This window comes from Metarhizium brunneum, chromosome 2 (assembly GCF_013426205.1).
Source record: "Metarhizium brunneum chromosome 2, complete sequence".
NCBI lineage: Eukaryota > Fungi > Ascomycota > Sordariomycetes > Hypocreales > Clavicipitaceae > Metarhizium > Metarhizium brunneum.
Genome location: NC_089423.1, coordinates 1 through 102,542, shown reverse-complemented (window position 1 = coordinate 102,542; position 102,542 = coordinate 1). Strand labels below are relative to the sequence as shown.

General features: G+C 47.7%; 32 protein-coding genes across 32 annotated transcripts; 17 read left to right on the top strand and 15 right to left on the bottom strand.

The window, feature by feature from the left end:
• Positions 1–674: 674 nt before the first annotated feature.
• On the top strand, positions 675–1,841 carry G6M90_00g030210 (uncharacterized protein; the record flags this gene model as incomplete). Its single annotated transcript, XM_014684248.1, has 3 exons — positions 675–783; positions 852–1,420; positions 1,488–1,841. The coding sequence occupies 3 exons, from the start codon at positions 675–677 to the stop codon at positions 1,839–1,841; spliced, it is 1,032 nt and encodes a 343-aa protein (XP_014539734.1).
• A 989-nt stretch (positions 1,842–2,830) lies between these two features.
• Positions 2,831–3,978, bottom strand: G6M90_00g030200 (uncharacterized protein; the record flags this gene model as incomplete). The annotated part of the gene is made up of 2 exons (XM_014684247.1): positions 2,831–3,656; positions 3,722–3,978. The coding sequence occupies 2 exons, from the start codon at positions 3,976–3,978 to the stop codon at positions 2,831–2,833; spliced, it is 1,083 nt and encodes a 360-aa protein (XP_014539733.1).
• Positions 3,979–6,800: 2,822 nt separating this feature from the next.
• On the top strand, positions 6,801–10,679 carry G6M90_00g030190 (uncharacterized protein; the record flags this gene model as incomplete). The annotated part of the gene is made up of 5 exons (XM_066130054.1): positions 6,801–7,055; positions 7,203–7,374; positions 10,287–10,307; positions 10,377–10,397; positions 10,459–10,679. 5 exons carry the CDS (start codon positions 6,801–6,803, stop codon positions 10,677–10,679), a joined length of 690 nt encoding a protein of 229 aa, XP_065986590.1.
• A 224-nt stretch (positions 10,680–10,903) lies between these two features.
• Positions 10,904–11,986, bottom strand: RED2_1 (Dehydrogenase RED2; the record flags this gene model as incomplete). The annotated part of the gene is made up of 1 exon (XM_014684245.1): positions 10,904–11,986. The coding sequence occupies one exon, from the start codon at positions 11,984–11,986 to the stop codon at positions 10,904–10,906; it is 1,083 nt and encodes a 360-aa protein (XP_014539731.1).
• A 2,609-nt stretch (positions 11,987–14,595) lies between these two features.
• Positions 14,596–16,188, bottom strand: aurC (FAD-dependent monooxygenase aurC; the record flags this gene model as incomplete). Its single annotated transcript, XM_014684244.1, has 4 exons — positions 14,596–15,078; positions 15,129–15,499; positions 15,551–15,822; positions 15,938–16,188. 4 exons carry the CDS (start codon positions 16,186–16,188, stop codon positions 14,596–14,598), a joined length of 1,377 nt encoding a protein of 458 aa, XP_014539730.1.
• A 3,076-nt stretch (positions 16,189–19,264) lies between these two features.
• On the bottom strand, positions 19,265–21,076 carry FSL4 (Cytochrome P450 monooxygenase FSL4; the record flags this gene model as incomplete). The annotated part of the gene is made up of 3 exons (XM_014684243.1): positions 19,265–20,455; positions 20,520–20,792; positions 20,864–21,076. The coding sequence occupies 3 exons, from the start codon at positions 21,074–21,076 to the stop codon at positions 19,265–19,267; spliced, it is 1,677 nt and encodes a 558-aa protein (XP_014539729.1).
• Positions 21,077–22,631: 1,555 nt separating this feature from the next.
• Positions 22,632–24,110, bottom strand: BOT5 (Acetyltransferase BOT5; the record flags this gene model as incomplete). The annotated part of the gene is made up of 2 exons (XM_014684242.1): positions 22,632–23,870; positions 23,931–24,110. 2 exons carry the CDS (start codon positions 24,108–24,110, stop codon positions 22,632–22,634), a joined length of 1,419 nt encoding a protein of 472 aa, XP_014539728.1.
• A 627-nt stretch (positions 24,111–24,737) lies between these two features.
• On the top strand, positions 24,738–26,243 carry ftmP450-2 (Fumitremorgin C synthase; the record flags this gene model as incomplete). The annotated part of the gene is made up of 1 exon (XM_014684241.1): positions 24,738–26,243. One exon carries the CDS (start codon positions 24,738–24,740, stop codon positions 26,241–26,243), a length of 1,506 nt encoding a protein of 501 aa, XP_014539727.1.
• A 2,455-nt stretch (positions 26,244–28,698) lies between these two features.
• aurF_0 (Aurovertin biosynthesis cluster transcription factor aurF) lies at positions 28,699–30,674 on the bottom strand (the record flags this gene model as incomplete). Its single annotated transcript, XM_014684240.2, has 6 exons — positions 28,699–28,891; positions 29,044–29,107; positions 29,186–29,887; positions 29,959–30,019; positions 30,087–30,366; positions 30,445–30,674. The coding sequence occupies 6 exons, from the start codon at positions 30,672–30,674 to the stop codon at positions 28,699–28,701; spliced, it is 1,530 nt and encodes a 509-aa protein (XP_014539726.2).
• Positions 30,675–32,927: 2,253 nt separating this feature from the next.
• On the top strand, positions 32,928–34,903 carry atp-2_1 (ATP synthase subunit beta; the record flags this gene model as incomplete). Its single annotated transcript, XM_014684238.1, has 7 exons — positions 32,928–32,938; positions 33,037–33,181; positions 33,251–33,272; positions 33,349–33,434; positions 33,499–33,541; positions 33,602–34,156; positions 34,212–34,903. The coding sequence occupies 7 exons, from the start codon at positions 32,928–32,930 to the stop codon at positions 34,901–34,903; spliced, it is 1,554 nt and encodes a 517-aa protein (XP_014539724.1).
• Positions 34,904–35,396: 493 nt separating this feature from the next.
• Positions 35,397–36,635, bottom strand: G6M90_00g030110 (uncharacterized protein; the record flags this gene model as incomplete). The annotated part of the gene is made up of 3 exons (XM_014684237.2): positions 35,397–36,187; positions 36,262–36,433; positions 36,507–36,635. The coding sequence occupies 3 exons, from the start codon at positions 36,633–36,635 to the stop codon at positions 35,397–35,399; spliced, it is 1,092 nt and encodes a 363-aa protein (XP_014539723.2).
• Positions 36,636–40,427: 3,792 nt separating this feature from the next.
• aurB (Methyltransferase aurB) lies at positions 40,428–41,123 on the top strand (the record flags this gene model as incomplete). The annotated part of the gene is made up of 1 exon (XM_014684236.1): positions 40,428–41,123. One exon carries the CDS (start codon positions 40,428–40,430, stop codon positions 41,121–41,123), a length of 696 nt encoding a protein of 231 aa, XP_014539722.1.
• A 1,467-nt stretch (positions 41,124–42,590) lies between these two features.
• aurA (Highly reducing polyketide synthase aurA) lies at positions 42,591–50,896 on the top strand (the record flags this gene model as incomplete). The annotated part of the gene is made up of 10 exons (XM_014684235.1): positions 42,591–43,022; positions 43,168–43,548; positions 43,629–43,761; positions 43,827–43,949; positions 44,038–44,239; positions 44,306–45,056; positions 45,126–48,166; positions 48,328–49,127; positions 49,225–49,879; positions 49,945–50,896. The coding sequence occupies 10 exons, from the start codon at positions 42,591–42,593 to the stop codon at positions 50,894–50,896; spliced, it is 7,470 nt and encodes a 2,489-aa protein (XP_014539721.1).
• A 1,085-nt stretch (positions 50,897–51,981) lies between these two features.
• apf7_0 (Cytochrome P450 monooxygenase apf7) lies at positions 51,982–53,081 on the top strand (the record flags this gene model as incomplete). Its single annotated transcript, XM_014684234.1, has 2 exons — positions 51,982–52,205; positions 52,301–53,081. The coding sequence occupies 2 exons, from the start codon at positions 51,982–51,984 to the stop codon at positions 53,079–53,081; spliced, it is 1,005 nt and encodes a 334-aa protein (XP_014539720.1).
• Positions 53,082–54,029: 948 nt separating this feature from the next.
• Positions 54,030–56,160, bottom strand: pks27_1 (Non-reducing polyketide synthase pks27; the record flags this gene model as incomplete). Its single annotated transcript, XM_066130053.1, has 5 exons — positions 54,030–54,181; positions 54,258–54,476; positions 55,562–55,843; positions 55,897–56,028; positions 56,097–56,160. 5 exons carry the CDS (start codon positions 56,158–56,160, stop codon positions 54,030–54,032), a joined length of 849 nt encoding a protein of 282 aa, XP_065986560.1.
• Positions 56,161–56,209: 49 nt separating this feature from the next.
• On the bottom strand, positions 56,210–56,878 carry Pks2_0 (Polyketide synthase 2; the record flags this gene model as incomplete). The annotated part of the gene is made up of 1 exon (XM_066130052.1): positions 56,210–56,878. One exon carries the CDS (start codon positions 56,876–56,878, stop codon positions 56,210–56,212), a length of 669 nt encoding a protein of 222 aa, XP_065986334.1.
• Positions 56,879–57,015: 137 nt separating this feature from the next.
• FSR1_0 (Non-reducing polyketide synthase fsr1) lies at positions 57,016–58,642 on the bottom strand (the record flags this gene model as incomplete). The annotated part of the gene is made up of 4 exons (XM_066130051.1): positions 57,016–57,147; positions 57,216–57,764; positions 58,092–58,428; positions 58,488–58,642. 4 exons carry the CDS (start codon positions 58,640–58,642, stop codon positions 57,016–57,018), a joined length of 1,173 nt encoding a protein of 390 aa, XP_065986578.1.
• Positions 58,643–59,324: 682 nt separating this feature from the next.
• On the bottom strand, positions 59,325–60,230 carry pks27_0 (Non-reducing polyketide synthase pks27; the record flags this gene model as incomplete). The annotated part of the gene is made up of 1 exon (XM_014684232.2): positions 59,325–60,230. The coding sequence occupies one exon, from the start codon at positions 60,228–60,230 to the stop codon at positions 59,325–59,327; it is 906 nt and encodes a 301-aa protein (XP_014539718.2).
• A 1,366-nt stretch (positions 60,231–61,596) lies between these two features.
• claM (Cytochrome P450 monooxygenase claM) lies at positions 61,597–63,325 on the top strand (the record flags this gene model as incomplete). The annotated part of the gene is made up of 4 exons (XM_014684231.1): positions 61,597–61,793; positions 61,888–62,578; positions 62,653–63,028; positions 63,102–63,325. 4 exons carry the CDS (start codon positions 61,597–61,599, stop codon positions 63,323–63,325), a joined length of 1,488 nt encoding a protein of 495 aa, XP_014539717.1.
• A 751-nt stretch (positions 63,326–64,076) lies between these two features.
• FSR2 (O-methyltransferase fsr2) lies at positions 64,077–64,613 on the top strand (the record flags this gene model as incomplete). The annotated part of the gene is made up of 1 exon (XM_014684230.1): positions 64,077–64,613. One exon carries the CDS (start codon positions 64,077–64,079, stop codon positions 64,611–64,613), a length of 537 nt encoding a protein of 178 aa, XP_014539716.1.
• A 4,439-nt stretch (positions 64,614–69,052) lies between these two features.
• On the top strand, positions 69,053–69,946 carry G6M90_00g030010 (uncharacterized protein; the record flags this gene model as incomplete). Its single annotated transcript, XM_014684229.1, has 1 exon — positions 69,053–69,946. One exon carries the CDS (start codon positions 69,053–69,055, stop codon positions 69,944–69,946), a length of 894 nt encoding a protein of 297 aa, XP_014539715.1.
• Positions 69,947–70,149: 203 nt separating this feature from the next.
• On the bottom strand, positions 70,150–71,435 carry alcB_0 (Alcohol dehydrogenase 2; the record flags this gene model as incomplete). The annotated part of the gene is made up of 4 exons (XM_014684228.1): positions 70,150–70,964; positions 71,029–71,143; positions 71,198–71,246; positions 71,302–71,435. 4 exons carry the CDS (start codon positions 71,433–71,435, stop codon positions 70,150–70,152), a joined length of 1,113 nt encoding a protein of 370 aa, XP_014539714.1.
• Positions 71,436–72,286: 851 nt separating this feature from the next.
• Positions 72,287–73,079, top strand: xanA_1 (Isonitrile hydratase-like protein xanA; the record flags this gene model as incomplete). The annotated part of the gene is made up of 3 exons (XM_014684227.2): positions 72,287–72,451; positions 72,512–72,693; positions 72,743–73,079. 3 exons carry the CDS (start codon positions 72,287–72,289, stop codon positions 73,077–73,079), a joined length of 684 nt encoding a protein of 227 aa, XP_014539713.2.
• Positions 73,080–74,925: 1,846 nt separating this feature from the next.
• On the bottom strand, positions 74,926–75,534 carry G6M90_00g029980 (uncharacterized protein; the record flags this gene model as incomplete). Its single annotated transcript, XM_014684226.1, has 1 exon — positions 74,926–75,534. One exon carries the CDS (start codon positions 75,532–75,534, stop codon positions 74,926–74,928), a length of 609 nt encoding a protein of 202 aa, XP_014539712.1.
• Positions 75,535–77,790: 2,256 nt separating this feature from the next.
• On the top strand, positions 77,791–78,446 carry G6M90_00g029970 (uncharacterized protein; the record flags this gene model as incomplete). Its single annotated transcript, XM_066130050.1, has 7 exons — positions 77,791–77,871; positions 77,927–77,983; positions 78,035–78,082; positions 78,142–78,150; positions 78,215–78,256; positions 78,307–78,357; positions 78,417–78,446. The coding sequence occupies 7 exons, from the start codon at positions 77,791–77,793 to the stop codon at positions 78,444–78,446; spliced, it is 318 nt and encodes a 105-aa protein (XP_065986543.1).
• A 301-nt stretch (positions 78,447–78,747) lies between these two features.
• On the bottom strand, positions 78,748–79,878 carry fgaOx3_0 (Chanoclavine-I aldehyde reductase fgaOx3; the record flags this gene model as incomplete). Its single annotated transcript, XM_014684225.1, has 1 exon — positions 78,748–79,878. One exon carries the CDS (start codon positions 79,876–79,878, stop codon positions 78,748–78,750), a length of 1,131 nt encoding a protein of 376 aa, XP_014539711.1.
• Positions 79,879–81,277: 1,399 nt separating this feature from the next.
• G6M90_00g029950 (uncharacterized protein) lies at positions 81,278–82,733 on the top strand (the record flags this gene model as incomplete). Its single annotated transcript, XM_014684224.1, has 3 exons — positions 81,278–82,158; positions 82,227–82,314; positions 82,377–82,733. The coding sequence occupies 3 exons, from the start codon at positions 81,278–81,280 to the stop codon at positions 82,731–82,733; spliced, it is 1,326 nt and encodes a 441-aa protein (XP_014539710.1).
• Positions 82,734–83,914: 1,181 nt separating this feature from the next.
• patD_1 (Alcohol dehydrogenase patD) lies at positions 83,915–84,934 on the top strand (the record flags this gene model as incomplete). The annotated part of the gene is made up of 1 exon (XM_014684223.1): positions 83,915–84,934. One exon carries the CDS (start codon positions 83,915–83,917, stop codon positions 84,932–84,934), a length of 1,020 nt encoding a protein of 339 aa, XP_014539709.1.
• An 808-nt stretch (positions 84,935–85,742) lies between these two features.
• On the top strand, positions 85,743–88,091 carry G6M90_00g029930 (uncharacterized protein; the record flags this gene model as incomplete). Its single annotated transcript, XM_014684222.1, has 1 exon — positions 85,743–88,091. The coding sequence occupies one exon, from the start codon at positions 85,743–85,745 to the stop codon at positions 88,089–88,091; it is 2,349 nt and encodes a 782-aa protein (XP_014539708.1).
• A 5,916-nt stretch (positions 88,092–94,007) lies between these two features.
• On the top strand, positions 94,008–95,187 carry G6M90_00g029920 (uncharacterized protein; the record flags this gene model as incomplete). Its single annotated transcript, XM_066130049.1, has 2 exons — positions 94,008–94,821; positions 94,871–95,187. The coding sequence occupies 2 exons, from the start codon at positions 94,008–94,010 to the stop codon at positions 95,185–95,187; spliced, it is 1,131 nt and encodes a 376-aa protein (XP_065986356.1).
• A 1,588-nt stretch (positions 95,188–96,775) lies between these two features.
• G6M90_00g029910 (uncharacterized protein) lies at positions 96,776–97,799 on the bottom strand (the record flags this gene model as incomplete). The annotated part of the gene is made up of 4 exons (XM_014684220.2): positions 96,776–96,918; positions 96,970–97,509; positions 97,577–97,693; positions 97,760–97,799. 4 exons carry the CDS (start codon positions 97,797–97,799, stop codon positions 96,776–96,778), a joined length of 840 nt encoding a protein of 279 aa, XP_014539706.2.
• A 1,255-nt stretch (positions 97,800–99,054) lies between these two features.
• Positions 99,055–100,054, top strand: LIPA (Lipase A; the record flags this gene model as incomplete). Its single annotated transcript, XM_066130048.1, has 1 exon — positions 99,055–100,054. A coding segment is annotated over one exon (1,000 nt), but the record flags the coding sequence as incomplete, so codon positions are not given.
• Positions 100,055–102,542: the final 2,488 nt, after the last annotated feature.

Sequence of the window (102,542 nt, the reverse complement as noted above, 5' to 3'; positions counted from 1 at the left end):
AATCGAAGTGGAATTTCTCTCTAGACAGGACTTCATAACCGCCAAATAGCCCCTAGACAACGCCGTGCGTAAGAAAACCTCCATACTGCCTCAAATAGGCCTATCTGTGCAGGTCAGTTATGGCAAGCGACGAACCAAGCCAGGATAAGAAGGCACCCAGCAATCAGCTCTCACGGAGGTCTGATCGTTATTGTTTCAGGGGACTCGCCGCGAGCTTCTCTATCCCTATTCCAGTGCTTGTATATCGGGCTGGAGGAAATTTCTGGGTCTTTTCTGCCCTCGCCTTTATTGTATTTTTCCATGGTCCTTTCAAACGATGGCATATTTCCGGACCGATGATCGACGTCCAAGCGCAAACTTCACTCTCACCGCGGTGTAGTCGCGGGATAGGAATCCTAGCTAATTATTGTCACCTCTAACGGTGGCACTAGCCAATGCGGGCACCAAGCATGTAAGTCGACTTGGTCGACGTGGGAAATCTATATCGAGTCTGTTGCGCTGCTACAACGTCCACGAGCTATATAATCCAACAAACGGCTCCAAATTCTCAACATATTTATTCTTTATCAACCGTCACCAATTCATTCTTTAAACAGCACTCACTCATTCCTTCTTTCTGTCTTTTTTTCTCACCAGGCTCAGTGTCTTCTTCTGAACCACCAATCGTTACCAAAATGCGCTACTCCATTGTCTTCGCTGCCTCTCTCGCTGCCCGCGTCTCCGGCCACGGCCTAATCCGATCCATCGAGGGCGCCAATGGAGTTTCCATGCCAGGTTTAACTGGTGAGCCCCTTTTCTTTTGCCACTTTTCAGATTATCCTCCCGTTTCATGCACTAACAGCTGCGAAAAGTTGCCGACGGCACTCCCCGCGACTGTACAAACAATCCCTGTGGCTCGCAAGCGGACACAGCCATTATCCGCGATGTCCAAATCAAACTTGGCAAATGCGGTCCGTTGGGCCAAACCCAAGGGCATGGCAGTGTCAATGCCTCTGCTGTTGTCGCCAACTTCATGGGCACCGGCGGACCGGCTCCCGTCAACAAGCGCCCCGATGGAGCCTTGGGAACCATTGGCGTGGTGCCAAGCGAAGACAATAGCTTTATGACTCCCGAGCAACGCCGCCAAGAGTACAATCGCCAGGCTGCCGAGCTCTTCAAAGGCGAGAGCAATGACGTGGTCAGCCCCATGACGCCTTATGATGGCGCGGGCAAAAGCAAGCCCAAGAACAAGAAGCCTCCCTACGGCGTGGGAAAAGCAAAAGGCAAAGGCAAAGCCAAGGGGAAAGCCAAGGGCGTAAACAAGAAGTCCTCCAAGATTTATCGCAGTGAGACTTTGAATGGCGATATGCGCGGCCAGGGTGCGGAAACTGGGCTTCCCACGTGTAACGACGAGGGCGTCATCAACTTGATCTATCACCAGGTCGGTAGCCCAATTTCCATTCTAAAAGCCATACCAATTCTGGCGCTGACGATTCCCATTCATTTAGATCAATGAAGATGGCGCCGGCCCTCTCGATGCTGCCATCGACTGCACCTCCGGCGGCTCTGATGCCAGCGCGTTCCAGCCGGCATCCGTCATTCGTGACATCCCCGGCTCTGCCGGTATTAGCTCGATAACGAATACTGATCACCCCGTCCAGGTCCAGATGCCCGCGGGCATGACATGTAATGGAGAGGTTGCCGGCGTCAAAGGCGTGTGCATTGTTCGTGTGCGCAATACCGCCGGCGCTGGTCCTTTTGGCGGCAGTGCCGCTTTCACGCAGAGCCAGGAGAGCCGCAAGCGTGCTATTGCCTATCGTCTCCAGAAGCGCATGGAAATTGGCAGCAGCAAGAGCCATTAATGTGGACGGGATAGCATGAGTTGGCAGTCGCCCGCTACGGCCGTCTGGCTTCGTATAGCCATCACTTAGTTGTTCCCTTCGTCGCTTATCTGTACTATTCGAATAAAACTAATTTTAATTAAGGAAGCCGAGACAGAACTAGATGTAGGCCTGCAATATAAATTAAGTTCAGTCATGTTATGTACGCACTCTGATGAGTTGCTTACCTATAGCCCATTAAAAGGTGTCCATGATCTTATCGCCACTAGGGTCGACTGGTATTTCCTGGAAATCTAGTAACCTCGGCGCTTTCAAGCAGATATAGCCTGACTTGTTGTGTTTTATTAAAGGTTCCCTTTTCATGCCCGCCCGAGAAATAGACTGTAACGTCACTCGCTAAAAAGGCCTTTTTTGTACAAGAGGTATGAGAAGAGAAGTGAAAGTGGGTTGGGAAGAAGAATTTGTTCATTCGGCGCTGTGTGCACATCGCATTATAATTTGATACGCATCTATCGCCAGATCAACGTAGCCATATACGTTGGTGTGGAATCACCAAGTCACAGTAGTTCAAATTCCCGGAGAATTACAAATGCAAGGAGTCGGCAGAGACCCTCGTAGCCATGGAGAATATGTAATAGGCTTGTGAGACATCAGTATCGGCCAGCGTTTGGAGACGAGCGTACCGAGACGTACATCTCTTTAGCGATTAGCGAGAGCTACGGTTAGGAAACACAAACTGGAATGTGAAAGGGCACCAGACATCATATGTCGTACGTGTGTCGCAATATCTTAGCTTACAGACGACACAAATTGAGGTCAAGGTTCCCATCTAGCCCTCTAGAATTTCATGTCTGTTATCATTTAGAATATATAGGCATCGAACTACCTAACGACCTGGCATACCTGACTATAATTGTAACTAATTTCCCTAAAACTCATTACAGTAATGTCATATCCAAGTGCCTACATACTGCATAATAAATATACCCATATCTGTAAATACGCTTGTTTTACCGACCACTGCCGGTGAATCTCAGCGCTTCGTTCCCTATCACTCCTGTCTTCACATCGACTCCATTAACCTGACCATTACCTTGGGGAAACATGATTTGGTCGAATTTAGTGACTACAGATTTTACACCACTGGTAAAACCTTTCCCGTCGAAGTCACAATGGCCACCACTTGGAGTGTTGTCCACCGTCTGAAGTGCGTTAATCTGCTGGGTATTCAAGCGTGCTTTCCTAGCCTCGTCTTCATACGCCTTGACCGCCGCAGGAATGGTTTTTTGTAGAGATGAGAGTTCCTTCTGGGATGACTGGGTGTGAATTCGAGTATTAGAAATGGCAGCTTCAGCTTCGGGGGTGAAGTTGACTTGAGGAGGTAAACCGCCGCAGTTTAGTAGAACTCCCGTGTTTGGGAATTGGCCCATATGGGCCGGTATAAAGAAGCCGGAAAGCGTGAGAGCACCACCACTAACGCCGGTGAACCAGACATTTGACTGATTAAATGCGACCATTTTGGGGAGCTCTTGGGTGATAAGATCGGCAACAGCTTTGGAATGAGGGACCCCTTGGGACCTTTGCTGCTTTCCCTGGTTAGCACCACCCCATTTGAGGTTTTTGTCCGGGGCAAGGACTGCAACGCCCATCAGATTGGCATTGACGCCTTCGTTGGGAAAGTCAAAAAACGAGTCGCCCCCATCACCATGAAGCAACACATTCATGCCAATCGTGCCTTCGGTATCCGCAGCACGAGCAGCATTGCCACTCTTCACGCCAGAGGCTGCTTTGAATTGGTCGGCAGGGGCGCTGACTTTATATCTGATATTAAGGCCACTGATTCGTCTTGGTTAGCTGGGTTGCAACTATATTACAAAGCTTCAAGACGCGAGTGCTCTTACTTAATCTTGACGGTTTTATCAAGAATGACGGAACCATCTTGGGCCTTGGAAATGCCTCCCGGTTTCTGGGCCGCCTGTTGCTGCAGTGTTTGTTTTGTATTGCCGCCGCCATTACCGCCGCCATTGCCGCCGCCCTTGCCGCCTTTATTACCACTTTGTTTGCCTTGTTTACGCTGAGGAGCGGCCTCACCAAAGCATATGCAGAGGATTAAGAGAGCACATAGGACCAAGAAGCCAGTTCCTTTTGGTTTGAACATTTTTGAAAGTACCAGTTAAGTGCTGCATGAAATAATAGTATAAAAAATAACAATAGGGAAGATTACCTCTGCATAGAGAGACTTGAACTGCGGGCCAGCCGATACAAGAAGAAGAAGAAAAGACAAGACGAGAATGAGAACTTGCTTTAATTAGGGAAGTAGTTAGATTTTGAGGTACACATGAGCAAGCAACGTGAGTTCCAAACAGTAGCAGAGCTATGGTACCAGGAGTTTCGGATCCGGTTTCACCAAGAGATCAAACGTTGTCTTTACAGCCGAGTATCTAGATGGCCCACAGACAGATGAGGCAAGCCCTACTGTGACGGGCTCCACTTGGTTTAGCAATCGATTGGTCATTATATGTACCGATGTTACCGAGCTCAAGTGCTTGCTAGAAGGAGTAGCCGCTAGTCGATGGGCACCAACCCCTACTACTGACATGTCTTGAGAAGAAGTTGGGATTATTGGGTGCAAGGGCGCGAGCCTCAGGCAAGGCAGAGGTTACAGCCTATAACAAAAAGGCTCGTGGCTCATACAAGCTACATTCTCATGAGTGGCGGCCGGTTTAGTTCTTACATGGATTAACAAGAATGTGCTAATCATAGTCGTCGCGCTTGCCCCTTGCTCAGAAACAGAGCGTCGGGGCTCTTTGGTATCTCTATACCCCTAAGATTGGGACGCGGCACCCAGGTAGCTACGAGAGTGTTTCAGCCCAGCGGAGTTGCCAGCATTGTCAAGGCTGAAGTGTGCTCAACATTGGTCGGGGCATGGCAATCCCAATAGCCACATGTCCTACTACTGACACTTAATATGCTACGCGAAAGCCACCTCTGTGCCCTGTGTCCAAATCTTCAAGTTCCCTCGATCCCTTGCGGCGAAGTTATAATCCCCCTGATAGTCTCTGTCCCCATTTGGCAGCTAGAGATGTTATTCAATGTGAAATTGGTCCTTGATTGGATCCATCGACAGAGAGAATTCAGGCCTTTAATATAGTTGGAAATAGAAAGGCTTCGAAAATGCCACCTTTGCATTGGACAAAAACGCCGTGGCTCGTACGTTTTGCGATCAAGCTTATACCTTGAACCGTATAGTCAAGTTCGATTCTGAGACGCTAATTTGAGCCTTGCAGACAAATTGGTCCTACTGGATAGTCATTTGATAATAGATAGTATGAATAACTTGCTCGTTGGCAGTCTGGATGCCACAAAATCGGTGGGTGACCTGGTAAGACTCAATTGTGCATAGAGAAATGAACAGCGGGGAGAAGCTCAGCCGCGGCGACAAGAGCCTCTGGATGATGGGACCCACAGTCACGTGCCAGGCCAGGCACTACAAAGCCTACTGCTACGCCTGTACACTTTAGCTACCTTTTCTCTCCTTGACACACACAAAAAAGTCTCTCTTTATTAGCTTTATTTAATACATGCTTATTATTTGCACACTTAAGCTCTTGTGACTTCGCTCGCAGACCCCTTCCGTGGTCCCTCACACTGGAACTCGGTTGGGTTGAAAGAGAGCATGCGAATTGCAAAGGCAACACAGATATTATTGTTCAAGTTTCAGAATACCGTTGCCACAGTAATACAACCAGACAACGTTTACCATTGTAAAACTACCATAGGCCATCCCACACTTCCGCACGACACATTCACATGCGACTCCGTATACCCTCCCCAACAACCAGCTATTCTACGTGTTTTCTACGGAAAATGCAGCCCTCCAAACATAGGTCGCGTTCAAGGCGATGTATGGCTTTCCTCATGTCGGCAAATATCCAGCCTCGCCCACACAACCCTGATTTTCGTCCCACATCCTTAGGCACGGCTATCCGCTACTTGCCAGCGTATTGTGCTCTTCATGATGTCGCAGGCCAGAGCCACGCAGCTCTCACAGCGGCTTTACTTGTCTAGTGGCAAAACTGGACAATCGAAGAATGGAACTATCTATCCCGCCATTGTCGCGCAAGGCACCTGCTCCCTTCTGGGCACAGGAGAAGACAGGTGAATTCGGCTTGGGAGACGGGACTCTGCCATCTTGATCTACTAGTCACGTTGATCTGCAACTCACGAGGAGCAAAAAGCCTTTCAAATAGCGTCTTCTTGGACCCCGATGTGGCCTGCAATGTCTATGGAGCTTGCAGTACGATCGATTCGACAGCGTAGTGGATTAAGGAGATGGGATCGGAAGATCACAGCCCCATAGAAGGTGACGTTTGGTGTGCAGCTAGAGGGAATCCTGGTCGTTGGCCATGGCACCTGGGGGAATAAGTTGGCTAGTTGTAGCGCCACGTATGCCATTAGCCAAATCGGATGCGCCGATGTCGGCGCGTTTTCCGTAGCAAGCTGAAGAGGAGAGAAGGAAGGTCATCTCGGTGGCTTCTGGGGGCAATTGGGTTTTAGAATAGTCCAAGTGGCGAGTGTATTTATACATATTTTGCTTAGCCAAGGCCAGTGAACGCTTTACGAGCCCTTGGCGCAATGGCCCCGGGTATATGTAGGAGATCAGCCACTATGTCACTTAAAGTGTCTGGTCTGGGGTGTTGGTGAAACAACCAGCAACCACCCCCCTACTCAACTGAGGTGATGTGCCACCAGCAACGGCCACCCGCTTCTGCAACGATTTTAACTCCGCATTCACTTCGGGCAAGGTGTGAAAGTGGCGGAGACGGGAGACGGACGGCGCCACGTGGTTTGAGAATGGTGAGTCTTGAGTCGTGACAACCCGCCACTGCTCTCCAATACAAACCTGCGTCCCCCTCGCATGCTGCACATGTTCCCTCCTCTCTGCCGGCGATATTGCCATGTTTGGAAGTACGGGCAAACATGGATTCAGACAACGAGGCCGATATCCTGATTCTCACGGCCGTCTTCGGTTTCGCGTCAACCCTCTTTATGGTATTGCGCCTTGCAATACGCAAGATTAAAAAAAGGCCGCTCGACATCAGTGACTACCTGACGCTTATTGCCATCGCATGTGTCCAAGCCCGGACTGCATTGACGACCGTCGTCGTCCTTTGGGGCAACAATAACGACTACCTGTTTGACGAACACCCAGACCCGACCGAAATATACCACCTTGTAGTTGGGAGCAAGCTTACACTGGCCAATAGATTTATATACAACACATAGTAAGTAGCAGACAGCGCTCGGAATAAGCACTCACGGAACATATCCGCCTTGTCTCACCGTACTAATGATATATCGGTTCATAGCCTATGGATACAGAAGGCAGTCGTCCTCCTTTTCTACAGGCGAATATTCTCAGTATTGCCTGCCGCGGCGCGGATAATTGCCATATACTGGATCGTTCTCTGTGCCACGTATCTTGCCGCTCAGGCTGCCTGTGTCCTGGACTGTGTTCCGTTGCGCCTCTATTGGCAGGTTGTGCCAAACCCTGGTAAGCCCTCTGCTTCCACGCTCTGCAAGCTGGGCTCTGGATTGTATCCTGTCTAACGAGATGGAACGACAAAAATAGGCTCCTGCACCAGAGCTCACATTCAACTCTCGACTTTTATCGCCATGAATATCTTCACTGATGTGCTGCTTATTGTATTTCCAGTGCCTTGGATATTGTCACTTCAACATACGACCCTCAAACGGTATGTGTGTCGCAAACTAACTCTTGAGAATTGCGGAATAGTGAGTGGGTTGTGCAGATTCTAATCGTACCAGCCGACTCCAAGTAATTGGACTCTTCTCTATAGGTGTCTTCCTCATCGCTATTGCCCTCGCGCGTTTACCAGTGTACAAAGACGGCACCTCGCAAGACCGGCGACATCTTTGGGGGTCCATTGAGCAGTTTTGCTCCGCACTTGTAGCTAATCTTCCAGTCATTTATAGCCTCCTCAGAAAGACATCCTCCGGACAAATCCCTCCACGGCTGACTGGGGCTGCCTCGCTCGATCGCAGGGGGCTACCGAGGTCGTCGTCGCTATCCTCTTGGGCGTCGGAAGTAGAACTAGGCAGTTGGCCGTCCCCCAATACTACGCTTGACTCCAAAGGCACCTCTACTATTAGAATCGACCATCTTGAACGAGCGGTGATACCCCGTGATCCGCCTTAGTATCGGGAGCGTAACTGTCTTTGTCCTCTGGACAAATAAATATTCGGTGTTGTACGATGTGCTGTGGTGGCATTACATGGGCAGCTCACCACCAATTATGCTAGAATTCGATCAGCGGCCCTCTCTCTCACCAAATCGGACGTCGATAAATCAGCGTACGCGCAAGGAGTCGTTGTGTTCGAACCTGCAGCGGGGAACAGCCTTGATGTGTCAAGCGAGGGACGTACTCTTCAGCAACTCAAAGGTAGTAGCCCTAATTATTTACAAAAAACGGCTCTCCAAAGATGAGCTGTTTGTACAAACCACTAGACGATTATTAACAATCCTACAGTGTCCACTTGGCTCCTCTAGCGAGAGCTCGAGCCGCGCGCCAACACGTCTTGATCTGTCTCGGGATGACGTCAAGCATCTTGACGCGACTTGGACCCAACAGAATCCGGTGACCTGAGCTGCCGTGTATTGCTAAATCATGAGGCTCTAAAGGCACGTTTCGTCAATGAAGTGGTTGTCGGGCTTGACGCCTGGCTTGGAACAGCAGGGCACAGGTCGAGCCGAATTTTGTTTCCAGTTGGGGAGTTTCACAGTCTACTGTCCTTTCTACAATATAGATTATTCGCCAAGTCAATTCTTTGAGACAGACTCAATATAAAGTACTCCGTAGTTGTGTCAGTTTTCAGGGGGCTGTTGTTAGTGCTAGACAACTAGTCTGGGTCTCCTGCCTGCTGGTTCAGAGATAATAGTCCAAGTGTAACTTTGAAACCCGGCCCAGCGCCCGTATTACATTATGCAGTGCAAGGGAATAGGTGAAAATATCGTGACAGAGTACGTGGCACTAAATGCCTCGTTAGCCTTTTCTCACAGATTCATGTACAAGCGACAAGCCTATCCTCCCAATTACGAAACACGCCATCTCCCCATCATTGGCAATTGGCACTTCTGCGTCGTGCCATAAAACGATGCGGTAATTCCGGCCTTTTCTCCGGCACACCAGACTTCTTATGAGGGCACATACTATGCCACCCGAACGCCGACCGTTGTCCACGTAAGGCTACCTCCAATTATACTCTGAGCTTCAGGACTTGCTGATGCCATATACGTGCTATTATTTGCGGCGTGTACAGAGTGGCAGCTATAACTGGCCCGTCGTTAGGTGGTGTTTTCACCAACAGGCTTGTGTGACAAGGGCTCAGTAGAGGGCTTGGAGCAATTTAGCTCAATTCAACTAATAACAGTCTTTGGTATCAAAGGTCCTTGGTTTTCCTCAAGGCCTTGAGGGACCGAAGACGTCTATTTATACAACAAGTCAGTAAGTGACTTTGCCCTAGGTCTCGTGACCGTAGCCCTTATGTAACCAGCCATTTCCGTGTAACACTTGTAAGAGCACGAAAGGTTAACTGGTTTGTTTTGGCGTTGACAAAACCTCACCAACTTGAGTCATGGAGACGGTGCTTTTACATTAACCTCCCTGTTGCAGCCCTCGTTTTCGTCATCATAATATTCTTCTTCAAGAGCCCCGGTATATCGCCTAAGCCCGCTGCAGCGATTTTTTGAGATCCTATCGGTATCCCCGTGTTCGTGCCGGCCATTGTTAGCATTCTGCTCGTACTCCACTTGGGAGGTACTATGTTAGAAGGATGGCAAGATTATGGCATACTGTGGACTTTACGATTCTTACATCACCTTTTATTATTACTTAATAACGGATTGGGGGTGACGTTATGGTCCTTCTGCGGGTCTTGGCGGGTTTGTCTATTGCCAGCGCTGGCTTTATTATGCGAAGAAATACTAAGCGTGACAAGCAAACTAATAATAGAAAGGATTTGGTTAATGAAACTGCCAATCCCGAAGTCCAGTTACGGTAATAAGTGAGACTAAATGGTAAGGTTGGTGACACCTTGGGAATGAATTGCTCGGCGGGCTTACTCTTTTTACTAGGTACGCTCACGCACCTCTAGGTACCTAGATATTAGGCTATATTATAATATATTATTATATATTTTATTATAAGTAAATATATTTTATTATAAATTATTTCTTAAAAATATATAAAAAGAATTTAAATATAATAAATACTTACTTGCTAAGGGGGGTCAGCGTACCTAGCAAAAAAAGTAAGCTCGCCGAGCAATTCACCCTTGGGAGAACCGGAAATAACAGTCAAGCACTACAAAATTTGAGATATAAAAAGAAACCCATACAAACACCTGTTGCAATACGAAAGTTATGTTACACATTTCGCTTAGTAGCCGCCGAAACCATCAAAATTCGTACGTCAATTGCGTTACCATGCCCGCTTTTTCCTACCAGATAAGTTTATTTGTGCTAACACTTAGTAGACGCCGAGGCCGAGGCCATTCGTACGTTGATGATGTCACTGCGCTCGGTTTTTCCTGTTTTATTTGTACTAAGACGAAGTAGGCCTGAACAATGAAGAGCGCAGAGAGGCCTTGAAAGAGGCTTCTAAAGAGGCAGCCAAGAAGACCAAGGAGGATGGGCAAAAAATTACTAGGCTTGAGGAGGAAAAGAAGCGTCTGAGAGACCACATGGGGGACATGGAGAAAATCTATGAGAAAAAAAGCAGCCTTATAAAGCAGCTATTAGATGATCTTGAGGAGGCTAATGGGAGGGCAATTAAGTAGCTTTAGGGTGGTTGGAGTCAGCTTTTAGCTTTTTTTGATGCTTTCTTTATAATTATTTGCTTATAATAAGCTAAATATAATTGTTTTGCTGGGGTTCAAAGTACAATTTACATCATCCTCGACGATACGTTCCATACTATTGAGGCTCTTGGACTCGTAGGAAATCATCGCACCTTGACGTCCTCGGGCCTTTTCACACAGCAGTTGCTATGTCTAACCGCGCTCTACTTACTATTCATCCTCTTGGCATTCGCTCCTAGAAAGTCGTGAATAATGACCTGCAGCCATAATGGCCAGCCTCGAACTGCCGAGGCGATGCCAGAAGATTTGGGAACAACAACTTGTCCACCCTTCCTATCGAAGATCTGGGCCACTGTGTCTTGGGCCACCTGCTCCGGTGTGAGAAACGTTACGCCCGAGCTCTTCAGATGGCCCTTAAAGTCTTCCACTAGCGGCGTGGCCACAAAGTTTGGGTGCACAATAGTGGTCATGACATTTGGCGCGCCGTACACGTGCTTGAGCTCGACTTGAAGCGCTTCATGGAATGCAAGAGCAGATGCTTTGGTAGATCCGTAGTCGGCATGACCTGGAAGCCCTACAAAGGATGCGACACTAGCCATGGTGACAATGTGGCCCTTGTTGGCTTTGATCATGCTGGGCAGGAACTGCTGGACGGTGAGCCAGTGACTCATGGTGTTGATGGCAAAGATCTTCTTAAGCGCCTTCTCTTCAATGTCGAGAATAGACTTTGGCACTGCAATGCCAGCATTGTTCACCAGAATGGTGGGCTCTCCAAAGTCGCCACGTACACCAGCCGCCGCATCGGCGATCGACGCAGCAGACGTGACGTCGCATTTGTAGAAGCGAACGTTGGGGCTGCCTTGAAGTTGCTTGGGCAGAGGTTGGATATCAAAGACGGCGACTTTGACACGTGCGGCAATGAGCTTTTGCACAATAGCAAGACCGATACCGCTGCAACCACCAGTAACAACAGCAATCTCGTTGGGCCAGTCCCAGCCCGGCGCGCCGCCTAATCGCCATGAATTCGCAGCCATGGAAGTGAGCTTCGCGTTCACATAGCGCAGCGTGCCAATGGCGAGGAGCGCTTGGAGGATGGACTTGGCAAGCGTCAAGTCATGGTTGGGCGGAAGCGAGGCCCGGGTAAGGAGATGCTGGATAGTCTCCTGTGGTGCTTTCTCGAGAAAAAGAAGTAAAGCGCCGGGGACGACTGGGTTTAGAAGGCTGCCGGCAACAGTACCGAGGGATTTGCCGATGAAGGAGTCGTGCAGGGAATATAAAAGCGACATTGTGGAAGATGGGCTTGAGAACCAGGGTGCAAGATTTTGTTGCGAAATAAGCAGCGGATTACTTGTCTGTAGAACTGGGGGTGAGACGCACAACAAAGCCGGTTGAATTGGAAATGGAGTCAAATCGGTTCAAGGCAAGCGGGCATGTTGGGGAGATAGATATAGCACCGGGCGTGACCCCATACGGCAGATGCGCACGGTGGGAATCAACAGCTTCCCGGTGCCTCGGCTTCCGGCCGGCAAAGCGGCCTGTCGGGGCATCCCTGAGATGGTCCCCGTTCCGGTCTGCCGCTAGTACAAAACAGGAAGGCATGACGAGCGACGACTTCAGAACATTATACTTTTTGTCTAGGAAGAGTAACAAAATATCCAGCATGTAGAAAATACTGTAATTGGGACTGGACCGTCTATAACTATATTAATGAGATAACACATTTAACTCACGGTTTACCCGACAGCACACGCCATAAGTAAAAAGGATTGTGATCCTTGTTTTCTACAATATAGTTCAACGGTGCATCATAATATAAGGTTTGTCTTCAATCTTTTACTATATCGTAACAGTTCCGACACTCAGATCAGGACAATATCGGGGGAGGTATACATGGCGTTCGCACATGTGATAAGGGTTCAATATAGAAGGCTTGGAGCAAAAGGGTCTCAATTCAATAGTAATCTCGTAGGATGTCAAAGGTCCTGAGTTGCTAAGAGGAAGGAAGGGAAAAGTAACTACTTTATATACATAAAAGGAACGCCGGGGCCTAGGGCTCTTACCCGGGCACCTGTTTTAGCTGTGTAACCAACAGGTTCCTCATCGGTAAAGCCCCTTTGTTGGGTTTCACGATCTGTTGGGCCTTTTCCGTGTAACAGTACATTACACGCTTTTCTCCCCGCGAAGCCAACTCTACGGCGTGGATTTCCTCGAGGGACATCGTGGTATGTCCAGGCCGCCGTATTGCAAACATCAACTTTGCCTTGAGCAAATGCTAGATAGTATCACTTAGGCAGTCGTGGCATTGCGTAATTACGTTACAGGAACTATATAAAAGGGCCCAGGTGCCATTTACTTGCCCTTTACCACCGCGTAAAGCTGGATAAAAACTCGGAGGTCTTTTTATGGTAAAGCAGGTACTTATTGCCCTTGGTAATGAATAGCTGTGGGAAGCCGCTATGAGTAAACAGAAGAGGAGGTAGATAATTAAATAGGAGAGGCGGTAGTAACAGTGGCACTAGTAGTAGTGGCAGTAGCAGCTACGCTGCTATAAGTTAGTGTAGAGGCTGATAGGGTGCTACTAAGTACCTGTTTCTAAAATTTGAGGAAACTAATAAAAGAATTCTAGGTAAAGTCACGTTCTAGTCCAGATACAAATTCCTTAGCTACCCTATTAAAGTATATGCAGAAGGTGCAGAAAACTCTAATTTTAGCATTGTGGGCGGCGGTCTGCTCGTCGGCAAGCTGGTCGGCTGCTTCGGTGATGTCTAGGGGCGACTGACGTTCATGTAAGGCCGAGCTGGCCAAGGTAGGGAATTCGTCGAGCTGCTGTCCTTCCGCAATAAAAGCATTCAATGTTGCTGTTACACGGAAATGGCTGGTTACACAAGGGCTACGGTCACGAGACCTAGGGCAGAAGGCCCTCACTGACTTCTTGTATAAATAGACCAGACGTCTTTGGTCCCTCAAGGCCTTGAGGAAAACCAAGGACCTTTGATACCAAAGATTGTTATTAGATGAATTGAGTAAATGCTCCAAGCCTCTAGCCCTTGTCGCAATTGCGTATCCGATCAAGTGGCGAAGACGGGCGTCTGGGCCAAGCGGCCACGGACTGGTGAGACGCCAATGTCGATGTTACACGGAAATCGCGTTGGTTACACAAGGGCTACGGTCACGGGATGTGGCTCGCATGGCGGGCAGGAGGTGGCCATCGCCATCGCCGTCGCCTCAGCTGCGCAGCGCGCAGAAAATAAAGTTTACGGGTGATATTAAGCAGATGGGTATGACTGAGTGCACTTTCTTAACAGTTGAATGCCAAGAAAATGTGATTACAAGGGAACTTGAAGCTGAGACCGAGACTCTCTGGCTAACTTTGACTGGTCCCGGGTAGGTGTCGGCTTGAAAACAACTTGACATGTTACATTCAACAGAATGACAAATGAGCATCAATACACATGTAGTTGTCTTGCGTCAAAAGGAGAAAATTTATAGACCTACGAAACTCCTTCTAGTAGTGCCGTACCCTCCAGCCATGAGAGAAAATTTATTGGCCAACATGAGCTATTTGGTTATGGAATTGTGACTAGTCTTTACATGTATATAATCCAGGGCATACATTCCTTGAGTGTAAGACCCAGCTCCTGTCACATCCCTCGAACACTTGGTCCGCAGTGTCTTGAGCCGCCTCCAGTGGTACCTTGGCACGGTTGCTCGGTGCTGCCCGAGTTCCAAGCCTGGCAGGGAGGTTGTTGTCCACGCAGAATGTCCCAGCATTTACTCCCAGTGCCCACCTCTGCCGCGGCAACGAGAATGCTAAGCGGGTGATGCCAAGGTTGACTAGACACAAGTATTGCATCCCGAGTGCTTGTATGCTTGCTAGATCTGGTCCTCTGCCTGTTTAGTGGCGACCAGCTCCGAAAGCACTGAGGACAACGGCAACCAAAGCAATCAAGAACGCAATCGACATTTTCTTGCAAAAGTCAATCATATCTGAGATTCCAAAGGAATGTTGCCATGGACACGGAGGCCAGTCTTTGCCAGAACGAGCCGTCAATGGTATAAAGTCCAACACTTTACCACCTGACACAATTCTCGCAGTATTGCCCAAGAGCACATCTCCGCAATGGCCCATGATATACCGGGAGAATATCCAGTGCATAGCCCCATCCAGGGCCTCGAGTCGAGTGACGTAGCGAGCATCTCCATGAACCGCTGTTAGGCGTCTGAACTGTTTACGATTGAATCTTTGCAGCATATTATTCAGCTCGTACTCCGAAGGCTTGTCTGGATGATTGGCCTTTACCAAGGTCCGAAGCTCATTTGTGAGGGCCGCCACCGTTTCAATCGCAGTATTGGCGCCTTGTCCCATGTTGGGAGTCATCTGCTTGAATCAACAACTCAACTCTAATCAAAGGGGAGGGCCAGACCAACCTTGCTGATGCTATCTCCAACACAGACTATTCGTCGGTGGTGCCAATTCGTAAACATGTGCTCTTCCAATGCAACTATGGCAAAGCTGGTTCTTTGTTCCCACACATCGCGGAATTTGATGTCCTTCCACACAGGAAAATCTCCAACCGATTCGCAAACTTTAAAGGCATCATCTTGGGTGAAGCGCGGAATGTTGGGATACTTGTACTTTTGCTTCAATTTGTAGATGACGTTGAAGAAGACGTCGGTACCGGTTGCGGGGAAGAACATGAAGCAAAAGCCTTCATTGTATCGCAGAATGTGTTCCCATCGACCCTGGCCCGGAACCGCTTTACAAACCCCAAAAACGCATGCGAATTCTGCCGACAATTCTACAAAGACGTGTTAATTACAACATGGACAAGACTCAAACTTCAACTCACCCGATTTCTCCGTTTCCGTTATGAATCCAGCCTGCTCCGAATTTCCAATCCGCCACATTTCAGAGCGTACAGCACTGTGAATTCCATCTGCTCCGACAACAAGATCACCCTCGTAGGTTGTCCCGTCTGCAGCTGTGACAGATACATTTGATTTGCCGTGGCTAATCTCGACCACCTTTTTGCTCATGTGGATCCGGGACTTGTCCTCGAATTTTGCGTACAACACTTGGAGAAAATGTTGTCTCGCAATAACACAAAATGGCAAGCCGAATCTATGCCCAAGTTAGTCCGCGACTTGTGTGCTAATAAATATGAAGAGAGAAAAAAAAAGAGAAAAATTCTTGCCTTTCAACTATCTTAACTGGGCTGTCCGTCTCGATACAGTACCCGTCAGGAAGAAACTGGTATATTTTGTGAATGGGTTCATAGATCTCGTCCACCCCAGAGTAGATGCCTAGCTGCTCCAAGATGCGAGAGCCGTTTGGCATCAGGCCAAGAGAAACACCGGGCTCTGCAAATATATTTTCATGTTTCTCAAGAATGACATAATCAATGCCAGCGCGATCGAGACAATGTCCCAATGTCATTCCAGTGATGGAGCATCCTACAATAATCACCTTGAAAGAAGACTTTTCCATCGTTGTCAACTGGATGGTAGTCTAGGGCTAACTAAGGAAAAAAAGTCCAAATTCAACGTGAATGCATACAATGAAGTACAGAAGAGCTCAGGTGTGATTTGGTGTATTTATACAAGGCGGGTCATTCGGCAGACATACAAGCATTCAAAGATTACACGACACAATACAGTCAGCGGCGATAGTCTCACATAAAGCTAGAAACGTACTATGCCTTTTAAACTACATTTATTCGCGGTTTGACTGTACATGCTTCCGTGTACTTGACCCAGAAGCCCAAGAGGGTACTTTACGGGTATTTTGACAAGTAGCTGACTGCAGCCTCAAGTTGAATATTGATTGTCGAGTTGTGGATCATGTTACTCGCACCACGCATCCCCAACGCATACAAGTGTTGGCTTGATGAGGTGGTCTGATGAGGAGAGCAAGAACTCGTGTTCTTGGTGAGCTCTCAGCCAGCAGCATAGACCAAGAGAGAATGTGCCATTCGATAAAGCCACACTGGGCATTTGTAGAAAGCGCGGTGAATCCGGCGCACGCTCCCGTCGATGCCCAGTAAGACCTATTTTGTTGAAAAAACTCAATGAAATACTGGGGGAGCAACCTGGACCCAGCATCTAGCCCCCCACAATAATGTCTTTTTCTCGGCCCAAGCATCCAGTGATTTGATGGGGGAAGAAGATGGAGAGGGCATAGGAATCACTCTCCAAGAGGCCTGGAACCTTAAAAAGTCCAACATCGACCTTGACATATTCCAGCCGTCCCTACAGAGCAAGAGGCTTCAAAACAATACACAATGGCTCAATTGACAAAATCCATATTGTCAATTTATGGTGTTTTAGCGGCCTACAGCCTGGGATACTTCTCCTATCGCAATGGCTTCATCGACTTGGTTTCGGAAGCAAGCCAAGAATGGCTCGACCCCCAGACGCATCTACTGAAGGGACCACCAACGACTGGTATTCCATCTCTTGATAATACCTTAGCAAGCCTGTTGGTTTTCTACACGCCCGTGCTTGATGGGAATTTCCCCGGGCTGAGTCTTTTATTTCTGAATTGTTTTGGAATGATTACGCTATCCCTCGTCTTGGTTGCTCTGGAGTCATTGAGGCAGGGAAACAGAACATTGTGGGCATTCCTATCCGTGCTATTCTTCCTTCCTTTGATGATTCTAAAACCTTGCCATTTAGTTCATTCTTTCTGGGTCCAGCTGTGTGGGGAATGCTTGCGGTTCTGGCGACGCTCGCCATTTCGATACCATGGTATCTCATAATACACCTCGCGATTTCCAGCACAGCGTCTCACCCCACCATTGAGAATCTCTCCGTTCCAGTCCATGAGTTGAAAGCCCTGGTTGTCAACATTATAGTAGGGCTCATTCTGCCAACTCTGGTGGTCTTGTTGCCAGAGGGGATAACTCGGCCGCTATTCACGAGACAGACGGCGATAGCTGTATGGCAGCTGTGGCCAATCTGGAGCACAGCAGTGCATTTCATGGCCAAATGGTTTATTTCCACAAGGCCCGCTAGTAGTCCGAGTCGCGAGTGGGAGAGGACCCGAACTGCATTTCGTTTGGTCTACGGGTTGACAATGGCAGTCGCAATCACCACGCACATCGCATCATGGGCAATTTCGCTCACTGCTGCTTATGCTCTTTCAAACAGCATGGCTGCCGAAACTGTCCAAGCACTTCATCCTACAGCAGTTTTTATGAATACTTGGCCCTGGTCGCCCATCAAGGCCGACTCTGTTGGTCAAGGGCTTCTCTGGATGATACAATGGGATAAGTTTTTCTCCGTCGGGGCCATGTACTTGTGGAGTCTCTCCTTATACAGAGCTGCACATGCAGCTCAAAGCAAGAAGATTGACTGGTATTACTTTGCACTCAAAACAACCGTGTTTTGTATGGTATCTGGCTTTACAGGTGCCACGATAGAGTTACTTTGGGAAAGAGAAGAAATGATTTTGGAGGCTGGGCGAGGTAATGAAAAGAAAAAGTGATGACAGGGTGTCAGCCAATCAAGGTGTTATAAAAGATCAAGGATAATAGCGCTGAAGATGCTAATTAAAAGCACTTGACCTAATTTTACTTTCCCCACTTACCCTTGCACATCTAGTTCGCATAATTACGCCCGGGAGACTTACATGGACCAGGGAATAGATGTGGAGTCCGCAGTGAGCGAATTTGTTGAGAAAACTCAATCAACTGCCGTTGTACAAAGGCTGTAATGATTCCGGAATGCCAGCTGTATGCTTAGCTCAAGAGAATTTAGTAACGAGAGGCTAAATCGAAGCTTTTTTTCCTGCCTTGTTTTCCCTTTTTTTTATTATTTCTTCGGGGCTAGCACCCGAACCCCCGGTCATCACTTTGTTCGAGCATAGGCTATATTAATTGTCTATTTCTAAAGATGTAATCTATCTCTTGGTCCCGGGAAAGTGCAGAATATATGGGCTTAAATAGTTAAAAATGAAATGGTGAAGTTCCCCAGATAATACACAATCCAGTCGCTCAACCCGTCATACCACTACATAAGAAAGACCCAAGAAATGCTCTCGGAAGTTCAGGTTCAAAACCGCCTTCTGAAGCGTCAACCCCTGAATTTTATATCCCCATTGTTCAGCCCGGACGAAACCCGTGACAGGCTGGATTGGCAGAATTGATGGGCTACGGCTGAACTTCAGGCAGGACTTGACGTTGGAGCGGTTAAAGGGGATTAGGAGGGACCACCACTCAGTACTCCAAGGAGGAGCAAATTGGATGACCGGCCAGAGTATGAATTGTAATCTGAGAAATCTATGGGAAATAAGTACAGGTGACAGATTTCATACAATTTGATGGATCAGCAACAGCTGCTTGCAATCGCAAGAGAGAGACAGCTACTGGCAAGTCCCTGGTCTTAGGGTATAGATAAGATCTCTACTGCCAATTCATGCGCTTTTCAAAAATACAATGGCAACTTTACTATGCCACTTCACCTGGAAAAAACGATACTCGGTAGTATACTTTGAAGCACAGATAATAGTACGATAACGCGTATAATACTTAAGCAGGTCTGTAAAGAGCCGACGCTGGGCCAGCCTACTGGCTATCCAGCGGCAGGCACTTCTCCAGGTATATACGGATACCACCGCTGGGCGATATGGTGACACTCTGGTCATACTCGATTTTGTAGTCTGGATCTTCCAGCTTAAACCTAAACGAGCCGACAAACGCCGCGGTCAATATTGCGAGCTCGGCGCGTGCAAAACCGCCGGCAATGCAGCCGTGCGGGCCTTGTGAGAAGGTCATTAGCGCGTACGGGCTCGCGGCGCCGCCCGAATTGGCCTGCCCGGGTGCCATCCAGCGATCTGGGTTGAAGTCGCCGGCGTCTGGTCCCCAGAGCTTGGGGTCGTAGTTGACGGCCTGCGGAGCGATGAGGAGGTTGGTGCCGCGGGGGATGAACTCGCCTTGGATGTAGCCGTCGGCATAGTCGGAGACGCGGAGGGTTTGCGGTGCCGGCGGAAAGCACCGCAAGACCTCGCTGCATACCGCCTTGAGGTACGGTAGCGCATCGATCATGGCGGCCGTTGGTGTTGTGGCTCCTTGGCTGCCCTGGTCTTGATCAGGAAAGCAGGACACGGGAAGGCCAGCGTGTATCTCGGCACGCAGCCGCTCCTGCACATGCGGGTGGCGGCTCAGGGCGAGCATCACCCATTGAAAACTGGTCGACGTGGTCTCATGGCCGGCGGCCAAGAAACTCATTACCTGATCGACCATGTTGTCGTTGCTGAAGGCGTCGTCGCTTCGGAGCACCTGCGAAATGATGTCAACACTCTTGACTTCCGGCTGCGAGCGAAGTTGAAGACGCTTCTTCTCGATGATGCCAGTCGTAATTCTACGGACATATTGCGAGTTGGCTGTGAGGATGTCGTTGTACTCGGAAGGCAACCGCGAGATAATGCGCGGACTAATAAAATTGTCGATCTGAGCAAAGTATTTGAAGTTCTTGGGGAGCGGTAGAAAGAGGTTGCTGTACGCAAGCGCGAGGTCGTTGTCTGGATTCCGCAGCGACTGGAAATCGCAGCCCATTCCCGTCACGCCGATGATGTCCAACGTAACCCGGCTGGCCCAGTCCTTCATGTTGATCACCTTGTTGTTGGGCTTGCCATCTGGCCCGGTAATCTCCTTGTCTAGACAAGACACAAGCTCGGCGGCCTTGAGCCAAATAGATGGGTAGAGCTCTTTGATATGGCGGTAGGAAAACGCCGGCATCAGGTGCTTGCGTTGTCGCTGGGGCGCACAATATCAGCTTTGAAAGAGGGCAGCACCATCCCATAAGACGGGGTCTACTCACACGATGCTCTTCTCCCTCTGAGCAGGCGAGCCCCTCGCCAATAAGGCGGGAGACGTTGTACTTGAGCTGGAAAGTCTTGGTGAATACATAGGGGTTCTGCACAAGCACCTCCCCAAAGGCTTTGGGTTCGGTTAGCAACAAGCGTTCTTGGCATAGGAAGTCGTAAACTCTAATCACTCCATCATTTGGAACCGTCTCGTTGATCCTTCTAAGCGTCATGCCTATAGGCTCAGCGAAGTGGGGAGGGCAGTTTCCCCAAAGCCATGAGCGTTCCTTGTAACAGTGTAATCCATTAGTATAGCTAGCGGAGTTATTTCTCTATGGCACGGCGGGTTATTGCCTACCTTTGGGGTTGGAATATGACGGAAGCGACTAAAGTATTCGGGGTACAGGAATATGGAGTAGAAGACGCGCAGAATACAGAGCACAGTGAGCCACATCATCATTGTCATGATGCGTGAACCGAATATGCCCACGCTGAGATATTTGGTGAGAAGGAACGGAATAGCCACGTTGTAGACCAGGAACCGGGACGGTGCTCCCAGCGCTCCGAACATGGTGAACCATCTGCTTGCCATGAGTGATGCCTCGAATACTGTCTCCCTGGATACACCCCCCAACAAGAGAAAAGCGCCGTTGATTTGTATCGCTGGCGTTGATGACCAATATATCTGGGCCGCCGCCGTATCGAGAGCGGCTGTCAACTGTCTGATTATTAAGTCGCCGCTCACACTGTGTAACTTGGATGGAATATCCCGGTACAACTTGGCGACACAGCGACAACTAAGAATAGTGCGGGAGATAGAGACTGGTAACGAACGCTATGAAAGAATGGAGGTGTTTGGAGCGCCAATGAATAATTTGGCCAAGTCGGACAGACTGCTGGTTCAGTCTGCCTAAACCAGAGGGAGCAAACGGGAAAGACTAAAGCGTTCAGGGTCAACGATTAGACTTAGGAGCCTGCTCCTTGTCGATGCCGCTGCATTTTATAAAAATGTCCCAGGCTTCACAGAGCTTATTTCTTGGACCCACCACGCGACTTGATGAGGCGGTGGTTGTGGAATTTATGATCTGGCTGCGTGTGTAACGTTCTATGGCCTGGCATCACATTGACCGCCAAACACTCAACACGAGGCTTGCTGTAGCCGAGACATGACCAATGAAGCAGCATAGTGACGGTGGTGGCTATCTCTCCTCTTCCAACAACCGTTTCACGTCCACACGGAAACTACGACCCATGGCATATAATAACTTGGTGCGTCCGTCAAAGTGTGCGATGAGCTTCTCCGGAGCCATGACGGGAAGTGGGCGGTTTTCAGGGCGGACTTTGCCCGGCCCGTACAGGACACAGGACAAGTTTTCCCATGTTGGCATCAGCAGGCCAAGCACGGAAAGACCTCATCATTCGGAAGTATCTGCATCATGATTATATACACTCGGCGTCTGTGGCGTCTGTATCAACCCGTATAAGCTCGTAGTAGGCCACATCCGTGGCAATGAAATGACAAAGGCAGTATGACGATTTACGCGGTTGATGGTGGCGCCTCCGTGGACCAATGGTGCGCAAGAACAATATAATTACACACTAGACAATCTATACAATCCCGTATCACGTACTGTACTGCGAGTATCTGCATTAAAGGCCAAACAAGAAGGAGAAAATACGACAAGAACAGAAGAGCTCCAGAACTGGACGCACTTCATCCCGCTTGGTAACATGTTACGTAGTTGAAAGATTTCATTGATGTTTTTCAACAAATTAGCGCAACTGGCCTGGTTGACGCAAATCCACCCGCGAGTGGATTTACGGGGGAGCCCTCGCATTATACGATGCGAATCTCTGCATGGCGATGCAAAGTTGTGATTACGCTACAAATGAGAGAATTATTCCCGTTGGTCGCGTGGCCTGATGCTCAATCCATCTTGTGCGACTTGGGGCACATGACATGGATCGATGGAGATTTCTCCGCGTACACGGGATATGGAGACGAATGACAACTGGCCTCGGAGCCTGAGGCTATTATAGTATACTGTCTGCTGGTCCAATGTACAACCGCGTGGTAGGTGCTGGATGACAGAAACGGCCAAGTTTCCTTCGCCACGCAACGCTACCTATATGCCGTCCTTGAATGTATTCATGATGGCCTCTATTCTCCCCCAGCGCCGTCTCGTGGTGGAGGCGGAAAGCCAGTAGTTTCCTGCCAAGTCTCTGCCAAGAATAATGAGCACGTTGGAAAGAATGGCGCCGTGGAAGCAGCACTGCACATAACATGGTCGCCCTCGCTCAGTAGGGGGACGCGTCGTGTCAAGGCGGGATGGGACAATGGCGGCGGAAAAGTCAAGGTCAAACACTCTCGCCTGGGTCCAGTTTGTGCAAGTGACGACGTGCATGTTGGCGCTACCAAACAGCGGAGGCAGTTTAGCAAAGCATTTCCGCCATATGGATGCGTATGCTTCAATCTGCTCTCGCCGGCGCGACTCGACGATGCATTGACGGATTTGCAACGCTACAAAGCCGAGTGGCTTGCTCAAAATGTCCCTTGCCGGCATCAACAAATGGGCAAAGCCAACGGCATTACAAAGATATGGCCTGTTGGGGGGCAGCAAGGTAGGGCGCCATCCGAGTGCGTTGGTCAGGTTGACGGGTTTGCTCGAATCTGCTGCCAAGTGCGCGGTATTCAGCTGCGCCCACCAGGCGAAGAGGACATCGCCTTCTGATACAAACGGCTTCTCGGGGCCTTTACTAGCGGCCGATAGTCCATCGAGCGCCTCCTCACGAACCGTCTGTAGATAGCGAGCCGGAACACAGATGATGCGGCTTTGCTGCCGGTATAGGAAAATCTCCACCAAGGTTCGAATGCTAATCAGGAGCAGGGAAACCCCCAGTAGCTGGAGCTGGTGGAGTTTGTGCAACTCGGTCGGTTGACGACCCAGATCGGTCAAGGGGTTCTCTTGGACGGGATACGGCTTCTCGACGTTGTCTGACCGGTCCTGCAGTGTCAATGACCACGCGCGCAGCATCTCACCCATGCCCATGAAGTCGAACAAGGTATGGGACCAAACCAGTGTCATGACGGTCGAGTCGTCAAATGAGACGATCACCAGGCTGAGCTGCGGCTCGTCCCTTTCCAGATAGTGGCTCATCTTTGTTGGGATGTCGGGGTTGTCCCACAGGCTGCGGAACTTGTTTGGGTCCATCATGACGGTTGGCTGTGTCTTCATCCGTGGCAATTGTGATGCAATGGGGTGCTCTGCCCTACCCATGGCATGTTGGGATTGATACAACTTGAAAGCTGGACGGCTTTCGGTGAATTCGACGGGGATGTGATGCTCGAGACCCCCGGTCTGTTTCTAAGGACAGCTAGTAAGACCATGGCTCGGAGGGCACCAATCTCAACAAGAAGGACTTACATTGCGTCTCAATCTTGCCCCAATTTTGTGCCATCCCTCTTGCTTCAGCAAGCTGTTCAGACTAGTGCACAGTTTGGAAACATCGAGGACGTCGTTGAAGAGAAACATGCAGTATAGGATGGAGTTGCGGACGACGACGTCGTCAAATTCCCCCAGAGCGAAAACCTTGTCAGTCGCCATGCTGGCGTCTTGACCACAAACATTTATGGCTCGGATAGCCGTCAAGTTGAGTCAGGCGTTGGAGGCCAAGGCGGCCCTGAGAAATGCAGAGGAGCATTCTGATGCTGATTGTTATATAGTACCAGGCCAAGCAAGTTGTTGTTGTTGTTGTAGTAACATGCCAACTGTTACGAGTTGTGTCAACCGGCGTCTGACTCATGTTGACCCTTTCTTGGCAGGTCGCCTGATGAGGGGGTTCATGGAGAAAAGTCAACGAAATCAACATGAAGTGGGGGTCGTGGTTGTCCACGCCTTTCATCTATCAGTAAATGTAAGCAGGATTCAATTGCTCAGTCTTGACACCCTTGCTAGTGTCAATATAAAGTGCCGCGTCTCGTCGGATTCGCCATCATGCCATCGTGGCCGGGCAAGTACGCATTGGCTCCAACATACAACACATAACATATAAGTAGCCGAGTTCAATATCAGTCATGTTGGCATTCGCCGCTAATTTCTATTCATTGCCAACACAATAACTTTGACCCTGGTAATCGCGACGGCAAGAGCCATCTAGTGGTTGCAATCTCTCGTACATACCAAGCCATAGTTTCCCACGTCCACTATTTGGCTCCCGCCCATCTCATCACCATGGCCTTAATTTACGCTGGCGTTGCTCTTGTCCTTCTACTTGCCTATTTTTATAATGCGCAGTCCAAGTTGCCGCCCGGTCCCTCCGCAATACAGCTTCTGGCAAGCATGCTTCTGTCTAGGAACTATATCTGGAAGCAGTTTCAACAGTGGCACAAGAACTATGGCCCCGTCATTTGCCTCAGGATTGGTCAGGTAACCATCATCAGCATCGGAGATCGGAAAGCAGCACATGCCATACTCAACAGGAGAAGTCCGATATATAGCTCTCGCCCCCGGATGGTGGTGGCTGGAGAGTGCATTACCAAAGGCCTGGCTCCGGTCTTGGCTCCATATGGACCCCAGTGGATTCAATTTCACAAGATACACACGACGCTTCTGAACGCAAGACGATGCCGGTTGTATCGCCCCCTTCAAGAGCTGGAAAGTCGTCACCTTCTTTTCAACTTGCTGTCAAGCAATGATTTCCAAACAGAGTTTCACCGCTACGCCTCCAGTTTGATGTACTCGTTGGTCTACGGCAAGCGATTTGTCTCTGCCGACGACCCGGAACTCAAGGAGATTCGACACATGGTTGATGTTACTTCGCAGGCTATATCGTTTGGCACTTGGATCGTCGACATATTCCCTATTTTCAATTGCCTACCACGATCCCTCGCCAAGTGGAAGCGTGTGGGAGATGACATTCACAATAGGCAGACTGAGCTTTTCCAGCAAAACACCACGGCCGCTCTGAATAGACCTTCGTGGAACCTGACCAAACATTGCATGCTCGAGCCGCCCGTGCCCGTCTCCCCCAAGGAGTACATGTTTGTATTGGCAGAGTTTATAGAAGGTGGGAGTGATACAACCGCTGCGGCCCTCATGGTTTCAATGCTTGCTTGTGTAACTCGCCCGGCTGCCATGCACATGGCGCAGGAAGAGCTGGACAAGGTTGTTGGTGATGATCGCTTGCCAAGCTTTGACGACCTTCCCAATCTCCCGTACATGACAGCCTTTGTCGAAGAAGTCCTCCGTTGGCGGTCACTCACACCCGCCGGAGTTGCCCATGCTCCGATACGGGACGATACCTACAATGGATACTCTATACCAAAAGGAACCTGTATCATAGCGAACCATTGGTCGCTGGACATGGATGACGATGCCTTTGCCAACCCACAAAGTTTTGTGCCCGAAAGATGGATAGACAACCCCAAATTACAGGGACACTCGGCATTTGGTTTTGGCAAACGATCTTGTCCTGGTCAGCACCTCGCCCGGGCCTCTCTCTTGCTGGGCTTATCTCGATTGTTCTGGGCTTATGATATTACATGGAAACAAGATCAAGGGTGCTCTCCAGAAGCTGTAAATATGATTAACGGCGCTGTTTCGAGGCCAGCCTCCTTTGAGGCTGTATTCACCATTCGCAGTCCGGCTCGTAGGAGGGTAGTAGAAGAACAGTTACCTACCGAGACCGAGCTAGAACCGGTATTGGACTCAATCCACCAATCCATCTGCCACGAATGAGAACCCAGGAATAGAGTTAAATGTGGCATTAGTCCTTGATCGGAGCTATCTGTCGAGCTGTTGGAGGACTCTTTTACAGTTTATGATGAACTTGAATAGCTAGCATTGTCAGGGCGCTCTATAAGGCTTCTAACCACCACAAATCTCCATTGAAGCAGCTTGTGTAGCAGCTAGCGATTCAGATGCGGTGTTTTTTTCGACGATTTATCCGTTGACGCCACTATTATCAATAATGCGCCCACCATGTGTAATAGACATGGTTGAAAGAGTAGTATCAATAAATTTGGTTGCAAGACCTTCCTCGCAGAGAGCTGAAACAGGCTGAGAATAAAACAGATTATAATTTAAAATATCTAAATACTACGGGAATTTAACTAAATACTATATATATAAAGTTGCTCCTTACTTTAGTTGATTACCCCTTTGACGCTATATTGCCAACTTATTAGCTATATATATTTCTCTCTACAAAAGTGTAATTATTAAATCTATTCACACTTATTTGTTAAGTTTATTAAAGAAAAGGCTTTATTTTTTTAATAGCATAAGTCCTCCGTAATATTTTATTACCACGCTCCAAATAGTAAGTGCTCGCAGCCAAGTTGGATATATTACAGGACGGGACGAAATCTTTAGCGCCGTACGCTTTTTCTCTTAAGGGCTTTAAGGAAAACTAAGAACCTTTAATATTAAAGTAAAGTATTAGCTGAATACGAATATTGTTCTAAGCCCCTAAATACTAGGCCCTTGTCACAAAAATCCCTTGGCTAGTAGTACGCCTTAAACCTACTCTAGGGCGCCGATAGGCGATGCCGAATCCAATTCAATTCAATTCAATTCGAGTCTCGGTCTTCCACTCTCCTATGTAAAAAGTTTTTCCTCGCAGGGTGCTATTAGCAGCCCGATAGTAGGGTGAGGATTCACTGGTCGCGGAGGTTTTTTTCTTGCCGCTGCTCCCGCGCTCTGTCCTGCAGGTCAAGTGGAGGTCAACTGCATCCGGAAACCGTGCATGCGTTGTTCCATTGACGGCAGCAACCCTACTTGCCAGTCGTGGTAGGTGGCGTCCTCCCACTGCGGACGGAAAATACATGTACAAGCAATCAATCAATCAATCAATCGCAATCTCGGTCTTGGTTGGCCCAACACACTCCTGGGCGCGATTGGACCCACTTCTCTGGTTATGGCGTCGACTCGTAGTCCTTGTATTATCATCGCGGACTGTAGACATAATCCTCTTTGAGTGGTACCCAAGTGTGTGTTCTCGGTAACCACCGGACAACGTCTAGGCTAGTTCCACCGATACACTCGAGCTGAAACATGGATTATTCGCCGTGATATTGTGTCACCGTATTTTGACACCTGGCCAAGACTTGATAGGCTTCTTGTTTTCCCGTGCCCCCTGTTAATGCCAGCAGCTTGTAGTAAAGCCTGGTAGGACCTCCACCAACCCGGAGGTAATTCGTACGACAGAGACATGGAGCGACTGGGTATACTAATATCAAATCCAAGTTCAGATCATTGTCATATTACATTATTTGCTAAATAACTCAATTAACGGATAATAGCTCACAAGTACCTTACCAATCAATTCAATTTAATCAACCCGACCAAATTTATCAATATCTGCAAAGCTTGTAGCAGATTTTCTTAAATAGCTGCTGTAGAACCACCTTGACAGCCTTTCCTATTCCTTCCATGTTCCTTCAAATTCCATAGCCGCCACAGCCAACCGGTCGACCATTCCGTCCGACCCGTCAGACACAATAATCAGCCTTGATGGGCTAGATCAACAAGAGCAACAGCGACGAACCTGCCAGGCGGTATCTGCAGGACGACTTTACAATCAAGAAATCTCGCCTTTCAGCATCTGCAAGAGCTCTGCCAAGCGAGCACGTAATATCATGAACACCAGCAACAGCTAGCTTGATATCAAAGCCAGCACCAGAAGGTGCAGTTATCGCCTGATCGATCGAGACTGTTTCAGATACCGGGTACGATAAGCTTAGTATCGGGCCGAATAGGGCGGCCGTCAAATCTAACCGCCTCGGCCGACCCCGGTCCGAAGATTCCAACAGCCCGACTACGAGCTTCTGTCCCCTCTACCCGAAAAAGTCTACCATCACAGCTCTGACAACTACGTAGCAGCAGTTTCAAGACTTAGCGGTGAGCAGCTGCTGCTTTCGAATAACACAGACTTGTTATCGGCTGCTGTTCTGACGTGGGCTGCTGTGAGAGCTCTGGGTATTCTTTCAACATTATCGTCACGTTATGAGATTTGCTATGAACTAGTGTTCTCTGTTGAGTGATTGGTTATTGTTCTCTCTAATTTCTAAAAGGGCTTATGTATGTTATTCGTCTCCCGTAAAAAGACTTCTTAGCTAATTACCTGATAGAGTCAGGACGGCTGGCTAGACCTTTAAACTGCTGATATCAATGGTTTTGTAACATCCAGAAATTACGACGAGTCTGGTTGTTCAAGGAGAAGAGGTAGCTTTATCTGAAGATTGTGGCTTTCGTATCCGTGGTTCAGGAACAAGCTCTGTGCGATTGGATTGACCTTGTTTAAAATGTCAAGCAAACCCGTCCTGGAGTTTTTTATAGCCCGCTCTATATCCTTGATTATCTTGGCGGTGACGGCGGTATTCTTCCTATGATTCTGGTTTAGTAAAAGTCTCTAGTATAGGTATAGGCGCGAAAAGAGGGGAAAGCACTATACATTATTCCTGCAAACTTTGATGAGCATAGAATCAAAATACTAGGCCCAAGAGGTTCTACTAGCATCCACCATCTCTTTCCATACCGTTTCCTATCGTGAAATTTAGCTCGCATTTCAGATTTTCTTTGAGAGTTGGCAGAAGCCCATTCTGGATATGTGTTACTAATAATATCATCAATCAAGCAACTAATACCCCCTCTTCCCACCCCTGTAATTGGCTTCTCACTGGTGCTTGTGCGGCTTTTCCACGTGAGGCAAGCCTTTTCATACTCCAGGTGAAGCATAACCATGGCCATTCTGCTTCTGATAGCATCATCTCCCATTTGTCTGTCTAACCGGCATATATTCCAATATGCCTTTTGCAAGCTTTCGTAGCCGTGCGCGCCCTTTGCTTTGCTCGGAGGCCAGACTGTACGCCAAATACCATGTTTAACCCAGCGTGGCAAGTTTGTTTCTAAAAATTCGACATAGTCGGCTCGAATACATACGCGTAGTGCATAGTTGACTTTGAGCAAAGCTGCATCAGAGGCACTAGGTGTACCCTTGACTGAATCGTATAGTGTGTTGCTAACAGGAGAATGTGTGTCGCCAACAAGGCAACCTTCGGGTGAGTCGAAGTCGGATATTGGAGTGTCTCCAGAGGTGGATAGGGCGTCATTGTTTTCAGCACGCGGAGCCCGCGGCTCAACATTTCCGACAGTTCCGGAAGTTTGTAGGGAGCTGTCAAATTCCACAAAGATGGAATCCCCAGGAGGACCGGCAGAGCTGAGAGACCGGGTATTTTGCATGATGTGTGTCATCTCAGTGGGTTGATTGTGGCAAGATGTGCCCATACCCCCCCCCGTCAAGTACGCACAGCCATCAAAGTCGATCAAATCAAAGTCTGGTAATGGCAATGTGCAGTCCCCCGATGAATCCTTACTAGAGGCTATTAACTGATATTAGAACAAGTTGCAAGTGCGGTTCATGCTGTCCCCTGTTGGTGTAACGGGCCCTTACAATCAGTCGTTTCATGCACTGCGTGACCGGTATCTGCTAACCCTAGGCCGGCGTTGTGTGCCTAGAAACAAAGCATCCTGGTTACTTCCACTCTGGAGACGACGGTAGTATCGGGGCCGGGTCCAAACCTGGGACAAGTCAACATTAGTGGTGGCCAGGGAATTTCGCGTGCCGAGCCCCAGCCCAGTCCCATATCTAGGGATCTGGGCATAAACGATAGCATTCTCGTGGCTATTAGCCTCGTAATCAACCAGTATATTGTTCGTCATGGCGGGAGTCGTAAGCCCTGGTTTGTATGGATCCGTGTTTGTGGTTCCGCTATTTAAAGCTGAAACAAGGGTGGAGCAGTTGTCTTGGAATACTCCCACATCAAAGCCGGTCGATTCGGTCGATTTCCATCTGCCTTTACTGTAAATGGAGTTAATTCACGTAAGTGAGTTAGTCATTCAGGGGCGGGAGTTGGCTATTCCCAATATCGAGGCTTACATTGGGGATTGCTCATGCTCAAGGACCAGTACTGGTTTGACCGAGATGATATCTCCTTCGACTACTGACCGGTATTGAATTCTGAACGGACTGAGCCGGCTGGCGAGAGTATCGAGAGCGGTGACATCACCTTCGTCAAGAAGCGACCTCGTTGCCTCGATGAAGTAATATGCATTGTCTAAAATCGGCGGAGAAGTGGACAAGGACTCGTTTTGCGCAGAGCATTCCATACTGAGCATCGAGTGTGGGCCTATTCGTTAAGTGTCAACGGGTTAGCTGGCGCTGCCGTATATACATTTGCAAGTTATGTCTGGGGGATAGCACCTTGAATATATATTTGTTAACGTGACTAATCACGGCATATGTTTTATATACCCCAAGGCCAGGATAAGCATATCTACCGCACAGGCTATGCCGGAAATTAAAGTTTAGCTAGCAATGCGAGTTAAACTCCGTATAGGAATGAATAATCCCTCAAGGTACACTCGCCCTGTAAAGCCAGACGTGTAAGAGCAGATATGCGAAGTATTCGGGACCAGTCGTAAGTTGGTGGGACTTTTACGAGGGGTCTTTTAGCTGTACAGGAGACATGTATGCGGAAGGTCGGAAAGTAACATCATATCATTCTATGCCCAGCTGCTACAAAGAGCCAAGAGACGCCATGCAACCCTTGCCAGGTAAGGCTTGTAGTCTGACTCATACACTTAGTCTCGGGCTGTGTTTGCCATGTACACTGCCACGACTATATCGAAGAAATGTCTGGATAGTGTTTGGCTAAGGAGATGCAAAGGGCTAATTGTGTCAACCTTGAAAACCACAACCGTCCGCGCGAAGACGGATGATGGGAATCAATTTCTGAGTGCCCGAGAAGCGCACAGGCACGACAACTGGGCAAGTTTACCATGACTAGTTGGATCGGCAAGGCCTCTGACACGGTAGATTCCGGACCAAACGGAAGAAGACTCTATTTTGGCCGCTAAAAGCCGGGGTTGAGGAGAACTTGCGCAACAAGGATCAAATGACGCGTTGCCTGTAGTGTGTGTGCTTGGTATTGATCTCTGCCGACGATTCGGAGATATGGCAGTTTCTGCAATGCCGGGACACAGGGCTGGGATGATTCCATCATGGCAGTTGCATTATACCGTGATGAGGGTTTCTGTACAGTCGTATCGCACGTTGCACTGATCCACTGGTCCTGGCCGCCGGATTTGATCGGTGCAATAGCCACCGGTCAATCGGCCATGTGCCAACAATGAACCACTTGGCCCGAACCAACGAGCGTGTTTGCCGAACAATATTACCACGGCCCTAATTGCAAGGTTGCTTAGCCCACAGCCAAGCTATGACGACGGTGGTGAAATTGGCAGACTGCTCGACTGCAACTTACTAGCAGGGAGGGCAAAAGTCCCGAGGGCCGACGAGGTGGCAGGTCCCGCCGCTTTATGACTTTGTGGTGTAAGCGATGTGTGTCTATTCGTGCGTAAATTGACGGCCCGACCTCTGGGCGACGGCATTGACCGGAAGACTGCCTGGCGCGGACCCTTATTTATGCCGACAGCCCATTGAATCTTGGCAACCTACTTGTCAACTGAGACTGGCAGTAGTGTGCCCGCTGTCAAACATGAAACGGCACGCATCACCGGCGGGGGCCGGTCTGCGCCTCTCATAAACAGCCAGGCGTCTGCGGTCTTGGCCGCATCTCTCTCGCATGAGTTTGCGGTGTGAGGATAGCAACTGCCTAGCTCGGCCCGGGGTGGCCGCAGGACCCGGTTTAAGGCGGTGTGCCGGCGCAGCGTGCTGATCTTGCCTCTTTAAGACACAGTCACGTGGTCTCGTTTAGTTGCGGCCTGCTATACCTAGGTAGTAATGCTATTAGCGTTCGTAAGGCCATGGTAGTATTTGGGGAGTTTTCATACCAGAATCATGCCAACGAGACTGTTTCCAGGACGGGAAACACTTGCACTCGCCCAGGCCTGTAGAGCCGCAAAGAACAAAAAGGCTGCTGGACCGGTGTAAATCGACCAGTAAGCTCCTTACCCGCGACAAGGGGCATCCTAGAATTGCAGGCCCCGGACCGCGGGTGCCGTACAACACAGTTCGCCTTCTCCTTTTGTATCTTGACCAAGGCGTTGTATCAATAGGTGCAGAGATTCGCATTGTATATGCTAGGGTGCCCTGCTTGTGTGTCAATCCACTCACGAGCAGCCCTAGCCACGGCGCACCCCTGCAAGACTAATAAAGTCTAATACAACGAACCAGAATTTTATACGAACATTTCACATCACATCGAAACGTGGGCCACTCGCCGGCCATTACTTCATGTGCTGGCACCATAGTTTCCCGTGACTTATACTCCGTCCAGCAAGAAAACTCCAAGACAGACTTCTTCCGCCTGGCAGTGCTCTCCATGCTGATTCTGCAAACTCTCCCAGTTCCAGTCTCTCTCTACTCCCATATCTGATCACGCTCTGTCATCAGATAAAATGTTCAGGAGGTAAGTCTGATCATGGCATGTACCTTTTTGCGCTTTCTATGTCACGACTGCCCCAATCAGACTTGATTCCGCTTAACCGAGCTGACTGGTGTCGGTAGCGGCATTTCCTTGCTTACGCGGGCGTCTCGCCCTGCCGCCTCAGCAATCAGTTCGCGACTTGCTATTCAATCTGCTGCTCTCCGGTATCCTGGCGGCGCTAGATTTGCTAGCTCTGGTAGCGTCGGTGCGGGAAAGATTCACCAAGTACGTAGGCTTCGCGTCATTGCCGGTTGGGGAGGCTTTTGTCTTGAGACTGACAACAACTTGTTCTAGGTGATTGGTGCTGTCGTTGATGGTACGCCACCTACCTTTTTCACGAGCATTGCCGGCCTGTCATTATACGAACCATATTTTGACTGACTGTTTTCTAGTCAAGTTCGATACCCCCAAACTGCCTGCTATTCTGAACTCTCTCGAGGTCGACAACCACGGGAGCAAGCTCGTTCTTGAGGTCTCGGTATATTATGCCCCCAAGCACTAATAACTTTGACTGGACTTCGTTGTCTGACGAGGGCACATAGCAACATCTCGGTGAGAATGTTGTGCGTTGCATTGCCATGGATGGTACGCCCGTTTGTTCTTTCTCAGCTTTACTCCAAACCATGTTACTAATACGGTGTACAGGCACTGAAGGTCTCGTCCGAGGTGACAAGGCCACCGATACGGGAGCTCCTATCACTGTCCCTGTTGGTCCTGCCACCCTAGGTCGGATTATCAACGTTACTGGCGACCCCATTGATGAACGCGGCCCTATCAAGACTGACAAGTTCCTGCCTATTCACTGCGATCCTCCCGAATTTGTTTCTCAATCAACTACCGCCGAGGTACTAGTTACTGGTATTAAGGTTGTTGACTTGCTCGCTCCTTATGCTCGCGGTGGGAAAATTGGCTTATTTGGTGGTGCTGGCGTTGGTAAAACTGTCTTTATCCAAGAGCTGATCAATAACATTGCTAAAGCTCACGGTGGTTACTCGGTTTTTACGGGTGTCGGTGAACGCACCCGCGAGGGTAATGATTTATACCATGAAATGCAAGAGACTTCTGTTATCCAACTTGACGGAGATTCTAAGGTGGCCCTGGTATTTGGTCAGATGAACGAGCCCCCTGGTGCCCGTGCAAGAGTTGCCCTTACGGGTTTGACGATTGCCGAGTATTTTCGTGACCATGAAGGCCAGGATGGTAAGTTTGTTCGCAAGAAAAACTACATGTTGTCGTCTTCTAACCTACTGTGCAGTGTTGCTTTTTATTGACAATATCTTCCGGTTTACTCAGGCCGGTGCCGAGGTTTCTGCCCTCCTAGGCCGCATTCCCTCTGCTGTTGGTTATCAGCCCACTCTTGCCGTTGATATGGGTGTAATGCAGGAACGCATCACCACAACCGACAAGGGCTCGATTACGTCTGTTCAGGCTGTTTATGTTCCTGCTGATGACCTAACTGACCCTGCCCCTGCTACCACCTTTGCTCACCTGGATGCCACTACTGTTTTATCGCGTGGCATTTCAGAAATTGGCATTTACCCTGCTGTTGATCCTCTTGCCTCTACGTCTCGTATGCTTGATCCTCGCATTGTTGGCCAAGAACATTATGATACTGCTACCCGCGTGCAGCAAATCCTGCAAGAGTATAAGTCACTTAAGGACATTATTGCAATTCTTGGTATGGATGAATTATCTGAGGCTGATAAGCTTACTGTTGAGCGTGCTCGTAAAGTCGAGCGGTTTTTGAGTCAGCCGTTTACCGTTGCCCAAGTTTTTACTGGCATTGAGGGTCAACTAGTCGATTTAAAAGATACTATTCGTTCTTTTAAGGCTGTCTTGGATGGCGAGGGTGATAGTCTTCCCGAGGCCGCATTTTATATGGTTGGCAACCTGGATTCTGCCAAGGCCAAGGGTGCGAAAATCCTGGCAGATTTGGCTAAGAACTAGGTTGCCTAACTACTACTATCACTTGATAGTACGTACGTATATGTACGATAGAGTTGTATCGCTAGCGACAAGGTGATGCGTGGTAGACGAGCTATACCGGAAAAAGAGAGCGTCTATTATCGTCTATGACCTGCTTGACTTCCCCAAACTTTTTATATGCCGACGCTTCGTCTGTCCAGTCAATATAGCTACCTGTTCATAGAAGACGGAAGAATGCTATCGAGTCATATTTCCTCCAATCAATTTCCACTTGCACGGCCCGGCCCGTGCGACCCGCTCGCACTAGACCCACTCTAACACTTGACTTTACTATATTTAGTAATGGCGTCGCATTACTGCACTACGCAATTTACTCAGTCAATTAGGGATGCATTACTCTTGCAATTGTTATGACTAACTTGAGACAAAACTTCTCGTTGACTGTTACCTATGGTATGTATTTTATAGTCTAGCTCTGCCACGTTTTGTGACCTATTTCCTTTAAACTGGGCAGTCAAGCGTCATGTTCCGGCGCGAGTACAACCATCTTGTCCCATCCGCGACTTTCTTTTGCCGCCGCAAGCGCTGCTTCATACTGCTGAAGCGCAAAGGGTCCCTGGACCTTTTTTCGCAGCTTCAGGGTTCCTGACTCAATGAGACGGATCACTTGCGCCACATCTCTGTGCCCCTGTGCAAATTGGCCGCGGATAGTGATGCAGTTGACCATGATGGGGCCATAGGGCAACGCAACATCTTGGATGACTACGCCAGCAAAGCAGCATCGTCCATATCGCTTGAGAGCCATGATGCCAGCCGAGACATGCGATCCATCGGCCATCGGTGGAGCGTAGTCAATGTACGCATCAGCACCTTTACCGCCTGGTGTTGCCGCCTTCAGAGCCTCCGTGTCTTGCGTCGCATCTCCGGTTAGTACAACCTTTTTTATCCTTCCGTCTATTTCCCCCTCAAAGTGGCTCACCAGCCTATCGAGCGATTCTTGGGAACGACTACCCACCACAACATTCGCCCCCAGAGCGAGTACCACGGGTATCACACTCGAGCTGAAGAATCCCGTGGCGGGTAGTAGAAGAACAGTTTCGCCGGGACAGACGGAAATGGAGTTTGCAGCGCCAAGAGCTGGCATGAGACTGGCTATTTCGGCTAATTCGAATGGTGAAGCAGTGACAGAACTGGAGATAGGGTGGACATTCTCTGCGGGGAATTTCGCCCATTGTGCGTAACAGCCATTTCGCCAGTAATCGTTTGACATGGCTTGCTCAAGAGGTGTGAAGCCGCCGTGATATCCTGCAGTTTTATGAGCATTTCAACCCTTGGCTTGCCGAGGAAATGGAGTGGCCGTTGTTGGTGGAGAGATTTACCCTGTACGACTCGTTCGTCATTCAACCGAATCACATAGTCACAGAAAACCAGTTGCCCCGGAGTGAAACATTTGACATCTGGCCCAAACTCTTCCACGCGGGCGACGCAAGCCGTCCCGAAAATGAGGGGATAAGGCAGATGGTATCTTCGTTGTCCGCTAAGGATGTCAGGCTAACATAAAGGGACCAATCCAATTAGCATGCGATACCAAGGACTGAGTTCGATCAATGGGTAAGCTTCTCACAACATAATCCCACATTGGTGCGGCAAGCACTTTCACTATAACTGAGCCGGGGGCTGCACTTGGTTTAGGAACCGTCTCAAGACTGAGTTTCCCCGGCTCATGGAGCACAAGCGCATTCATGGATGCCATTTTGAGACGGTTGGTTGTGTTGGTCAGTTTAACGAAATATATTTCGAAATAGATCTTCTTCTAGCCCTTTACTATTCAGCGGGACGCTATGTTCTTAAATACCCGGCTTTGGTTTCCATCCGATGTGACAGTTATCCCGATCAGACAATACCGCGGCAGAGCAAGTTTGATCATCACCCATGACATTCGCAATGTATTAACGTTTCAAAAAAGACTTATCATGCTGAAGCCATTCATTATTACCCGTCACATAGTGGCCTTCTCGGGATAGTATCGAGCAGGCGTACTGTACTGCAGGATGTATATATGCTGTCTGGTGCTTCTACATGTTTCTGCCACTAAACTGACTGTGTTTTCGGGTACAACCCCACTCTGTTACACAACATTGTACACACGATAGGCTCACGAGCTTTGTGAAAGTGCATACTTGACAGGTATGGGGCCTGCATCCAAACGACTGCGCTTAGCTATTCCTACAGTGATGCCTTTTTTGTCAGTACCTACATCATATTTCTGGCAGATTTTGAGGTCCGGCCTCGGGTGTCGGTACGTTCGGCATTTGATTGAGTTTTTTCAATGAACTAATTCACCGACTAGACAACGTGCAAGTTTGGTGGGTCCCAGCCAATTTCAGATTGGCGGCGAGCGCTAGGGCTACCGACCTGGTGCCTCTAATTCCTACTACCTGGTGGGCAAAAGCGTATTGCATTTTAACTAGTCGTATCCGCTTCTTTTTTTTCTTTAAGATTTTTTTCTCTTTTTTAATAAAACTAGTAATACGTCTTATCTTTTCTGTTATTTTGTAGGGACGTTGTGGCTTGGTTCTAGAAAGCAACTTTGTACCAGCTTTAATATTCTGTAAGACTACCAAGACTACCAGACCCGCTAGTAGTTGCAAGAACTATACCAACAAATAATTCTAATTTATAAGAACGTGTATAGCAAAGCGTTCTATAATAAAAGCATAAATAATTTTGTTACCGGGAATTATTGTGGATAAAGGAAATAACCTGCAGTCTTGGGAGTATAATAGAGGAGATTATATACAAGACAGCATGTATTAATAAATATGGTAATTTGCAGTCGCGGCTACTCTCTTATGACTCGAAAGTCAGTCAAAAGTCAAGTATCAAGCAAGATGTGACGTGATTTGGGAACCCTAGGTTCGCGCACATGTGCACAAAGATTCCACGAGTAAAGGGGCGCAGAATAAATCACGTTTATGCGCTATAGTTCGCTTATATATAATACAAGTAATCCGCCTGCATGGTTGTTGCAGCCAGGAGTATGTGGATAAAACGAGCAAATACCGGCCCCCGACGGTGCCGAACCGAGAGTAGTTCACGCCACAAAGGCCGTTTAAGGTTATGGCTGTGCCAGGATATCACGAAATAGAGTTTACGTACAGCAGATAAGTGGAAAATACAATTAACCGAGACACCAGTTGACCTTTGCATAGGCTGCGGAGTAGTACTTGGCGTAATCAAGCCAAGCCTAACTGACTCGCGACCTACATGTAAGCTGATGTAACGCCATCCTGACCTGACCGGCAAGGCCCATTATTTGTCCGAAACCCTGTACCTATTTCTCAGCTAACGCGAGAGAAGACGTTTACGTAACGGCCCCTGTAGAGCGGTCCATTTACATGATGCACTGCCTGTTTGACAGGAGGCGGGGTAGGAACCCGTGGCTAATGGACTTTGCCGGCCGATACAGTGAAGATGAACCACATGCCGAGGCACTTGGCGGCATATCTCCGAATCACCGCAAGCGGCAAATGCGCATTGCGAAGCCTGGCAGATGCAGTTTAGCGGCGGCTTATACCGCGCCCTGTCCGCACGTCTCGTATTTATGTCTGCGTAAGCCATCCAGGTGCGTAGGCTATGCAGGTGTCAAAACATCAACTGGGAGTCAAGTTTAGTTTAATGCCCATCTCGTATGTACATTCAAAGAGAGATGGAGAACTTATAGAGTTCTCGTGTCCGTTTGTTTGAGTCCTCAGTACAGCCCTTGTACGCTTTATCAGTTCCCCGGCAGCCTGAATAGGGTGTGCTCTCGACAACATAAATAACGTAGATAATAGCTGGCTTGGTATTTGCTAAAAATTTCTGCAGCAAGAAACCTCTAATAGCTTTTATACCTACAATCCAACCCTTGTATAATTAACTACCCGTGACCTCACAAGGGGAATATAGCTAATAGAGAGTTAAAAAGTAAGAAAAATAAATTTTTAAATTTTTTTTTTAAAAAAAAAAAGCTTATATATTTTTATTAATTCTTACTATACTACTTAACAGCTACCTATAATTAATAGCTAGAGCGCCGATACAGCCAGGAGGCCTTGCTCTATTAACCTTGTCAGGTCACGGGTGGTTAATTATACAAGGGTTGGATTGTAGTCTTACGACCCAGTTATATGCAGGACACAAGCTGTAAGTTAAGCTAGCTATATAAGTTATAATTTTCTAACTTTAATAATTTTATTATAACTTATAATTCATTATTAATATAATACTTAATTATTCAAATAAATTATCTTAATAACTTTATTAATATAAATTATAATTAGTTTATCCCTTAAAAACCTTAGCTGTTACCCTAGTAGCCTAGAGAGTCGTATATTACGACCCAGATTACAAGTTGCAGCCGAGACCGCAGGATAGGCCAGCTATATTAGCCACTTTGCGACGGCAGGTATTAGCGGAGAAACCTCGGGGAAAGAGATCCTGTGCAATACAACCCCTGAATTATTGTTAAAGAGACACTTAGCGCTGCGTTCTCCAGTATTGTGTACCGCTTAAATAGCTATTATATTGTTGTTTTTTAAAAACTAATAAGTACTATAAAGTAAATATATTTGCTATTAATTATACTTAAAAATATTTATAGTAATATAAAAAGCCTTATAAAACTAATAATTATAAGCTTAGTTTATTATATATCAAATAAATAAAAGTAACTTACTTTAAGTAACAGTACAATTAGAATAAAAATATTTAGTTTTTTACTTTAATTTTTAAACAATATAAATAATTTTAATACATACTTCTTATAGTATTTTACGCGGTCTAGTATAATATATATTTAGTCTACTTAAAATATACTTTAACTTTAAATTATAATACTTATATATACGTTCTTGCTTATATAACTATTAGAATTCCTTTTTTATTAAAAAAACAAAGCGAATAATTACTTTTATATATTTTACTTGGTAAATAATTACCTGGTAACTAAATGTATATACTTCAAGGTATTAGTATATACCTACCCTAAGTCAATTTGTTGAGAAAACTCAACGAATTACTATGCAAACAGTCCAAAACGTCTGGCACACTGGCTATCTGCTTGGGTTGAGGAAATTTGAATAACTAAACATCATGGATTGACACGCATACGCTTACAAGCCCGGCAGGGTTTCCCAAAGGCGTTAAACTATTCAATTGAACAATCGATTACTGTACAGGACTATGAATTTGTGGTCTAGTCGTACGGAACGTTTTCTCATATTTGTCTCTATCAATAAAAGAGAGGGGTCGATTCTAATCCACAAGTACACAGTCATATCCTATTAGCAAGATTCGCTTGACAAACTCTAATACATAAGAAAAACTTTGCAAGGTCGCCTAGAGTGTGGAATTCTTAGACTGCTTGTTGTTTTTAAAATCTTCTATTGCTTTCCTCTTTGTCTTCTTCACTTTCCTCCTTTTACCCTGTTCAACGTTACTGAACTTTAGTTTTAAGCGGCCTCCCATACCCTATTCTTCTACATACCGGACGCAAACTACCATCATGGAATCCAAAGACAACTACTACAATCCCCTCGTTTTATGGGTATACGATTTCTTTGTACAAGTTCTCACAAACACCTTTTGGTGGCGCTGCTCCACCAAATCCGTACTTGTTCCCTTCTTCGTCGACAATGCTAGTCCCAATCATATGGAAGTGGGAGCTGGAACGGGCTACTACCTTCGTGCAAAGCTCGATCATGAAAAAAGGCATATAAAGCTCGGCGACAACACAACTACATGGCCTCAGAAACTGACACTTGTCGATTTCCATACACAATGTATGGAAAAAGCTGTGAACCGCATTGAGGCAGATTGCCCCGTTAAGCCTGAGTGCGTGCTTGCCAATATTATGGAACCTATTCCTCTCAAGGCGCAGAAATTCGACTCCATCTCCCTCATGTACGTCCTGCACTGCATTCCCGTCTCTCCGGCGGCCAAAGGTCGGGTTTTTGCAAACTTGAAGCCGTTTCTCCATGACGATGGGACGCTCTTTGGTTGCACGGTTTTGGGTAAGGGAGTAAAGCACAACCTTATTGGCAGCTTTTTGATGTGGTTGTATAACTACATTGGCATGTTCGGAAACTGGCAAGATTCCAAGGAAGATTTTTTGGCATCGTTAAGAGAGAACTTCGAGATTGTTGAGAGTGAAGTTGTTGGGGTTTCGCTGCTTTTTAAGGCGCAAAGGCCAAGACGCTAATGCGGAATGCTGTTTGGGGCGAGGCGTAGGAGGTTTATAAAGTAGAGCTATGACAAAAATACATCTTTTACTCGCTTGGATATACGGGATTTAACTTCTTATATATGCAAGTTATAGGTAGACAGAGTGCGTCGTCCGCGCCTTCAAACATACAATGCAGCAAAATAGCAGACTATTATCACTGCCGTGTCTCTCCCCTTTTCTTTTATGCATGTGTGATAGCTTTGAAAGAAATCGATAAAGACCTCGCAAGTATTTGCACTATATTGCTATATATAGCCCAAATAATTACTTTATTCCCCTTATAATTCATAGTTTTAGACTAAGGCATAAACTTGTTTTGAGACAAGGAAGTATAACTTATAAGTTTATAATATTTAAAATATATAGAAATTAACTTGAAACAATTATTATTTTTAAATAGCTTATTATTGGACAGTAAATACTAATTATATAACTGCCTCTTTCGTCAATTATAATCTCTGTTGAGTATTCTTGCATCAGAACTATTTACTGCTAAATTGCCTACAATAAATAAACTGAGGGGAATATGTGAGTTTGCTTTTCTTTCCCACATAAAAAGTGTGATAAAATTAACAGAAAAAATCTGCCAATTTTTTTCACAATGCACAATCTCTAAATCGTCGTTATTGCCAAGTCTAATCGCCGGCAATGCGAAGCGACTGGGTAGGCGTTTGGATTACAGAGCAAAATCGAGTTATGCTCACGGTTTGCAATGTTCAAAGCAGCCGACCCCTGCAAATTCCATAAAACAGTATGCTGGCCAAGGAATAAAATACGAAATCCCCAGTTATTTGAAATCGAGGTATTCATAGACAATCAGGCAATTTCTGAAGAAGTAACCTATAGGTCACCTAGAACACACAGAACAGAGTAGAATGTTAAACCTTTTTGGCATGTAGTGATTAAGCATACATATGCACCCAGAATACTATTTAGAAGTATGCAAGAAACTGGTCAAACTTTGGCGATCTTGACTAAAGAATGGACTGATCTTGCAGGGGGGCAAAAGGCGCAAGCGGTACCTTGTGGAGTACATTATGCTCGCGTCTAAACTTACCATGTATCCTACAACCTGATTTATTGAGAAAACTCAATGAAATATGATACTAGTGGAAAGATAGACTGTCCCGTTTCAACCGCTGTTTGAGTGACTGTGTTCTGTGTTGACTACGTCTTCTGGCATTGGGCACGCAAGCACTTCGCCAGTAGCGGATTGGGAAAGCCACGCCAATTATGCTCACTCTGTCGGTATCGAGGCTATGGATATAAATGACCCTCTTTACTTGGAAAACTCATGGTCGTCGCATCTTAAATACTCTTCAGATTATCCCGCGTCCCTGCGTTTTCAATCTCCGACTCGACAATTCCTCCGTACGCACATTTCAACACTTGGTCTTGTATCTTTAACAAATACATAAACTGAAAAACCGACACCGCGACACCATGACGCCAGAGCCAATCGCTATTGTTGGGTCGGGCTGCAAATTCCCTGGATCTTCTTCATCGCCGTCACGTCTCTGGGAGCTTATCAGCAAGCCAAAGAATGTCGCCACCAAGCCACCACCGGACCGTTTCAACATGGATGGTTTCTACGATCCAAATCCAGCAAATCCATTGACCACAAACGCCAAAGAATCATACTTTATTTCCGAAAATATAAGGGCATTCGACGCGTCTTTCTTCAATATTGCGGCAAATGAGGCGACCAGCCTGGACCCCCAGCAACGGTTGCTACTGGAAACTGTTTATGAGTCTCTGGAAGCTGCTGGCCTGCGAATGGAAGCCCTTCGAGGTTCATCCACCGGTGTGTTTTGCGGAGTCATGTGTGCAGACTGGGAAGCCGTCGTGGGATTGGACAAGGCTGTGCCAGAATATGTGAGTAAACTGGTCCAAATGGCGAGATCCTCGAGAGCATCTCCGAAATTGAATCATGAGTTCAGCATCAAACTCGTTGAGCAATGATGCTCTGGGCCATCTTGCTGTCGTTGAGTGATGCTGATCCCAATATCTTCGAATTTAGGCCATTTCCGGCCTTGCACGCAACAACCTGGCCAACCGCATCTCCTACTTTTTTGATTGGAACGGTCCCTCCATGTCCATTGACACGGCTTGTTCTTCAAGTATGGTGGCTCTGCATCAGGGCGTCTGTGCTCTACAGAACGGTGAATGCGCAACCGTTGCCGTCATAGGAACGAATCTAATCTTGTCTCCCAACCTGTACTTTGCGGCGTCGAATGTCAAGATGCTGTCACCGGAGAGCCGTGGTTACATGTGGGATCACAGGGCAAATGGTTACGTACGAGGAGAAGGAATAGCCTCCTTGATCCTCAAGCGGCTAAGTGATGCCGTGGCCGACGGCGACCCGATAGAATGTGTAATCAGAGCCTCGGGTGTGAATCAGGTATGCTCTGCGCTCTTCTGCTGCAACGCTTGAATCAATCACCATTTTGATTCCAGCTTTCTGACGATACATCGCTGTAGGATGGGAGGACACTGGGCTTGACCATGCCTTCGGGCAAAGCGCAGGCGCAGTTGATTCGGTCAACTTATGCCCTTGCAGGACTTGACCCAACTCGTCCGGAAGATCGACCACAATATTTCGAAGCTCATGGCAGTAAGTGGCCAACATGCCCTCTTCACTTTGGCCTCTGTCGAGTCATGTCTAACCATAGACGGTAGCGGGCACACAAGCCGGAGATTACCAGGAGGCTACTGGTATCTACAGCACCTTTTTTGGAGCGAGTCCAAAAACATCCACGGACGATGTGTTGCATGTGGGATCCATCAAGACGGTCATCGGTCGTAAGTATTGCCTATTTCTCAGCCCGACGCGAGCTTGAAGGCTTCGTATTGTGTGAAGATGTGCTGATGTCAAGTTGCAAACACCAAGACGGCGAGGGGTGCGCCGGTTTGGCTGGTATAATCAAGGCATCCTTGTCCATACAGCATGGCACGATCCCCCCCAATCTTCATTTTGAACGATTGAACCCCAAGCTGGAGCCTTATTCATCATGTCTCAAGGTTCCGACTGAACCTGTGCCCTGGCCACAGCTACCGCCTGGGGTCCCGCGTCGCGTTTCAGTCAACTCTTTGTAAGTTTACACACGGCCAGGTGCCAATGTTTAGGAAACAGACTGAATCTGACCCTCAAAATGTAGTGGATTTGGTGGCACGAACTCGCATGCTATCCTGGAGAGTTACGAGCCAAATTTGCACCGGAACCCAAAAAGCCACCTGAATGGGACGAGCAAACACCTACCTTCCTTGCTGCCGTTCGTCTTTTCGGCTGCTTCAGAACGGAGCCTCGGGGCTGTTCTCGAGAAGTATGCCAGGTACCTCAAGGACAACCCTACCGTCAAGGCTGCAGACTTCGCCTGGTCGTTGATTGAAAAGCGTTCGGCGCTCAAGTACCGACTGACGTTATATGCGCCTACTATCGAGGAGCTACAGACCGAGATCGACAAAGAAATGGCACTTCGGAAGGCTGATAACCCATCCACGGTCATATCGCGTCCTGATACCGGGAAGAAGAGTATTCTCGGCATCTTTACAGGCCAAGGTGCACAGTGGCCGCAAATGGGACTGGATCTGCTCTCGACGTTCCCAGTCACCCGAGGCTGGTTTGAGGAGCTGCAAGAATCGCTAGATCAGCTACCTGAAGAGTACCAGCCAGACTTCTCCTTGTTTGAAGAGCTGGCTGCCCCGAAGTCATCGTCTCGAATTCAGGAGGCGGCTGTCGCACAGCCTCTTTGCACTGCCGTCCAGATTGTGCTGACCAGGCTCCTCGCTACCCTTGGGATTTCTTTTGATACAGTCGTGGGCCATTCCTCAGGCGAAGTTGCTGCTGCGTATGCCGCCGGCGTTCTGAACGCCCATGATGCGATTCGGATTGCATATCTCCGAGGGAGGGTAAGTTGATAAGCTTCTACCATGCTCGGTTGCTGCCAAGGTTTTCACAATACTGACGCTACCATGTAGGTCGCCCATCTTGCCGGTGCTAATAACCGAGCCGGTAGTATGTTGGCTGCGGGCCTGTCTGTGCAGGAAGCAACGGACTTTTGCGAGAAGCCCGAGTTTGCCGGACGCATCAGCATCGCGGCGTGCAATTCCCCATCCAGTGTCACCCTTTCGGGCGACGCAGATGCTATTGAAGAGGCTGACCTGCTGCTGAAAAGCCAGGACAAGTTTGCCCGTCGGTTGCTGGTAGATACGGCATATCATTCGCACCACATGCAGCCCTGCTCGGACCCGTATCTTCGTGCCATGACAGGATGTAAGATTCAACTGGGACAACCAACTGCCACGACCTGGTTCTCGACTGTGCACGCGGGCAAAACCATCAACGCTTCAAGCCATGGCGCTGCTCTGGTGGCAGAGTATTGGAAGGACAACATGCGCAACCCTGTCCTTTTCTATCAAGCCCTGATGGCAGCCATCGCGGCCTCTCCACCCGGTCTGATCATCGAAGTCGGACCACATCCTGCCCTCAAGGGACCGGCTCTGCAGAGTCTCTCCGAAGTCTCCCAATCAGCCTCGTCAACCCCCTACATTGGCACCCTGAGTCGTGGTTCAACCGGAGTGCAGGCGCTTGCCGTTACCATTGGCTCTCTCTGGGCGCAGCTTGGAGCGGAGGGGGTCAACGTTGACCAATACATGTCCCTGTACGACCAATCTAGGAAGCTGCAATTCGTCCAAGATTTGCCCTCTTACCCCTTTGATCACAGCCAGTCATACTGGACCGAGACGCGAAGATCCAAAGCCTACCTTGGCCGAGGCCGGCGCCATGAGCTTCTCGGGGATCTGAGCGAAGAAGTCACTGAGGGAGAATGGCGGTGGCGCAACTTTTTGTTCCAGAGAAATCTTGAATATCTCGAAGGGCATCAGATCCAATCCCAGACAATATTCCCCGCAACTGGATATGTGGCCATGGCATTAGAAGCCGCCGCACTCATGGCAGAGGGACGAACCATGCGTCTCGTGGAGATTAACGACCTCGTCATCAACCAAGCCATTGCCTTCCTTGACGATAACAAAGGCATCGAAACCGTGTTCCGAGCATACCAAGTGCGATCCGAGGGTGGCGTTACCAAGGCATTCTTCAGCTGCCATGCCGATATTGGAGGGACACTCAAGACTTGTGCCTCTGGCCAGATAGTTGTGACTTGGGGCAAGGTGGATGAAAATCTTCTGCCTACGAAGCCTCCGTCCGTCTCCGGAATGTCAGCCGTAGAGACGGATGAGTTCTATGCCTCGTTAGGCAAGTTGGGCTACGGCTACACGGACTTGTTCCGCGGCATCACGCAACTAACGCGCAAGCTGAATACATCCCGCGGCCTTCTTAACAATGTTGAAAGCGATTCTCTTCTTCTGCACCCTGCGACAATGGACTGTGGATTGCAATGCCTGCTTGGCGCCATTGGGGCGCCTGGCGATGGATCGCTCTCTCGTCTCCAGATACCGACCCGAATCCAGTCAACCATCATCAACCCAATGTTTTGCGGCAAATGCAGCGTCTCAGCAGGCAAATCACTCCCGTTCGAAGCGGCCGTCACTGGGTTGAGCGCAGATGGAGCTTCAGGAGACGTCAGCTTATTCACGCCCGACGGCCACGGTCTGATCCAGTTTGAAGGCGTCCACGTATCTCCGTTGATGCAGCCTACGGCAAAAGATGATCGTCCAATGTTCTCACAAATCACCTGGGGCAGTATCGAACCCAACGCCGAGCCCGTCGATGGACCGCCGCCGCCCTTGCAGTTCTGCCCCGGCGACAAGGACGACCCGCAGCACATGTGCTTTTCAGTCATCCAGGAAATACTTTCCAAACTGACAGCCCAGGACCGCAAGAACCTTGAGGGATTTCGACGCGATGTGGTTGAGTGGTTTGACCATGTGGTTGAGATGACGCGTGAAGGCAAACACCCCCTTTGCAACAAGGAGTGGGCAGATGAAGACCCAGGCGAAGTCCTCGACGTCCTGGCAAAGAAAGCACAACCTATCATCGTGGAGATGACAGAGAAGACAAGGAAACACTTTCTAGGCTTCTTGCGCGGCGAGACTCCCATGATAGAAGTCTATCGCCAGGACAATCTCCTCACCAGATTCTATGATCAAGAACAGGAGCTCAAGTACATGAGTCTGAGGGTTGGCGACTTGGCCGGACAACTAGCCTTTAGGTATCCTCGCATGAAGATTCTTGAGATTGGAGCAGGCACCGGCTCAGCAACCAGAGCTGTTCTCAGGCGCATCGGCCAGTATTTCCATTCCTACACCTTCACTGATATCTCGGCTGGCTTTTTTGAGGACGCCGAGGCCACCTTCACCGAGCATGCTGATAAAATGGTCTACCGCGTACTCGATATTGAAAAGAGTCCTGTGGAACAGGGCTTTGACGCAAACTCGTACGACTTGGTCATCGCAGCCAATGTCCTTCATGCCACCAAGTTCCTACAGCCGACCATGACCAATGTTCGCACCCTACTAAAGCCCGGGGGCCATCTTATTGCCCTAGAGATCACAAACGAGAACATTTTGCAAGATGCCATGTTCTTCTGCGCCTTCGAGGGATGGTGGCTTGGCAAAAAGGACAACAGACCCTGGGGTCCCAAAATCTCAGTGCCAAAGTGGGAAGACCTTCTCAGGAAGACGGGCTTTGGTGGCGTGGAAACAATCATCCCGTCGCCGGAAAAGCCCGAGTACGCGTACTGGGGTTATTCGACCTTTGTGACAAAGGCAGTCGAAGATGGTGTAGAGTCACTCCGCGAGCCCTTGGCCGTCGCACCAGCTGCATCAGATAAACTTGAGAGCATCATGCTTATTGGCGGTGCCACGGAGAAAACCTCGCGTCTCGTTCCCGAGTTGCAGAGGCTACTGGCTCCTTATTTCCATCAGGTCTATGACGCCTTGACCATTGATTCCGTAGAGTGTTCTGATGCACCACTGGCCGCAATCCTATGTCTTGCAGACATGGACTCTCCGTGTTTCAAAGACTTGACGGCTCAGAAACTGAGCTGCTTGAAGAGGTACGTTTCCGAATTTCTTGTGGGTGCAGTTTACTCCCTCTGTTGGCCAACGCCTGAAATCACGAAATGCCAATCCGAGTCAGCGACAAGGAACGGCATGTCCAAGACTTTCAGGCGATGAGTCACTCGTACTTGATTTGCATGTACTCACCTCATTTTAGGTTGCTAGAAGTCGGCCGGAGACTGTTGTGGGTGACGGCGGGCTCCGAGTCCGAAAATCCATATCTGAGTATGAGCAAAGGATTTCTCAGTTGTATCGGATACGAGTACAAGGGTTCACTTCATCAGTATTTCAACATTGTCGATCCGGATGCTGTTAATGCGACGCTCCTCGGCAACACCCTCATGCGCATGGTTCAGTCCGAGTTTACCAATGATTACAGTCTTTCCAAGGGTGTTGGTAGCGTAGAGCTTGAGCTTCGCTTCGAAGACAACGTCATGAAGATTCCGCGAATCATGAATGCGACCTCACTAAACCAGCGATACGCCGCGGCCCAAAGAGCCGTCTATAACCAGATGAACCTGGAACAGTCAACTGTCGAGCTTCGCTCCACCAGCGGCAATTTTGAGTTTGTGGAGACAGCTGACGGTGTGAAAGACGCCAGTTTTGACGAGCATCAATCCATGGTTCAGATCCGTGTCCGATACTCTGTCTCTCTGGCGTTGAGAGTAAAGGGTGCTGGCTTTTTGAGTCTCATCTTGGGAACCCACGAGGTCTCCAACGCACGGTTTGTCGCCTTTGCAACCAAGAATGCATCCAGAATCTCGTCGCCCTCGGCATGGTGCTGGGAGCTCCCCAACCATATTGCCGAGAGCCAAGAGCCCCAGTTCTTGAAGATTGTGGCATCTGCGGTGATGGCTAGAAACATTATTGAACAGGCAGAAACAAATACAGGTCTCTTGGTTCATGAGGCAAGTGATTATCTCAAACGCGCCATTTTGACCGCCGCTGTTGCCAAAGGTAAGCCTCACTTCCTTTCTCCAGGCGAATCCTGGAGGACAACTCCCGCTCCTCTCCCAGTGGTATTTGGCAATTCTGACTCTCCAATCTTGTTTAGGTGTCCAGCCACATTTCAGCACCAGTGTTGCTGCCGTCGCGGAGTCGAGTTCCAGCATCTTATTCTTCCATGACGCGAGCTCGTCTCGAACGCTTTCTCGTCTGCTTCCTACCAATCTTTCCGTCATAGCCAACTTTAGCAACACGTCCAATGGAGTGTTTTCAAAGGTAGAGTCACTGCTGTCCGAGGATGTTCAACGACACCACAATGGCACCCTTTGCAGACTGTCGCCGTTGCCTTCAAAGGGTCTTAATGTGGCCGCAGTAAGCGAAACATTCAAGATGGCACGTGTCGTGGCTGGCGATGTCATGCTTGAGCTGGCCAAGCACTTCGAGTCAAGTGAAAAGACCAATGTGATCGACGTGGAGCAGGTTCCTCGCCGAGGTTTGAGAGCGAGTGAAGTCGAGATTATTGACTGGGCCCAAGCGAGTGAGCTCCCAGTTCGAGTTTCTTCTGCAAGCTCCCAAGTCAGACTATCAGGTAGCAAAACGTATCTCCTCGTTGGCATGTCGGGCGATCTCGGACAATCTGTATGCCACTGGATGATCACCAGAGGAGCACGCAATATCGTTCTGGCCAGTCGAAACCCCAAAGTCGACCCACAATGGATCGATGAGATGTCGAAATTGGAGGCCAATGTCAGGGTGGAATCCATGTAAGTCGTGACATGTCGAGAAGGAATCTCTTTATATCTGCAATCAATACTTACAAACGAAACAGGGACGTCACGGACCGAGAGTCCATCCTCAATGTCGACCGCACTATTCGTCAAAACCTGCCACCCGTCGGTGGAGTTGTCAATGGTGCCATGGTCCTACAAGACCAAATGTTTTCAGATTCCCCATTGCAGAGTATACTGGGGACGTTCAAGCCAAAGGTCCAAGGCAGCCGCCTGCTTGAAGAAATATACGGCGGAGACGGTTTGGACTTTTTCATCCTGTTTGGATCTGCAACTGCCATTCTCGGCAACATGGGACAGTCTTCCTATGCAGCCGCTACAAATTTCATGAGGAGCTTAATCCGCCGGCGACGAGAGAAGAACCTCGTTGGAAGTATTATTCATCCCGCCGAAGTCTGTGGAGTTGGGTACATCTCACGCATGGGCAGTGACCTGTCACGACTCATGAACAAGCTCGTCGGCAGACACATTGTATCGGAGAGAGATTTGCATGAAACCTTTGCCGAGGCCATCCTGGCGGGTGATCCTGCGTCCGGGCGTGACCCAGAAGTAATGTCCGGCTTCACGCAGCATGATCCCGAAGAGACACCCGATCTTATTTGGTACAGTAATCCGCAGACATGGCCGCTCGTTAACTACCGACTGCATTCCACCTCGTCGCAGTCGACAAACACGCTCATGCCTATCAAGCAGCAGCTAGCATCCGCGACCAATGTGGCCGAAGCAGAAGAGGTGGTCCTGGCCGCGCTCAAGGCAAAGATTATCCAAAAGCTCCACCTCTCCGAGGATATATCTGTGACTCCAGATACCCGGTTGGCGGAGCTGGGTGCTGATAGCTTGGTTGCTGTTGATCTCCGGACTTGGTTCATCAGAGAACTCGAGGTCGAAATTCCCATTCTGCATATCCAGAGCGGAGCATCAATCGGAGATCTTGCCGCGACTGCTACATCGAAGCTGCCATCCGGCTTCATTCCAAATGTTGGAAAAGACTAAAACACCCTGGAATAGACATGAATCGCATGTAAGCTTGTGCAGTGTTGTTTCTATAATTGATGCAGCGCTTATCTGACTCTGGAGAGTCTCGGGCCTTGAGTCGGTTGTCTCATCGAGGAAGGTGTCTCTCGTGACGCGTTTTTAATCTTGGAATCTCACAGAAGTAAGGCAGTGATGTGACAGATGGTTTACGTTTGGGAAAGCAGTATCAACCTTGTTGGCGATGCCACGCATGAGTGGGAATTTGGAGCCAAGATTGAGAAAAGAGTCGGAACTGTGCTTCCTCTGCGTCCGGGTAGATGGCTATCGCGTTTGTATTCATAGGCTCTATTAAAAATGCAATACCAGCCCCCATAAACCGCTTTAGTTCTCCGAAATTTGTACCGAATCTTCGATGCTGACCCACGCTTGGTCCTCTTCCTTCGCCGTTGTTACACGGAAAAGGCCCAACCGGATCGTGAAGCCCAACAAAGGGGCTTCGTCGATACAGGACTTGTTGGTTATACAGCTGGAACACGTGGCCGGGCAAGGACCCTAGGCCCGGGCGTTCCTTTCATGTATAGAAGGCGGTCACCCTTCTCTTCCTTTCTCGTAGGAACTCAAGACCTTAGAGACCCTTCGAGATGATTACTGAATTGAGCCCTTTTGCTCCAAGCCTTCATACTGAACTCTTGTCACAGCCGTGACATCTATCAACGCCGTGTTTGTGCTTAATTTTGTGGGCAATCTCACCGTCGCATGTGTGGTAAAGCTCGACCCCACAAGGTGTGCTTGCTGTCGTAGCCCCTTGCGGAGTTGTTCTTGAACCCGATCATGTTCTTCATCGAGAAGACAGCTGAAGCAGAGGTTAGACCTCTGATCATGCAGGTGTTTGGCAAACCCGTTCCAGCAGCCGTAATTGACGCACCAGACCACTTCCTGCCCTACTCACGTTGCTGCGTCCGCTACGGTCCTGACCCTCTCCGGGATCCCCTTCGCGGTCCTGGGCGTCGACCACGCCATCTTTTGAGTCCCAGCGCCCGAGCGCAGGCGGAGGTGGAGGCTCGAACGGCTTCTATGTCGGGAAGAACAGCATCATCGCCCAGATGACCGACAGCACAGGCAAGTCCAAGTACCAGCAGGTGTTAGTGCTGGAGAACATGGTCAACAAGCTAGAGACCATCCTGGAGTCCTTCGGAAGCAGGGAGAAGACAGTGATGCATATCGTGGAGATGCTCGAGACTATTGTGAGCAGGCACTCACCCGATAATAATGAGCTGAACGAGATTATCGACATTCTAGTAGCTACGGAAGGTCTGGAGCGTTACATGTAGGTTTGGTTTGATTTGGCTAGGTAAGTAGATACCCTCGGGGGTAGAAAACTGCCTACCATGGACTCGACTGACGACGGGACAAGTGCCGCAGTACGACTTTGATGAGATATTCCCCATCCTCGACTATCCCAGGTCTCAGGGCTAGGGTTACAGCCTATGATGCCAAAATCCTCAAAGCAGGGGCTGGCCTGCTCGTTGTGACTGGCTCCCACACCACTTCCGCCAGCCTCTCGGGAATTTTCTTCTACCTCACAGGTGACCCAAGACGGCTAATCAAGGTCCAAAATGAAATCCGGGGCATACTCGAATTGACCAATGATATCATTCACGGACCCAAGCTCGCGAGCTGCACCTATCTCCGGGCCCGTGTTGATGAAGCTATGCGTTTAACCTCATCAGGGCCATCAGAGTTGCCACGGGAAGTAATGCGCGGCGGGATTCACATTCAGGGCCAATACTACCCGGCGGGAACGGTTGTGGGAACCTCGTCGTGGTGCGATGCGCGCAATCAACGGGTATACGGCGACACTGATGTGTACCGTCCCGAACGCTGGATAGTTGATGAGGCCGAGGGTGTAACCAAGGAGCATGTTGCTCGCCTGAAAGCCAACTTTAATCCTTTCGGCGCCGGGCCTGGTCATTGCATTGGAAATGTCTTTGCCATGTCTGAGATACTGATCGCGGTCGCCCGAACACTACACCGGCTCGGGGTTCGACGAACTCCAGGATCTATGCTTGGCGCTGGCCACCCGTCACTAGGATGGGGAGCACGGAGCCCTCAGCAGTTGCATCTGAAGGACGCGTATATTACCATTCGGCACGGCCCAGAAGTTCAGTTTCGGAAGAGAACGACGGGTTCCTTGGGAGAGTAACGTGACGTCATGTCTCATTCCTCTTTCCACTTGTAGATGAGCTCCTTGCCATCTATAATCACCACCAGACGGTTTTTTGGTACTTTAAATAGTCGAATTAAAACTAGGCGTCGCTGAGTTTCCTTTTCAGTGTGCGGATTAATCTCTCTGCGTCTAGCTGCCACGCATCTGGGTAGATGGAACCAGATGCAACGCCATTGATTGCAGCATCATATCACTCTAGTCTGTCAACTTGTCCGGCCCTTGTATCTCAGTGTGGCGGTGGGATGTTGAAAGTGAAAATGTATAGCTGACATACTGCGTTAGTGGGTGGCACTGGTTGGGCGCGGGGAGATTTATATACAAATGCTGTAATTATTCCACTCATGGTCCACGTTTGCATGACGCGGGTGAAAATGCTCCCTTTTATGCGAACACTAAACAAGTCTGTATTGTAGAAATATCAAGCTATACGGGCAGGAGTTTGGAATCCAAGGCCACCTTGGCATGCTCGTATCGAAAGCCGTTTCCAGAGTCGACCATTAGATGCCAGTGCAGAGGCGCTGCCTGTTTGAGTTGACAAAAATATTCAAAAGAAACTGTTGGCTCTTTTAATGCCATTAAATTTCATGTATGAAGTTAAAAGGCGTCTTTCCCTACAAGCGACCAGCTTATAAATAAGGACACCCGGTACTTCATGGCGAGTTTCACTCAGCCTTCCTTCATTAAAGAACAAAGTAACTACACCCTAAACAAGGGTTCCAAAACTTGAAGACAAGCCTTCTGGCTACTGGCTCCAAACTTTCTAGATGACTCAAGAACCAGCGTCATGTGCTGGCAGGTGCAGAGTAGTTCAAACTCTTCGTTAAAGACAGACACAGCGACATCCATCCTTCCCTTCTCCATCATCTTGGTATCAACTCTCGTGTATGTCTACTCCTGTTCCTCCGCTGCAAGGCGCCTCTTAAATTAGAAGCTCATAGCTATAGTAGAGTCTAGTGTCTTAGCACTCATGGAATCCTTTAAAGTGTGGCTAATAACGGCCGGGACAGCCGGGTTCTTATCGCACCATTCACGGACCTTTGCCGAGTAGGCGTTATAGTCCTGCGTCGAGCCGGTGCCTAGAAACAAATGCGACCAGACATTAACCGAATAAAATCGGCTAAAAGGCCAAGTAAGACGCGTCCATACGCTCACCTCCCACAAAGGTATTCCAACCATCCGTGAAGCCTTGCACTGGATAGTCGGTCCGCGTACGCAAGGGAGGCAATTTACCCGTTACTGGCGCTAGATCGCCCGTGTGGTGCGACGGCAGCCAGTTCTCGTCGGGCTTACCAGCAAGAACTTGCTTGAAATCCGGCTTGGGCAATGGTGGCGGGTTAAGCTTCCACGGACTAGCGATATTAGGACCAGAGACTTGTCAAAATTAGTTGTTGTAGCTAGAGCAAAGACCTTGAGCTTGCCGCCTTGGTGGACATGCGCCTGTAAAGTGCAGGCTAGCTTGCCAGCCTTAAGAGGATTGATAGAAATAGTACTATTTTGCAGCTCGCAGGGACGGAGGAATTCAATATGAAGCGTCATGATATCTGGTTGGTTCAAGGACTTCATAGTAGGGTCTTGCACAACGTGCGTCGCCAGCACATGATGGATCTGGGCAGCAACACAACCGCCAAATAATGCTGTTTATTTTTTGCCTCGTGTGAGAAGTCTTACGACGATAGGGGATTTCGAAATGCTGTACTTACTAATACCCACGCGCCAATCCGGATGGTACGACACATTATACGTATTGGAGGATATTTTCTTAATGTTGATACGTTTTTAGAAGTAAACCATCATAGCGACGGCGTTTTTGACATGTACTTGTCTTTCTTTGTGGGCGATTTGGTGAGGCCAGACAGAACGAAGAGTAGGGGAGGAGGAGGAAGAAAGGGAAAAGAAGGGAAATAAGAAATTAAGTAAAAGTAATTTATTGCAGAAACATGGGAGGCATTATTGATCACAAATGACAGCTTTCTGGTTTGGTCGAAGCTCTTCGGCGCCTGGACACCTCACCCGAACATAGAGAGTCATAGCAAGGTAAGACATGCTACGTATAATAACTAACCAACATAAATAATGCTGCATGAGGCTGCCTATCTGAACCTAGCCTGTATATATGCGGGCTATTGCCCTACAAGTCAACGATCCATGGCAAAAAGATGTGACATTTGAAGACCGCCCAATAAATGCCTCGTCCGGGATTGCATGTTCCACCAGACTTTTTCGTCACGCCCCTTTAAATTTACCTGAGAACCTTTGCAATATAAGTAGAAATCTTCGTAGCAGACTCGCCCTTCTACGCGATAGAGGATGCTTTCTATACATGCGATAATAACCTACCAATAAAGACCAGTGGTGCTCGCCTTCTGCACGATCAATCTGCACCGGCACACATGGAAATAAGGGCCCCCATTTTCCGGCTGTAAAGTCGGTGCGTTTAACTGTCAAGAATTGCATACCTTCCGGATCATCTAATTCTGGTTTGAATCTCTCGTCCACGTAACTTTCACAGGCCCAGAGAATGTTAACCTTCCGAAGAGTGCTCACAGTGAGTGGTATAGCAGAATATGTACTTAGAACGCGGTTAATGCTTCGGAAATGAGAAATCGCCCAGTCAGGTGCTGCGCCTTGCTTGCCAAATAGACCCGAGGTGCTATAGAATTCAAAAAAATGTTCCGGGAGATGCTCAAGCTTGAAAGTTGGGGGGGAGTTGATTATCATAAGATCTCCTACTGCCTTGCCTGCGTTCATAAGTATTTGCGAAGCGCGAAAACCAAGAATCCCACCGGCCGACCAGCCAGCGAAACTGTACGGTCCGGATGGCTGACGACGTTGGATTCGGTGAGGAAGCAGCCCACCAGGCCATCCCAAGAGCAATTCATTTCAAGACCCTTTTTGAGATAAGGTGAGTTGAGCCCGTAAACAACTATATCGTTGTTAATTCTAGGCAGGCCGGCATATGATGATGCTAAATCACTACCGTCAGGGAAGAACCATAGAACTTTTGACGCCGTGCGTGGACTCCCTTGTAAAATAAAAGACGTTGTTGATGAGACATTTTCCTTGACAGATATGAAGTCGGTCTCGGAACATGGTGTGAGCACGCCTCAGGCTTCCATTAAAGGAGGTGTGCTATAGCCTGAGAAGTTGAGCTGCGATGAACTAGGCCTCGTTTTATTGCCAGTAGCAAACAGGGATATGCAAAGAGCATGAATCGAATCCAGAGTTGTCAGCATAGATTGTGTGTCGATGTCTATCTCTAGTTCGTCTCGAAGGCGACTTCCAATGATCAGGGAAAGAAGCAAGTCTACTCCAAGATCTGCAAGCAAGATATTATCAGTGAGATGTTCGACAGGTACATTGACCTCCTCGGAAATAATTCTCAGTACACTGGCAAATTTCTTATCGGCGTTTAGATCCCCTGCTTCAGATGCCGCCGCGGAGAACACCGTCTGACCTTGGTAAGCCGATGAAGGCACTTTTTGCGACACGGTTGTAGTAGTAGATTGAATGGCGGGGGTCGAATCTCTGACTTCTGTAGAGCCTTGACATTCCGGCAGTGTAGAGGATAATGGCGGTCGTCCCAAAGCCCTCTTCAAGCCAGCCACGGTACTGTTTCCCAAAAAGAGTGTTGAGTCCGCGGTAATGCCAAGCTCTTCAGCCAATAAGCTTGTGGTCATTAGTGCAAGTTGAGAGTCGATACCAATGTCATCAAATCGAGTTTCATCGCGCAAATCTGATAGTGGAATACCGCTTTGTTCCGCGACAATCCCCATAGCGTTAGATGTTAAGGAATTAACGCATGCCAAAACTTCTAGAGACGCTTTACAGGCCGAGGCGGTTGCCTTAGAGGCAACTAGTACAGGTGCAGCAAGTATAGGAGCACCTTTAGCTGCTAGCGGTTTAGCAAAAGTTATATCAAGAGCTCCTCCTCGCGTCTGCTGGGTATGGATCTAGTTTCTTTGGCACTTTTGGTCTTGAATTTTGGAGGTTTGGCTGCTTGCGTTAGTATGAACTTGAGCAATCGACGAGGAACCTCTTGAATCTATAACACTAATTTTAGCACTGAGGTCACCGCATACGCCAGTCTTGATTTGAGGAACTTGCCTGTACTCCTTCCACCAAGCCAACGATTCGATCGTCCGTGAAAATAGTCACATCGCCTTCCCAAAGAACCTTGTCTCCAGGGGTCATGCGGACATGGGCAAAGTACTGGCAACCGTCTCCAATGGCCTCAAACAGCTGCAAATTCTTCCAGTCATGATTTGCCAAGACGGTTGTGTCAAGTTTCGTCTTGTCATTGGCATTCATAGTGAAACCTCCTAACTGGGTCAAGCCATCGATCAAACCAGGGTTGATGTGAAATATGCCTCCCTTTTTCATCTGGCCGAAGCTGACCACTTGAATACACTCATAAAGTTCATTGTCGTATAGGGCCTCGTCGACGCAATAGTGGTCCAGGCTGAATTCAGCCAGCGCAGAGACTAAACCATACGCCATTGGCCCGCTGAATCTGCAGGTCTTCCCCTCAGTGAGTTGGCGACGCATTCTTTCCAAGTGTTCTAGCATGTTCGGGAGCTTCTGTGAGAAATCTTGGCTATCAGACTTGTTAATAAACTTCATGGAAAAGGTAGAAAGCTGACCAATCTCGCTTCCACGTTCCTACAGCTTTGTCAGCCTTATTTTTAGAAGCAGGGTAGTCAAATTTGATGTTTCAAGTTTGCTTACATCGTAAGCAGTAATCCTGAGATTAGCATCTTTGGACGCCCAATTGATCTTGGCTGTACAACGCAAGCTTCCAATCTGCGGAGCCAACCAAGGCTCTCGTGATATCCATGTCCGTAATGGTGATGAGTCCTTCTAGAAAGGGTGGCTGAAAACGCTCGAGAGCATATGCTCCAATTGAAAAACTAATATCTGCGTAAACTGCTTAAATTGACTGAATTAAACGGTGTTTACCCACGGGAGAAATTCAATGTTACCTCTTACCGGTGTACATAGGCTGAAGCCATCGACAGTGTGGCCCCGGATAAAAGGCCGAACATCAGCACGGTTAACATCACACTCCGTGACAACTTCATACCCATTACTTGTAATCCGTTCTTCCAGAACCTCATGAATGGCACTAGATTTAAGTTTTGGAGTCTCCACGATGGCAGATTGAGCAATATTGAAAGAAGATGTCGACGGTATAGACTTGTCTAATTCGGCTGCAACGCGACACTGGTGAACAGGAATATCACCCTTCGTGAGAGTCCAATCGTTTCTGTCCGGGATCCAAAACGACTTCAGATCCCAGTTATAAGCGGGAAGATCAATCACTTTCCTGGCCGATGAACATCGGCAAAGTAGCCTTCCCACTTAACCGGAGAACCAGAGGCACACAAAGAACATAACGACTTGGTTAATACTTCCCAAGGATCGGTATTGCGGCGAAAAGTAGGCAGAACTGTAATATCAAAGCCGAGAGTCGCTCTGATCATGCCTGAAACTACTGGATGAGGGCCGAATTCGATGGCAAAGGAGGCCTTTGTAAGCATACTGGCTGAAAACGCAGATTGGAGACATTTCATTATTTGCACCGGCTCTCTGGCATGGAGTACAATATTATAAAAAAAAATATATTAAATAACTTCTTAAATTATATAATCAACGCAAGCTGATCTTTTTTATTATATTTTTTTTTAAATTAATATTCCGGGCCCAATATATCACCATGTTGGACCACCGTGCCGTCAAGGGGCGAAAGGACTGGGAGTAGGGGCTTCCGGAAGACGGCCTGTTGTGCATCCTTAATAAATGGAGTCTGGATCGGCACGATCTGTGACGAATGGAAGGCATATGGGACTTCAATAGGAATATTACGGATCCCAGCGCTCGCCAAAGTCTGTTGCAACTCTGCCACTTGTGCTGCTGTTCTGGCGAGGACTGTCTCCTTTGGGCTGTTGTCACATGGAAATGGGCCAATGTCACACGGTTACACAAGGGCTACGGTCACAGGATTAGGGCAGAAGGTCCTCACCGACTTCTTGTATAAATAGACATTTTCGGTCCCTCAAGGCCTTAAGGAAAACCAAGGACCTTTGATACCAAAGACTGTTATTAGTTGAATTGAGTAATTGCTCCAAGCCAGGCCCTTGTCACAGCTGTTGACACACGTAATTTCGAAACTGACGCCTTGAAGAATATTCTCAATCGCAGTCGCAGATGCCATGACATCGATTATTTTGTGCGAAGATTGTTCGCAGCGTTCCTGCAGATGCATTGCACGGCGGCCGACGAGAAAAATAGTGTCCGAGTCTGACCAGGCACACCCGCGATGTTCAATGCTGCGTATTCGCCGAGGCTGTGGCCAACAACAGCGGTTGGGGTGATTCCCCAAGACATCCATATACGGGCAAGCGCGATTTGCATGCAAGTATTGGCAAGCTGAACGACAACCGGAGGGTAATTGGAGATGTTGTCTCCGCTGCTCGCATTGAAAAGGAGAAGGATCTCGAGGAACCCTAAACGCCGAGACAGCTGATCGAATCGAATAATTTGGTCCCGAAACGCGTCTAATGATTCTAGGAGCTGCTTTCCCATGCCTGGATACTGTGATCCTTGTCCGGTAAATGCAAAAAGCATTTGCCTTGGTGGAATTACGCGCTTGCTGCCCACATCGCCATCCAGGGCATCTGCTAGTTGGGATTTGATACTCGCAATGCTGTTGGAAGCCACGACGACACGGTGCCCGTGAGCAATGCGGCGGGCGGTAGTGGCATAGGACAATTCGGGAAGGGCAACTTCTGAATCCGAGAGATGGGCAACCAATGACTGGATGTTCCTTCTTAGAGACTTTGCACATTTCGCCGAGAGGGCCACTGGGTAAGTTGGCCGAGTCTTGCATTGTGCGGCCGTGGTTGATGGAGCCAAGTTCATGGGCTCCTCAACTAAGATGGAGGTGTTTCCACCTGCGGCGCTGAAATTATTGATGATTGCCTTTCTTGGCATACCACGGGAGCGTGGCCAAGAAATCGTCTCAAAATCGATGTGAACGTTGCGCTGTGTAAGATTGTTTGGGAAGGCCGAATTGATGCGAGTCCTGATACCACAATGAGGAGGGAACTGTCCCTTCCTCATCATCATGACGATTTTGATAAGCACGCTCACGCCAGAGACAGATCCACCATGCCCAATGTTGGACTTTAAGGCTCCAAGATGGAGAGGCTAATCGGAAGGTCGCTTGTGAAGTTTGTCCATGGGGGCCAAGACGTCGCACACAGAGTTCATTTCTTTTGTATCACCTGCCTGAGTGTCACACCAACCGTTCCGAAAGCGCTGATGTATGCATGGCAAGATGGTGCGAATGACTAGGAGTCTGTTTTGGTTCTCAATTGGAACCTGGGTAAAAAATACGCACGTTCCGGGACTTGAAGCTTTCAAGGATGGTGGTAATTTGGTCTCCGGATACGCCAAGCACCAGCAAGGACCATGGCGATGAGGCGTTGCCATGAATAGATTGGGCCTCTTATGCGGCTCTCAGACCTGTATACAATGCAACCACCACGGCATGCACGGCGGCAGGGATGAAACTGACGAGATCCTGAGAAGAACTGACGGCAGCGGCTGCAAGGGATCCAGTACAGAAGCCCAACAAGACGCTATGCTGGGGCGTGGGGAAGGATAATTTGCGCTCAGAGTGTTGCCTGCCTACAGTTAGCTTGACGGAATAGCTTGACATATACTGAAATTGCCAACCATATAAATGCCGCCAAAGTGTGAACAAGACACAAGTCCTGCTCCAACGCTGGACTGAGCCAGCCATCCCGCTTCCTCATGAGCAGGTTAGCGACGCTAGAGAACTTGGCAGTCGTATCGCGAGTGTGTAACGGCAGACGGCCGAGCTCTGTTCGGATAGCAGAATAGCATTTGCGGGTAAACAAAGTCAAGAAGGTGTTGTGGCAACCAAGTAGTTGAGCCAATGAATGCTCATAGTTGAAGGTCTGGTCGCCAAAGACGTAGACACGGTTTGACTTGGACAGAGACATCTGGTTGGACAACTTTACATGAAGAGACTTAGCGTTCTGTTGTTGCAAATGAACCCTTGGCCAAGTGGCATGTCGCTTGCACGTTGCTTTTCATTGCTACTGCATCCCTCCGTAGGGTGACATCGGCATCGCACTCATTTTCTGGGAGCCCAGCTCAGCCGCATACTTCCCGATTCCTGCCATCTCCCGCCGTCGGCCTGTTTTGGGTTTCCTGGTTTGTGGGTTGCGGCGTCGGGTCGTAGGCAGGAGCTTCGTTTTAAACTATTCCCGATCACATCGCTATCACTCCTTTTGTCCTACCCGAGACAGGGCAGGATAACTTTTTACGGTGTGATCATCTTTGCGCACCAAGAGCCAATTTGACCTGCTGTCGCTGATGGCTTCTTCTTATTGACAAAAGTAGCTCTGCTTTTTGCGCTGCTTTAACCAGCACCGACCCTTCAAATCTCGCTTCCCACTCCACAATGTCAAAAACAATGCTATGGATAGGCTTCAGCCTGGAAGATATTGAGCCGATACCAGCAGTCCTAACTACTTTTACAATCGCTTTTATCACACTTGTGGTATATTTGTCGTACACACCTAAAGTCGTTGGCGCGCCAGAATTTATAACTGATACTGTGCCTTTTATTGGCTCATGGAGCTTTTTCACCAAGAAGATGTGAGCTAACCCTTTTTTTTAAAAAAAAATAAAAAAATTCCCGGCTCATTCTCACGGGTTACAAGAGCCGGTAATGCTAATAGAAAAATGTCAGGAGCTTCTGGAGAGGCGCTGTGGCCAAATCAAAGACGGGTACATTTAGTTTTTGGCTTGGCCAGAACCACGTTATCGGCTTGTCTGGCGAAGCAGCGCGAAAGATGTATCTCGAAGACCGACGGCTCCATCTCATCAAAGGAATCGCCGTTATTGGTCACGGGCCAGACTTTATCAACGGACGCTCAACAGTGATCCACGAGATTTGGAAGGGTACCGGCCCTAGTGGACGAACATATGCGCAACGACGGCTTCTTGAGCTGCAGAGGTCGGACCTGCTTGCCAAGCGTCTGCCTAAAGTTACAAGAGACGCCCGCACAGCATTTGAGGCTATGAAGATGAATGAATCCTCCGTCATCAATCCATCAAAGACTTGCTTTCGTATCGTAATCATCCAAGGAAGCCGTATCGTTGCCACTGACGAGATTGCCGACAACCCTGAACTGCTTCATTCTCTTTTCTTGTATACTCAGATTCTCCAGTTCACCAATACTTTACATCTTCTTGCATTTCCGGGTCTATCTTATCTTAGCCCTGGTTACTGGAAACGTCGTTATGGCCGTCGAGGGCTACAGAAGATTGTGGAACCCATCGTAAATAGACGCATGGCTAAGGGCGCTGCCGGTGGCGATGATGCGTTGAAGTATTTGATCGATGCTGGAGATAGCCAGGATTACATCAGCACGTTCTTGGTATGCTTTTTATTGCTGGTGCCAACACCGGGGTAGTTTCTGGCTCCATGTTGAACATTATTGCCCACCACCAGGACTGGCAGGGTAAAATCTACAATGAGATCAAGAGCTCGGCAGCCATTTATGCGACTGATAAGACCAGGAAGCTGCCTCTTGTTGATCAGCTTGATCAACTTCCGATTGAAGCCTGGGAAAAAATGTCTGAATCGCTTGAACTTTGCTACAAAGAGGCTATTCGCATGTGTGTTGCTTTTCCCATGGGCCGCTTCAACGACACACCCGATGCTATTTCCATTCCTGGAAGCAATCAAGTTATTCCTCCGGGTAGCTTCACCTGCTATAATACTATAGACGCGCATTACAATGAGAAGCTGTACCCCAATGCTATGAAATGGGACGCCGAGCGTTGGAGCGAGGGCCGGATGGAATCTGACCAGGAAGCTTACGGCTGTGAGTGACTATCGTCCACCCCTTATTCAGCGCTGAGTTAGTACTGACCTGCGTGTCTGGTAATTAACCTTAGTCATGGGTTGGGGCGCAGGTCGTCACCCTTGCGTCGGGATGCGATGGGCTAAGCTCCAGCAGAACATCATCATAGCATATGCCGTAGCGCTGTACAAGTGGACTGGTTGCGATGAAAATGGAATCCCGACTGCTGTGTTCAAGCAACCAACTCATGGGCTGGATCATCTCGCACCCAAGTTGCCACAGGGAACACACTGCAGATTTGCTCCGAGGGGAGAATAGCAGGAGGCCAGTAAGGCTTTGGCCGGACTTGACTACTTGGGCATTCACTACCGAATGGGCTCAAGAGCATATGTGAATTGAATACATTTTATTCAGCAGTTTCTCTACATCATCACTTTGTATCTTCCCTAAAATAGAATTGACATGCGTATGCTTGCGTCTGCGAACTGTACCGGCAAATGGACGCGGGACGGACCTCGGCCGTGTAAGCCAGAAATCTTGGAATGAGAGCGAAATGTCACCTTTGCTTCTAAGCTGCAGCGAAACTGAGGATACTATTACTCGCCATTGAAATCGTTCCGACGTCGAATTACGGCATCAGTCTAACACTGCGTGATATTGACATATTGGAGGTCGGGGGCGAAATTCCCCGAGACAAGCGGCAACCAGCTCCACCAACGCATCGACTCTTCTTTTGTGCTTCGTCCCGGCCTGGCATTCATTCCTACTGCCCGATTCATAAGTCGGGGTGATTTTTCCACGAGCCAGAGCCAGAGCCAGAGCATGTTGCGCATACCTTATATTCAGCTTACATGGTCACACAAAAGGTTCTTCTAGGCCAGCTCAAGTTTCTCACCGAGGACTTGACTCGTTCCACTTCTCCACAAAGGTAGGTTAGGCTCACAAGAAATGGCCAGAGGCCAGGGAGCCAAACCAGGCACCCTTCAATATTGACCGCTACACTGAGCTCCCACGGTATGTATATCTTGCGCAGACAGTCAACGTGGTACAAATGGCAAGGCTCCATAACATGTTGGAGTTTGCACGTCTGGAACGCGCTACCGACGTCAAGTTTGTCCCGCTGACGTACAAGTGTCAAGAGGTCGACACTCTTGTCGACATTGGGGGCGGAACCGGCCATGTTGCCGTTACCATGGCCAAAACTTTCCCACAATTGAACATCATCGTCGAAGATCAGGCCAAGAGCATTGCTGAGGCAAAGTCCACTGTGCCAGTGGAACTACAAGACAGAATCCGGCTTGTGGAAAGCGACTTTTTCCAGCCGCGTCATGTCGAAAACGCCGCTGTGTGTAAGACCAAGACCTTCTTCTTGCGTCCCATTCTACATAATTGGTCTGATGCCAACGCTAAGCGAGTTATCGAGCCCTTGTTACCTAGCATTCGGGATGGTCCAAAGCTTCTCATCATGGATATGATGGTACCTCCTCCGGGCACCGTCCCAGAAACCATGGAATTATGGATTCGCGGCCTGGATATGGAAATTATGATTCATAGCACTTGGTGTAGAAACAGAAAACAGTTCGGACACGGCATCTCTATACGATGATAATGAGTCCAAATGACCTCCCTGTGAGCTATTATTGCTGTTATCAATGCCCGTGGAGAATATTTTGGCGCCTCAATGGCAATCCAGGGTGGTCATTTCCTCAGAAAATAATAGAGGCGTAGTAGAAAGGTAGTCCCCAAAGTCAATTTGTGTAGTAGTTGTGGTAGGCACTGTCAATGTCGGAATTGGATCCATTGTACCGGATCCGAATAAGTCTTGTATGGCGTTTGAAGGGGTTTCAGAAAAGCCTGCCTTACTAGAAGAGTGATGAAGAGTCCCCGGTGAAGGCAGAGGGTCGATGCTCGCGTTTGACGCCGGGGCAGAACCAAAACAATCCGGCAGCGATGGTAAATGTGCGTCGGGATCAGTACTCGAAAGCACTCTGAGTTTTGGGCCTGAGGGATGTGATTGACTGCCATTTGATTGCCTGTTGGGCTTTCTAAGTCGGCTTGTCTTGAGAGCATCTGAGTCTGGACAATGCGCAGCCGTGACAGCTGTTTCGTAGTTTGAGCCGCGCGGTTGCGGGAGGATAGTTCCGACAACTTGCAGGAGAAACATGGAGCTCCTGGCCAGACATCTCCCAGATGCTATTTGTACTCAAATATTATTGCTGACTCTCCACTGAAAATCTGCTCCCACTTCGTTTTAATTTTTGATGATGCCTGGTCTTACTGATTGGTTGTTTGAAGTAGGAGAGTGGTTCCGAGAGGCTGTAGAAGATGCGTATAGCTTCTATTGTAACGTGGACAGTACTACATGGGTCAAGACGTCCCTGCATGCTCGCTGATTCCCCGCCCGCAAATTTCTTGGCATTTGGGTTGGTTGTAATAGATTCAAGAACCAACAATGAACATCATCCAACAGGATCAGTCTGACACCACCCTGGCTTACCAACGGGGTCCAACGTGCAATGGGGGCGGGTTGCCCCCAATGCCACCGTTCCAGAAAGCGGATATTTGCAGCTCTACTCCGTACGGAGTTTAATGGTTAGGAGCAGTCGATCAAGGATGATAGAACAGGACCTGAAAAGTGTGATGTTGTGGGAGGGCTGTGGCCATACGATAGGACGGATTGCGTATCATTCATGCAGTCTCAGGTCTCGTGTCATTTCTCTCATTTCTGGCCTGTGACTGACTCCATGTCGGTACATCTGTTACTGCCCAGGGACATGTAGTCAAGTACCAGACCAGAAACAACCGAGGAGTTGGAGCAGCACAAAAGCTCCCAGGCCATGTCAAAGGTACCACTGGTCGACAGGTCTGCGTTAGCAAACATTGATGCACTGCAACGGCAGTGTACAGCTATACGGAATTGCAAATCACTCCCGCTTGGACGGGGAGTCTTCATGGCAGCGCAATATTGGGTTCTTGACTGGGAAAAAAGCCTCGTAACGACTTAACTGCAAAGTAAATCGCTTGTATATTAAACCGGACATGTACTTACTCTTACCGTCCCTGGTTAACATTTATCTGCGAGCTGCTTTCAGCCTGCTATCCAACAAGAGAACGACCCGCAGGGTACTATTGCACGAAGGTTCTCGTTCTGGCCGTCAGCCGCCTCTAGTGCTGTGGACTTCGGTAGATTACCTCGGCTGTTGTGCAAATTCCGCGATCGTGGGACTATGCAAACACCACAACCGCTGTAAGAGGTTCGCTCTATAGCCGATGCTGATGGTACCATCTACGTCAGCGGCTTTGCACGCCAACAGATACGGATGAGTTTCCAGTGCGGGTCTGAGGTATTCTTACCAAAGTACAGCTCTGGGCAGCCTTGAATGTGGGAATACAATAAAGGACTTATGTCGGGCTTGTACCAACATGGGAATCGAGTAGACAAGTGCAGACTGTGACTCAACACCTTGTTGAGTGATGATGTTGTGTACTCATTAATATACCATATACTAGTTCTGTGCCGAAAAGAATTTCTGCTATGTATTTGCTGAAGTTGCACGCGAAGGTGAATGATTGCCTAACAGTCTCAAAAAGAACATTCAAACTTAGCTTCTTGGCGCTCCAAACCTACATATATCTCGCGGTACCTGTTCTAGTCGCCGTCATGTCAAGCTCAAGCCAGCCGGGGGCCTTGGACGACGATCCCGGCAATTCTGTCAAGGCATTGACATCGTGACGGTAGCCCTTCTAGCTCTAGCGATTCTGATGGGCCTAGATGGAGCTTGGCGATCGGAATGCTGACGCCGGTAGCTGAGCCAGCCGATTTCATTCAGCAGCTCGCTATTCAGGTAGGTTTATTTGCGGTGGGAGAGACACACGCGCGGACTCATATATACAGACACAGCTGAATTCGAACCCTCGGATGCTCACATTATTATAATCTCGCCTACCTGGATGCTGCCATGTTTCTTGCCGAGACGGCGGCACCGGCTGCTCTGCACATGGCGGATGCCACGCAGAGACATTACGGGCAGAATCAAACCGGCTACTTGGCTGCGTTTCCTGCTTCTCAGACTTTTCCATCAGCCTGTATGGAGACAAAGCTCCAGCGCCAGTGGTTGGCGTATCCACAATGCGTCGGCGACGTCGATGACGCCGTGACAGAGCTTCTTGGTCGGCTGAAGTGGCGTAGCCTAGGCAATGCGTGTGTAGTCGATGTCTGGTCAAGTAGGTTCACGTCACCAATCAATACCATGTTTGTCTGCTTGCACTAGAAAAATGTTCCAAGACTAACTCCCTCCGTGTTTTTTTTTAAGAACAGGCGTGTGCTCAATCCACAGACGTCGCTATGGCCCTTATAGAGACTCATTCGTCACTTCGTTTTATTCCACAAATGATTGATTCGCAGGCGGATTGCAACGGGGATATCGATATCTTCGGTGGGCGCATCAGCGTGCAGAACCGAGCCCCAGCAACGGCACAGGTGGTGAAAAACGCCGCCGTGTACATCGTCCGCTTAACCTCTCGATTTGTCCCCTTTGGGGAGATGTGAACTTTGCATGCCCTGTATCCCTTTCGCTGTGTAAAGGCGCGACATATATGTAATGCAATGATCGACACGGAAAGGCCTGGCCTGGCCGTGTTGTTTGCGCCTATCCACGGTCTGATTACTGCCCAAGTACTCGAGCATCTACTTAAAGTACCTAGGTAAGTATGTAGGTACCTACCCAGAGGGTGAAGGGATGTTTTGGTACATATCAACTATCACCAATTTATTAGCGATTTAATTGCAGTTGATTACTCCGTATATCATGTGTCAGATTTTTAAGGGCTTTTTAAGAGCTGTCAATTTGTCAACGGCTCAAGTCGTGCGTGTGTGTACCTAGGTACTTACCCAAGCAGCTCGGTGTTTTATTTGCTACCAGACATGTCAATATTTCTGCTATGACGGGCGGTAACCCGAAGAACCAAGACTATAACGCTTACTATTACGGACATCTAGAGTACGGCATCGGGATTTGGGCCCAACAAGCATAATGGATTTGATGGCTTTCAGTACCTGGAACGCAGAAAACAGAATTCCGAGTCCCGAGTGCCCGAAGTGCGAGGTGCAAGGTGCGAGGGGTCGGTGCGAGCCCATTTCAAGTTTAGGGGCAGACAGCAGGGAAGCGAGGCAACTATCCGATTGGCAAGGCGGAAATGTTGTAGGTGGGGCTGCCAAGGGGCCCATAGTTATTGGTGGTGACAAAAGCAGCCAGGTAATTTCTAGCCGGAGTTGGCTGGGAGGTTAGGGGGTCATCATGCGCGTACTTGTCCTATTAATGTGGAAATAATGCTATGAAAGAGACCTAGGATAAAGTCACCCACTAACTTTTTGATTTCAAAAAGGTCCTTGGTCAGTCAGGCCTTGAGGAGAACCAAGAACCTTTGATACCAAATACCGTTACTAGGCGAATTGAGTGAAATGCTCCAAGCCCTCATAAGAGCCGTCGGCACAAGGGACTTGACATTGCTTTTTCGTCATAATTGCATGTCTACCACAGAGATTACGCTAGCAGGAATAAATATGAGTGATTTCATCATTTGACGTATTCCAAGCGTTGTATAATACTTGCGCCATCATCTACCGTGCTGGGTTTCTACCCTTTGTCTCTGGAAACTGGAAACCGCCTTCAAATGATGGAGACGCCTGCAAGCGAAACGAATATAAATACCAAGCAGCATCTCCATCGTATGCTGCCTGCTCTCCTGGCCGCATGTGAGTGAAGGCGGGGTCAAGTTAGACTTTCTTCTACCCGCAAGTTTGAGTGTTCGAGTGGATGCGGCGAAATAAAGTCCGAAGAGGGCCCAGATAATTTCATGCTGGGGCTGGGCAGCACAAGCAGCTTCAATGTTACATACCATACATGTACATATGTAGGGCCAACCCGGGCAATTTACCCCAACTGAGCCAACTTACATATAGGCCACAGCAACACGACCATCTCAGAGCGCCATTATTTGCCTCGTTTTCCTCCCATCCTACATCCATCAAACACACCAGCAACCATGCCCTATACTTCAATTACCATCATCGTTGCTCCCTACCATGTAGGCATTTATGATCATCGTGTTGGGGGCGGACCGCTTCGCATTCTAGCCCACGGCATAGACAGGGAGCTCGAGAAGCTCGCACCCGTGTCTTTCATCAATATTGGCCCTGTTGACGAATTCGAAGGCGAGATTGGCAGGACATTCGAGATTATCCGCCGAATCTCAAAAGCGGTTTCGCAAGCGGCAGAGAACGACTCGTTTCCGTTGGTACTCTCTGGAAACTGCTACGCAAGCACGGCTGTTGTAGCCGGCTTGAACAAATTCGTACCGTCCCTAGCTGCTCTATGGCTTGATGCTCACGACGACCTTGATACACCTTCAACCCATGAAAATGGATACTTGGATGCCATGGCCGCATCCATGTTGACTGGCACAAGTTGGCATGCTTTGATGAAGACTGTCCCTGGTCATGCACCCATGGACGTGAAGAACATTGTCTACTGTGGTCTGCGAGATGTTTCCGACACGCAAAGGCGAACCATTCAATCGGCCGGAGTTGATGTGGTCTGGGGGGATGCCGGGAGAAAGGTAAATTTCGAATCGGAATTGTCTGCCGTTCTAAAGCGCAGAAACCTTGGCAAAACACACATTCATTTAGACTTGGATGTCTTGGACGAGTCTCTCGGCCGGGTGAATGAGTTTCCTTCTCCTGGAGGATTCATGCCAGAGGATTTGATGGGGCTGATGAAGATCATTCCGACCGAGACTGATCCCACATCCCTGGTTATTTGCTCCTTCAACCCTCGACTGGAAGGTGGTGATGGCGTGGCCAAACTTGCTGTTCGGGCTGCATGCCGCCTGGTTGGCAGTTTGAAGGAGAAGGGATTGTTTGCTTCGAATCTGGGATAACTCCCACTACGTACAATGAATTGTGTTGGGTAGAATTTTAGGCATCAGGCAAGAATAGGACCAGAGGAGTAAAATGTTTCAAATGGGGAACCTTGACTCAACATATGAAATTGGACGATTCTTTATCAGTACCAACAAAGGTGTTTATTTCAAAGATACGACACTTCTACTTCTTTCTGTTGACTTGTTGCGCCGTGCGCTATTCAGAGCACTTCAACAACAACCTTGCCCAATAACTCTCCCCGTTCCATTTCCTCAAAGATGTCACTCAGCTCTTCCAGTGACCGTAGAGTAAAGTGTGGTTTCACGATGCCTCGCGCCGCCAATTTCATGAACTCGATGGCGTCTAGCCGATTACCGACCGAGGAGCCTACTATGCGTCTCTGGTGGAATAAAAATGCATTTGGGGATGCCGAGCAAATGGGAGTTTCATCGCCTTCCTGAACACCAACGACGACTAGGGTCCCGTTGAACCGAAGGCATTCGAAACCCCAGCTATAGGCCGAAGCCTCTCCCGTACAAACCACAGCCGCTGCGACGCCGAGGCTATCGGTCAGCTTTCTGACAGTCTGAACGACTTCATATTGCCGTTGTAGCCCCATGGAGTAGTCTTCAAGCGCAAGGAACTCTTCCACGCCACAATCATGGATCATGACCTTTTTCATGACTCTGTCAATGCCTATTACGCGTAGACTAAATGCCCGAGACGCAATCTGACATACTAGATGGCCAACACCTCCCCCAGCACCAGCCACCAGTACCCAGCTCCCTGGTGATGCCTTTGCCTTTTTGATGGCTGCCAGCGCTGTCAACCCGCCGCAAAGCAGGGGTGCTGCAACTGCCGATGGCACGCTGTCGGGAATGGGAGTAACATAATATGCAGGTGCCAACGTGTACTGCTGAAATGTGCCGGGGGTGTAATATCCCGAGATTTTGATGTTGACGCAGCAGCCGTCGGCTCCTTCAAGACACGGAGGACAAGAGAGGCAAGCTTCAGAAACCCATTTGACACCGACATCTGGACACATCAACATTGATGCTGGCATATATCGCTAGTACTGAGGGAAAGAGAAGAGGCTTACGGTCTCCCAGTCGCAATCCACTGGCTTCCGTTGCCGAGCCCAGCTTGACAATATTCCCTACTCCCTCGTGACCGCCGACCTGCCCCGGCTCTATCCGCCGGGCCAACCATTTCCACTATGAGTGTCAATGTAAGCACACGAGTAAAATTTCGCACAGGTTACAACGTACAGCGTGTGTCATGACGCCGTGGTCGGAATGACATATTCCTGAATGTGTGCTAAACACTGCTTAGCCAGATATTGTTCCTAAGACACGGTCCCAGTCCCACCTACATGCGAATCAAGACCTGTCCATGTCCTGGCATGGGCGTTTTCACGATTCGCCTCTGCAGCGAAACGCTGCCGGGTTCATCGTACACCATGGCGGAATGATCCGAGGGGACTTTCATATCTGCTTCTGCTGCCATGGCGGCGAGAGTTGATCATGTGAGAATACACGGAGCAGAACGAAAACTGTATCAAGAGGATGGATGACGCAGGGTCACAATGTTCAAGCCTTTTTGCATGTGCATTATTCATGGTTTTCTAACTGGGGTACGTGGTCCGTGTGGGCTGAATCGAGCCGGGATTTCTCTTCGTGAGAGAGCTGACTCAGGCAGAGTAGAGAGAGGATGGCTACATGACACACTTCCTCATTAGGTTGGGGTATTAATCCCATGGCCACGGACAATTTTGCGAATCCCTCCACATGCATGCAGCCTGTTAATCGGCCCGCCGGGGCCTTCAAGTTTTGAGTGGAGCCTGGTCTGGTTGCGGCGGCTCGTCGGGCAACGTAACAGTCACGGTTCAATGTTACTAGTCTAGATTAAGCTGCGCGCCCCGCTTAATAAACTTGACCCTTGCTCTTTTTTTAGTGCTTTTTTTTAGCTTACCCCCGCTCCTCGGCTTTCGTTTCGCATCGGGAAATACACCACGACTTAAGAAATCAAGACCCTCTAAAGCTCCTTGTGCTTTAACATTCAAACACCTCCGCGGGGTCCACGCGTGCTATGCAGCTGCGTTGTGGCTGATCGAATGTGCGTGTTATTGCGGCACCATTCTTGTAGAAGGATCTGTCCGAGTCAGGCTTGTAAACAGATGAACTGGATCAAATCTTGTCCTCGGAGTTGACATGATTCGAGGTGTCAAGTTTAAAAAGATAAATAATCGCGCTCTCCGCTAGCCTAGGTCTTACTTTTCGTACAAAAGCATCCTGGACTTGGCAAAGTCAATTCAATTTTTCTTATTGTTAGTAAAGAGAAAAAAGACTAAACCCAGCATGGAACCAAAAAGGGTGCTCGTGGTCTTATTCGAGGGGTTCAACACTATGGATATGAATGGCCCCTATGAGGTCTTTCGCATGGCTGACAATCGAAATGCATTCACAGTGACGATTACTGCAGAGATAGAAGTTACTAGATCGTTTGAGGGTGTTCAAGTCAAGGTGATTCCCGCCAGCAAATAGTTGATTCCGCGTCCCAGCTTTGCTGATTATTCTTGCTAGAGAGACATTGCCTTGGACCACAATCTTCTTGGTTTGCTTGGCGATTTTGACGTCTTGGTTGTTCCTGGCGGCCCAACACATCTTGTCGAATTACACGCCGCGAAAATGGGTGACTTTATGAAACTTATTGCCGCGTTTAATGAACTTGCACCCAAAGACAATACAGTGCCCAAAACTTTGCTGTAAGCAGCTTCCATTCTTTATTCTGCCGAAATTGCTCACAGATTCAAGGTCCATTTGCACTGGTGCCCTCTTCTTGGGGTACATGGGCATCTTCAACGGCCGAAAGTGTACTACGCATCGCGGGGCCTATAGGAGTTTGCAAAAGGTCAACATGGATGCAGCTGCAGGACAAGATGTTGCCGGGGGGGTCATGCAAGCGCGCTACGTCGACGCAGGCTCGAATGAGTACGGGACAAGGATTATTAGCAGCGGCGGCGTGTCTTGTGGCTTGGACGCCAGCCTATACGTGGTGGAGATTTACGATGGCATCGAAACAGCATATGGGGTTGCTGATATATTAGACTACAAGTGGCGAAATACCGAGTGCTTCGTGGTAGCACAGTAAATTAGCACATCTTATCGTGTCTCATCTGGTTTGCGTACAAAAGTTCCAGGCTGTATGCATCAAAATCACAGACGTATCGTGTAACAAGCCGCATTTCTGCCCTTGACGGACTATGTGCAAGCAGCGAGCTTCATGAATTAAGTCGTGGCTTTACACAAAATTGTGCTCATATGGAAGATAATATCCTACGTGGCGTCGAGGTCGGGTTTGCGGTCCTGCATCGAACCCCTTCAAAACCGACGACCATGGCATCTGCTCGAAGCTACATATGTAGCAATAGAGACACCCCCTCGCCCCCCCCGGAGCTATGGCCCTCGGAGTTAGTGTCCGTATTCTCCGCGCCCCTCACGGACTAAAAGCCGGAGCGGTACTCCGTATTTAAGAGACGGGGCACGATGGCTTGGAGTCAATTCAATGTTGGTTCAAAACCGGCGGTAGGTGGATTTTGGGGTAGAAACACCCCTGAACTTGACGCCACTCCCTTCCAAACCATTGACACAAGACTATGTCAAGTCAAGCATCATCTTGGCGTTTTCAACCCTTGTCATTGGATTTGCCCCAACTACCGTCTTTCTGCTCACGTCCACAGGCGCACTACTTGGATGGCGCTGCATGAATTAGGCAAAGTGAGTGATCGACTCTCTACCCTCGTGGATGAAGAAAAAGGTTGCGCCACCATGCAGGGGCTATAAGAACTACGCAATTGTACCCAAACAAGTCCTTGTCTTGACTCATGGCGGCATGTAGCATTGCTCAGTAATAAAGCGATTTTTGCTTATTAACAACGCTCATGGTATGTGGTTCATGTAGTAGCAAAGAATTCCATGGCCGAACTTGGCTAGATCAAACTCTAGCTGGCAGCTTTCGATAGATCCTTACGTTCTCCCCTTGTCCTGTTTCTTCTTCTTCTTTAGATACACTACCAGAGAGCTTATTAAGCGTCGTAGCTCATGTAGTTGTAGGCACCTGCTACGCCACGCTATTATTCATGTTAGGCTCTCTGGTTTACAAAGGTCCGGTCATTCACGACGTATGTTACCGTGGGGTACAGGTGGTCATTCTCTGGGCTGCGGTATAGTCGGGGTTAGTGCCGTGTTCTTCGTGCAAAAGCTTACTGTCCTACGACCATTCTTTCCCCAAGACGTGATGGGTACCTTTATCCCTAAACTAGGAGGTTGGTATATCCGCCATGGAGTAGCGCGCTGCTACAGCTGTTCGATGGTTTCTGTCGGCACCATTGAGTCTCGGCAAAGCTCAACGGGGCCGCGGAAAGCTGAATTTGCGGGTGTTACGCTCCTATCAAAAATGGAAACATATGGATGTTGGACTTTGGAAGTGTTTCTTATTCGAGTGTTATGGACATAAGTTCAACTGCAAATGTATCTTAATCCCCGTCAATACAAAGTATAGTATTCTTGACACTATTGCCGCTCCGGTAATACCCAAGTATATCGCAACTGTAGCTGCCACACCTTTATTTGAAGACTAAAAGAGAGGGTTTTTGGGCTACAATAATCACTCCAAACTCTTTTAAACAAGACACTTTGAAGCCGAGATTGACCACATCATTTTCTATTCGTCTAAAGACTACAACTATTAGATAGTAGTCTCCACACAATTTTATATTCCACCTCCCCCCCTTTCCCCCTAAAATTGTTCTTTATCCTGTCAAAAGCACGATTCAGCTAGTCCAAGCAACTTGACAGGGCAGCCCAACCAGTTGCGCGTTGTGCGTTGTTACCAAGGTGTATCAAACTTCCCCGCTCGAGTTTCCACAACCGCGTATCTGCTGTGTAAACTGGCACCGTGTAACTTGACAGCATTAGTGCGATATAGTCTGATCATGTTAGACTGGACTTGGCTCATGGGCTTGCAAGCATTGGAAAGCCGACTGGTAATCGCTGTTCGGTTTCTGGTTATCGAATAAATCGCAGTAGAGCCCAGTGCCACACTGCTCCTCGTCGGCCCCTTTAAATCCACAATCCTTGGCACCTAATAGAGTCGCTGGTTGTTTCCAGGGGAGCAGGTTGGGCTTTTCCTCGTGGGCTTTGAAGCATTGGAAGGCCGACTTGTAATCGCTGCTCTTCTGGGTGTCGAATAGATTACAGTAACGCTCAGTGCCACACTGCTCCTCGTCGCCCCCTTTAAATCCACACTCCATGAAACCCAACAAGGTCGCTGCATGCTTCCAGGGGAGAAGCTTGGGCTCTGCCTCGTGGGATTGGAAGCATTGGAAGGCCGACTTGTAATTACTATTCGGTTTCTGATTATCAAATAGGTTACAGTAGAGCTCAGTCCCGCACTGCTCCTCGTCGCTCACTTTGAATCCACAATCGATGGAACCCGTCAAAGTCGCTGGCTGCTTCCAGGGGAGGAGCTTTTGACCAGTGACAGGCGTGCTCTGGGGCAACGCGCAAGCCAAGGAGACAATGCTGAGAAAAATAGCCTGCTTCATGTTGGCGTGGTAGAAGATGGTAAATATAGAGAAAATTGATATTGTAGAGTAGAAAGTGTAGACTGACTGGAAGATTGGGGAGTGGATGGTACGAAAGAGTGTACAGGAATCAAGATTAGAGCGTCAGTATATATACGTTTTAAAGAGTGTCTAATATCCAAAATTTGTCATAACACGAGCATGGCATACTGTAACACTTGGCATTATCGAGTCAAAGATGAAGCTACTCGTACTATTTCGGTCACTACGCATAATGCTTAATGTAAATTTATCATGCCATAAGCATAATACAACACCTGACCTATATCATCAAGTGGGTGACGAAGCTGTGTTCAGTATTTCGGTTGCTCCGAATATATTTTTTTTCCGTCAAGGAACGAGAATATGAACACGCGAAAGCTACAGTCACCCCCTGTAAGTTCAGCTATGCGTGACCTGGTGAGAACGCTAATAGGGGCTTAGAGACAGGGGATTATGGCGAACAAGATCTCTCTGTACGTGTATCAGAGGTTGTTTATTGCAATAGCCGACAAAGTAATAAGTTTATATATAGAATAGCTGTCTTCTAAGATGGAAACATAAACTTTTTTAGCATCTCACGATCTATACTCTTTCTGAAATATCTCTTTTCTATTAGCTCTGGACCCTACAATTGTTACAATGTGTTTAAACTTTTAGGGAATACATTATACATTCTGGGATATCAAGACTTGTCTCTGCGGGGAGAGAAAAGGCTATACCAGTACAAACGTTCAAGTCATAGGCTATGACTCATGCCACGCCCCGTGCCATTCTTTTAGATTCCGCTTCCACCCTTGTCTTCTAATAGGCTCGTGGCATGAGTTATATAGTGCAAGGAGTGAAACACCCCATGGACCGTTTTCAATCGCTCAAGGGAGCCCGTGTGATCCGCTGAAATTAGGCGCGAATCGGGGTCACAGAATTGACCTTAAAACTTTCCCTGCTATAGATTAGTGGAGTTTATACCTAGCAACGGGTTCGAAGTTCATGTCCTTCAATTCTATAGCCCACCTAATTCACCTCAATTCCGAGAATTTCACTCTTCTTTCTGTCGCGATCTGTAGCTATTGCAACCAGAGTAGTTAATAGCAAGGGGTATTAGGACTTGGCAGAGACAGCATCAAGTGTTTAGCATAGATACTCACGCATAGGTGGACTGATTTCTTCACGAACTCTATTGTTGGAGGTATAACCCGTACATATGTACAGACTTGGTCTAATTTCGCGACCGCAGACTCTATGATACAAGCATCTCACAGGCAACTGATTACGTTATATTCGGCATAGCTTTGAGACAACTTGGGCTGTTGTCATGATCATGCACCCAACAGGTGCTAGCGGATTTAGTTCCTGTTATTATTACCTGCCGCTTCGAGTGGCCGTAGCTTGTGTGCATCAACTTCCCGGTCATAGTGCGGGATTTGAGTCATTCAAGAGGCTTGAGCGAAGCGAGTCAATGCTACTCAAAATTATTCTATCAGAAAAAGTAGCGATTTCGAGAAGAAGAACTCTTACTACGAGATGACCGAAACCCGATATCACTGAAACCCGACATTACTGTAACCCGAGGTCCACTCAGGCCGAGACTAAGACTAATACCCCAAGACTGGGATTCATACCCTAAGTCTGGGATTTATACCCCAAACCGGTGGGGACTTCCATACTGTGGACACTGGTTAGTTAACTATTGAAAGGCAAATTCCGAACAAGAAGTTGTGCTATTACCACGAAAGCTATAATGAATAGCGGTTTCTGGTCGAGACGGAGGGATGTTGTATTATTGAAAGTCTCGTGTTTATGATTCCTCTAGAGTATTGTTACGTCACTTATAGCTGAGCTTGCAGGCATTAAATTTGATCTAATATCCCATATTATGCCGAAATCACGCGTGCCTCAACTTCCTTCAGGGGATATATTAGTGTCGATACTATAAATCTCCGCGTCAAGGGTGCAGGCAAAGATGGATTTCGAAAGAAAAATGACAGTAGCGTAGTACTACGTGGCATGATTGAGTAAATAACTCAGGTCATCTTATAGGGCATTATTTTAATCTTTTATAAACAGGGAAGCTTTCAATTTCTAAGCAAAGCTAAACAGAGTATAACAGTTGAACTCTTTTTACTTATAAAAGGACTTACATTTCATCTGCATGGCATATTTTTCCTGCACACAAAACATAACAACTCTAACACGCTTCTCTCATATTACTAGACGAGATTCCCTCCAACTATCAAAATGAAGACCTTTGTTTCCGTGGTTGCTCTCTTTAGTGCATTGGCCACCTCTATGCCACAAGGCCCTTTGTCTGCGTCGCCGGTATGTGGGCTGGGACAACCAGGCTCTTGAGAGGATACTGACCTTGACATCTTAGACCGTTCAAGAATTGACTGAAAAGTACAATGGCAACTACAAGGTGCAATGTCAAGCGGTGAGTTCAAGCTGTCATTCTATGCTGAATCTGAATTGATCACCGGGATAGGCAAACGGGAGACTCGAATGCAAGACTTATGAGCTTGTCGATCAATACGTAAGTTAGAGACGCTCTCTGAAAGGACAAGACTGAACACAGCGCTAATCTTGGTAAAGCATGACATTGTGAGTTATTGACAAGGCACCAGCAGCCGACCGTCCCTCAGCAGACGCGCTCTAATACATTTAGCCATATTTCTATTTGACTCCCATTTGTAACCAGCATGGAGGTGTAAGAAACTTACCCCTACCAAAGATGAGCGCACGACTGATATGTTATAGTGCGGAACCTGCGAATATGGCCCGGGACCTAAGCCCGAGGACTGGTTCTTGGTTAGTTCTCCTCGTACGAAGCGATCAAATTAGCTTGCTAATATGACTGTCTATTCTAGGAACAATTCCACTGCGAGCTTAAACATTAAGCGGGAAGATGTACCAAGCACAGTCTTTATTGGATATTGGGGCCTGAGTAAGACTAGTGGAAAGGTTGCGCGCACAGCGTTTTGCATCGGATCTCGCTCAAACACTGTTGCTAATTCTATAATATATTTAATATATAAGATATAGGATCGAGTATCAAGAGAAACGTTGACAAAGTAGCTTCTAAAGTCGTATCAAGTGCGCATGGACATGATACTTTCCCAGGTATTAATATTTATCTTACGAGAGTTGGGTTATAATAACAAGCTTTCTTTAAAGACCTCAATTCTAGCTACTCATGTTCTAAAGTAGGGGCGCTCTATTACCGTTATCTCTCCTATTCTGTTCAAATTCAGGACTGAACGAATAATCTGTGTACCCTCTGCTTTCCATTACAGCGTAGAAAGTGCTGCGATTATACTTTTGAAGAGGAATCCCGTGCCGAAGGCGGAAAGGCAAATCGGGATTAGCAAGAAAATACCTCCCAAAAACAACGCCGACATTGTAATCCTTATAGTCCCGCTCCAAAGCTTGACCAAAGTTATCCTGGTTGTATCCTCCCGCAACTAGTACCGGCTTGGCTGAGCCCCATTCCTCCATAAAGGGCATGATATTTCCCGCTGATTCACAGTCAACGTTGTTAAGCACCCTGGACTCTATAAGGTGCAAATATGCCAGCCCGATTTCCTTGACATGTTTAATCAAGTAGCAAAACAGAGGTGCTGGGTCTGTCGCATCCATCCCTTGCCAGGTATTCCACGGACTCAGTCTGAACCCAACCCTGTCTGGCCCTACTGCTTGCACAACCGCCTTGGCAACCTCGAGTCCAAACTTGGCCCGTTTGGCGATGCTACCACCCCACTGGTCTGTTCTGTCATTGCTGTTCTCGTGAAGAAACTGGTCGACTAGGTACCCGTTGGCGCCGTGTATCTCGACGCCATCGAATCCTGCTTCCATGGCTCTCTTTGCCGCCGAAGCAAAGTCTTGTACAAGGTTCCAAATCTCATTGTCTGTCAGACATTCCGGCGTGTTGCCGCCATTCTCCATGGCGATTGAGCTCGGTGCTCGCACCTCGAGGCCAGTCTCCCTTTTCAAGGTTTCCGGATCGGCGGCACGCCCCAGTGCCACAAGCTGACAGAAGATATAACTGCCTTTTGCATGAACAGCATCGGTAATCTGCTTCCATCCTCGAACTTGCTCGTCCGTATATAAACCGGGCGCGTGACTGCCGCCACCGCCACGAGCAGATATGAGTGTAGCTTCGGCAATCAAAAAAGTGCCTGGAACAGAGGCCCGCTGAGCATAATACTCTGCTGACATGGGTTCGGGGACGTGAGAGTCATTCGCTCTGAGCCTCGTAAGAGGTGCCATGACCACTCGGTGATTCAACGTAATACGGCCGATGCGTAGCGGCTCAAAAATCTTGGAGGACATTTCGACTATAGGCACGAAGGATATAACGTGATGATGTGTATGAAGTGCGGCAAGAAGTCTTATGCACTAACCGAGAAGCTGTTTGGATCAATTAATAATGGAAAAATCCAACGCACGAGATTATATATGAAAAAGTTTATCGTCTTTAAAATAATGTTTATTTACTAGTTAATAATCAACGAGCGAGGTTATTTGTAATCGCCCAGTATATGGGGGCGACTACTACAGGATCCTCTTTATAGAGTCAAGTAGCTCGGCGCTATGTCCTTCCTAACAGGCATCTATCCTTATAAATGTCAAGTGGGCTTTATCCTCAAAAATTCTGTACGTTTCTTCCATTGTAAACATTTTTCGGGGCTACAGGGAAGTTACAAGGCAGTGTGCGTGGCTGGTATTGGAGTACAAGACATTTATAGAGTTGGGGTAGATATATTTCCTTATCAATAATTGCGCAACTTTGCCTTCTTTGCTGCTTGCGCTGGTCTAGAATTCAACGACAATCCACGGAACCTAAAAAGCGGCGACTTACTAAAAGCGAGCGGTGGCAATAGATTTCGAGCTGATGAATCATGCTAGTGCGTCTTGTTGAATTAATTCACGAGGGGCCACAAATCCGGATACTTATTTAGTTGGCGTCCGCTCGCCATTTTAACTTGGCGTGTTGACAATATTGGAGACTGTTCTATAAACGGTCAAGTGTGTTTTGCTCAATCCTTAAGCTATCAGACTACACTACAACCGGCAAGATGATTCGTAATATCCTCCTCTTACTTTTTATAAGCATCTTTGCAGGCCTGTCGGGCGTAAAAAGGTGCCAGAACATGACGATGCTAATTTCTATCTCGGCACGTAATAGTGTTTTTAATATTTCTGCTCCAGCTAATAACATAAAAGTCACCGACTTTGTGTTAAACGTGTTCCGGGACGGCAGCAACTGCACAAATAATGTGAAAAAAGATGTGAGTAATAACGGAGTATTATTCGGGGTACATTCAGACTTGACCACATGCAGACTGCATGTGGACTTTTACCCCTGCCATCAATGATTCTACTAGAAGCCTGCGCTGCCCCTCGCTGCCCCGCATCATCTCGTCCCTGATGCGGGGGCGGTTGGGGCGAATTGCTCAGTCATCGGAAAGTCAAGTTGAAGCGGTCTGATATCATTTGTCATTTGCCTCGACGTCGACTCAACGTCGTTTGGATTCTATGAAGGTGGTGTATCAGAGTAAAGAAGAACCAGATCTCCACAATTGGAGGCCCTCCACTTTCAGTAGAATTGCTCAATAGATTCCCCTCAGCAGAAACACCGGGGGAATTCGTAAACTCACCACCCAACTTTGTTCCTGCCCGCGTCCAACGTTATTCCGAGATTCTTTACGCCGCCAACGAGGAATTCGCCATGTCTCCTCACCCTTGGCTCAGCCTGCCCAGTCAACTCGGCAGTTGTCTCTGCAAGCTAACAGAAAGCTTGGCCACTGACAGCCGATTTCAAGCCTTTTGTAACCTGGGACCTGGAGCTAAAGAGTTTGCTTTTGGGTGGAAGGCTGCAGGCTCAGACTCTGTCATCGTGTGCCACGTGAAGCCAGGCCACGTCTCCGTCGCACCAGGATCAGAGGCAGAAGCCAATTTTATCCTCTCCGCTCTTCCGGAGCAATGGGAGCAGTTCTACAAGCCTATTCCTGTGGCTCCCTACCAAAGCTACTGGGGCATGGTCGGCCAGAATATTCACCAGGATGGGGTCGACATCATGGGGGATCAGAACATGTTTGTTGCTTATGCGTCGATATGGCGACGGGTTCTGGAGATGAGCCATGAAGCTCTACACGGTCGCATGCAGGAGGACCCCGTGCCACCCCCCAGTCTTGAAGATGCCATCGTTGGCCGGTACGTGTATGTGTCGCCTCCGGGCTGGGGCAGGACAAAGGTATTCTACGAGCAGAGCGGCAGCGAACAACATCGGGATATTTTGTTCCTCCATACGGCGGGTTCAGATTCGCGGCAGTACCATGGCGTCATGAATGAAGCACGAATGCTGGCAAAATGCCGCATGACGGCATTCGACCTGCCTGGGCATGGTCGCAGCTTTCCACCCGAGACGCAGATTCCTGGGTGTTATACCAATACCGAAGAGACATATGTTGGCTGTATAAAGGAGGTGATTCGCGCACTCGGCCTCAAGAAGCCCATTGTGTGCGGCGCGAGCATGGGAGGCCATGTATGTCTTGCCATTGCGCTGCGGGCCGAGGAGCTAGATGTTGGTGGTGTGATTCCTTGCCAAGGGTTCGTATTTTGTGACCGGCAGAAATGTCTATTATTACTCTGAAAGGTGTATTGACCGATCCGGGCAGCTGCGACTTTACGAATATGGATCGTCAGTGGTGGGATCGCTCCGTCTCTGTGAACCAGTCATTGTCCAACCCAGAATGGATATACGGAGTAAGTATGCACGTTACAGAAGGGCTTTGCCATGAGGAGAGGAAATGACTAATTACGCGTAGATGATGGCGCCTACCGCTCCGCGTATTAACCGTGACATGGTATGGCATTGTTACTCGTCCCAAGCCTTTGGCATCTTCCATGGTGATTTGGACTTTTATTACGGCGGATGGGATGGTCGTACACGAGTCAAGGATATCGATACCGACAAGTGTCCAGTGTACATGTTGACGGGCGAATATGACTGGAGTACTACCCCAGAGCTAAGTGAGAAGACGGCCTTGAAGATTCGGGGCGCTAAATTCACAAAGATGCTGGGTCTCGGCCACTTTCCGGCGGCAGAGAATCCTCACCGCTTCGTCACATATCTAGTTGAGGCTATTGACTTTATACTGTTCCAACAGGTGGAGCGTAGCTAGTGGAATGCAAATCTGAGTGTCACCTTCAAAACACAATCAGATGAGTCAACTACATGCTCAAATGGCAGATCATTTAACATGTTTGAAAAATCCTGCTGTATCTACAGTATTGAGGTTGATTTACTGTTTTGTGCTGCACTGTACATGTGTCGTGTTTTTGGCATGGACTCAACGCCTCGGTACACTTTAGCCCTTCAGCTCGGCATCAACAAGCGACACGATGCGTCCTTTATCGTTTCGCCCTAATACTGGGTACCCTAATTCTCAACATGGTATGACAGCGGGGTAACTATTTGATTGACATGGGCAACTGCGTTTGTTGAGTCAAAAAGGTGCCAATTCCAGGTTAGTTGTGTAGGTTTAAATAGTTGCTCTTTGGGGCTAGTACAGCCAGACGGGGGCTTCCAGGGGGAAAACGAGGTATAAAGGATGGTAAATTTGAGGCATTTTCATGCGACCCACGAAGGCCTGCATCATGAATCGAGTTAATTGAAGCCCTGAAAACGCTGCTATTACAATTAAGCCTTTTTCGCTGTGCGATTTGCTTATAGATGGCCTGAAAATCTAGCAGTATTCTATTGACCTCTGCCGTGGGGTAGAAACATCCTGGCACTTTGCCTTTAGAGATGCAGTATCCGGTTCTAGACTGCGAGTTAAATCTGCACCATGAATAGCAGACGTTGGACAAACGAGTTCTTAGGAGAGCACGTGGCAAAAGGCGTTGATATTGTTCAAGTACGTAGTAGTGTATTATTAATTAGCTAAATTTCGCAGCTGTTCTCCCACATTCCGGGACTTGGGGCATTTTGAGAGTCTAATCCGACGCACTTGGACCGCAAAAGCCTAGCAGGACTTATGCAGTGAGGAGACATCAGTAGTAGAGCTAATCAGATTTAGATTTGTAATATCATTGATGCGCTAAAGTGCCCACCTGCCACGGCTGGATCAAACCCTCACCAGAGTCACCACTACTGAATCGTGTCTGTCTAGTGCTTCGCCGTTGGGGTAGAAAGCCCAAGACGGAACGGAGGAACGATCGCCCCATCAAAGAATATATAATAGAGCTGATCCACGGAATGGCCATCTTCATCTCCGGCTGCAGGTACTTGATCCGCAATTTACTGTCACCTCTTCCTGGCACACATTCACATTCGATAGTCAAATCTTTTCGGGACCACACAATGTCCTCCTTACCCAAGACGTACCGAGCCGTTGTCCTCAACGAAGCGAACGGACCATTCAAGATTCAGGAGATGGAGCTGAAGCATCCAGGGCCGGGCCAGGTCCTGGTTAAAGTTCTGGCCTGTGGCGTATGCTTCTCAGATGTTAGCATTGCCAACGGAGAGTACGGAGATGTTTTTCCCAGAATCCCCGGGCACGAAATTGTGGGCGATGTAGTCGAGCTCGGCCCAGGCGTACAGGGTTTAGACAAGGGAGAAAGAGTAGGAGGTCCTTGGCATGGTGGTCACGATGCCATGTGTAAGCTATGCAAGCGAGGGATGTACCAATTTTGCCACAACGCACAGGTGAATGGCTACACTCGAGACGGAGGCTTCGCGGAATACGTTCTACTTGAACAAGAAGCTGTCGTCCGCATCCCCCGCGAGTTGGATGCAGCCGAGGTAGCCCCGTTACTATGCGCCGGGGTGACCGTTTTTAATGGCATCCGAAAGATGCATATCGAGCAGGGAGGATTGGTAGCTGTCCAAGGTCTAGGCGGTCTTGGTCACCTCGCTATCCAGTATGCTGACAAGATGGGCTATGAAGTTGTCGCGTTATCTTCCAGCGATGATAAAGCTGACTTTGCTAAGAAACTCGGCGCCCATCATTACATCAACACCAAGAAAAGCGACGCAGTTGCGGAACTCAACCGGCTTGGAGGAGCAGATCTTATTGTCCAGACGGCCCCTAACCCGGAAGTCATATCAAAGCTGGTTGGAGGTCTAGGTGCGGGCGGCAAGCTGCTGTCTCTAGCCCCGGTCGGTAATGTTGCCTTTGACAGCGTAGCTTTGATTCTTGGGGGGAAAAGCATTCATGGATGGGCGAGCGGGCATTCCTTGGATAGCGAGGAGGCGATTCGATTTGCGCAGACACACAACATTAAATGTATGGTGGAGAAGTATCCCTTTTCCGATGTGCAAAAGGCAGTGGATAGCTTGGTTTCTGGGAAGCCGAGATTCCGAAATGTTTTGACAATGTAAAGAGGGTTGACGGATGACGGAGGTCTCGTACTTTGGTGTTGTTGGTTTTCAAAAAATAAAAATAAAAAGATGTAAATAGAACTCAACGTGTACATCATCATTGTCCCGTTCTTGTGCACAGTCCATTTGAGCACAGTTCAGAAGCATTCGATGCGATGGGGCCGGAGAATGAATGCCTTGACTTGGTGTGTTACAAATACGAATTGGGTTTTTTAGCTTACAAATTCAGTTTTGCTAGTTCCCGACATCCCGGTACTTGTCCCGGTACATGTACCAGACATCATTGAATCACGTGTAGTGTAAGTAGACGGGGCCTCCGCCAATATATAGAATTGTTTTGACCCCGACAAGTCAATTTACTCCACACTGAGATGCCATCTTCTGAGCCAAGGCCAAAGCCAAAGCCAACGCCCAATCTTGTCCAAGATCAATATTACCCCGAATCTTGCTGCTCCACGAATGAGACCTCGGATTCATGTTCCGCCTTGCAAGTTTTGCAACAAGACATTCCGGCGCACAGAGCATCTACGCCGGCATGAACGCACTCGTAAGCCGCCTACTCCTCTTGATTCACCGTGTTGCACATGCAGGCTAATACATACATGCAAGACACAAAGGAGAAGCCGTTCGAGTGCTCCGCATGTGGACGCACCTTTTCTAGAAGGCAAGTTGAGTTGAGTTGACTGTAGACTTTGCATACATACTAACCAACGTGTGTACTAGCGACCTCTTAACCAGGCACAATAGGCTGGCTCACCGGGAGCACGAATCTGCAACGAGTGCCAACAATGAAGACGGAGATGCAGTCATGTCTTTTCACAGTACGTGGGCCGTCTCCGACAAGACACCCGATGACGGCCGCGATAGCCAGTATTCCCATGATTTGGTGCAGCAGGAGGAACCTCTCGTGGGCTTCGCAACTGATGGTGCAGTTTCCGACCATCTTCAACTCGGGCAATCCACACAAATGCCAGCAACAGACACGCCTGATATTTCAACAAGCGACATGCCTTTGCCATCCAGTTACTTACATTTGGACTCTCAACACGAAGCCACATTGTCCGTCCATCATCAGCCTTCGGCTGCCACGCTACATCCTCGAGGCAGCAGTGACCAAGCCCACAGCACCGTCGACAAGTCGGTGACTTGGGACTTATTATATGGCAATGACTTGGACCTTCTTTGGAGGGAAATCGCAGCGACCTCTTCCCTGTCTATGCCATCGACGTTTGGGACAAACTATCCAATCAATTTGCTTCCCGCTTCACAGCCCGGTATCTCTGAGCTTGACACGGCCATGTTTTCCAACAAACGTCACGACGAGTCACGGAACACGTCAGGCGTAAGAATGCCTGATTTTCTTCCGCGTCAGCCAGCCGGGCAACCATCGGAGAATTATGCCCGATCTATACCAGAAAACACCAAAACGACATCCAGTGGGCGCCTCCTTCAGCCCCCGTCAACCCTTGATGGAACTGGTAGTCCGTGTTTGCTATCCAAAGCGGACTACTCCATTATATGCAACAGCATTGAAAAACACCGTTCCGTCTTGCCAGCAACCTTTACTATGCCTACTCGATACGCATTACGCCGCTACGTCGAAGGGTATTTTTCGGGATTTCACGAACATCTGCCCTTTATCCATTATCCCACCTTTTCGCTCGCCTCTCAAACGCCCGAGCTCATCCTGGCTATTGCTGCCACTGGGGCTCGGTATCGGTTTCAACGTCAGCAGTCGCATGACCTCTATATTTCTGCCAGAGCTCTGCTCGAAGAACAAATACTCAGGAGAAATGGCTATGAAAAGCCCATTTCGGTTTTCAGCACGCCTGAGCTACTCTTGGACGGATATTCACACGCTCGTTCCTGCCAATCCAGTGTAGAAACCCCTGACCAATCTACATCAGACATTAACTGTGACAATGTCAAGACAATGCACGCCATGATCATCCTGATGGCTCTGGGCACGTGGAACCAACGCTCACTCATAAAGGACGCCTTCTCCATCGCAAGCGAGCTCGCCTTTTTGGTCCAGGAAGATGGCGTTGGCGTTGGGGCAGCAGCAGACTCGCCTGGCGCTGATTTGACCTGGCGTGAGTGGGTTGCTGCCGAAGAGAGGCGACGCGCCAAGCTGGTGGCATTTTGTTTCAACAACCTACTGTATATTGCGTACAACATTGCCCCCAAGTTGATGAACTCGGATGTGGCTCGGCTGAGCGTGCCCAGCCCTGAATCCCATTGGAGAGCTGCGAGCGAGGATGAATGGAAGGCGGCCCGTAGCAGAGATGCCATCGTCGAGACCAACGTTCAACAGAGCTATTCGAGTCTATTTCGGAACCAGACCGCTGCGCCAGCTAGCAACGGGCTGTCTTCCTTTGGCAATTACGTCCTGATCCACTGCGTAGTACAGCAAATCTTTCTGGCTAGACAGTTGTCATTTGCGCCGTCAGGGATTGAATGCGCCTCATTGCCGCCAGATTTGTTGCTCAAGTTTGACTCTGCGTTGCGGGTATGGCAACACACCTGGGAGGCTACCAAGGATTCGTCTCTTGATCCGTCCTCGCCCGGCGGACCTCTCAGTTTCAATTCGACGGCTCTCTTCCGACTGGCTTATATTCGGCTGCATGCTGATTTTGGACCTTGCCGCCGGCTGGAAACGCGCAATGCCGAGCGCATTGCCCAGGCTTTCCGCAATGCCCCTTTGCTCGAACGCAGCCCCCTGGTAGGTCGTGCTGTGCTTCAAAGTGCCCACTCGCTGAGCATTCCGGTCCGAATTGGCATCGAGTTTGTGGCAAGGACGCAAACTTTGCACTGGAGTATCGTTCACAGTCTGTGTAATCTGGAATGCGGCTTGTTTCTCGGCAAATGGCTCGAAACGATAGCGAATGCCATGGCGTTGGGTGACACTATACAAGAGGACGAGAAACGATTAATGGGCATTGTTGCGAGCATCATCAGTGAGACTGAACTCGGCGACAAGTTGGCCTCTGAAACTGATAGTGTGCTTAAGGTAAAGCGCATGGCTGTTGCGGTGATGCAGTTGTGGGCGTATAGTTTCAAGGGAGCACATGTGTTTGATATCATGGGAACTATTGGTGCGGGCCTGGATATATGCGCTGATATGCTTCAACGAGAGCTTGTGACTGATGACAAGTGAGCTGCCTGGCCTGTATTTTCGACATGGGCATGCTTTGTAGTGTGTGCTTTTTTCCACACCATGTATTATATAGATAGGTTATTTAGAGCATATATCCACAAAGGTTATATAATAGAATTACAAGGCTCTCTAGAAGCCTAAGTTATCTCTTTGTTGTTTATATATACATAATAGCCATTTATCTCTTCTATTCTTCTAAGAACCAAGGACCTTTAATATTTTATAGAATTATCTTTGAATCAACGTATTATACTCGAAGAGTTCCTGTAGGCTCGACGACACCTATTATTTGGGGCACTGCCAAGACTCAGTATATACCCCGCTATGTAGTCCGCTATGAGAGCACCCCGTCAGAGGTAGCCGCAATCAGATATCTATTACGCTGTAGGATGACCTTGTCGAATATATAATAGATCAAGAGTACTAATACAGTAAATAGAAATAACACTGCAGTATATATCCAAAACCTGTCTTAGCCGGGTCTGTACAGCTGTAATATGCTAAAAAGAGATAATATAAGTAAGAGCGGGATAAAAACCTAACCACAAGGTTACAGGTAGCTAGCGCTGCTTTCTAGGCAGTATAAGTAGTTTTATTATAGTAGATAAAGCAGGTGCCCTGCCTGCAGAAGATGAGGGTCAGAGCCCATCTCGGGGTTTATCATCTCCTAGAGAACAAACGAGCGAGCAATCTGCAGCAGCTGCCGAGGTGGATTCGGGGTGTATATCTTGGGAAACCTTTCGAAACCCCTCGAATTTGCCCAAACAAATATCGAAAGTACTTAAAGAAGAGTGTCATGCAATTCATATTCCCCGCGCGGTTGGGACTATCGATTGGGTGACCAATGACCGACATCGACAGATGGCCAAAGATTATAGGGAATATGTTAGGAAAGAGTCCAAAAACTCTCAACCGCAGGAAAAGAAAAGCCAGACTGGGTGGACAAGGCATATTAGGATTATTCAAACCGTCATGAAGAATTACTTCAACCAGACATCAGTGATAAACAACACACTTTTACTTCAAGGCGACATCTGGTGCGTGGATTGTCGACAGCTCCTATGTGCCAGAGAAATGGAGCTCATCTCGGATTTTCCGGAAATTTCCTCTGATAAAATAGACAACATGAACGACGGCAACTTCTTTGTTAATGCTGTTGCCGTTTTCTAGATTGGTCACTCTTTACCTGAGCTGGCGACACGGCTTGCCTTTGGCGTCTGTATTACGCAAGTCGAAATTGTCACCCTCACCTTGGCAGCTGCCACAATCGTGACCTATATCCTATAGTAGGATGAGCCGAAGAATATGAAGACGAGCATAACTATATTCGCAAAGCAACGCCCAAGCCATAAACAATTTCGAGAAATGGTCGAGCACGGCCCGCGCCAAATACTCCCTAGCTGGCTGTGCCATCTTGTTACACCTGCTAGCTCAGGATTTGGCATATCGAACTCTGCTATACATTGCGCCAACGATATGGGTAAAGACTCTTTACTTTTCGTTTTATCTGTTCGCGTATGCGCCGTGTTAATTAGCTTGGGCTTCTTCCTAGGATGGAACTCGTCCTTTGGCCACGATACCCTTCGTTATATCTGGCGAGTTGTGACGATTGTATTATTCATGATTATGCCTGTTCTTGGAATCATTATACTCAACATACTTCCAAGAATAACCTGTCTAGGATTTAACGGAAAAAGGAGGCGGGCACAAGTAGTTGTCGGACTACTCTTCGCGGTATTAGTTGGCGGGAGAATAATCCTTGCGGTAGTGGCCGTGATTAACTTGTGGTATCTGCCACCAAATGCTTTCCAGGCTACTTAGACGTCTAACCTGCCTTATATTTCTTAAACATAGCTATTATATAGGTCATTTAAACATCCTGCTCCCAACCTCAAACGCTCTGTGATCATCTTGATGTTGCTTTCAATAGTTGCCAAGCCCCCTCTGCTGCAAGTTGCCAACTTGATGGGTTGTATGTAGCATTGGGCATCCATCCAATTGTTCGGCCGGTGCAGTGCTACCATCCAACGTCTGGTGTGCTGGCGTTTCTTGCCACACCAGTCGACCTTTGCAACGTCTCCCCCTAAGTTTCATGCCCAACGAGGCTCCCACGGCGCACCAAGACACGCAGGACTTCTCCATCCGGTCTGGCCGCGAAGCAATGTTGTCAGTCTGTAGCTGGATTACCATGTACACATGGACCCCGCACTACCAAGCTGACTGTTTCCAGGCATCATTCCTGAATCATTATCAAACAATACAAAGCCTCTGTCTTTCAACAACCAATCATACCATCTGCGCTATATACGGGCCGGCCATTGACGACGACAATGAGAACGCTGGAAAACCCGGAGTCATATGCCCTAGTCTGGATCGCAGCATTACGGATGGGTTTGTTAGTAGGAATACGTGGTGAAGTCGCCCGGCCGAGCCATGGGGAGGACATCCGGCTTGGTGATGTTGCCGTCAGCCAGCCAGGAATGGGCATCGAAATACTCGTTCAGTATGACCTCGGTGCGATTCATCCGGATCAGAGATGGGCCCAAAAGACGGTCCTCAACAGACTCCCTCTGGTGCTCCTCCATGCACTCGCAGGCCTGCAGGTGAAACATGAGACGGATGCCTCCAAAATGACTGGCATTCTTCAAGAGACGTGGGCAAAAAGGCCACTTGATGATGCCGAAAAAACATCAATGACCAATTTGATCAGCTCTTTTTACAGCCGTTCCAGCAAATGACTCGAAGTAGCGCGCATGATTCCATAGTCATTGTTGTTGACGCGTGGGATGAGTGTGCCGATGACAGAGATGTGAAGCGCCTGATTGAACTGTTTCAACTTGTGACAACTATGCAATCTGTGTCGGTAAAGACTTTTGTGACGGGCAGACCAAAACTGCCTCTTCGCCTTGATCCGACCACTTCATATTAGAAGCGGAGATTGTGGCCTAAGACCTGCTTTATGGGACTAATCTAATTCTAGATATTGCTAAAATTAAGGATCACATAATAAATCGAAATATTAGCTATAAAGCACGAGAAAGTTAGACTCTAACTATCTACGAAACCATCGACTCCTCGACAGACCAAGTCCGCCTGACAGGCACCTATCACCGCCCATATCGTACAGAGGCTGGAAATGATTAGCTATGAAACGCAACCTAGGAGAGTTGCTTCTTGGTGGCAAGTACACAAGTGGAGGCTAAGCCCCCCCGGCTATGCGAACTGCAGTAGCTTTTATGCGAGAATACGGCATGGGCTTCGAGAGGAGTATATGTGTGTAATGACTCGGTTATTTAAGTCATGAAACACCATCAATCAAAGCGGACGACGAACAAGGAGTGCCGGTAAATTGCCATGGGTATAACAGAAAACCATGTGCGCAATATCCACACCCCTTTTTACCACTATGACGACAAAAGCATAGTAGCCGACAAAAGCGAGATGTTTACCATTCTAAAGCGAGCATGAGATTATCCAATATAACACATTATGCGGTCTTGATAGTAATTACCCGTGTTTATCCCAGCTATTACGGCCTTGGACTTCCAAGTAAGCTTCAACATGGTGGTATAAATTCACCTACTAGGCAGGTAGCATAAGAACAGAGCCCAAAGTGGCGACGCCTTGTCCTAAAGTGGTCGCAACTAGCAAAGAGACAGAAAAGAAAGCTGTACCAAACGGCCGTAAGAGTAGTTCAGCTCAGCGTGTCCAACAGCCAACCCACTTGACTTGGTTGGTTGTGATTGCTCCATACTTATCAACCAGGTAAAGTAAAGACTTGCCCTCGATCGCATAAAGTATCTAATGCTTCCATGACTCGGCTTTACTCTTGGCAAAATCGTCGAAGGAGGCATAGCGCAGTTATTGGGATTTTCAGATTCACTCGTCGATCCGGAGACTGTTAACAACCTGTGTGCCTTTCCACGCGACTAGAAGCCTTAATCTAGTCGTCTGAGGGGTCAAGGAGCTTCAAAATTCAAGGAACGGTATATAGGAGCGCCGTTTCCACCCCCTTCCTAGGCGCACTGTCAGATATGAATCATATGATTATTTACTGCGGCCGCACATTGCAACACTGCCAAAGAAAAGATGAAGAACAAGCAGATGTGCTGTCCAAGACGAAGACTGGAATGCATACTTTGCAAGGTGGCCCGCACGACTGTGTCCAGAAACGCTGTTGGTTAGTTGCAGTGTGTATTGAGGAGTTGGAGAAGGACGACCTGGTTGATCAAGGTGTTAGGCTCATACGTAAGTCCCAGTCATGGAACAGGCATCCGGGTTGTTAACTAGCCGACTGTGTGTTGCGCAACGAGACGGCCGCCCACCTGGAGATTGCGTCGAAGCAAGGAGAGCGGTGGACACATATCTGAGCTCGGCACACATTACTCGTTGAAGACTGGCTGTTGATAAAGGCGAGCCAAACATGCAGAAATAGCCGCGGTTCGTACTACCGTTTGCATTTATATCAACAAACCCCCTCCGTAAGTCGACATTGCCGGTGAGGTCGCTGAGGTGAGTACCCCGGGAGACCGGGACCGGATAGAGACGGCGTCCGCAATTGATTCACAAAACGCGGCCGCTGGCCATTCGATCAGCGAGAGCGAGCATCCGTGTTTGATGCGCATGATTGTTGTGCCAGGGTTAGTGCTGTAGTTGTCTTTGCTTGGCCGTTACAAGACGATGGGTTCAAAAGCCACCAGACATCACATGCATTCATCAGTGGCTCGGGCTGGGCCGACATCAGTCGCTGTAATGTGGCCTACGTGTTTCATGTATCCATGGCACTCCGTACAATGATCAGCATTAGGATCAACAGTGGTGCATTGTATTCCACGGGCCGTCAATGATTATCTGAAGAATCCTCTATTCCCCACTAGGCGCAGCCTAATCTATCGTTACACCACATGTAAGAGACGGGGGGCTACCTGGGGTGTTTTAATGTTTGGGGCTAAGGAGCATCATGCGCATTGATTGAACGTCCAGAAATGGGCGTGGTGTTCTGGCCACGTTCGCAATAGCGAAACACGGCCCAAGATTTGAAGTTGTCGGCCGCTGTTGACAAATCCGAGTCCACTTTGCCGTGGTATTTGGTATCTCCGTTTTAGGCTTTTAAGCCATCAAATCGATTTGTTAAGCAATGCTAACAAAGCCTTTTAATGTTGCGTATTTTGCTGCAGCTTGGATTCTTGCCAACAGTCATTTACACTTGACATTTCAACGCCTAACGATATTGCACCACTGTATTTCTCTTGTCCTTGGAACTATATGAACACGAGGCGGGGGGTTAGAAATCTACTACTCTTCACATGGTTCCTTTAGTTTCAGTAGACGGCTTTCCAGCTGGCGTAATCAAGAAGCCCTTGGCCTTGCCCTTATGCATTCAATGGGGGCAACTTGACTCGTGGACGTGTATACTTGAAACATCAAGATGGAATCGGGCTAGATTCTCAGTACGAGGTGGGGGTTTTTCATTCCATTGTTACAGATAGATAGGCGTGTGGTCGTATGTTGTCAAAGGCCGGGCACAACGTTGCAACCTGAACCATGCAAAACTCGTCTATTTCATCGTAATCAAGCCGTCTCCGTGCGAGGTTCCGCTGACTTTTGATACTCGTCCGCCTCGGGCATGAACGACAACTTGCCTTGCCCTTGTGATTCTCACAGCTCTCTACAAGCACCGTCGGCTGATAATGAAGCCCCTCATCGAGGGAGTGTTCTTGGCTTCGCGAAATGAACTTGATCTGATGGCTTTGTGGGAGTCATATGTCACCACGCGCGGCTCAATTCGCTGACTTATAAGGGAGTACCGCCTGTCTGTGTCTCCATGTTCGTAGGATACGCTGATGCCACATGACGATTTGCTTCTGAGGTTCAACGATAACAAAAGACAAAAGGCATCTTGAAACCAATTCCACTATGAAACCTGTCAGACTTGTCATGGCCTTTACCCAGGCCTCCGCCATGGCCTTGTCCACGGGCGGCCGTGCGGCGTCTCCACAAGACGGCACGAGGGCTCTCTTGGACGTCACCCTCGACCAAGACAGCGTCGCAGAGCACGGGGTTTACAATGGCACCGGATGCGCAATGTCCCCCGAGCAAGAATTGGAACTCCAGAAACGCGCAAGCGAAACACAAAGCTGCTACGGTCTGCAGGATGAGCTCGATGCCGCCCTGGAGGAATGCGTCAAGCTCTCAAACCTCGCCGCCGAAGCCGCGTCCGGCGCCGCCAAAGGTCTGAAGTCCCGAGACGGTAATGAACAAAAAAAGGCCGCGACTTTGGACAACTTCTTTGGCATCAGCAACTCGGATGAAGTTGCGGATAACTTCCGCAGGATCGCTCGAGGCTGTAGCAAGGACAAAGCCAAAGGCATCAGCATTACCTGCGCGCCGAGAGAAGAATGCACTCTGCAGAACAGGCCACGCCAGCAGTATGCCGCAACGGCAACCATCCGGAATGGCACAACGGGCAGTATAAGGCTCTGCCGCAAGGCCTTTCAGATGCCCGCAACCGCTGGCAATGCCCGTCGCCGACTTCAGGTTCAAGGCCAGCAGGAGTGTGGACAGAGTCTGAGCAGTCTAGCCCAATTATTCGTACACGAGATGGCTCATACAACCTTCGCGGCGGATGATTTAACATATGATAAAAGGAAATCTTTGAACCTGGACGAGAACAAACAAAAACACAATGCCGACAACTATGCGCTGTTTGCCCGAGACATTGCAAATGATTGTCCAGTCGCAGGGACTGGCGGTGAAAACCAACCCAACAGACCCAACAGACCCAATGGACCTGGAGATCCTGGCAGCAAACAGGGCCCTCCGAAAAGACCCTCGGGTTCTGGTAACAGTCCTTCAAATCGTCCTCCTTCCGGAGGCAACCGTCAGCCCAAGAGGCCATTCACAGGCTCTTCTATATGGTCAATCTGGTGATTCATCTGATGACCCTGATTGTGACTTTGACGATCCGCCCCCGTTTACTGGCTCTGAATCCGAAGTCGCCTTTCAGCCTCCGAGCCAATTTCAGCCGCCGAATTTCAGCCCTCCACCCCAAGGCAATGACTTGCTTTTAGGCATGGGGTTGAGCCGAGCAAAGTAGGGTATTCTGACAGCTTCACCCTAAGGACGATACAACGTATTCGATACACAAGACGTAACGCAAGGTAGTAAAAGAAACGTTGAAAAAGAACCTTCCTTGCCATGTGAATAACAAGGGAGTATTACGTGATCCTGTTTTTTCCTTAACAAGCATTAACAATAGTTTTGTAATAAGTCTGACAAATAGTGTCAAGAGACTACCGGTGAGGCTGAATCGCTCGGTCGCGCAAGGTCCTCCGGGACCCAATTACAATCCCGAGATGACCTAGGCTACGTCTCTTTTAAGCCTTAGTTTTACGAGTTTCGATCGACAACGCCGACGCTGTGAATGAAGCTGGGAGGTCTAGAGGTCAATAGAATCACCATCTCTACTCTATCTAGTAACTATCTCGCCACGAGGCTTCCTGGTTTATCTCTAGATTCAATGTTCCCTCTGCTAGACCCTTTTCTCACAAATAGAGACTAGACTACTAGCCTAGTTTAGGCTAATAGTCTAGAGATCCTTGGCCAACGTATCGCAGCTAAAAGTTCGCAAATTGAAATTCACGAAGCTAGCTGCCCGTATCCTACTACCCTTATGTGTATTAGCTCTCATTGCTAGTGTCAATAGTGTAAATCGACCTCGTAGAGCTGGAGACGCCTAGCTGCTACGTCGTTACAATCATGTCTGGTCTACTCTATAGTCTGGACTCTGGTCAATATATAGGTACGGCATAGCCCGTGCTCGTAGCATAGCACATGCGAACTAGCCTCTTGTGCACCCGCATTTCCAACAACCTCAATTTTAGCTAGTGGGGCAAATCGACGTCGATCAGCCTGTCATTTTTCCAAACCTTGCCCATTGACAGTCAGATGGGGAATGGGGACAGGCCCCGGAAAGGCCCCGGAAAAGCGAACGCCGCGTTTGCCGCGAGGGTCTGGTTCAATGTTTCGCAGGCATCTTGGTCGACTCGTCACATGTCAGAGTAGTATGCCAAATCCATCCGACGTTCCTACATATGTCGGGTCTGGTAGTCTTTTGTGGCTGCTGCTCTGTCTCCAACACACTACCAAGTGGTGACAGATGAAAAGCTGCATGTACCGACATTTCTTGCCCCCATGATTGTGACTAACTATGAACCGCAGCTAATAGTGCAATAGTAAGATTTCAGCCTTTGACTTTCGTGGCCAAAGTACGTTAGTGATACTAGAATAGACATGAATGTTTGTTATGCTATAGGGATAAAGAAGTAATTAGTGTATTTATATCTTGTTTCACTACTTAATTTGTGGACGGCTTTAATAGAGAGTATATCGGTAGTTATCCTTCAGTATTACCCCGTTTACAGGAAAGTGGCATCTTATTCAGCAAATCCTAGAGGAATCGATTATCACAAAGCATGGTCTAGACATTGTCGATTAGCAGCAATGGATAGTATAACTGGTCTGCTTTATAACAGTGATGATGAAGATATTCTGTCTAGGAAACCGGCCTGGTATAACTATATGGAGCTATTTTCACAGATAATTGACACGTCAGACAGTTTTTATCCGCCGAATAATGCGCCGGACACATTCTGTGCCACTCCAGCTGCTATTCAACTGTGCGGTTAGAAGGGTATATTGACAATAACCTTGGTCACGTCGTCTACCAAGGGGTAAAATCCGGGCAATGTACTAAACGGTTTCAAACCCTCCAGGAAATTCACCAACTGTTCGGTAAGACCCGCGAACTTTTCCTGAATAAATGAATCTGCTGAAAGTTAGCCGGGGGTTATACCAAGCGAGGACGGATGTCGTTTACCGTGGTTGAATCGAGATAAAACATCCAAACCCAAATTTAGAAAAGAGCTAATAAAAAGTTGAACAGTATTTGCAACTAGATTGATCAGCGTGCTGATAGCAGGGACGGCAACGACGTCCACAAGAGAGCTAATCGTGTGGCTGACGTCTTGTACGGCACCATTGATGATGCTTTCGCCGGCCGCCACGATGCCTCCAGAGAAATCCGTGCCGGCCTGCACGAAACCACCCAGAATATCGGCACCGGCGCCGAGCAAGTTGCCTTTAAGAGCGTTGCCGCCAGCCTTGGAGAAACCGGCAACGATGCTGGCGCCGGCTTTGGCGATGCCGCCGAAGAAGTCGCCCGCCGACTGGACGAGACCACCAAGCAGGTCACGCTTGTACTTCAGGTTACCCAGACTTTTCGAGTCTTTTGAAATTGCCTCGATGACAGCAGAGCCATTGCTCATGGTATTAGTGGCTAGCTGCAGTAACCTGCCGAGCTCTTGGCTTGCCGCATCGTCGCTGGCATCCTTTCCACCAAGGTCGGTAAACTTGGATTCTGTCCCAGCGTCTCTGGTTAACTGCGCTGTTCCTGAGATGGGCCACGAATGAATGAAATGACTAACTGAGGTCAAGGGTTGCGTTATGGATGCTCTCAGCCGTTAGCTGGAGCATGCCCGCCACCACAACGGTGTCGTTAGAAGGGGTCGGAGCAGCAGCATTGCACGATAGGATCATGCCACCTATGCCTGATTGTTAGCCCGAGGCAATGCGTTTTTTGGAGCTGTTGTCGAGCTTCCTAGACTTACTGATGGCAGAGGAAATTGCAGTCCACTTGGAGAAACGCATATTTTACAAAGTTGGAAAGACACTTGCTCAAGAGTCAAGACGTTGCCGAATGCGTGGCTCGGACAAGAAAAACGAAAACGGGAGCGTGGCCGACCATTTGAATATAATGCGTCAAGTATGCATGGCTCGTGTATGACCCCCCGTAGCACCAATGACAAAAGATGGGCTGCTGCAAAAAGCTCGTAAACAAAAACGAGAGTGCCCCGACGCATATCAGTCACGAGGCCTTCAAAAGCGGCCCCGTGGCAATGAGTCACCTTTTTGTCATGTGAAGCCGTTGCTGATGAGTGATGAGCCTCGTTTGCCCTAGTCTTGAGTTCCTGCATGTGAATATAGGAGGAGACTCAGCATCGTTGGAATTAGCAGGCACGTTGAATTATCGCGTAGCAAAGTCCCTCGCTAGTGCCGGCACATTGTCCCGTCAGGTCAAGTCTGGTATGACTAATAAACGCTAGGGACTGATAACCCCGGAACTACTGAAGTTAAAAGTCGAGCTAATACGCATGGTTGCATAACTCCCGCCATTGGATCGTCTCCCCAGAATACTTTAAACGGCTACTCTAATTTTTCGACTGCCCGTTTCGTCCACATGACCGAGGAGCTAAAAGCCGGCCGCTCAACTGCTCGTATTTGGCATCACTTACAAGACGACCTCGATCGAAGACAAGTCGTAATTGAACGCAACGACGGACCTATCTAGAACCTAGACTAGACTGTAAAATCGACCAAGGCTTTTTCCAGTTCGTATTAAGCACATGTGAAGGTACTAGTCGCTTTGGCTGTCGTCGGTTTGGACACGAACACCGCTCGACATTGCCGTTCTAGTTATATATTGACGACGGCAGTATTCTATAGCAAAACACGGGATTCTTCTTCTCTACTTTATCTATCTGTTATTTACTTGTTACACTTTGAAATGCTGCTTCATACTATCCTGGCTTGCGGCCTTTGGCTCTCCTTTGCTGCGGCTTACCCTCGGAGTCTTGTCTTCCCGAGAGGCACTGCCTTGCCGCCTTCGCAAGACCCCTTTTACAAGATCCCCGCCAACATCTCGGATTATAAGCCTGGAGACATTATCAACAGCCGACCAGTGCCTTAGCCCGTGGGACTGCTTCACTTTCAAGTGAATCTCGCCGCCGCATATCAGGTTCTTTATCGCACAACAGGGCCAGGCAACGTATCTACTGCCACTGCCACTACCGTCATGATCCCACACAATGCAAACTTTAAGAAAGTACTCTCCTATCAGGCAGAGATGGACTCGCCGTTTGATGAAGGCTTTACAAGCTATGTTATTCAGTTTGACCAACAGAAACTTGGAAACTTCCTCGGCAGATATGGCATCCTGTGGTTCGTTTCCATGCTCAGCAAGGGCTGGGTAGTGTGTAGCCCGGACTATGAAGGCCCAGATGGGCTCTTTGTCAATGGCATCATGAGCGGTAGAGCGACCCTCGATGGAATTCGCGCCGTTCTCCGGTCCAAGCGCAGCACCGGTGTCGAGAAGGACGCCAAGGTTGCTCTGTGGGGATATTCGGGAGGTTCACTGGCCACTGAATTCGCACTCGAGCTTCAAGGCTCATATGCTCCCGACTTGGACAAGAACATTATTGTGGCAGCTTCTGGTGGCCTGCCAGTAGATGCCGCCGGTGTTATCAAGCGCCTAAGTGGCAAACTCGGAGCCGGACTCGCCATGTCTGGCATCCTCGGCATCTCCAAATCTACTCCTCAACTTCGTCAATACTTTCTCGACTCCTTCGTTTCTAAGGGGAAACGTGATGAGTTTCTCCCGTTTGAGAAAAGTCTCGCTATCCCTACTGTTCTGCGGAACCTGTACAGGGACGTATTTGGCTACTTCAAAGATGGGGAGAAATTCTTCGAAGCCGACGTCGTCCAAGCCGTTCTTCGCGAAAATAAAATGGGAAGCTACGGCACACCCAAGGTTCCCTACTACGTGTATCATGCAATAAAGGATGAGGTACTCCCCGAAGCTGATGCAAAGGCTTTAATCCAGAGCCACTGCCACAACGGTGCAAAGATCAAATATGTGAGAGAATCTTTTGGTGAGCACGTCATTGTTGGCCTTACCGGTGCGGCAGGAGCCGCAAAATTTCTCATCGACCACATGGACGGGCGTGGAACGCAATCAGGGTGTGATGTGGAGAGTGTAGTGTCCTCGCTGCTTAATCCGGCTGCGGCCGCTTCGCTAACCGATATTGTGTTTAATGAGATCCTTGCTATCTTGCGGTTACCGTTAGGTAAGTAGTAAGTGAAACGTGAGTTTCTTGGTCTTATAAATATATAACTATAAAGTGTGAAGGTTGAGGTCTTTTTTAGCTACTTATAAAAAGTTAAGAGATAATAAGTATCCGAAATATAAATAGCTATAATTTGTTAGGAATTATATACTTTTATACTTTATCTCTATTATATATAGCTAAAATAAGAAAATATAGTAGAAAATATTTTAGTTATTAATTTATACTACTAAATATACTAAGTTTATAAGCTTAGAAAATAATTTATAATACACGGTATTTTATTTACTTATTAAAATTTACCTAGTAAAAACAGAAAATAATAATATACTTGGGATTTTTTATTATTTTTATTTCTATTCTATTTAATATTTAATACTAATTAATATTTGGTTGATTCGCTTTATAGTTAAATAAAATTACACGTATAATACTAGTATTATATAAGCGTAAAATTTAAAATAATATTAGGCTATATTAGGCTAAGAATAGTAAGAAACTAAAAAAGTAAACTATTTTAGTATAATTAATACTGCGCTATAGCTTATTTATAATAGCTAAGGTTTCTAAGAGATAAACTAGTTATAGTTTATATTAATAAAATAACTAGGGTAATTAATCTAAGTAATTAGGTATTATATTAATAATAGGTTATAAATTATAACTAAGTAATTAAAGTTAAAAAATTATAAGTAAAACTTAGATTAATATAATAATTATATTAAAAGCTAAAAAGCTAAAATTTATTTATAAAGTAAATTTAAGGCTTTTTATATATTATAAAGTTTATTTTTTATTTATTAAAGTTTTAATAAATTATAATTATATATATATTATTAATTTATTTAAAATTTATTAAATAACTAATAAATTTTTTCTTATTAATAGTTTATTTTAATTATTAATTTATTACTTATTATACTTAAATTATTAAGTAGCTTATATAATTAGCCTAACTTATAACTTATATTATAGTTTATAACTAGGTTATAATATAATATCCCCTTTTTATAATTTTACTTTTAAAAATTAAGCTTTATTTTATAAATAATTTTATTACTTTTTTTTTTATTAATTATAAGTTTTTTACTTATTTATAATATTTTCTTTTTATTATATTTAATTATATAAAAAAACCTAAAAAATCTTATTTTATTATTAATTATATTATAATTATTACTTTTATTTATAAATAAGATTTTAAGGTATTACTTTATAATTATTACTTTAAAAAAAAAGTTTTTATTAGATTATTAAAAGTATTAATTATTATATACTTTATTATTTTTTAGATTATTTTTATAATAGTTTTTATATTTTTATAATAAATTATATATATAAGGTTTTCTTATTATAATATATTTAGCTAATATATTTTAATAAATTATATTATTAAGAAATTTTATTAGCTTAAAAAAAAATAGCTAAAAAACTTATTATAAAGTATTATAAAAAGTAAAAAAAATTAATTTATAAAACCTAATATAATATAAATAAGGCTTTTAATTATTTTTTATAATTATATTATATAAAGTATTAGTTATATAAAAAAAGTATTAAAATAATTTATTATAATTTTAAGTTTTTTAAAAAAATAAAAAATATAAATTATAAGGTAAAAAAAAAAAGGCCTAAAAGTATAAGCTAAAATAAGTTTAATAATAAAAGTTTAAGGCTATTTATAATACTTAAAACTAAAATACTTTTAATATTTTAAATTAAAGTATTTTACTTAATACTAAGTTATAAGCTATTAATAATACTATTATAATAATACCTAATAATTCTAATACTAATACGCTAACTATATTAACTTACCATGGTAGAAACCCTTACCTAGAAAATTAACCTATAAAAACTAAGTAAAGTTAATATAATTAAAAAGGTAATATTAATATAATTAAAAAAGATATTTATATAAAAAGCTAAGAAATATAATTAAAAAAATAAGGTATATTTATTATACTTAAGGTATTTAATAGGAATTTTATTAAGGTTTTTAAATAATAATTTAATAATAATAAAAGTATTTAAAATTTATTATTAAAAACCTAAATAAATAAATAATAAGATAATAAAAAAGGCTAAAATAAAAATAATAAAAATAACTAGATTTTATTATTTAAGTAATTTAAAATATAATATTTTTAATTAATATATTATTATATTAAAAAATATATAATATAAAATATATTTATTTATATATAACCTTAAATTCTTATTTATATTTTATAATAAATATAAGTAATTATATATTTAAAATAAAATATAAACCTATTTATAATAATATTACTTATTAATTTAAGTAATAAAATAAAAAAGTATTATTTAAGAAATTAAGAATATTTTAAGGTTAATTAAAAATTAAAGGGTTAGGGTTAGGGTTAGGGTTAGGGTTAGGGTTAGGGTTAGGGTTAGGGTTAGGGTTAGGGTTAGGGTTAGGGTTAGGGTTAGGGTTAGGGTTAGGGTTAGGGTTAGGGTTAGGGTT